Raw genomic sequence first — 142,174 nt, forward strand, 5'->3', positions numbered from 1 at the left:
TCCAAACTGCATCTTTCTCGTGAAGAACTACCACTCAGAAATCCACACCAATGAAGACATGAATGCGCTGATCATGAGTGCAGTGAAACAGATGATTTGCTTTGGAGAAGACTTTGTCAACAAGCAGTAGACCTTCAAGCTGCTGAGACGAACCTCACAGCATGACACAACACTGCTTTAAATGCTTATTATTACATAATTGTGCAGTGGTATTTGAGATTTGTATTATTTCATGAAATCAGTTCAAATGTTCTTGATGTGAAATCACTTACATAAATTAAAGTACATAACAAACCAACTTACTTCATTCCAAACCTTGACTTGACTTATGACAAGAAGTTTTGTTTGAATTCACAAGGTGACCACAAGTATCTAACTGATACCACATGTATGGGTATGTATGTTGGGTATGTAACATGTATAGGAATGTAACTTTTTAGGAGACAAGTTTGTTATATCCTACAAAATCAACTATATCAGCATTATATCATGCTTTTTCTTTTACATTTTATAAATCAGTTCATCGTAAAAAAAGAACAATCATAATTAGGGAGAACCTTGATTAGCAAAAATATTGATATGAGTAATTACTCCATAAGATATACAGCTGCAATAAACTATTAAATTATTTGATCCCAATGTAATTTGCTAGTGGGACTTCTTTATTTAATTCCAACTGATTTTTTTTATTTCCGTTTTAGAACTGTTTTCCAAAGTTTCTCATGAAATTCATCAGTTTGGTTGTCATAAACAGTTACGAAAAAAAAGTGAGATTAAATGAGACATTATTTTCATCCTATTCTTCTCCTTTTATAATAAGTCACATGATTGTCTATCTGAAAGTGAAAGCATACATCCTCATATATATCATCATATAACGGGGCTCTACTGGCCACAATCACTGAAGCAGCACTCTGCAGAGCCACAGATACAAAGGTGAGGGATTTATGTTACTCCTAACAAATATTTTGATGACAAATGTCATTGTAGTGCAGGGGTCTTCAAATAAAATGTGACGAGGTCCAGTTAGAGAAAATCTGCATACAAGACTAACAAATCAAATGAATTGAGTAAAATTCTAAAACTCCTTTCATATAACTAAACATATATATGTGACTGCAAATATAAGTAATATCCTCTCAATTAACTAAATAAAAGTTGGGCTGCATTTAAATAAAAAGTGAAAATATCTGCATGTTCAAATAAAGTGCTTCAATTCAGAAAAAAGGGGAAGAGAAGAGAAACTTGAATTTATTTTTTCCTTTTATTTGTATTTGTTTTCTTGTAAAACAAATGCTGTTATGATGCAGGAAATAACGCTGTGCTGTAAAGAACATATAAAGCAGTATGAGAACTAAAAACTATTGACCTCCACAGCACCCCGAAACAAAACCACAGACATCCTGTGCAACTGCCATTCCATGTTTCTACCTTATTTGGCCATATAAGGTAGAAACATTGTTGCTATGCCTTTTTCTTTTTTTACTTTCTTAGAAACAGTTGCATGGGGACTGAGGTGGGGGGCAAGAATTTAAAAGAGGTCACATTCTGACAGCGGACACACTTTACGACGGTCTCCTGCTGCATCTGCGCAAATTTCTCATGTATCTTTGTCTCTTCTAAATAAATGTTAACCTTTTTAATTTTGATTGATTGACGTGTCGGATTCTTCTCATCAACCAACTCGGCGGGATTGTGAATCCCAATATCTTTATTTTCTTCCTACCGTCTTTTTATTTCTAATTTGCCGCTAACTCTCTCGTCTGTCCGCACTATTGAGACAATATCGTCGTCCTGTCTGGAATGCAAAGACTCGATTGGTCGGGTAGTATCACGTGGGATGGTTTAACTCGAATGCAATTGGTCTGTGCTTTAAGTATATATTGTGCACGAAAGATGCACAATATATACACAATATAATAGAAAAGCCAATTTGATTAAAGTGAAAGTGAAATATGTACAGGGGGTGGAATAAGTTAATTAAATTAAATTTAAATTTTAAACCTTCGACGAAAATAGTATTGACTTTCATTTCAATTTAGTATGCTTGGACACTTGGACTATTTTGGTCTAATTTGGAAACGTCGTCTTGAAGGTTTTTCAGGTTGTTTCCTGTGATCGTCTTATGCATACTTCCTACTACTCTATGTAGCTACGCTTTCACTTGCGTTAAGCAGTTTCATTTTCTAGTTTGCATAGTCTCTCCAAAATAAATATAATTACAGTATTTCATTTGCATCTTTATCTGTAAGAGTCTGTACTTGAAGTTACTATTTCTAGTTAGAAACATTCATCCTCCATAAAAAACATAAAATTCATGCACATTTGCATGTTTCTTTCTCCTTTTACAGCAAAGAGAGGAGGTGAGTCTTGACCAGTCATCATTCAGCTCCTTAATGTTCAACCCATTGCAAAAGTGCTTCAAGTTTGTAATTATGCCAATATTAAAAAATTTGTCAAAATCATAATGATTAATCCTTTTCTTTTTACAGGCAAAAGAGTGCAGGTACGATTCTTTGGATATTTTCAATTCAGATAAAAGTTAATCCTTGCAATTGTCGAGAGATTAAACAGAGTCAATTAAAATGACACATATTCATTGAGAATAAATGATTTGCTTGTGCGGCACCTGAGCCCGTTTTAAATGTTATAAGTAGACGCATGTTTGAACTTTTTAAAAAACGTTTTGATAATAAATTGTGTAATGTGTAATAATGCTTCTTGTTTAAATGTTGCCTTACTGTCCTTCTGTAGCCATGGGTGGAGGACAGTCAAAACCTGCTGCTGATCGTAAGAAACTCACATTACAGAACATTGTTTAAACTCAGAACAATACTTTGCTTGTCAAAATATCAAAAGTGAGAAAAGTAGATCAAAAGTTGTAAATAAAATCCTGAACGTTGTCTAAGATGCAAAAATACATTGATAAACGTATAAAAATACAAATGACTGATTATTCATTTGTGTTACATCATCATGTGCTTGTCAGCTTTGATTGCAGAGTGGCGGAAAATACGTTGGGGGTGAGTGGTGTGTTTAATTCCTGGCAACAGTGCAGCTACTAAATAAAACTGATAATAATGTTTAAGTACAGTGAAAGGATGTGACATATCTTACCTTTTCTTTAATGAACAGCCAAAAAGAGGAAGACCTGCAGTTTGTGAAGGATTATCAGCCTCATAACAAAGAAGTCAAACAGCTCAGAGTTCTGCTTCATGGACCTATTGGTGCTGGAAAGTCCAGCTTCATCAACTCTGTCGACAGCGCTTTACGAGGAAGAATCACTGATCGAGCTAAAACAGATGCAGCAAACTCCTCCTCAAAAACCTTCACCACGAAGGTATGATTCCCTTGAGTCTACGGTTTAACTGAGGTTGTATGTAAAACTTCAGTTAGTTTAAACAAGTTAAACAATTCTTTCACCTATTGTCGATTTATCTTTAAGTCAACTTGAAGATAATTGCAGCACACTGATCAGACGAGCAGCACATTAAGCAGCTTGGAATCATTTAAAAGGCCATGTGACAAAGTTCCTCTTAAACATTGATCAAAAGGTTCAATAATGTCATCATCTCTTATTTTTTCTGTTTGACAGCGCCGAATCTACAAAATCAACAAAGGAGGACCAGGGACATTTTACCCTTTTGTCTTCACTGACACCATGGGCCTCGAGGGGTCAGACAAACGAGGAATTTGTGTGGAAGACATCAAACTGGACATGAAGGGGCACATAAAAGATGGTTACAAGGTACAGTCCAATTAATTACTGACATCATTGAGTGCTGTTGATGTATTTCCATAAAACCATCCAGCTTCGCTATCTGTTTGTATCAATAATTATATTTATGTAAATATATGTTTAAAGAACTATTTGCACAAGTTATTTTGTGATTTACATTGTTTCTACAGTTCAATCCGTGCTCTGAAATATCAGAGGATGATCAATACTACAACAAAAGCCCCACCCTGGAGGACAAAGTTCATGTTCTGGTTTGTGTCATCGATGCCAGCACAGCGAGTCTACTGGGTGATGAATCTAAGAAAAAAATGAGGCAGGTCAGACTTGCAGCAAGCGACTTGGGTAAGGTTTAGTTGTTATGGTTCAAAAATTGAATCAAATAAGCTGTCAAACACAAATTTGATTGAGTTGTATTAAACTTTGTATTGGCAGGGATTCCTCATCTGGTTGTTCTCACCAAAATTGATGAAGCTTGTAAAGAGGTCCAATCCGATGTAAAGAACGTGTGTAGGAGCAAGTACATAAAGGACACGGTAGGTTTATATTTTATGAGTTGGTAGAATGTTGTTATTAAAATTGGAAACATTTTAAAATTGATACACAAAAATAAGATTTGAGCAGCATTTCTTAAATGCACATTTTTTCCAAATTAGGTTGATGAAATCAGTGCGTACCTTGGTCTTCAACCAAACTACATCTTTGCTGTGAAGAACTACAACACAGAGATGGAAACAAATGATGACATCGATTCACTGATCCTGAGCGCAATGAAACGGATCATTAACTTTGGAGAAGACTTTGTCAACGACCCGTAGACCTAAAATACTGCAGAGGCAAATCTTACTCTATCTCAGCTTAAAAAAAAGTCTGTTTGTGGGGACATAATTATATTATTAAATGGGACTTTTTTTATTGTAGTTATAGTCAATATCATATCTGATAGATATGCATTCTTTAATTTAGGTAGTGATGTCTGATGTTTCCCAGTAATCATTGATCTGGTAAATAGAAGATCAAAACAAATAATGAAGTTTAGGCTAAATTAGGTTGTGAAACTTGTATTAGACTACTGATTATACATTTTTTTAATTTCCAATGTATTGCCACATTGTGCTAGTGCTGATTAGATAAACCCACAATAAATATCATGAATAATGACATTTGTTTCTAGTCTTTTTGTCAAGCTTCAATGGCAGACCCGAAAGCACGACTCAGGAAACCGGAATACGGGTAAACGGTTTATTGCTCCCAGACTGATGCAGGCAACGGTACAGGTCCAACAGGCCGTTAACGCTAAGCGATATCGGGTTTTAAACGTCATTGTTTTCGCTCCATTTCTGCTAGGTCAAGCAGCTGCCATGCCGTTTTCTCCCGTTCCTCTCGTTCCCTTCACTTCCCGTCGCTTCCCACCTGCTGATTGGCTGCGGTCAAGACTTCAGCGGAAAGTAGTATTAAAGGCAAAGTGTTGGCGCACATTTAAGTTGTTTTGCACTCGTGTTTACCGGCGTGCTGTTTGTGGCTAAGAATGATAACTTAAAAATAACTTACTTCTGAACTTAATGTCGGATATGTCAATCCATTTATTTATGTAACAAAACAAAAAAAAGATTCGGTCCACAATCCGCCGTGACTTACGGTCAAAAATCATCTGCCTCGCTGTGCGTCACACCTGCACTAATTAACCCTGGTGTTAAATAGGCTTGTGGCAGAAACAGCGCCATCCCGTTGCAGTATTCAGAATGACTCCAACAAAGAGAAGAGATAAAATATACTCATTTCTCGTACCTGCTAGATAGGGGTGGAGGACGCAAATATTGCGACTATACGAGATTCAACTGACCAACTTTTTTGGAAGGCGCGGGGGGCTAAGCCGGGGGAGATGAACATATATTCCGCACACTGAAGAATCCAATGTCCACACACTTGCTCCCGTTCCTTCTGTTTATTGCTCTCCATATCTTTTAAGACTCCAATAGTCGTTTTAAATGCAAGGCAGAGCAACACGTTGGATACCAGGCTTTATAATGAGGCCATGCGGTGTGTGAAGTGCGGTACACAAAAGAATCGCCTTCCCCGTCCTCACCCCACGCCAAACTGAACCCCCGCACAGGTGTCAGGTATACATTAAAAGGCGTTTATTGGTATGCTCAGCAGGTTGTTAGGCATAGGGAGCAGCCAGACAGTCCCATTTTAGAGACCGTTCAGTTCAGCCTCTGCGGTTGTTGGAGGACCAGCCCAGGTCTACCGCCAAGGCTGCTGAAGGCTGGAGGCTACAAGGATGCAGCCTTGTGACTTTGAGAAACAGTTGTTGTTAAAACACATACCACACCGCTCTGTGACCGTACTGACGTCAACAACCAGCTGCAAGGAGCCTGCGCATGCGCTGGTTAAGTCATAATTTGGACTTTCTTACCTGTTTTTAGTGGCAGAAATGGGCTTCCATTCATTTAGGGGTGTGCAATCCTCTGGGCTAGTCCAAGATTAAGTAATCATAAAAATTGTCCAAATCATTTGTTAAAACAAAATCATGGCAGATAAAAGACTTATTGCTAAGGGATAGTAGGGTAGTAGGCAGATTTTAACTGTTACAGCAGAGGTTGGGGTGGAAACTGTTTCAACAAAGATGAGGTTCTTTCTGTGTGGACTGTGAACAAATTGAAGATGATGCATTGAAGTGATCCTGACTAGTGAATTAGGGAACTGAAAACAGAGCCAGTGGAGTCTGGACCATTGGCAACAAGACCCGCACTGTCATGGACAGGACTATGCAACACATAGAGCCAGAAAACAAGATAGATAATAGATAATAGACAAAGGAAACAAAGGGCAGAGGAACTATGTGAATCTCCGTGGCGCACTGCGTTGAGCAGCAGGCAGATTGTTGTGTGGATGTTTCAGAAGGGTTTGAATCCTGATCGTTTTTTACATATATTTTCCTTAATAAATAGTTTCATACGTGGCTGGGATGTAGTGCTCACTTATACAATCGCTGCAATGGATTTGTGATGCGTTTTGTAGATTTTCAGCAATATGTTTGTGAATTTGTGACGAATCAGGAAACGGACGCAGACACATCTGCTGCTGTCGGGTAAACACAAACACGCACGCGTAGGGAAACCAGTAGGTGTAAAAACCAGTATGGGTGTAACACCAGGAAGTTTTGTCTGCCGCTGTAGGAGATCCTCGATGAGACGTTCAATGCAAACGCTTCAGCTCGGAAACCTCCACCGAAGTTGGAACTAGAGCAGCGCGAGCGAGAAGTGTGGACTTTCTCAATTTGCTGTTTCTGACCGTGTGCAGGGACACTGCTTTTAGCCAGCCGGACGGCTGTCTATGAACACGCGCGTTGAAATCCCACATCGAGTATCACGGTAACGAAGATCCGTCTTCCGTCCGACGGAGGCAGTCTTATCCTTCTCCTGTGTCATGATTCACTGGAACTGAAAGTGAACGCATAGTCTACAGTATAAAGGAGCCTCTTTCCTCCACTACTACACTACGGCACTCTGCTGAGCCACAGATACAAAGGTAAGGGATTTGTATTATGTCTAACTACTATTTTAAAGACACGTGTCATTGTTGTGTATTATCATTAGTTTCATGGTGTTCTACTGAAAGATGTAAACGACCCGTAGATCCAGTGCTAGAAAAATGCAAGTAAATGAAATGTCTTTCCTTCCAGCCCTAAAAAACGTTTTATCAACCTAATGAAGACATTGAGCTTTACTCAATATCTTCATTATTCATTGAGTAAAGCTTAATATCTTCATGAGGTTGATAAAACGTTTGTCTTTATGACTTCTAAACTTTTAACAAGTTTAACTTTCACCTCTCTATGAAATTAATCAGTGAATTGTATTGACTTTTATTTAAATATGGTAAGCGATGGTTTTACAGATTGTCTCCTGTTATCATCTGGCTAAATGGTGACTGCATGCATTTTCTGCATTGTTCATAAGTTATTACCCTGCATATGTCTTACTACCTCACATGCTTTAGCTTTTGCAAAATCGCTCCAAAATAAATAGTACTTCAGTGAAAGTTAAAAGAGTCTCTACTGGAAGTCACCACCCTCCTTTAGGCATCTAGAATAATGTTTCTAAAATCATGCACATTTACGTGTTACTGTCTCCTTTTACAGCAATGGGAGGAGGTACGTCTTCAACTGTCATCATTTCAGCTCATTAATGTTCAATCTTTTGCAAAACTGCTTCAAAATTTGAATTATGCCAACATTAACAAAAAAAAGGAATGTTAACATATGTAACTTTCTCTTTAGGATCTAGTCAGCCATGGAGGGATGTGACAAAGTGAGAATGATTCACATATTGTACATTTCATAATAAAATGTTAAACAAATATATATATACTATACTTTTCTAATTCTGTTACTCTTTGATCAAAAGAGACTACCAGGACAATCAGGATTTTGTGAATTCTTACAAACCTCGAAACTCAGAAGTCAAACGTCTCAGAATTCTGCTCCATGGACCCATCGGGGCTGGAAAGTCCAGCTTCATCAACTCTGTTGAAAGTGCTTTAAGAGACAGAATTTCTATTCCAGCTCAAACGGATGCAAACTCTGGAAGCACATTTACACGACAAGTATGACCAACTTGTTATTTGTTTGTGGACTCTAAAGAACAGTTAAAACAATTACATAGCACAATAATAATTTTTAATTGTTTTATTTCAATCTTGAAGTCCAGCTAAAGGCGAATGAGAAAGACTACATCTCATGTCCCTCTCTGGAGGACAGAGTTCACGTCCTTGTGTCTGACATTCCTGCTGGTTCTGTGTCTTTATTAAGAGTTGTGAAGAAGATGAGAGAAGTTTGACGAAAACTGCACAGATATTTGCTGTAGTTAATTTGTTTGTTACCGTGACAACAATAGAAGCTGATAAATCACTTGAATGCCTCACCTATTCTTTCTTGAAAGTAATGTAATGCAAATAATTCCACTTTCTTACTTACAGTACAAGGCTCATGAAATCAGCAAAGACAATCAAAGCTGTTACTCTTTCATTTTCAACGACATGATGGGCCTTGAGGAAAAGACCAACAAGGGAGTGAAAGTGGAAGACCTGAAACTGGCCCTAAAGGGACACGTGTCAGACGGTTATCAGGTAAAACTTTTTATCAATGTCAATGTCAACTTTATTTATTTAGCACTTGTAAAGGCCAATGACTAAGTAAAGTGCTTTACAGGATAAAATAATCAGCAGAAATAAACAATACGAGCAAAGATAGAACAACACGTGAAAACAGTAAAAGGCAAACAGATAAAAAATCCAATACAAGTGACTTAACTCAGCAAAAGGCCAAGGTAAAAAAGTAGGTCGTAAGGCGTGTTTTAAAAGAAAGGCTAGTCGCAGACCGCACAGAAAACGGCAAAGCATTGTGGGAGCCGCCACTGGGAAGGCTCGATCTCCTTTTGTTTTAAGGAATGACCTTTTAAGATCAGCCCTTTTTAGATAGGGTTTGACTTTGGCTAGAAGCCGAAGCTGAAAGAAACTAGCTTTAACCACTGAGCTGCCGTGCTTGTCTAGTTTAAACGCCCCATCAATAATTACACCAAGGTTTCTGGCCTGTGAACCTATGTAAGGTGCTAGTGGGCCAAGGGAGCTGGCAAGGACCTGGGCCAAGTTAGGGCGACCAGTCTCTGTATTGTTTTCATTTAATTTTAATTTTTGAACTCTGAATTGAAGTTATTAACTTTAGTTTTTGTACGGTTTTGCGATTAATTAATTCCAAATGCTATTGTTTAGCTATTCTATTCAATGGTAGTTTATCTTTTTAAAATTGTTTTCCTAGTTCAATCCTGAAGTCCAGCTAAAGGCGAATGACAAACACTACAACTCATGTCCCACTCTGAAGGACAAAGTTCACGTCCTGGTGTCTGTCATTCCTGCTGTCTCGGTGTCTTTATTAAGTGATGGAGTTGTGAACAAGATGAGAGAAGTCAGAATGAAAGCCAGTGAAATGGGTAAGAGCAGAGATCTCACTGGTCATGAGTGTACTGAAGGAATCAAAACAACTGGACGGATTATGTTTCTGTCATTACAGGAATTCCCCAACTGGCTATTCTGACCAAAGTTGATGAGGCGTTTCCTGAAGTGGAACAAAATATGGACAACGTTTATAACAACATGAACTTGAAGGGACTGGTACGTTTTCTATTGTTGACTTGTTTTTAGTCCACTTTTCCGGAATCAAGCAGAAGAATCTATTTTTTCTATTCCCAACGTTTAACATTCACTAATCAACCAAAATCCTGTGATCCTGTATTAGGTTGACAAATACAGCGTGTTACTGGGCCTTTCTCCAAACTGCATCTTTCTCGTGAGGAACTACCACTCAGAAATCCACACCAATGAACACATGAATGCGCTGATCCTGAGTTCAGTGAAACAGATGATTTGCTTTGGAGAAGATTTTCTCAACAAGAAGTAGACCTTCAGGCTGCTGAGACGAACCTCACAGCATGACAATACTGCTTTAAATGCTTATTAGAGCAATAAGGTACGAGAGGCTGTACTTTGTCGTCCAATAATGTAACTGTTCAAGGGTGTAGTTACGGCCACCCTCGAACATTTAAGAACACGTCGGGCCTATTTTGATAGTTATGTTTTGTTGATTTAGGTGGTAATGTCTGATATTCCAGTTTCCCAGTCATCATCGATCTAATAAATGGAAGATCAAAACAAATAATTATGTCGAGATAGGGCTAAATTTGATTGTGAAATTATTAGTATTAATCTACTGATTATCCATTGTTTTATTTTAATGTTTTAATGTATTTTGATACATTGTGCTAGTACTGCTATTTAGGTAAACCCACAAAAAATAAAATAAATAATTACATTTATATCTAGTCTTCTTTTATTGTATTCCTTGTATGCCATTGACTATATTGTCTTATAATGTAATCCCTTTAAAGTATCCTACGCAGTATTACACATTATTGTAAATTCATAAGGGAAGGCAGTAAAACTTGTTACCGGGGCATCTGGGATTGAAACGACCAATTATGGCCCAAATAAAAATTGTATGTAAAGACATTGTGTGTGTGTAAGAGCGTCCTTATAAAATGTGTTTACTGACATGTGTTCCAAGTCGAGTAGTGAATGTTTCTTGTAACTGACAACATCTATTCATCCTCCAAAAACATATTATGAAAATTCCACTTTTTTAGTGTTTCTACCCATTCATTTGGGTATCTGGCATGTCTACCAACCCAGAAACCAACAAAAAACCATGCCCACGATTTGTTATGGTTCTTGTACGTCAGAAACATCATGCTTGAGTGACTGAGAATGAGCCTCCTTATCATTCTCTCGTCTCTATGAACCGAGTGTCTCGGTTGGTCTTATTTTGTAGTTTCATGTCTCTTGTGTCCATAGAGATTATGTAAGTCACTCTTGATTATTAAGCACAACATTGATTTATCTAATTTACAGAATGTTCTGCATATTGCCACCAAAAGAGAGACTTCAAAAGCAGATGTATATGGAAGTAAATATGTGTCATGGGGTTTTGAAAGAAAAAGGTGATTGAATTTCTAGCACTGAATATTTACGCATTGAAATTATGTATCTGAATGTTTTACAACGTTAAAATACTGCAAAAAACTCAACCGCAAATAATTCAACATTATAATATTCAACTGCAAAAAATTAGACGGCAAACAATTCAACCACAACATCCGGGACCTCAAGGAAGAGCAATCGATTCTAGATTCAAGATCAGGAGCGTGCGTCAAGCAAAAGGAGCGAGCACCCAAAACAACTTCGGCTTGTCGGCAGCATGGTAACCGGATTGTAGCCATGTCCAATAATAGCGGGGCTTTAGAATTTCACAGAAGTCTCCAAAAACAGGAGTCGAAAATAATGTTTAATTATTAAACATTTGTAAGATCTACATGTGTGCTCTCCACTACGGAGAAGTGGATAAAAGCAAAGCTTTTGACAGAAGTCTCTGCGCGGTGAGATGAGGCTGACTGCACGGTGCCACGGAGGAAGCAGACGGTCCCGTTTACTACGCCTCACATCCCCCACATCCACGCAGATAGTTTCACACCGACCGCAGAAATGCTGCTCGAACACCTAAGTCAAATGACATTCCATCACTTGATTATGGTAGTATTTATAAACTTGGACCTACACAAGGACGTAAGATTGGCACTTTTCGCTGTTCAAAATCAGCCCTCTTTGCTTCCACCTTCTGGTGTAATCGTGATGCCTTCTGTATGCCAGTGAGATTTCACTCATACACTAGTGAGATGCACGTACATTCATTACTAAGATTACTGTGAAACGCTTCCACATCCTCATGTAAGAGCATACATACTTATGACTGAAAAACGTATACATACTTTTGAAACATTTATACAAATATATGTAAAACACTATCTTTACAATATATATACAACCTTTTTGTATGTGCATGCATGAGTGTATAATGTTTTATATACGTGTGCGCGCATAGGTTTACACATTATGTATGTACCTAAAAGGATTAATAGGAACACCACACTAATACTGTGTTTGACCCCCTTTCGCCTTCAGAAGTGCCTTAACTCCACGTGGCATTGATTCAACGAGGTGCTGAAAGCATTCTTTAGATATGTTGGCCCATATTGATAGGAGAGCATCTTGCAGTTGATGGAGATTTGTGGGATGCACCTCCAGGGCACGAAGCTCCCGTTCCACCACATCCCAAAGATACTTTATTGGGTGGAGATCTGGTGACTGTGGGGGCCATTTTAGTACAGTGAACTCATTGTCATGTTCAATAAACCAATTTGAAATGATTCGAGCTTTGTGACATGGTGCATTATCCTGCTGGAAGTATCCATCAGAGGATGGCACATGGTGGCCATGAAGGGATGGACATGGTCAGAAACAATGCTCAGGTAGGTCGTGGCATTTAAACGATGCCCAATTGGCACCAAGGGGCCTAAAGTGTGCCAAGAAAACATCGCCCACACCATTACACCACCAGCAGCAGCCTGCCCAGTGGTAACAAAGCATGATGGATCCATATTCTCATGCTGTTTACACCAAATTCTGACTCTACCATCCGAATGTCTCAAGAGAAATCGAGACTCATCAGACCAGGCAACATTTTTCCAGTCTTCAACTGTCCAATTTTGGTGAGCTCTTGCAAATTGTGGCCTCTTTTTCCTATTTGTAGTGGAGATGCGTGGTACCTGGTGGGGTCTTCTGCTGTTGTAGCCCATCCGCCTCAAGGTTTTGCATGTTGTGGCTTCACAAATGCTTTGCTGCATACCTTGGTTGTAACAAGTGGTTATTTCAGTCAAAGTCTCTCTTCTATCAGCTTGAATCAGTCGGCCCATTCTCCTCTGACCTCTAGCATCAACAAGGCATTTTCGCCCACAGGACTGCAGCATACTGGATGCTTTTCCCTTTTCACACCATTCTTTGTAAACCCTAGAAATGGTTGTGCGTGAAAATCCCAGTAACTGAGCAGATTGTGAAATACTCAGACCGGGCCGTCTGGCACCAACAACCATGCCACGCTCAAAATTGCTTAAATCACCTTTCTTTCCCATTCTGACATTCAGTTTGGAGTTCAGGAGATTGTCGACACCCCTAAATGCATTGAAGCAACTGTCATGTGATTGGTTGATTAGATAATTGCATTATTGAGAAATTGAACAGGTATTCCTAATAATCCTTTAGGTGAGTGTATGTCTAACACATAATGGCAATAAACGTTTCCTGATTCCTAGTTTCTCATTGATTCTGAACTAATTACTGCTGCTGTGGTTATTTTGTGCATCAATCTGCACGAGAGGTTGTTTGATTCACTCTGCCTCATTTATACATGTGTAAATAGCCCAAATCAAGTAGAACTTTGTTTTCAAGGTTTGTCTCTGTACAAAAAGATGAAAACATAAATACCACATAAATACCACACACTCTTCTCAGGTAAGACTTGCTTTCAAGTAACACAAATCACTTTTGAATGAGTTGTGTGGTGGATAAATGGGTCTTCAGAACTAAGTACTTTTATTTTGGCTAAAAATAAGCAAATATGAGTTTTTATGGATAAAGCTAACAAAGTACTACTTGTTGCATTTCTCTCTTGTTTTGTTCAGAGTAAAGTCTTTCTAAGCCTTTCTTTACTAAACCTAAATTACTGAAATTAGATTTTGGTCTTCTCACATCTAGGGATGTGTCGCAATTCTAACCATGACACCATGAGAAGAATCTGTCCTCTTGTCTACCTTAAAACCCTCTTTAATAACATAAATTTCAAGACATAGGAAAGAAAGAAACTCACTACCAAGTTACAGTTGCTTTGCTCTTGGCAGCCTCTGCTGGTCTTGCTGAGTCAGTGCAGTAAGTACATTTTATCCTGGAACCTGGTAATGAAATCTCAAACCGGAAAGTCTCCAATAACAACAGTAACACATATTATTAAAAAATGTGTGATATAAAAACTGCATTAGTCTTCACCTATAAAATGGAAGTGAGGAAGAGGGAACTCCTTCTCGTTTGCGTTGTACAAGTTTTTAAATTGAAAATAGAGACCCAAGAATATTAAGATATACCCTGAACTTTATGTGTTGTGCGTTTCTCGTCCACAGTGACTCACTTAGTCGTAACACCGGCACTACATGACGTCCCAGGACAAACTGTGTGTCCCCACTGCCAGCAGACAGTGATCACGCACACAGCCCACACTGCTGATGTCTGATGACCTGGGCCATGGGTAAAAAATGTATCACGTTCTGCATTGATTCCTGTCAAGATGTGGAGCACCACTGTCCTTCTTGCCAAAATGTCATCTACATATACAAGAAAATGTAAAACTAACAATGAAGGGGTGGGGGGGGGGATTTCCTAATGCTTGTTTGTGGGCTCTCTTGCTCTACATATTTTTAAATTTATAATGCAAAATGCACTCATCCTGACATCTCCACTGTCATTTTGTGACATTACCATTCTTTTGATATATGCGTTGTACTCTGTTATCTGTAATTCATTTACAACAAACCTTTGTCAGCTGTAGTTAGTAAATCACCTATTTTGTCTGGTGGTTAAACAAGTTGGTTTCACTTTCAGTTTCTACAGCACTCTGATTTTATTTTATTGGTGGTGAACTTCAAGAACCTGGTTAACAAGTTGTACCTAAGATATATATAATAATCAGGTTATATTTTAATCCCCTGTACGTCGGGCCTAACCACACCATTGAACTGTTACCTTATTGGACGATAAAGTACAGCCTTTCGTACCGTATTGCTTTAATAAACGTCCTGTTTAATGATTTTACATTGGTGTCGGGTATCAATATTTCTAAAACGTAATTTTCTTGTGTTTATTTTCAGGCTGGGTGGGACGGCTGAGAGGAGCGCTCTCACCAGTCGCACCTGCGGCTGATCAGCAATCAGCAAGCAGTTAAAGCCTGCACTCCCCTGGGCCACCTTGTCGGATGATTGCTTCCAGTCCCCCTGATTTGTATGCCAGCTATTTCTGCCTACGCTCGATACCCTACCCTACCCTACCCTACCCTACCCCACCCCACCCCACCCCGCCACTTAAGCAGGCAGCAGCCCACCACCTTTTCTGAATAAATCAGTTTTGTTGACCTCGAACCGTGACTCCTGTTCGCATTTGGATCCCGTCCTTATCACCCCCCTAACAGTTTCATCTGTAATTCATTTACAACAAACTTTTTTCAGCTGTAGTTAGTAAGTCACCTATTTTTTCTGGTGGTTAAACAAGTTGGTTTCACTTTCAGGTTCTACAGAACTCTGATTTTATTTTACTGGTGGTGAACCTCATGATCCTGGTAATAAGTTATACTTAAGATATATATATATAATAATCAGGCCATCTTTTAATCCCCTGCAAGTCACTGTTGAACTGTTACATTATTGGACTATAAAGTGCAGCCTTTCGTACTTTATTGCTTTAATAAATGTCCTGTTTAATGATTTTACATTGGTGTTGGGTATCAATATTTCTAAAATCTATTTTTTGGATGTTTTTATGGAATCATCGAGATCAGAACTATCAAACAAAACGTTCCCCAAAGTATTTCCTTTACTCAAACTCAAAATTGAGTTAATTAGACGTAGTAAGAGCCAAGCAGAATAGTTTTGTCGTCATGGACAATGCCGTATATTACAGAAAATGAAGATTAAATGAGACATGAGACAATCTTATTTTTCCTTTTGCTGTATTATGAATTTCAATAATATATGCTATGAACAAATTGTTTCTCACCTGTGTGCCTGTGTGTCCTTTTTGTAATGGTTTTCATTTTTCAAATGTAACTACTTCCTTCATTGCATGGTGACAGATTGATCTATCACACCTTTCTCTGAATGTTTCAGATGAGTTTGCTGACTTTGCTCTCTGATTATCTAGGCTGTGGCAGGTTTTGTAATCAAGTTGGTGAATTATTCTCTTTTATGAATGTACGTTCCATTGATGACTGAATCTGAAAGTAAAAGTATAAATCCTATTTAATGGGCTTCTTCTTGGCACCACTTACAGAAGCGGCACTCTGCAGAGCCACAGACACAAAGGTAAAGGATTTCTATTATGTCTACCAACTATTTCCATCCCAAATGTCAATGTAGTGTAGTGTCATTATTCTCATGATGTTAATAAATAAATAAAAAATAAATATTCTGAAAGATGTAAACGGCATGCAGATTCAGTGCTAGAATATTATACTTTTTTTCTTCCAGTTTTATCAACCTTGATAGGTTGTGTTCATCTTGTTTTAATAATTGTCTGTGTCTGTTAATGACATTGTGCTGGAGGTTGGTGATGGTTGATAAAACGTTTGTCTCTTTATGATTTTTACATTTTTATAAAAGCAATGCTTTAACTATTGAAGAGTAACCCTAACTTTGACCTCTAGGTAATTAATTACTGACCTTGAAAAATTGTATTGCATTTATATTGCCTTTTAATTTGGAATGCATCTATTTAACGATTTGAAATAATTTTATATTATTGTGAAATTTGTGACCGTTGTCTTAAATGTTTTACAGGTTGTCTCCAGTTATTATCTGGCTAACTCCTGACTTTTTCAATAATTATTCCATTGCATACTTCCCTATATGGCTTAATAATCACCTCAAGTAAACTCCAAAAAATAAATATAACGACAGTATTCCATTCACATCTTCATTTGGTAGGAGACTATGCTTGAAGTTACTATTTTAATTTAGGTATTAGCAACATTACATGTTAGCAAAGAGATGGGGTAAGTCAATACAGTGGAGGTACAATTCTTTGAATATTATCAATTTGGATAAATGTTAAGCTTGGAATTGAGTAATAAAACAATTAAACAATCTGAGTCAATTAGAATGACACATATTCATTAAGAATAATATAATAATATTATTTGCTTGTGCAGCACCTGAGTGTTTTAGAAGGTGATAAGTTGCAACATGCCTGAACCTAAACCTTTTAACAATAAATAATGCTTCTTGTTGAAATGTTGTCTTACTCTCTTTTATAGCCATGGGTGGAGGACAGTCGACACCTGCTCCTCAAAGTAAGATACCCAAGATACATATTTCAGAACATTTTTTAAACTCAAAAGAATACTTTTGTCTACTTATCAAAAGTGGAAAGCGTAGATCAAAAGTTTTAAATAAAACCTTGAATGTTGTCTAAGATGCAAAAATACTTACACTTTTTTATAATAAATGATGTGTAATAATGCTTCTTGATCAAATGTTGCCTTATTGTCCTTTTGTAGCCATGGGTGGAGGAAAGTCTAAACTTCTCAATTCTTTGCTTGTCAAATTTTTAGAAGTCAGAGAAGTAGATTAAAAGTTGTAAATAAAATCCTGAACGTTGTCTAAGATGCAAAAATACATTTGATTATCGTATAAAAATACAAATGACTGATTATTCATTTGTGTTACATCATCATGTGCCCTCTACTTTTCAGCTTTGATTGAAGAATGGAGGAAAATACTTTGGGGGTGAGTGGTGTGTTTAATTCCTGGTGTGTCTGGCAACAGTACAGCGACCACAAAATGTTTGTAACATAAACTGATTATAATGTTAAAGTGCAGTTAAAGGATGTAATCTTACCTTTTCTTTAATGAGCAGCCAAAAAGAGGACCTGCATTTTGTGAAGAATTATCAGCCTTATAACAACGAAGTCAAAGAGCTCAGAGTTCTGCTGTACGGACTTTGTGCTGCCGGAAAGTCCAGCTTCATCAACTCTGTCGACAGTGTTTTACAAGAAAGCATCACTCGTCAAGCTCCAACAGATGTGAACTCCTCCAAATCCTTCACCATAAAAGTATGAATCCCTCCTAAAAGAATTGCAGGACACAGTTTAGGCGAGCAGCACTTTGAGCAGCTTGAGATAATATTAATGAGCATGAGGTAAAGTTCATAGACTTTAAGGTTTCAATGATGTCATCATTTGTTCTTTTCTTTTTGACAGCGTCGAATCTACAAAATCAACAAAGAAGGACCAGGGACATTTTACCCTTTTGTCTTCACTGACACCATGGGCCTCGAGGGTAAGGAACAACAAGGAATTTGTGTGGAAGACATCAAACTGGACATGAAGGGGCACATAAAAGATGGTTACAAGGTACAGTCCAATTAATTACTGACATCATTGAGTATTGATGCATTTCAGTAAAACCATCCAGCTTTGCTATCTGTTTGCTATCAATAATTATATTTATGTTAATATAAAGTATGTTTAAAGAACTATTTGCACAAGTTATTCTTCGATTTACATTGTTTTTACAGTTCCATCCTTACTGTGAAATATCAGAGGATGATCAATACTACAACAAGAGCCCCACCCTGGAGGACAAAGCTCATGTTCTGGTTTGTGTCATCGATGGCAGCTCATCATTAATACTGGATGATGAATCTAAAAGAAAGATGAGGCGGGTCAGACTTGCAGCTAGAGACTTGGGTAAGGTTTAGTTTTTGTGGTTCATAGATTAAATCAAATAACCTGTTAAACATGAATTTGAAGTTGTATTCCTCTTTGTATTGGCAGGGATTCCTCAGCTGGTTGTTCTCACCAAAATTGATGTAGCTTGTAAAGAGGTCCAATCCGATGTAAAGAACGTGTACAAGAGCAAGAACATAAAGGAAACGGTAGGTTTCTATTTCATGAGTTGGTAGAATGTTGTTTTTAAATTGGATTTTTTTTTAAATGAAACACAAAGTTAAGCATTTAGCGGCATTTCTTACATGTGAATGTTTTCAATATTAGATGGAAAAAATCAGTGTGGACCTGGGCTTTCCACTGAACGGCATCTTTCCTGTGAAGAACTACAACTCAGAGAATAAAACAAATGATGACATTGATTTACTGATCGTAAGCGCAATGAAACAGATCATTGACTCTGGAGAAGACTTTGTCAACAGGCTGTAGACCTAAAATACTGCAGAGGCAAATCATGCTCTATCTCGGCCTCAAAATGTCTGTTTGTGGGGACATAACTATATTAAATGCCACTTGTTTGATTTTTTATCTGTGATCAATATCTCATCTGCTCTAAATGGTCTTGCCTCTACTAATGGTTGAATAAAGTATGTTAGGCTTTATCACCCTGACCCTGCATTAGATTTTTTGAATTATTATTTTTATATAATGTCTGTGTTCCAGTCCCCCAGTAATCATTGAGTACTTCTGTTTAGGTAAACCCACAATAAATGACATCAATAATGAAATTTGTATCTAGTCTCCTTTTTATTATTTTAAATTATTGTGTTCCTTCTAATATTGAAGCTGTGTTTAGATTCTGTTTAAATGTGTCTCATGACTCCGGCTTGTCAAAAACAGATACTCACAATTTTTTTTATCCATGATCAAATGGAAAAAACTGATAATGACTGAGTGTGATATATGTTCCTAAATTTTATTAAATTTTTTCAAATATTCTATGCGTTGCACCATATTCCTAAACGTCAACAAATCTTTTGTCTCTCTTACTAGTGTAAAAACACACAAGCGCAGCACACGATGCTCCCCCCTCAGGCCCTTTTCAATATTGGATGATGAACTTCACAGAGCTCTCACCTTGGGATTGAAAGACAATTTGTTTGGTGTTGGTGTATACATAAATGGAAGTTGAAGTTTTCCCTTCTTCTAAACATGATGCAGGTGCCGTAGCCAAGTTTCTTCTCAGAGAAATCCTTCAGCAACTGTTTGTGGTTTGTTGTGGTTAAAGGCACTTCCTCTTGTGCTTTTCCACATTCGCATGCAAATTAGAAACAAAAATGTCTTGAGTCCATTTGAGGTAGTTTAAGCAAAGGACTACTCTTTTTTAGACTGAACTGTATGATGACTGCATGTTGAACTTCTGTCTAGGCCTCTCGGCTTCTCTTTCAGCTCTCCATTCACAGGTAAATGCCGCGCTGCCCACGCCAGCTAACACGCCGCAACACAATATCAAGCCTGAGGACTGGGTGGTGATTAAAGACTTCAGGAATGCATCGCCAATTTCAAGGTCCATTCCAGGTTCTTCTGATCACTCAGACCGCTGTAAAGATTGCAGGTAAAATCCCTTGGGTCCACGGGAGCCACTGTGAACGAAAATAACCCAACCATCTATTGGAGATGCCAGCAAGTAGCGTGCCAGCTCATTTATCAACTATTTGTATAAAGTTGCATCTTTCTTAACTAAACATTAGACTGTGTGCTTCTTTCTTAGAAATCACTCCCCTCAAACAACTGTGCATAAATCACCTTAAACTTGTCCACAGACTGAAAACAACCCTCTTTGTACATGTCTTAATTGATTTATTCAGACATTTGGTGATGATCAATTTTATGATTTGAAATTAACAGTATACAGTTTTCCCTCTATGACGTTTCACAAGTAATAGTATTTTCCGTACACAAATAACTGCAGTGGTAACCCTCCTGCCAACAAAATTAAAGAAAGAAAACAGACCACACAGTTAACTCTGAAATCAAAACCCTTAAAATGATAACAGAATGCATAGTATTGTAAAAGGTTCAGAGCGTCATTATCCTCGTAGCTCTCTTATGACCACTCAACACATGAACAACATCTGAAGTCATCAGACCAAACAAAACAACATTGACGCATTTAACATCCAACAATACGTTTTCTGACTTATGCATACACATGTTAAAACGTTTTATTTTTCTGTTCTGTACAGCGATGGCATACAAAATGTGTGCTCACAGAAATCATCTAGAGCTGCCAACAGACATGGTTTCGCCGTGTATCACACGCTATTGCATGTTTTCACACGCACTCACGCCACACATCCAATTTCTCATGCTAAAAAAAAAAAATCTGATTTTGGTCAAATAGAACGCGGTCGTTCCTTTTCAAACTCCCCAACGGTAGGTGGCGCCAAGCAGCGGATCTGCAACTATGAAGAAAAAGGTGATAGAATTTATAGCAATGAATATTTATGCGTTGAAATGATGTATCTGAAAGTTTTTCAATGTGAAAATACTGCAAAAAATTCGTCAAAATATTCAACCACAAATAATTCAGCCGCAAAAAATTCAGTTGCAAAAAAATCAGCCGCAAAAAATTCAACCACAACATCCGGGAACTCAAGGAAGAGCAATAAGTTTAATACAATATTACATTAGACCTAATACTGTACACATGACATCTGGGTGGAGTTGTGTTTGGTTGTGCAGCCAATCACATCTTTCTGTAAAAATAATGAACACACCCCATGAGATACATAAAAACCTGGAGCAGAGGAGAGAGAGTCAGAATCTCCCTGAGAACCCTCTGTGTTGGTCATACGAGTTTTGGGACGTGCTAGAAAAGTTTGGAAGTTTACGGTTGTTGTTGTTATTATTGTGACCATCGAGAGTAACATGTCTGCAGCGTCTTGTTGTATTAACCAATAAAAAATGTCTTGCCACCGTCTTGCCACCGTTACCCCGAAGTTACAATATATATAATTTTTTTAAACTTGAGCTAGTTGATTAATTAGGATTTTCACCACCAGCGATGGAAAAGTTACGCTGGGCCTTTGTTCTGGGAAGAGGTTATGACCAAACACCAGCTTGGTCATTGATTGGTTGCTAAATCGTGACCAAGATTTCACACAGATTGAAATTCTATAGTATTATCCCATCCCCCCTGCTCTGTTATTACTACAACCCTGCTTCCCTTTGTCATTAGGCGACAGAGAGACATGTAATGAATCAGTGCAAATGACTTACGATGTTGATGACTAACATCACATGGGTTCTGATTGAGTCTGAGGCATCTCGCCACTTGTTTAGATCATTAAAACTAATTCACAGCCATCTAGTCTCTCATTGCTTATGAACTCATTAGTTCCTTTGTGTATCAATCTGCGCGAAAGGTTGTTTGATTCAGTCCGCCTCATTTATACAAATCAAATCAAGTAAGACTTGTTTTCAAGCAAACATATAAACCACGCACTCAAGTGTATTTTTAGCAAAGCCGGTTACAAATCATTGTTCTGAACTGTGCTCTCCTGCTTTGGTAAACTGGTTTTCCAGGTGGACCTTATGCTCTGGCCCCGGCTGAAACTACCTCCACAGGTTAGACTTTTACGCAACACAAATTCATTTTGAATGAGTCAAAGGAATTTAGCAAAGGGCGTGGTGGATGAATGACTGCACCTGTAGGTTCTTACTGTGTGTGTCTCTTGTAAACTAAGTACTTTTGTTGGGTAAACATAAGCAAGTATTAATGTATATGCCTAAAACAAAGTACCATTTTTGTCTGGTTGATGGTTTTGTTAGCAATTTTTAAGGTTTTTAAGGCAACACCATGTTTTTTACCAAACCTAACAAAGTCTTTTTATTATTTTAACATAATTATTTGGAAACATGAGAGCAAAGGTCAAAAGTGGAAATGCTTTTTACTTTGCATCAAAAAGAAAATATTTTTACAGCAGAATAAATCTTCATCGCTAAAAGAAGTTTGCTGTTGAAGTAGTATGTTATTGTTCATCTAGTCGGCCCTGGTGACGTGGGGAATGCTTCCCTCGTCCAACAACATGTCTCATTTGTGTGGTTAGTGAAAACAGCCCCTGGCTTGACTCCTCCTCCAATTCATTCTCCTAATAGGCCCTGATTATTAAAGGAACCTGTTCTGCTAATCTTTTGGTCGTTGTTTGTCGTGGCTCGGGGTGTGTGTGGTTTTTAGCTGAAATTAGCTGAGCATAATGTTTTGAGACTCCATTGCTGACCTGCCTATTTTATTATGTAGGGTCACAACATTAAAGCGTGAAGCCAAAATTTCTCAGTGGAGAGCAGTGTACAGCAACATATTTCTTTATGCATTTAAACAAAATTATAATAATTCCTAAGTTACTCAGTAACACTAACTGTTTAACTGCTAGCTAATTTTTAGATTAATCATGGAATCATTCAGATCAGAACTATCAAACAAATTTTCCTGAAAGTATTTTCTCAACTCATATTCAAAGTACAGTTTGTGCTCGATTAGACGTAGTAACCAGCAAGCAAAGTAATTCATCAGTTTTGTTGTCATAATCAGTAACGTTAATCACAGAGAATCAGGATTAAATAACTCATTATTCTAATCCTTTTTTCTACTTTTGTGAATTTAAGTCTTGGCTGTATCAGAAAGTGAAAGCATAAAGCCTACAGTATATAAGAAGATTTTTCTCGTCGTCATTACTTGACACGGCACTCTGTGAGCCACAGATACAAAGGTGAGTGATTTATATTGTATCTATTAAATATTTTGATGACAAATGTCATTATAGGGTGTTATCATTATTCTCATGGTGTTATTATTATTCCGATGAAAGACGTAAACGACCCATAGATCTAGTGCTAGAAACATGCAAGTAAATGAAACATCTTCCCTTCCAGCCTCAAGTAATGTTTGACTTAATTTATTTAGGTTGATACAGCGTTTTTCTCTTTATGACTTGGAAACTTTTATACAAACAATTGAAGACTTAACATTCACTTTGACCTCTCTATCTAATTAATGAGTGAAATTGAAAGTGAAAATTGTATTGATATTTATTTAAATTAAATTTAAAGTATTTTTCTCAAATTTGTGACTATTGTCTCGAATGTTTTAAAGGTAGTCTTCTGTGTTTTTACATTGCCTATTTTCTACTACCCTACGAAGCTTAATCTTTTACTCTTGTTAAGAAGTTTCATTTTCAATTTTGAAAAATCTCATCAATAATGAATATTATTAGTATATTAATATTTGAATCTTTATGGGTCTTTACTTGCCAGTAAAGAATTTGAATGTAGGCATTAGCAACATTCATTCTCCAGAAAATTGTATTTTATTTAAATCACATCTACATTTTTGCTCTCCTTTTACAGCAATGACAGGTAAGTCTTGACCTGTCATAACTTGTTGTTGCAAAATAGCTTTAAATGTTCAATAATGCCACCATTAAAAGCAAATTAAGAAAATGGTAACATATGTAACTTTCTCTTTAGGATTTCTTAGTCAGCGACTGAAGAATGTGACAGGGTGAGTATGATTCATTGAAGTTTTAAATTTGATAAGTTGCAACATGTCTGAACTTACACTTTTTTAAATAGTAAATGATGTGTAACAATGCTTCTTGTTTAAATGTTCCCTTACTGTCCTTTTGTAGCTTTTTTGGAGGATCGACACAACCTATATCTGAGAGTAAGATTCTCAAAATGTTTCGGAATATTGTTCAAACTCAAAAGATTACTTTGCTCATCTACATATAAAAAGTGGGAAGAGTAGATCAAAAGTGTAAATAATGTCACTAAAATCCTGAACGTCCAACATACAAAAATACATTTGATCAATTAACTAAGATACAAATTGTGTGTTGGTTATATTACATCACCGTGTGCCTTCTACTTGTCAGCTTTGATTGAAGAATGGAGGAAAATACGATGGGGGTGAGAAATGTGTTTAATTTATGGTGCCTCTGGTGTTTAATGGATTTTTAAAAACCTTTTGAAAATCAAGGTGTACAACTGCACCAACAATTTAGTTGTGACTGACTGCCTCTATTACTTTCAATCTGTGCATGTGGTCAGTTTCATGGTGGTTTGATTTTAATGGGTGTTTCTGGCAAAAGTGCAGCTACGACAAAATATTTGTAATATGAATAAAACTGATAATAATGTTTAAGTGCAGTGAAAGTATTTGACATATAATCTTACCTTTTTTTTAATGAACAGCGAAAAAGAGGACCTACAGTTTATGAAGGATTATCAGCCTCATAACAAAGAAGTCAAACAGCTCAGAGTTCTGCTTCATGGACCTACTGGTTCTGGAAAGTCCAGCTTCATCAACTCTGTGGAAAGTGCTTTAAGAGACAAAGTCACTGGTCGGGCTCCAACAGATACAAACTCTGGAGAAAGCTTCACCATGAAAGTATGAATCCCTTCAGGGTGTGGTTTAGCTGTGGTCATATGTCATTCACTGTAACACTTCATGAAGTTAAACAATTATTTCACTTATTGTGGATTTACTCACTTTTTGTGTTAACTTGTAAATGTAATTGCAGCACACAGATGCTGAAGTTGAATGAAAACTACAGGCGAGGAGCACTTTGAGCAGCTTACGATAATATTAATGAGCATTAGAAAATGTTCCTCATAGATATTTTTCAACAGGTTTCAATGATGTCATCATGTCTTCACTTTTCTGTTTTACAGCGTCAAACGTACAAAATCAACAAAGGAGGACCAGGCACATTTTACCCTTTTGTCTTCACTGACATCATGGGCCTCGAGGGGTCAGACAAACAAGGAGTTTGTGTGGAAGACATCAAACTGGACATGGAGGGGCACATAAAAGATGGTTACAAGGTACAGTATAATTAATTACTGACATCATTAATCATTGTTTATGCATTTCAGTAAAACCACCCAGTTTGCTATCAATAATTGTTTTTATGTTATGTTTAAAGAATTATTTTCACAAGTTATGATATTTACATTACATTACATTACAGTTCAATCCGCTCTCTAAAATATCAGAGGATAATCCAAACTACAACAAGAGCCCCACCCTGGAGGACAAAGTTCATGTTCTGGTTTGTGTCATCAATTGCACCACAGTGAGTGTACTGCGTGATGAATCTAAGAGAAAGATGAAGCAGGTCAGACTTGCAGCTAGAGACTTGGGTAAGGTTTAATTTTTGTTGTTCATAAATTGAATAAAATAACCCGTTAAAACTAATTCTGATTAAGTTGTATCCCACTTTGTATTGGCAGGCATTCCTCAGCTGGCTGTTCTCACCAAAATTGATGAAGCTTGTGAAGAGGTCCGCTCCGATGTAAAGAACGTGTATAAGAGCAAGTACATAAAGAAGATGGTAGGTTTCTAATTTATGAGTTGGTAGAATGTTGTTATAATAATTTGGAAGCACTTTAAAATTGAAAGTGGCATTTCTTAAATGCAAAATCTTTCCATGTTAGATGGACCAAGTGAGTCAGGATCTGGGCTTTCCACTAAACTGCATCTTTCCTGTGAAGAACTACAACTCAGAGATCGAAAAAAAAATTGCGATCGATTCACTGATCCTGAGCGCAATGAACCGGATCATTAACTTTGGAGAAGACTTTGTCAACAACCCCTAGACCTAAAATACTGCCAAGGCCAATTTTGCTTTTAAAAACATTTGTTTGTGGGGCTATAATTAAATGGTCTCGCCTCTGCTAATCGTTAAATAAAGTATGTTATGCTGTATCATCCTCACTACGCATTTGAGTTTTTGCATTAGCTATGCTTTGTTGATTTAGGTGGTAATGTCTGATGTTCCAGTTCCCCAGTAATCATCAATCTGGTGAATAGAAGATCAAAACAAATAATTAAGTCTAAACAGGGCTAAATTTGATTGTGAAACTATCCATTTTTTTATTTCAATGTTTTCACTGTGTTGTTACATTGCGCTAGTACTGCTGTTTAGGTTAATCCACAAAAAATGAAATAATGACATTTGTTCCTAGTCTTCTAGTGTATTCCCTTGTATTCCATTGACTATATTGTCTTATAATGTAATCCCTTTGAAGTATCCTACGCAGTATTACACAATATTGTATATTCATAAGGGAAGGCAGTAACACTTGTTTACCGGGGCATCTGGGATTGAATTGACCAATTATGGCCTAAATAAAAATGGTATGTAAATATATTGTGGGTGTAAGAGCGTCCTTATAAAATGTGTTTACTGACATGTGCCAAGTCGAGTAGTGAATGTTTCTTGTAACTGACAACATCTATTCATCCTCCAAAAACATATTATGAAAATTCCACTTTTTTAGTGTTTCTACCCATTCATTTGGGTATCTGGCATGTCTACCAACCCAGAAACTCTGGAAAAAACAACGCCCACGATTTGTTATGGTTCTTGTACGTCAGAAACATCATGCTTGAGTGACTGAGAATGAGCTTCCTTATCATTCTCTCGTCTCTATGAACCGAGTGTCTCGGTTGGTCTTATTTTGTAGTTTCATGTCTCTTGTGTCCCTGGGTAAACTTCACTTCCTGGCTTATCCTGTGATTGTCTGCCGTGGCTCTGATTGTTTCCACCTGTGTCCAATCACCTGCACCTCCCCAGTGAATTTAAGCACTGTATGTCTTAGTGTGTGTTTTCATTGTTATAGAGATTATGTAAGTCACTCTTGATTATTAAGCACAACATTGATTTATCTAATTTACAGAATTTTCTGCATATTGCCACCAAAAGAGAGACTTCAAAAGCAGATGGATATGGAAGTAAATATGTGTCATGGGGTCATGCAAAAAATTTGACGGCAAACAATTCAACCACAACATCCGGGACCTCAAGGAAGAGCAATCGATTCTAGATTCAAGATCAGGAGCGTGCGTCAAGCAAAAGGAGCGAGCACCCAATACAACTTCGGCTTGTCGGCAGCATGGTGACCAGATTGTAGCCATGTCCAATAATAACGGGGCTTTAGAATTTCACAGAAGTCTCCAAAAACAGGAGTCGAAAATAATGTTTAATTATTAAACATTTGTAAGATCTACATGTGTGCTCTCCACTACGGAGAAGTGGATAAAAGCAAAGCTTTTGACAGAAGTCTCTGCGCGGTGAGATGAGGCTGACTGCACGGTGCCACGGAGGAAGCAGACGGTCCCGTTTACTACGCCTCACATCCCCCACATCCACGCAGATAGTTTCACACCGACCGCAGAAATGCTGCTCGAACACCTAAGTCAAATGACATTCCATCACTTGAATATGGTAGTATTTATAAACTTGGACCTACACAAGGACGTAAGATTGGCACTTTTCGCTGTTCAAAATCAGCCCTCTTTGCTTCCACCTTCTGGTGTAATCGTGATGCCTTCTGTATGCCAGTGAGATTTCACTCATACACTAGTGAGATGCACGTACATTCATTACTAAGATTACTCGTATCACATATAATATATGTGAAACGCTTCCACATCCTCATGTAAGAGCATACATACTTATGACTGAAAAACGTATACATACTTTTGAAACATTTATACAAATATATGTAAAACACTATCTTTACAATATATATACAACCTTTTTTTAATGTGCATGCATGAGTGTATAATGTTTTATATATCTGTGCGCGCATAGGTTTACACATTATGTATGTACCTAAAAGGATTAATAGGAACACCACACTAATACTGTGTTTGACCCCCTTTCGCCTTCAGAAGTGCCTTAACTCCACGTGGCATTGATTCAACGAGGTGCTGAAAGCATTCTTTAGATATGTTGGCCCATATTGATAGGAGAGCATCTTGCAGTTGATGGAGATTTGTGGGATGCACCTCCAGGGCACGAAGCTCCCATTCCACCACATCCCAAAGATACTTTATTGGGTTGAGATCTGGTGACTGTGGGGGCCATTTTAGTACAGTGAACTCATTGTCATGTTCAATAAACCAATTTGAAATGATTCGAGCTTTGTGACATGGTGCATTATCCTGCTGGAAGTATCCATCAGAGGATGGTACATGGTGGCCATAAAGGGATGGACACGGTCAGAAACAATGCTCAGGTAGGTCGTGGCATTTAAACGATGCCCAATTGGCACCAAGGGGCCTAAAGTGTGGCAAGAAAACATCGCCCACACCATTACACCACCAGCAGCAGCCTGCCCAGTGGTAACAAAGCATGATGGATCCATATTCTCATGCTGTTTACACCAAATTCTGACTCTACCATCTGAATGTCTCAACAGAAATCGAGACTCATCAGACCAGGCAACATTTTTCCAGTCTTCAACTGTCCAATTTTGGTGAGCTCTTGCAAATTGTGGCCTCTTTTTCCTATTTGTAGTGGAGATGCGTGGTACCTGGTGGGGTCTTCTGCTGTTGTAGCCCATCCGCCTCAAGGTTTTGCATGTTGTGGCTTCACAAATGCTTTGCTGCATACCTTGGTTGTAACAAGTGGTTATTTCAGTCAAAGTTGCTCTTCTATCAGCTTGAATCAGTCGGCCCATTCTCCTCTGACCTCTACCATCAACAAGGCATTTCGCCCACAGGACTGCCGCATACTGGATGTTTTTCCCTTTTCACACCATTCTTTGTAAACCCTAGAAATGGTTGTGCGTGAAATTCCCAGTAACTGAGCAGATTGAGAAATACTCAGACCGGGCCGTCTGGCACCAACAACCATGCCACGCTCAAAATTGCTTAAATCACCTTTCTTTCCCATTCTGACATTCATTTTGGAGTTCAGGAGATTGTCGACACCCCTAAATGCATTGAAGCAACTGTCATGTGATTGGTTGATAAGATAATTGCATTATTGAATTGAACATGTGTTCCTAATAATCCTTTAGGTGAGTGTATATCTAACATAAAATGGCAATAAACGTTTCCTGATTCCTAGTTTCTCATTGATTCTGAACTAACTAGCTGTGGTTATTTTGTGCATTGTTACGTGCCGTGTTTGGTTTTGCTTGTTTGTTGCTAGTTTGTTTGAGTCACTCTGCCTCATTTATACATGTGTAAATAGCCCAAATCAAGTAGTGTTTTCAAGCTCTGTCTCTGTACAAAAAATGAAAACATAAATACTGCACACTTTTCTCAGGTAAGACTTGCTTTCAAGTAACACAAATCACTTTTGAATGAGTTGTGTGGTGTGTGGTGGATAAATGGGTCTTCAGAACTAAGTACTTTTATTTTGGCTAAACATAAGCAAATATGAGTTTTTATGGATAAAGCTAACAAAGTACTACTTGTTGCATTTCTCTCTTGTTTTGTTCAGAGTAAAGTCTTTCTAAGCCTTTCTTTACTAAACCTAAATTACTGAAATTAGATTTTGGTCTTCTCACATCTAGGGATGTGTCGCAATTCTAACCATGACACCATGAGAAGAATCTGTCCTCTTGTCTACCTTAAAACCCTCTTTAATAACATAAATTTCAAGACATAGGAAAGAAAGAAACTCACTACCAAGTTACAGTTGCTTTGCTCTTGGCAGCCTCTGCTGGTCTTGCTGAGTCAGTGCAGTAAGTACATTTTATCCTGGAACCTGGTAATGAAATCTCAAACCGGAAAGTCTCCAATAACAACAGTAACACATATTATTAAAAAATGAGTGATATAAAAAATTAGTTTTCACCTATAAAATGGAAGTTAGGAACAGGGAACTGTCTTCATTTTCTTTGTACAAGCTTTAAAGTGAAAATAGAGACCCAAGAATATGAAGATAGACCCTGAACTTTATGTGTTGTGCGTTTCTCGTCCAAAGTGACTCACTTAGTTGTAACACCGGCACTACATGACGTCCCAGGACAAACTGTGTGTCCCCACTGCCAGTAGACAGTGATCACGCACAGAGAGCACACTGCCGGCCTGATGACCTGGGCCATCTGTGGTGGCCTCGCTTTTTGGTTTTTGGCTTCTATTTTCTTAAAAAAAGAAGAATGGTTTAAGGCCAAAGTACATTTCTGATCTGCTGATACCTTTCAAACCCCTACGAACCCTTAGATCGTCTAGGACTGGTCAACTGCTGAGTCACTCAATTCCTTTAAATCCAGATTAAAAACTTTTCTGTTTGCTGCTGCCTTTAATTGACCGTTTCTGCAATTCCGAACTCCTTAAATTACACTACAAATTTTATTCTATTTTTAATGTCTTAACGTCTTTTTTATATTTTTAAGGACTGTTTTTCTTTCATGTTTCAATCAATGTTCCTGTTTGTGAATCTCCTTGCTTTATGTTTGGATGTTTTTAATCTTTTTTTGTGAAGCACTGTATTGCCTTGTTGTTGAAATGTGCTATACAAATAAAATTGCCTTTTACCCTATAATTAAAATGCTTTTTGATATATGCATTTTACCTTGTTATCTGTCATTCATTTCACAACAAACATGCCAAATGAAAACACTTTTATTTTTGAGCTGTAGTTGTTAGTCACCTATTTTGTCTAGTGGTAAAACAAGTAAATAAATAAGGGTTTGATAATCCTTTAATTCTCCTAAATCACATGCTTTACTGTATCTGAAAGTGAAAGCAAAGACAGTATATAAGAAGGGTCTTCTTTCCATCACCACTGCACCACTACTGCACCACCCTACACTACGGCACTCTGCAGAGCCACAGATACAAAGGTAAGGGATTTCTATTTTGTCTACCAACTATTTTGATGACAAATATCTTTGTAGTGTATTATTATTCTCATGGTTTTATTAAATATTCCATTGAAAGATGTAAATGACCTGTACATCCAGTGCTAGAAAAATGCAAGTAAATGAAACATTAGAAAACATAAAGGTTTGCAAATAGGCGACAGAGTTCACACACTTATATGTCATGCACCAAGCCTACTCAAAGGTTTATTCTTCGGAGCAGTAATATACAGTTGCAAGATAAACATGCTAAAACAGGGTGGGGCTCTGGGCAATCATCTCTGGCACCACAAGATCATGAACATCGACGCACAAATATCTTGATTATTACATTACATTACATGCCATTTAGCTGACGCTTTTATCCAAAGTGACCTACAATAAGTTTATTTTAACCATAGGGATAGAAGAGCAAAAAACAACCACAAGTGCAATATCACCACAAACTCTCGGCTACACCAATACAGATACTATTTATATTAATAGTCCTGTTGAGAATTCTGTTTACATTACTGTACCACCGTGGGTGTAAGGGGCTCCGGAAGAAGACAGCAGAGAGTGCGGGTCCAATATATTTTATTGATTATTTTCAGGGTTCTCGTGCTTCCGCTTGTGTGGCGTCCCGCTCACTTGTTCACCTCGCTCGCCGCCTCACTGGGTCATATATGGGGACAGAACTAGTGATTATTTCCCCCAGCTGAGGCTCATCGCCTCTACCTGGCACCGTTCCCGGAGCCACTCCCCCTCTCTTCCCCCTGCAGCCGAGCCGCATCCACGCCCGGCACCACATACCCCCACCGCCTGACTTAGGCCGGGCAGCCATCCGGCCTAGCCTTCTCCCCCCCTCTCCGGCCTCGGGAGGGCGGGAGAGGAAGTCTGCCACGACCATCTGCGCCCCCGGCCTATGGACCACCTTGAAGTTAAAAGGCTGTAGAGCCAGATACCACAGAGTGATCCGGGTGTTGGTATCCTTCATGCGGTGGAGCAATTGGAGCGGGGCGTGGTCCGAACAGAGGGTGAATGAGCGCCTCAGGAGGTAGTAGCGCAGGGAGTCCACCGCCCACCGGATGGCCAGGCACTCCTTCTCCACCGTGCTGTACCTGGCCTCCCTCTCTGATATCTTCCGGCTGATGTATAACACAGGGCGGTCAACCCCCTCCACCTCCTGGGACAAAACGGCCCCCAGCCCCCTGTCCGATGCGTCGGTCTGCAGAGTAAAGGGGAGAGAAAAGTTAGGGGTGGGGAGGAGCGGTTCCCCACAGAGAGTCTGTTTTACCTTTCAAACGCCCGCTGGCCCTGCTCCAGGGTCGTAAAAAAACGTGCAGTGCCCAGCCGGTCCAGGAGTTCGCCGACCTGGGGCATTGGGTAGGCATCGAATCGTGACAATTTCCATGTATGTCTAACATATAACGTTTCCTGATTACTAAATCCTGATATATATATTAATTCATATATCAATATATATACTATGGTGCTCCATAATAACATTTTAAAATGAAAACGCAACAAAAGCTTGATAGTAAAATACTTTTTTATTGTAATAAAATGTATTAGCAAGACCAGCTGACGCGGTGACGTCATCAATGTTTTCGGTTCTCCCGTACCCGTTATTCAGAACTCCCGAGAAGACTATCTCAGACCTCTGGGTACCTTGTTTTCCTTAAATATTACAGGTACTTTGATGTCCTCTGGCTGAAGAGCTTTTTTACGTTTCCAGTTGATGCTCTTACCAACATCACCACTGAACATGCAGGCAAGCTCCATGTGACAAGTTGTGTGTCATGTCCATTGATGGTTGCCAGGGAGGAAATCTAAAATAGATTTTAAAAAGTTATATTATTTCTAATACTGAATTGAATGTTTTTAAAAAACAAAATGCAATCAAACAGTGTACTATTTACTGTTGCTGGGTGACCTACTGGATTGTAGAATGTGTTCCTCCTGCTGTTCTTCCACTGTCCAGCTGTGGAGGTGGTGGAGTACGTGGAAGAGGTGGGGGAGGGGCAACTGTTCCGCTGGTGGTCAGACCTCTGGAAGTTGAAGGGGCCGCTGTGTCACTAGTGGTTGGACCGCTAGAAGAGTAAAATTTTCTTCTCACTGTCCTCAGAGTAACCAAAGAAATGGCTATGAAGGGGGTTAAAAAAAAGAAGTAAACTCACATAAAATAACACTGAATGACGGATGCTGTTTTTTTTTAAATTAAGGTAAAAGAGAGAATATTGAAAAACGTATATGCATTTACTCACACTGGCTTTGGCTTTCTCTTCATAGGAATTGCCTCCTCTTACTGTATACCAAATATTTGGTCATCCTTTGTCTTGCCTCCAAGTAATAAACTGAAAAAGGTAAGTCAAAATAACAGAATTAAAAAGAAAGTATAGAGTTATAAACATAACAATCAAAATGAACGAACAGATTTAAATGTTTTTCCCCCTATAATTAAAAACATGTGGTAAATTATATTTTATATCCTTATACGACTGCCAAAAGAAAATTAGCATACCGTATGAGGTATTGACTCTGCCGTCATATGTCTTCCAGTCAGGGCCCGGTTCCTCTGCATTATGGACAGAACCGTCCACTCTTTTGTCCCTCTGGTAACGAGGCCACAGGCAGTCACCATCATTGTACCGGCTGTGTGGCACCACTGCTACGGTTTGGCTGATGATGAACTAAATAAAGTGAAACATCGTGAATTATTAAGAGCAACAAACGACTACTGTCAGTAACGGAAATACAACTTTCTGTTCCAAGAACCTTATAAATCAATACTCAACAATGCTGTATAGGCAGGAGTATGTGAATTAACTTAGTGGCATGCTATAAGAATGTAATTAAACAGAAACAGGCTCTTTGTACACATTGAAGACAAGCTCAGGGTCCCCCAAATTTAGTTTCTTTGAATATTATCAAATCAGGTGAAATTCTAACCGTATAATTGTCGAGAGAATAAAAAACAATCAAACAAGAGTCAATTAGAATAACCCATATTAATTAATAATAAACTATTTGCTTTTGCACCACCCGAGTCCATTTCAAAGGTGATAAGTTTACACATCTGAACCTTTTAATAATAAATTATGTGTAATAATGCTTCTTGTTTAAATTTTGCTTTACTGTCCTTTTGTAGCCATGGGTAATGGATCGTCAAAACCTGCTGCTAAAAGTAAGATAGTCAATATGTTTCAGAACATTGTTTAAATCAGAAGAATACTTTGCTTGTCAAATTATCAAAAGCGTTAAGAGTAGATCAAAAGTTGTAAATAAAATCCTGAACATTGTCTAAGATGAAAAAATACATTTGATGAATGTAAAAAAGATACAAATGACTAATTATGAATTTTTGTTGTGGTTATATTACGTTTATATTACAGCTTTGATTGAAGAGTGGAGGAAAATACGTTGGGGGTGAGTGGTGTGTTTAATTCATGGTGTCTCTGGCAACAGTGCAGCTACCACAAAATGTTTGTAACATAAATAAAACTGATAATAATGTTGAAGTACAGTGAAAGGATGGGACATTTGATCGTACATTTTCTTTAATGAACAGCGATACGAAAGAGGACCTGCAGTTTGTGAAGGATTATCAGCCTCATAACAAAGAAGTCAAACAACTCAGAGTTCTGCTTCATGGACCTACTGGTGCTGGAAAGTCCAGCTTCGTCAACTCTGTCAACAGTACTTTTCGAGGAAGAATCACTGATCGAGCTAAAACAGATACAGCCTCCTCAAAAAGCTTCACCACGAAGGTATGATTCCCTTGTGTCTACGGTTTAACTGAGGTTGTATGTAACACCTCATGAAGTTAAACAATTCTTTCACCTGTTGTCGATTTATCTTTAAGTCAACTTGTGAAGATAATTGCAGCACACTGATGAGACGAGCAGTACATTAAGCAGCTTGGAATCATATAAATGACCATGTGACAAAGTTCCTCTTAGACATTGATCAAAAGGTTCAATAATGTCATCATCTCTTATTTTTTCTGTTTGACAGCGCCGAATCTACAAAATCAACAAAGGAGGACCAGGGACATTTTACCCTTTTGTCTTCACTGACACCATGGGCATCGAGGGGGCAGAACAACATGGAATTTGTGTGGAAGACATCAAACTGGACATGAAGGGGCACATAAAAGATGGTTACAAGGTACAGTCCAATTAATTACTGACATCATTGAGTGTTGTAAAAACCTGTCCTTCCCTGGGCGTCTTTCAGATTGCGCTTAAAACTCACTTGTTTTCTTTAGCATTTGATAATGCCTTGTAAGGTTTGTACATCGTATGTTTTGTATTAATTCTTTGTTTTTATTTTGTGTGTTTTTTCTTTTACTGTTTATTTTACCTTCTGTACAGCACTTTGGTTCCACTTGTGGTTTTGAAAGTGCTTTATAAATAAAGTTGAGTTGAGTTGAATTGTAGATGCATTTCAGTAAAACCATCCAGCGATTTGCGATCTGTTTTGTATAATAATATAATATAATACAATAATTGTATTTATGTAAATATATGTTTAAAGAACTATTTGCACAAGTTATTATGTGATTTACATTGTTTCTACAGTTCAATCCGTGCTCTGAAATATCAGAGGATGATCAATATTACAACAAAAGCCCCACCCTGGAGGACAAAGTTCATGTTCTGGTTTGTGTCATCGATGCCAGCACAGCGAGTCTACTGGATAATAATACTATAACCAAAATGAGGCAGGTCAGACTTGCAGCAAGCGACCTGGGTAAGGTTTAGTTTTTAAGTTTCAAAAATTGAATCTAATAAGCTGTCAAACATAAATCTGATTGAGTTGTATTAAACTTTGTATTGGCAGGGATTCCTCAGCTGGTTGTTCTCACCAAAATTGATGTAGCTTGTAAAGAGGTCTGCTCCGACGTAAAGAATGTGTGTAGGAGCAAGTACATAAAGGAAATGGTAGGTTTATCTTTTATGAGTTGGTAGAATGTTGTTATTAAAATTGGAAACATTTTAAAATTGATACACAAAAATAAGCTTTGAGAGGCATTTCTTGAATGCACATTTTTTCCAAATTAGGTTGATGCAATCAGTGCGTACCTTGGTCTTCAACCAAACCACATCTTTCCTGTGAAGAACTACAACACAGAGATGGAAACAAATGATGACATCGATACACTGATCCTGAGCGCACTGAAACGGATCATTAACTCTGGAGAAGACTTCGTCAACGAATCGTAGACCGAAAATACTGCAGAGGCAAATCTTACTCTATCTCAGCTTAAAAAAAGTCTGTTTGTGGGGACATATCTATATTATTAAATGGGACTTGTTTAATTGTAGTTATAATCAATATCTTATCTGATAGCTATGTTTTTTTAAATTAGGTAGTGATGTCTGATGTTCCAGTTTCCCAGTAATCAGAAAGATCAAAACAAATAATTAATTCTAGGCTAAACTAGATTGTGAAACTTATGTTATGACTACGTATATGACTACTGATTGACACATTGTGCTAGTGCTGTTTAGATAAACCCACAATAAAAAACATCAAAAATGACATTTGTTTCTAGTCTCCTTTTGTTGTATTCCTTCTTGTACTTTCCTGTTCCTTTAGACAACTGATGAACAGGTAATCAACAAGCAGTGTGGTTTAGCAGAGGGTTCTAAATTAGATTTGATGTGGGACCAAAATCATGGGGACCGACAAGAGACATTTGCATAATTATTAAGTCTGAAACAAGACATAAATTATAAATTCGACTGATGGAAAAAATGCCTCTCGTGCTGTTATAGTGACACTAATAATTGTGCAGTATCGTGTGTACGTTATATTTGCTGACAAATATGTTTGTCACTTTTTTAAGAAGTACCAAAATACAAACTAGTCTGTCACCAATTTGGTGTTCTACTCCTTTTCTACTTTTTATTTTATGTCCAATTGTTGTCCAACTGATCTGCTTGCCCACAGAATGTCTACAGTTCTACAAGGTCTACCTTTCTTTGTCAGGAGCCAGGCGGCTTGCTGAAGGACTGTCTGGTAAGACTAATGCGTCAATGTTTTAGTTTTTAAAATTTGCATTAAAATTGTATTGGGAAAAAATGAGAACTTTAAAAAGGGGGTGATTATTGATTATAGTTTCTGTTTGCTTTTTTTTCTGTAGAATACAGACCCAGAGGAGTCTTGGAATAGTCACAATGGTTGAAGGAGATGTTGGAACGGCCCGCTCAAGTCCAAGAAGAATCGCCCTGGTTATTGAGCAACGGATTGTCTGTAAGATGTATGCAACATCTCAACATCAAGGCTCTTTTGTTGAACTCATCTATTTTGACTAAATGCCAGTGATGTGTTGACCAAATCTGGTCCAAAAGATCCCTAATGACCAATGTATAGTTTGCAGTTGTCTTGTTGCAGACAATACGATAGTTGTTTTTGTTCCTGTTCATTCATAATAAAGGCAACAAATCTATATACTGTTGTTGGTTCATTTATTTTTTTCTTTGTCAGGTCATCTACTATGAGCAGAAAACCTTTCAAATACGAGTTTGGTTAAAACTAATGTGCCCGCAATAGAGAGAGAAATCACCTGAATGCCTGACCTTTTGTTTCCTTAGAAGAAGTAATGTAGTGCAAATATTTCCACTTTATTTTTCACAGTACACAGCTTATAAAGCCTGCAAAGACGATGGAGGCTTTTACTCTTTCATTTTCAATGGCATAATGGGCCTTGAGAAAAAGACCAGTGAATTTGGAAGATCCGGAACGTCTCTCGGTTACGTATGTAACCTTCGTTCCCTGAAGAGAACGAGACGCTGCGTAAAGACGCTGTGGGAACGCCCCTGCGTGACCGCGTCATGAAGCACGTGTGAAATTCAACCAATGGCGAGCTGGTACGTCATAGCGGGGACGCCGGACCAGGGCGCTACAAAGGGACCCGAAGGGCAGGACCATTCATCTCTGAAAGGCCGAATCGAGTGCCACGGGCAGGCCGGGAGTATGGCAGAACGCTTTACGCAGCGTCTCGTTCCCTTCAGGGAACGAAGGTTACATACGTAACCGAGAGACGTTCCCTATCAGGGAACTCGAGCTGCGTAAAGACGCTGTGGGAACATTTATACCCATTCACCGTATGAGCAGGTGACCGTGGTGTGAAGTTTTCAAAAACGCACACTCGACGAGAGCACCTGTGCTCAAGGCGAGGGTAAGGTCCCCGAAAAGGAGGGCTTCTGCAGCCGCCATACCCCAAGTAGAATGGGCCCGGACAGCCAAGATGCGGGCTGACCGGCCGATTCATAAGCAAGTGTCATGGCAATAACCATTCACTTGCTGCGGCTCTGTTATACGCCTGGTCCGACGTCAGGAACGGAGGACCGGGTGCCACAAAGGAAGAGAGATGCCCCAAAGGCAGACGGGAAGACCTGTGGAAACATAGGAGGACCTCCAGTATTGAACCCCCCGGGCAGTTAACTGGGTCCGCAGTTGTTGGCACCATCTACGGCATACGCCCTCCTAGTGGCGGGACTCTGGAGTAGCAGGTGGTCTCTACGACCTCAATCGAGAGACCGGACCTTAAAGGGCGGGCCCCCTTAAGGGCCACGCCCATAGCTTCCAAAGCTCCGGGCGGGGGTGAACCCCGACGCCTGAGACAGCCGGTCCGACCTGATAGGGATCTCCACCGGGGGGCCTGCGAGAAGCGATATTAGGTCCGCAAACCATACTCGGGCCGGCCAGAACGGGGCTACTAACAGTAGGCTGACTCCGTCCTGACGAACCCCACCCAGAACCCCTGGGAGCAGAGCAACCGGGGGGAAAGCGTACAAGCGCATGCTTTTTGGCCATGCCTGTCCCAAAGCATCCAAGCCGAAAGGGGCGGGGTGCGTGAGGGAGAACCACAGAGGACAATGAGTTGTCTCTGCGGAGGCAAATAGGTCCACATCGGCGTGGCTGAAGTGACCACACAGGCACTCCACCGCCTCTGGGTGGAGTCTCCAGTCCTCGGCCCCTGCCTCGACAGGGTGTCTGCATGATCGCACCCCAGCCCGTGAGGGAAGCGTCTGTCGCTTGGGCTAGAAGCCCAGGGCTAGAAGCCCAGGGTGCCTCCATATGACCAAGGCCCTCGGGCAGCGCCGAGTGACTTGATCAGGCGGTGCTGGTTCCCCCTTGGGCAGAATCCCTTGGTCTTGCGCCACCACTGCAACTGTCTTAAGAGTAACAGGCCGCGGAGGATCACATTGGATGCCACAGTGAGTGGCTGGCCTAGTCTAGCCTGCTGAACAGCAGAGAGGATCGAAACTACCCGAGCGGGAAACAGGTGTGCCCGCATCGTGGTCGAATCCCACATTACACCCAGGAAGGTGGTCCTACGTGCTGGGGACAGCACGCTTTTCCTGGTGTTGAGTCTCAGCCCCAGACGGTTGATATGGGCGAGCACAACATCATGGTGTTGGGCCGCCGGGCGCTCGGAGGGCGCTAAATCAACCAGTCGTCCAAGTAGTTCAAATACGGATGCCCTGGAGACGCAATGGCGCCAGAGCTGCATCCACGCAGTTAGTGGACGTACGGGGCGAGAGGGCTAGGCCAAAAGGAAGGACCTTATATTGGTAAGCTTTATCCCCAAAAGCGAACCTCAGGAACTTCCTGTGTCGAGGGAGGATGGGAATATGAAAGTAAGCGTCCTGGAGATCCACCGTGACAAACCAGTCCTCGGACCTGATTTGTGCCGCGATCTGTTTGAGAGTGAGCATTTTGAAGCTCAACTTCGCAACAGCGCCGTTCAAACGGCGGAGACCAGAATCGGACGCAAACACCCATCCTTCTTTGGAACGATGAAGTACCGGCTATAATAGCCTGACTTTCTGTCTGGGGGGAGAACTCGTTTTACGGCTCCCTTCCGCAGCAGGGTCTGTACTTCTCGTTCCAACACCAGAGCCTGCTGGGGGTCTACCACCGTGGGTAGTACGCCCCGAAATCGAGGCGGCCGCCACCTAAACTGGATGGCGTAGCCGACATCGATTGTGTGCAGGACCCATTGAGATACGTTGGGGAGGGCTCTCCACTCACCCAAAAAGTTTCTCAGGGGCTCCGACCCCTCGGGGCCGGTCTCTGGAAGTCCCGGGTCTACAGACACCGCGCCCTGTAACAGTGTACTGGCAGGGAAGCGCTGATGTAGTAGAGCCGGCACCCTCCTTAGAGGGAGCGAGCGGCCCTCAGGCTCAAGCTCGCTGGACCCGGTCGTGCCCCGAAGCAGCGGCGGGAACAACGGACCGGCTTCCGGAGAGTGGGGTGGCACCTTACCACCTCCGGTGGGGGTCACTCTCCGGGCCCTGACCCTTACGGCGTCGGGGCCTATTGGACGAAGTCCTCTCCGCGGCGGCGGTCCTCAGACCAGACCGGCTGCGAGAGAACCTCGCCCGAGCGTGCCGTAATGCGGCCCGGCCTCGACGGGGGGGTGCGCGCCGCGCGACGCTCTCCTGCTGCACGAGGTGGTGAGGCCCTCGTGGCGTCGTCGGGGAACGAAAGAGTCGAGCGCCTCCGCCTGCAACCTCTCGGCGCGGAGTTTATCCGCCACAGCCCCAATGGCACCTTCGAAGAGGGTAGTGGGGGAGAGAGGGGCATCCAGGAGAACAGACTTGTCCTCCTGCAGTGCGGAGTGGCTCTGCCAGACTTCGCCGTCTCTTTGGTGGCTCGTAACGCGAGGTCAGCCGTGTGCCTCAGCTCACTTACTGCCTCGAGCGTTAGCTCCGTCCCCTCGGCCACGTCGGCCAGCAGCTCTGCCTGATACGCTTGGATAAGCGCCATCTTGTGCAGGCAGCAGCACGCCGCTTGCCCCGCCGCAGAGTAAGCCCTGCCCACCAGAACGGAGGTAGTCCTCGAAGGCTTGGTGGGCAATACCGGTGTCCTCAACGACACGGCCGCGGGGGAAACATGGCTCGCCAGGGCCCCCTCCGCGGTCGGCATCCTTCCGTAGCCATGTCGCCTAGCCTCAGCTAAAGACGAGTACAATGCCGTACGCGGGTTGTACACGCGAGCAGACACTGGCCTACTCCAGGACGCCGACACTACAGTGTGGACGTCAGGGAAGAATGGCAGGCACTGGCGTGAAGGCACTCTGCGGGAAGGTAAAAAGCGCTCCTGCAGTCTACCGGGGGCAGACGGCTGCCGCTCACTCGCCGGCCAGCTGATGTGTAATCTGTCAGCTGCTCGGGTGAGGACCTCCAGCAATTCTTTTGCGGCAGCGGGGGAATGAGTCGCCTCGGCGTCAGCCTCAGCTGTCGAGCCGTTCTCATTGAAGAGAGCTCGGCGAGCGACGCGAGATTGCCAAGGCAAATGCTCACAGTCTGCACCCTCGAGGGCTAGCTGGGCGTGCTCCAAGCCTAAGCAGACAACACACAGATCGTTTGAGTCTCTGCCCGTGATAAATCGGGTGCAAGGGGGAACACACTGGACAAACCGCTCAGCCATTTCTATCTAAGTGGGAAACTTCACACGCACTAGATTAAGGCACAGAGATGAATGGTCCTGCCCTTCGGGTCCCTTTGTAGCGCCCTGGTCCGGCGTCCCCGCTATGACGTACCAGCTCGCCATTGGTTGAATTTCACACGTGCTTCATGACGCGGTCATGCAGGGGTGGTCACGCAGGGGCGTTCCCACAGCGTCTTTACGCAGCTCGAGTTCCCTGATAGGGAACTGGCCCTAAAGCGACACGTGTCAGATGGTTATCAGGTAAAACTCTTTAACTCTGAATTTAAGTTATCAATTTTTCTTGTTGTACGATTATGCATTTAGGATTTTTTTGCGTTACGTTTGTATTCCAAATTCTATTGTTTAGCTGTTCTATTTGATAGTTGATAGTAGTTTATCTTTTTAAAATTGTTTTCCTAATTCAATCCTAAAGTCCAGCTTCATGTCCCACTCTGGAGGACAGAGTTCACTTCCTGGTGTCTGTCATTCCTGCTGTCTCAGTGTCTGTATTAAGTGAAGCTGTTGTGAAGAAGATGAGAGAAGTCAGAATGACAGCCAGTGAAATGGGTAAGAGCAGAGATCTCACTGGTCATGAGTGTACTGAAGGAATCGGGTCTGGTTTCATGAATTTAAAACACCAGCAAAGTAGAACGGATTATTTCTGTCTTTACAGGAATTCCCCAACTGGCTATTTTGACAGAAGTTGATGAAGAGTGTCCAGAAGTGGAACAAAATATGGACAAAGTATATAAGAACAAGGACATGAAGGAACTGGTTAGTTTCTATTGTTGACTTGTTTTTAGTCCAATTTTTCAGAAATTAAGCAGAAGAATCTATTTTTTTTATTTGACATTCACTAATCAACCAAAATCCTGTGATCCTGTCTTAGGTTGACAAATTCAGCGTGTTACTGGGCCTTTCTCCAAACTGCATCTTTCTCATGAAGAACTTCCACTCAGAAATCCACACCAATGACAACATGAATGTGCTGATCCTGAGTGCAGTCAAACAGATGATTTACTTTGGAGAAGACTTTCTCAACAAGAAGTAGAACTTCAAGCTGCGGAGACGAACCTCACAGCATGACAATACTGCTTTAAATGCTTATTACATAATTGTGCAGTAATATTTGGGTAATTTTCATAAAATATTTTGAATGTTCTAAACATAAAAAACACATACATAACTACATGATATTAAATGGGACTTAAAAAGAGATTCTCACAAAATTTATCTATATTTTTATTTATGACCAAATGTGAAAAACATGTTTTCGTGTGGTGTCTTCACGGAATTAAATCTTTTATGAGTTTTTAACATAATTCCGAAACACAAATTACACCTTATGCTGTCTTATGTTGTTGGTGTGGTATGACTGGTAACAACTCAGCTATTGTGATGCTGGCTTCAGGTACCATCCAATCATATTATTACACTAAAACCACAGAGGGACATATGTATCGACTGCACATGCTAAATAACTTAAACAAATGAGACAAGAAACCATTTTCCAGTGACGGCTAGTAGTCGTTGGAACGGTTTGGCCGGACAGGAGGGGGCGCTAGTAGTCAGTCCGCTGGTGCTTGGTTTTCAAAACAGTGGCCAAATGACCCGTTTCAGACTGAGCAAAAACATAATCCCTTTGTGTTCATTTCTAAAGCCTCGCATTAAGAAATATATCATTTTATTTAAGAGGCTGCGCAACTTGACGGTCGCTGTGTTGTGCCAGATCCTCAATAAAGTTAGAAAAAAAAACATTTACGGCAAACCCATGGTCATGAAGATACTCATTTAACGTTACATGGAATTTTAATGACGCTAAATACCCAAATGAAATCGGCTTGTGCCGTTCTGACAAAGGAACCTTCCACCGACCACTTTTCGCACTAGACACCACCTCGCAAAGAAGAGTTCAATGGACCCCCCCCCCCGAGCTCCCCGTCCATCACCCTCCTCCAGTATCCCTCCTGTCCTGCCACGGAGCTCGTTGTGGAGAAGTCAGGCTGAATCGGTGAATTAGTGTCACGACCGGGGTAGGCAGAGTCAGGACCCAGCGGCGTAGCACCAAATTCTGGGCCCTGTATACTCTCAATGTCAGTGGGCCCCCTACACATGCCATTGTACAATGCGGGTTAGCAAAGGGCCCTGGGTAGTCAGGTCCATTTCCCCCCCCCACTACCACGCCCCAGGCAGGACCCAAACGCAGAGTTGAAAAGCAAAAGTTCTTTAATACATGCTGACACGGATCTGGAACTCACAAACAGGACCGCGATTCAGGGTAGACATTCACGAACAGGTGGAAACAATCAGGGACATGGCAGACAATCAAGGGGATGACAGGACAAGTTTACCCAGGGACACAAGAGGCAGGAAACTACCAAGTAAAGCAGGAAATAAACCCCAAATGTGACAGTACCCCCCCCCCCCCCCCCCCCCCCCAAGGGACGGATTCCAGTTGTTACGCGTGGCGTAAAGAGAGTCTTCCTTTCTGAACTACCGCTCCATGACAACATTCCTTTATTACAGAATTGTGCAGGGTGATTTTTCTGAAATCATTTAAAATGTTTTGTATGTAAAACCAGTGTATCGTAAAAAAAAAAGATAAATCATAAATACTTTGGGGATAATAAAGATAAAAGTTTAAAACCTTGTTAAGCAATAAAAATGAAATGAGTAAATAATCCAACAGATATGAAGCTGCAATAAACTTTTAAATAGTTTGATCCCTCTTTCTTCCCAATGTTGTTTTATGCTTTTCTTCATTTGCATGTTACCATCTCCTTTTACAGGAAAGAGATCATTTCAGCTCCTCAATGTTGAATCCATTGCAAAAGTGCTTCAAATTTTAAATTATGCCAATATTAATAAATGTGTCAAAGTGATAATGATTCATTTGAACCATCACCTTTTCTTTTTACAAGCAAAAGAGTGCAGGTACGATTTTTTTTTTTTATATCAATTCAGATAAAAGTTAAACCTTGGAATTAGATTGTTTAATCTCTTTCTAGTCTATTAAAATGACACATATTTGTTGAGAATAAATTATTTGCTTGTGCAGTCCATTTTAAATGTTATAAGTTGAAACACGTTTGAACTCACGCTTTTTGATAATAAATGATGTGTAATAATGCTTCTTGTTTAAATGTTGCCTTATTGTCCTTTTGTAGCCATGGATGAAGAACAGTCAAAACCTGCTCGCGCTCCTGATCATGCTCCTGCTTCTGAGAGTAAGATACTGACAACATTACAGACAATTGTTTAAACTCTAAAGTATGCTTTTATCATCTACTTATCAAAAGCGGGAAGAGTTGATCAAAAGTTGAAAATAAAATCCTGAACGTTGTCCAACATGCAAAAATAAATTTGATGAATTAAGAAACAAATTACATCATCTTGTGCCCTCTACCTGTCAGCTTTGATTGCAGAATGGCGGAAAATACCTTGGGGGTGAGTGGTGTATTAAATTCATGGTTTCTCTGACAACAGTGCAGCAACCACAAAATCTTTGTAACATAAAGAAAACTCCTAATAACATTGTAGTACAGTGAAAGGATGTGACAAATAATGATACATTTTCTTTAATGAACAGCCAAAAAGAGGAAGACCTGCAGTTTGTGAAGAATTATCAGCCTTATAACAAAGAAGAACAGTTCAGAGTTCTGCTGTACGGATCTAATGGTGCTGGAAAGTCCAGCTTCATCAACTCTGTCGACACTGTTTTACAAGGAAGAATTGCTCTTCGAGCTCAGGCAGATGCGAATTCCTCCAAATCCTTCACCACAAAAGTATGAATCCCATCTAAAAAGATTTGCAGGACACAGTTTAGGCGAGCAGCACTTTGAGCAGCTTGAGATATTATTAATGAGCATGAGGTAAAGTTACTCATAGACTTAGTTTTCAATGATCAATGATCATATCTGCGCTTTTCGGTTTGACAGCGTCGAACCTACAAAATCAACAAAGGAGGACTAGGGACCTTTTACCCTTTTGTCTTCACTGACATCATGGGCATCGAGGGGTCAGACAAACAAGGAATTTGTGTGGATGACATCAAACTGGACATGAAGGGCCACATAAAAGATGGTTACATGGTACAGAATAATTAATTACTGAAAGAAAGAATTGTAGGATGCAGTAAAACAGTAAAATCAGCATATCCATCCAGCTTTGCTATCAGTAATTATATTTATGTAAAGATATGTTTACGGAAATATTTGCGAAGTTATTCTTTGATTTACATTGCTTTTACAGTTCGATCCATGCAATAAAATATCAGAGGATGATCCATACTACAACAAGAACCCCACCCTGGGTGACAAAGTTCAGGTTCTGGTTTGTGTCATCGATGGCAGCACAGCAAGTCTACTGGATGATGAACCTATAAAAAAGATGAAGCAGGTCAGACAGGCAGCTAGAGACTTGGGTAATGTTTAGTTTTTGTGGTTCATAGATTGAATCAAATAACCTGTAACATAAATCTGATTGAGTTGTTTTCCTCTTGTATTAACAGGGATTCGTGAGCTGGTTGTTCTCACCAAAATTGATGAAGCTTGTAAAGAGGTCTGCGCCGATGTAAAGAACGTGTATAAGAGCAAGAACATAAAGGATTTTGTAGGCAGTTTTATGAGTTGGTAGAATGTTGGTATTAAATTGGAAACATTTTAAAATTGAAACACAAAAATAAGCATTTAGCATGATTTATTAAATGTGAATGTTTTTCAAATTAGATGGAAAAAATGAGTGTGGAGATTCCATTAAACCGCATCTTTCCTGTGAAGAACTACGCCTCAGAGAATGAACCAGATGATGCGATCGATTCACTGATCCTGAGCGCAATGAAACGGATCATCGACTCTGGAGACAACTTCAAATAGTCTGGTTGTGGGGATGTAATTATATTAAAATGGATTTGGGTTTTGTTTTAGTAGATATCTGCTCTACGTGGTCTTGCCTCTACTAATAGTTGAATATGTTAGGCTGTATCACCCTCACCACGCATTAGTTATTGCATTGTTATTTTGATAGCTATGTTTTTTTGATGTAGGCGTCAATGTCCATATTCTAGTCCCCCGGTAATAATTGAGTACTGCTGTTTAGGTAAACCCACAATAAATTACATCAATAAAGACATTTGTATTTAGTCTCCTTTTATTTTTATTTCATTGTCTTATAATGCAATTACGTTCAGAAGGCGTTGAGGAAGCACGTGGAAGAGGTGAGCATTATTACTAATTCACAACCATCTAGTTTCTCATTGCTCTGAACTCATTGGTTCCTTTGTGTTTCATTCTGCACGAGAGGTTGTTTGAGTCACTCTGCCCCATTTATACATGTGTAAATACCCTAAATCTAAAAGGACCACAGTATTGTTAAAATGACTCACATGTTTTCAGCTATGTTTAAAATACCAGTATAGCTCTAATACTACTTATGTGTTGCATATAAGAAAAGTTGCTAACGCATTAATGGTTTTAGGTTTTCTTCAACGTTTACTCACATTAATAATGCAATAAAGGTGTTTTTTTAGCTCAAGTTCTTATCCTTTTTTCCTAATGTGTTAATGATAAAACAAACTGGATTAACCCTAAAATATAAGATTTTCTGGGAGTTAAACGCAAAAGAAAAGAAGGTGAGAAAGAATTTAAATTTATTTTATATAAACATTTGTAATGAGCCGAGGGAAATAACGGCAAACCCTCGCTCGGACTGTGCGGTGTTTAACTGGACTTCCGAGGTTAAACACCAGCACTTAACGGGTAGTCAGACGTGTCGTAGTTAACACCAATTCTCACGGCCAAACCCAAGAGACCAGAAAATAGTATCACCGTTATGGCAATTCATAAGATCCAGATATCCTAGAAGTAGCTTGATGTGTGGATGGACCTGGGATTGATCTGGACTGCTCCAACAGCTCTACCAGCTACCACACCACCACCAAAGACGGCTCCATGATTCAATGCACATTCATGAAACTGACATATTTATATGTATCTCGATGAATGCTTTAGAAACTTTCCCACGTTAACTTTAATCGATGACAGACATGAGGTCACATTTTTGGTAGACTCAGGAGCTACATCTGTTTTGACTCCATCAGCTTTACCCATTGCTCCAAAACTCAGCGCTAACACCTGTTAAACTGGACAGACATGTTATTCAGCCCCCATTCGGTGTGATTTGGATGGTCAGATGACCAAACATTCATTTGTTATGAATGTGGAGATTTGATGTGCTGTTTTAGCATGATTCTTCAGTCCAGCTCTGTTACGCACGTACAGCACCCCGTGAGATGAGGGGAAGGTACATCACGCTGCCAAGAACCCCAGAAGGCCAGAGACAGGGTGTGGGCTCGTGTGGGTGCGAGTAATCACACAAACACAGATGGTTAGGCTTAAACAGGCTATTACTTGACAGTTTAATAATAATAACAATAATTGGGGATGTACAACAACAATGATACTTGAGGATGATAACCGGATAAATAATAACAGAGGGAAAATGGGAGAACGGCTGAGCAGATCCAAAACAAAGAAATTAACAAAACAAACCCCACCCCTTACCTGTCCTAACGTCCTACAGATGCAGTGGACAGAGTATAGTGAATGTAATGTACAGTACATCGCACAGCTGTCACATCTACAGTGTAAGTTAGTAGAACTAAAGAGTTGTTAGAGAACAAACCATGTGGTTCATGTGTGTACACAATAATGACAATTGAAAGCAAGTACGATGTCGGGCTTATGAGAGGCGCGGCACCTTTGGTGATTCCCCCAAAAGCAGGCTACAGGTCTTGTCTGAAACAAGAAGCAATAGATGGCATCACATCAATGTTTAAATCTTAGACATTGATTAATTGTCCCATGTAATGATTCACTGTTCTGCACTATTATTAATGTTTCCTGTTAAGAAAAACAGCGATGAGGGTCAACCAACACAGTGGCATTTAGGACCTGCAGGCAGTAAATGCGGCAGTGCACCCCCGAGCACCTGAGGTTTCTAATCCACCATTCTGTCCCTCAGCCCTCCAGAGGAAACTGATTTTTTACTTGTTGATTTGGCCAATTAATATTTTCTGTGTCCGTCCATCCTGAAGGTAAATAATGGTTTGCATTCACCTTTCAGTGGTGTAGCTACACCCGTACAAGATGGTATTTAGAAAGTCCAACCTACTTTCACCAGCTGAGCCTAAATTTACAAAACTTTGACTTCCCACCAGGTATTGTCTTATTGGAATATGTGAACCACCTCATGGTTGCTATCCCCTCAGAAGAAGAATAAATTGTCAAAACTACAGTCTAAACTTAATACACATTAAAGAACATAACAGGCAAAACAGTGGAGGTAGGATTTCTTTTAAATATTATCAATTTACATGAACCTTGACACTTGAAATTGTCAAGAGATAAAACAATTAAACATTCAGGCATTTCGATTGAGCTATATTCATTAGGAAAAATACTTTACTTTTGTAACACATGAGTCTGCCTTTTCGAGGAAATAGTTTGCAACATGTCTGAACTACTTTTTGATAATTAATGATGTGTTATAATGCTTCCTTTTTAAATGCTGCCTTACTGTCCTTTGTAGCAATAAACGGAAGATCGACTAAACCTGAACCTGAAAGAAAGATACTAAACATATTTTACGTCATTGTTTGAACTCAGAAGAATACGTTGCCTGTCTACTTGATCAAAAGTTTTAAATAAAATCCTGAATGTGGTCTAAGATGCAAAAAAACATTTCATACATGTGTCAAGATACAAATACTCTATTCATTTGTGTTTGGGTTATATTACATCATGTGTTACATTTTAAAAATCAGTATATTGTAAAAAAAGAAATAAAATGACAAGGGGGGATAATAAAGAATCAGTTAAAAAACTGTATAAGCAATAATAACGATATGAGTAAATAATCCAACACATGTTAAACTGTAATAAATTATTGAATTGTTTGATTCCGCTTTGTTCCCAATGTTGTTTGCTAGTGTTACTAGTTGTTGCTAGTGTTTTTTTCAATTCTAGTTTTAGAACTGTTTATTTGCAAAAAAATATGAAAGCTGTGTTTAGATTCTGTTTAAATGTGTCCCATTTGAGTCTGGCTTGTTAAAAAAAGACAATATTCTCATCATGTCCTTCTCCTTTTATGAATGTAAGTCACATGATTGTCTGTATCTGAAAGTGAAAGCATACATCCTCATATACAGTATATCATCATATAACAGGGCTCTTCTTGCCACAATCACTTAAGCAGCACTCTGCAGAGCCACAGATACAAAGGTAAAGGATTTCTATTATGTCTAACAAATATTTTGATGACAAATGTCTGTCGTGGTGTTAGTATTGATCTACTAAAGGATACACGCCTGTAGATCCAGTGATAGAAAAATTAAAGTAAATGGAACGTCTTACCTTTCATGTTTTATGTAGATAGATAATATATACTTTATTAATCCCGATGTGTGTGTAGCAGTAGCAACACAGTAACAAAATTCTAAATGAATGCACGAAAAAAAAGCTATATAAAAATATATACACAATACAATAAAATATAGAATAGTGAATTAGATTAAAGTGAAAGTAAAATAGAAGTATGTACAGTGGGGTGGAATAGATATACAATTAAATATTAAAACCTTTGACTTTTTGAAATTGGGACTTTTATTTCAATTTGGTACGCTTTGACATAACTTTAAAATAATGTAATATTTTGGTTAAACTTGTGACGGTCGTCTTGAAGGTCGTTTCCTGTCATCGTTGCTCTAACTCTGCATACTTCCTACTTCCTACTTCCTCACATGGCCACGCTTTTCACTCGCGTTGAACAGTTTCATTTTGTAGTTGGCAAAATTTCTCCAAAATGAATATAATTACAGTATTTAATTTGCATCTTTATCGGTAGGAGTCTATACTTTAAGTTACTATTTCAATCTAGGGATTAACAACATTTTTCAGAAAATTGTGTTTAAGTTCATTTGCATGTTTCTTTCTTCTTTTACAGCAAAGAGAGGAGGTGAGTCATCATTTCAGCTCATAAATGTTCAATCCATTGCAAAAATGCTTCAAATTTTTAATTATGCAACATTAATAAATGTGAGGAAGTGATAATGATTCATTTGAACCATCACCTTTTCTTTTTACAAACAAAACAGTGCAGGTATGATTCTTGGAGATTCCAAATCTTGGATTTGTCAAGAGATTCAACAATCAGAGTCAATTAAAATGACACATATTCATTAAGAATGTACTTTTTGCTTGTGCAGCACCTGAGTCTGTTTTAAATGTGATAATAAATGATGTGTAATAATGCTTCTTGTTTAACTGTTGCCTTACTGTCCTTTTGTAGCCATGGGTGAAGAACAGTCAAAACCTGCTTGCGCTCCTGATCATGCTCCTGCTTCTGGGAGTAAGATACTGAAAACATTATTAGACAATTGTTTAAACTCAAAAGAATGCTTTGCTCATCTAATTATCATTAATTAAAAGAGTAGATCAAAAGTGAAAAACAAAATCATGAATGTTGTTTAAGATGCAAAATTACAATTGTATAAAGATACAAATTACTTTTTATTTGTGTTGTGGTTATATTACATCATCATGTGCCCTCTAATTGTCAGCTTTGATGGAAGAATGGAGGAAAATACGTTGGGGGTGAGTGGTGTATGAAATTCATGGTGTCTCTGGCAACAGTGCAGCTACCACAAAATATTGATAATAATGTTGAAATGCCGTGAAAGGATGTGACATATAATCTTACATTTTCTTTAATGAACAGCCAAAAAGAGGACCTGCAGTTTGTGAAGGATTATCAGCCTTATAACAAGGAAGTCAAAGAGCTCAGAGTTCTGCTGTACGGGCCTATTGGTTCTGGGAAGTCCAGCTTCATCAACTCTGTCGACACTGTTTTACAAGGAAGAATTGCTCTTCGAGCTCAGGCGGATGCAGTCTCCGCTAAATCCTTCACCACAAAAGTATGAATCCCTTCTAAAAAGATTTGCAGGACACAGTTTAGGCGAGCAGCACTTTGAGCAGCTTGAGATAATATTAATGAGCATGAGATAAAGTTACTCATTGACTTTAAGGTTTAAATGATGTCATCATATCTGCGCTTTACTGTTTGACAGCATCAAACGTACAAAATCAACAAAGAAGGACCTGGGACATTTTACCCTTTTGTCTTCACTGACATCATGGGCATCGAGGGGCCAGACAAACGAGGAGTTTGTGTGGATGACATCAAACTGGACATGAAGGGCCACATAAAAGATGGTTACATGGTACATTATAAATAATTACTGACATCATTGTATTATTGATGCATTTCAGTAAAACCATCCAACTTTGCTCTCTGTTTTGTATCAATAATAACATTTATGTAAAATATACAGTATGTTTAAAGAATTATTTGGACAAGTTATTATGTGATTTACATTGTTTCTACAGTTCAATCCGTGCTCTGAAATATCAGAGGATGATCAATACTACAACAAGAACCCCATCCTGGAGGAAAAAGTTCAGGTTCTGGTTTGTATCATCGATGCCAGCTCATCATCAATACTGGATGATGAATCTATAAGAAAGATGAGGCAGGTCAGACTTGCAGCTAGAGACTTGGGTAAGGATTTAATTTTTGTGGTTCACAGATTAAATCAAATTACCTGTTAAACATGAATTTGATTGAGTTGTATTCCTCTTTGTATTGGCAGGGATTCCTCAGCTGGTTGTTCTCACCAAAATTGATGTAGCTTGTAAAGAGGTCCAATCCGACGTAAAGAACGTGTACAAGAGCAATTACATAAAGAAGATGGTATGTTTCTATTTCATGAGTTGGTAGAATGTTGTTATTCAAATTTGGAAACATTTTAAAATTGAACCACAAAAATAAGCATTGACTAGCATTTCTTGAATGTGAATGTTTTTCATATTAGATCGAAAAGATTAGTGTGGACCTGGGCTTTCCACTAAACTGCATCTTTCCTGTGAAGAACTACGCCTCAGAGAATGAAACAAATGATGACATCGATTCACTGATCCTGAGCGCAATGAAACAGATCATTAACTCTGGAGAAGACTTTGTCAACCAGCTGTAGACCTAAAATACTGCTGAGGCCAATTTTGCTTTTGAAATAGTCTGTCTGTGGGGATATAATTACATTAAAACCGACTTGGATCTTATTTTAGTTGTGATCTTATCTTATCTATATCTTATCTGCTCTTCTCTTGCCTCTACTATCAGTTTAATAAAGTATGTTAGGTTGTATCACCCTCACCACGCATTTGAGTTTTTGCATTGTTATTTTGATAGTTATGCCTTTTGGATTTAGGTGGTAAAGGTGAATTGTTAAAAATAAACTCACAAAATTAATCTGTATTTTTATCCATGACCAAATGTGAAAAACTAATAATTTCGTATGAAATCTTAAAAAGAATCTCTTCCTAAAGTTTTGCCATATTGCAAAACAAAAACATCAACGAATCTTATGTTGTTTGCGTCATATGACATCATCACGTGAGCTGGTCAAAAACTCAGCTTTTGTGATGTTTGCCCTCAAGTATAATAAGTAATGTTAGAATTACAGAGCAACGGCGATTAAAACATTTTTAGTTTTCTCCATTTTAATTGTATCTACGTTACATTGGTATATCATTGATACATATTATAGAGCCACACTGCTTCAATACATATTATGGTTCCACACTGCTTCACTATAGTCCAATAAAATGTGTTTTTTCCGGTCACCTGACTGCAATTTTGGCGCTCGAGGGAAATGAGAAAATACAAGCTTATACAAAGCCCGTAAAGGAAACATGAGACAAGCGAAGGAAAAAGGGGGGAAGACATCCAAGTATCGTGTCTCCTGCATCCCAGCCGTGTAATGTCCTCAATGTCCAACGGTTCGTGTATCGGATGAAACGCTGCAGTAAGTATATTTTATCATCAAAACTGAATGAAATTTCAAACTGGAAAGTCTTCAATAACAACAGTAAAACATATTAGAAAAAGTGTTGCATTAGTTTTTACCTATAAAATGGAAGTGAGGAACAGGCCGCAACAGAAATGGAGGCTACAATATTCAACCCAAAAAATGTCAACCTTGACACACCAACATCCGGGACACTAAGGAAGAGCAATCGATTCTAGATTCAAGATCAGGAGCGTGCGTCAAGCTAAAGGAGCGAGCACCCAAGACACTTTCGGCTTCGGATTGTAGCCATGTCCAATAATAACGGGGCTTTAACTCTTTAAACTTGTTGCGCACCTTTCCGGCGTCTCGGAAGTGGGACTGGAGTTCCTGCCTGCCACAGGTGCTGTATTCCTATAACACCACCCCTCATCAGGCCACTGGGAAGTCCCCCTTTCTTTTGATGTTTGGGCAAGATCCCAGGCTTCCAGTTGATTTCCTGCTAGGTACAGGATCCTCTTGGTGGCAGTACCCATGAATTGATCCAGGAACATCAGACCCGCTTACGAATAGCTTTTGAGGGAGCCGGGGAAAGGTTAAGGGGTGCGTCGTGAGAGAAATTATGACCGGCATGTTCAAGACCACCCTCTGAAATTAGGCCAGTTGGCGTGGTTGCAGAACCTCAGTACACAAGGTCGTCATAAAATCCAGGACCTATATGAGCCTGGGTCGTATAGAGTCCTGAGGGCACCAGCCGAAGGTGCGGCAGTGCACACCATAGCGCCTGTAGACAATCATGCTTAATTGTTACCTAAAAGCCTTGGTTGTGGCATGGGCCTTTCTCTAAACTGCATCTTTCTCGTGAAGAACTTCCACTCAGAAATCCACACCAATGCAGACATGAATGTGCTGATCATGAGTGCAGTGAAACAGATGATTTGCTTTCGAGAAGACTTTGTCAACAAGCAGTAGACCTTTAAGCTGCTGAGACGAACCTCACAGCATGACACAACACTGCTTTGAATGCTTATTATTACATAATTGTGCAGTGGTATTTGGGTAATTGTTATGAAATCAGTTCAAATGTTCTTGATGTGAAATCACGTACATAAATTAAAGTACATTACAAACTTACTTTACTCCAAACCATGATTTATGATTGTTTAAATTCACAAGGTGACCACAAGTATCAAACTGATACCACATTTGTATGTGAACGTAACATTTTAGGAGACAGGTTTGTTATATCCTACAAAATACTATAACTATATCAGCATTATATCACATTTGGCTTTATTACAGCTCATGCTTTTTCTTTTAATCTTTAAATAATCAGTCTATTGTAAAAAAAAGAACAATCATAATTAGGGGGAATCTTGATTTGCAAAAATATTGATATGAGTAATTAATCCAAGATATATGAAGTTTCAATAAACTATTAAATTGTTTGATCCCAATGTAAATTGTTAGTGGGACTTCTTTATTTAATTCCAGCAGATTTTATTTCCGTTTTAGAACTGTTTCTTATGAAATTCATCAGTTTGGTTGTCATAAACAGTTACGAAAAATCAACATCAAATGAGACATTATTCTCATCCTATTCTTCTCCTTTTATAATAAGTCACATGATTGTCTGTATCTGAAAGTGAAAGCATACATCCTCATATATATCCTCATATAACAGGGCTCTACTTGCCACCTTCACTGAAGCAGCACTCTGCAGAGCCACAGATACAAAGGTAAAGGATTTCTGTTACTCCTAACTAATATTTGGATGACAGATGCCATTGTAGTGCAGGGGTCTTCAAATAAAATGTGACGAGGTCCAGTAAGAGAAAATGTTTAGAAAGAAAGGTCCGGAAGATCATAATGCGACTACTTGGTGTGATTAAATAGAGGAATAGAGTTGTATCAACATCTGCATGTAATCAATACACGACTAACAAATGAATTGACTAAAATTCTAAAACTCCTTTCACAGAACTGAACATATATGTGTGACTGTAAAAATATAAGTAATGTTGTCTCAATTAACCAAATAAAAGTAGGGCTGCATTTTAAAAAAAAATTAATAAAATGTGAAAATATCTGCATGTTCAAATAAAGTGCTTCATTTCAGAAAAAATAAAATACCGGGAAGACAAGCTTGAATTTCCCCTTTTCTGCTTCACATTTGGATTTGACAGTCTCAGCTAATTCTGAATAATGAATCTAAACACATTTTAACAATCGAACAGTTTAATAGAATATAACGTTATATATCCACTCTCTTTTTTGGTAAGCGGGAGATTTGAGATGTTAAACCTGTACCTGAATGCATCATGGTCATTCTCCTCCTTATGTGGAGGAGCTCATTGAACCTCATGATGGCGTTTCGACGGGTTCTGAGCATATGAAACACTGGTTGAGTGCTGCAGTGGGTGAACAGAAACCAGTCCGTCCATTATGGATTAAATGCTCTACTTTCGCTGTCAATTTGTTTTCTCACCGGTCTCTTTCTCTTTTTTGCTCCGTCTCACTCGTCTTTTTCTCAATCGTCGATATTGTAAGTTGTATGTCACTTTTAATTTTTCCTTTTATTTGTATTTGTTTTCTTGTAAAACAAATGCTGTTATGATGCAGGAAATAACGCTGTGCTGTAAAGAACATATAAAGCAGTATGAGAACTAAAAACTGTTGACCTTCACAGCACCCCGAAACAAAACCACAGACATCCTGTGCAACTGCCATTCCATGTTTCTACCTTATTTGGCCATATAAGGTAGAAACATTGTTGCTATGCCTTTTTCTTTTTTTACTTTCTTAGAAACAGTTGCATGGGGACTGAGGTGGGGGGCGAGAATATAAAAGAGGTCACATTCTGACAGCGGACACACTTTCCGACGGTCTCCTGCTGCATCTGCGCAAATTTCTCATGTATCTTTGTCTCTTTTAAATAAATGTTAACTTTTTTAACTTTGATTGATTTACGTGTCCGATTCTTCTCATCAACCAACTCGGCGGGATTGTGAATCCCAATATCTTTATTTTCTTCCTACCGTCTTTCTAATTTGCCGCTAACTCTCTCGTCTGTCCGCACTATTGAGACAATATCGTCGTCCGGTCTGGAATGCAAAGACTCGATTGGTCGGGTAGTATCACGTGGGATGGTTTAACTCGAATGCAATTGGTCTGTGCTTTAAGCCACTACCGTAAAGACGACCGAAGATATAGACATAGATAGATATAGATGAGTGAATGTATGCTTTATCAATCACCAGTGGGAAATATGTGTAGCAGTAGCAAAACAGTAATTACAATGAAGGCACGAAAAATGCACAATATATACACAATATAATAGAAAAGCCAATTTGATTAAAGTGAAAGTGAAATATGTACAGGGGGTGGAATAAGTTAATTAAATTAAATTAAATGTAAAACCTTTGACTTCTCTAAAATAGTATTGACATTCATTTTAATTTCGTATGCTTGGACATAACTTTAAAGCAGTACTATTTTGCTCTAATTTGGGAACGTCGTCTTGAAGGTTTTTCAGGTTGTTTCCTGTGATCGTCTTATGCATACTTCCTACTACTCTAAGTAGCTACACTTTCACTTGCGTTAAGCAGTTTCATTTTCTAGTTTGCATAGTCTCTCCAAAATAAATATAATTACAGTATTTCATTTGCATCTTTATCTGTAAGAGTCTGTACTTGAAGTTACTATTTCTATTTAGGCATTAGAAACATTCATCCTCCAGAAAAAACATATTTAAATTTGCATGTTTCTTTCTCCTTTTACAGCAAAGAGAGGAGGTGAGTCTTGACCTGTCATCATTTCAGCTCCTTAATGTTCAACCCATTGCAAAAATTTGTAAATATGCCAATATTAAAAAATGTGTCAAAATGATAATGATTCATTGATTAATCCTTTTCTTTTTACAGGCAAAACAGTGCAGGTACGATTCTTATATACAATAATAATAATATTTTCCATTCAGATAAAAATTTAACCTTGGAATCGTCGAGATTAAATAATCAGAATTAAAATGACACAAATTCATTGAGAATAAATGATTTGCTTGTGCGGCACCTGAGTCCATTTTAAATGTTATAAGTGGAAGCATGTTTGAACTTACGCTTTTTTTGATAATAAATTATGTGTAATAATGCTTTTTGTTTAAATGTTGCCTTACTGTCCTTTTGTAGCCATGGGTGGAAAAAAGTCAAAACCTGCTGCTGCTCCTGCTCCTGATCGTAAGATACTCACAACATTACAGAACATTGTTTAAACTCAGACGAATACTTTGCTTGCCTACTAATCAAAAGCTGGAAGACAAGATCAAAGTTGTAATTAAAATCTTGAACATTTTATAAGATAGATCAAAAATACTTTTGATAAATTAAGAAACAAATGAATTATTCTTTTTTGTGTTGTGGTTATATTACATCATCATGTGCTTTCTACTTGTCAGCTTTGATTGCAGAGTGGAGGAAAATACGTTGGGGGTGAGTGGTGTGTTTAATTCCTGGTGTCTCTGGCAACAGTGCAGCTACTAAATAAAACTGATAATAATGTTGAAGTACAGTGAAAGGATGTGACACATAATCTTTCCTTTTCTTTCTTTAAGGAACAGCCCCAAGAAGGAAGACCTGCAGTTTGTGAAGGGTTATCAGCCTTATAACAAAGAAGTTAAACAGTTCAGAGTTCTGCTATACGGATCTACTGGTTCTGGGAAGTCCAGCTTCATCAACTCTGTCGACACTGTTTTACAAGGAAGAATTGCTCTTCGAGCTCAGGCAGATGCAAATTCCTCCAAATCCTTCACCATAGAAGTATGAATCTCATCTAAAAAGATTTGCAGGACACAGTTTAGGCGAGCAGCACTTTGAGCAGCTTGAGATAATATTAATGAGCATGAGATAAAGTTACTCATTGACTTTAAGGTTTAAATGATGTCATCATATCAGCGCTTTTCTGTTTTACAGCGTCAAACGTACAAAATCAACAAAGAAGGACCTGGGACATTTTACCCTTTTGTCTTCACTGACATCATGGGCCTCGAGAAATTTGATCAACAAGGAGTTTGTGTGGAAGACATCAAACTGGTCATGAAGGGCCACATAAAAGATGGATACAAGGTACAGTCCAATTAATTACTGACATCATTGAGTATTGTTGATGCATTTCAGTAAAACCATCCAGCTTTGCTATCTGTTTGTATCACTAATTCTATTTATGTAAGTATTGTGGCAAGCCCGGGGGTGGGGACTTCCATGTCACAGTTGAAGGACACAAGCCGGACTCGGGGTACAGTTTGAACACAGTTTATTTAGATTACTTGGCTGTGTAGAAGGATAAGCTCCACGCCCTGTTGCTCCTCGTATTCGTCTTCATATTCAAATTTCCTATTCATTGTCATCGCCGTCCTCGTCCTCCTGTGCCAGGTCATACACGGGTTGCGCCAACTTCTCTCTTTTCTCACTCTCCATTTCCTCCCTGTTCGGTTCCTTGTTGCCCTTCTTATGCTTCCCCTCTCTAATTGCTCAATTGCTTACCCTCTCGCCTCGTTAGGCCGGAACTCCCTGACATGGCTCGTGGGTGGAGCCATCTGGTCGAAATATACCTCCCCTCCAACACCCACCCCCTCACTTCTCCCTGTAGTCTACCACAGTATATAGTATGTTTAACAAATTATTTTTAAAGTTATTCTTTGATTTACATTGTTTTTACAGTTCAATCCTTACTGTGAAATATCAGAGGATGATCAATACTACAACAAGAGCCCCACCCTGGAGGACAAAGCTCATGTTCTGGTTTGTGTCATCGATGGCAGCTCATCATCAATACTGGATGATGAATCTAAAAGAAAGATGAGGCGGGTCAGAACTGCAGCTAGAGACTTGGGTAAGGATTAGTTTTTGTGGTTCACAGATTAAATCAAATTACCTGTTAAACATGAATTTGATTGAGTTGTATTCCTCTTTGTATTGGCAGGGATTCCTCAGCTGGTTGTTCTCACCAAAATTGATGAAGCTTGTAAAGAGGTCCAATCCGATGTAAAGAATGTGTATAAGAGCAAGTACATAAAGGAAATGGTAGGTTTCTACTTTATGAGTCGGTTGTACGTTGTTTTTAAATTGGAAAGATTTAAAAACACAAAAACACGCTTCTAGCGGCATTTCTTAAACGTGAACATTTTCCATATTAGGTGGACAAAATCAGTAAGGATCTGGGCTTTCCACTAAACTGCATCTTTCCTGTGAAGAACTACGCCTCAGAGATTGATACAAATCATGACATTGATTCACTGATCCTGTGCGCACTGAAACAGATCATTGACTCTGGAGAAAACTTTGTCAACCAGCTGTAGATTGTTGTGGAAAATTTCAATTAAAGTTCGGGAGAAGAGAATGATTTGTTTCTAGGTTCATCTAATAAAACAGAGTCTTGATGAATAATCAAAGTTGCAAAAATCCATTCTTTGCTTGCAAGCAGGAGGTCAAATACACAGGCACGTATCATGGTGCTCTGTGGAGATGGCGTCTTCGAGAAGTGAAAATGCTGAGTTCTTATACACAAACATCTCACAGGTCATTTCTAGTGTTAGGAATTAAAGAAGAAGTGCACCCCTAGCGGTGTGAAGTATTTTACATGTAGCAATGTTTAGTGTAGAATTGTAGTTTGTGTGATGTTAGATAGTTGATATTACATTTGTATGTTAAATGAAGTGAATGCATTATAGACAATAACAATTTATAGTCATGGAAATCATATAAATACTGTACACATTAACATCCTGTCATGATGTAATGTTAAAACCTGGGGACGGAAGCTAATTGCTGTCCTTTATGGATTTCTCCCATCTTTCCCCAAAAGAGGGTTCTTGTTGGTTTTTTTTTTTCTCCTGTCAGATAAGCAATTGGGTGCAAGACAGCCAAATGAGGCAAAGTATTGCACCAGATAAACTGTGATAAACCATTAAGTACTGTGATCTTATATGTTGTGTTGTAATTGAAGTGTACTTAATATAAGATGAAGACAAACTATGTATATTATGTTATATTCACTCATTGAGGCATAAAGCCAAAATGTTTCTACAGAGAATGCATTGGAATGTGAGGGAAAGATGACACAGAGAGGGCTTTCAGATTCACACGTGGCAGTTCACACCTGGATGTGAAAAGGCTGGACCAGGAGGAGATACATTGAAGAAGGAGCCAATGACATTCGGATACACCCAAAAGACAACCCCCCCGAGAGCTTTCGAATCTTTGAACCGGGAAGAGGACAGTTAGAATTTTCTGCAGCTGTTCTGATAAGTCACCTTTGACTTGGTCGGAGAATTCTCGATTTCGCGAAATATATTACTATTCACATTGTATTTCACTTTGTAATTGTAGGCCTTACTCTTTGTTTAGTTATTAAATACTTTTTTATTTTTAAAACCTGAGCTAGTCGACTCTTTGATTCACTGTATGGATGAGAACAAAGGCAAGGTGGTCTCCCCTTCGGCCTTCAGAACCCAACACTAGTGGCAGGTGGCCAAGAGAGGCGCCGAATCCTAAACTCTAAACCACCTGTGAGATAGCAGATATGAAAACTTACAAATCAAGTAAGAAATGAACCAAGGTTAAGATGGGGGTAACAGAGTTCCTTTGTTCGAGCATTCGTGTGAAAGCCTGTTTGACTGTCCTTCTTCACACAGCTGCAAAAGACAACTTTTGAATCTCCCTTTTCTTCTCACATTACTTTAATACAGACAATAATCACTCTTTTAGCATAAGACTATCTTATAACATGTTTTACCATTACATTCCACTCCTTTGATTATTCTTGAATCACACATAATATTGCAAAAAATATGTTTTTGTGAGCAAGCAAGCAATAAAAAAATGTCGAAACGAGTTCCCCCAAGCCTCCTGGGGGGGTTCCATGGGCGTTGTTGCTCCATGATACGAGAGAACCACTGTTTAGGTAGATGACTACAAAATCACAAATAGATTCTTCAATCAAATAAAACTGAAGCAAGCAATAACATGAGTAAATCCGTGTTGACACAAACAAGGGCTTTGCCAACTTTGTTTCCTGTTAATACTAAGTATATTAGTACAGAAAATAACTATTTATCATTTTATCACAATTCCTTCACTTTAAATCATTGTTTCATAATCCGGTGTCAAAATTTTATTCAAAAAGTCCATTGAAGCTTTGATATCATCGGTCAGGAGATTAAGATGATCTCCCAGCATGCTGCAGTTTTCCCCAATTCTCATCGTCCTTTTGAGAATTCTGTTGGTTCAAATTGATTAGTCATGGTAGCATCCACCCAACGCTGCTGTAGTCCTCCAATACCAAGTGTTAGAGGCACCCAAACACAGCTAGGAGTTATACAGCTACTGAGATCAAAATAAGTGATAATGCTTCCAAACTGGGATTCTACTTAAAGGGTGTGTGTGCATTTATTTGTTTAATATGTATATATATATTATATATATATTAAACTATATCACACATATTTAACTATATCACACTGTGGTGGCGGGCACGGTTTCAGCATGGCTGCAGGTGTGGGAGAGAGGGGGAGTGGCTCAGGGAACAGTGCCAGGTGAGAACACCTTGCAATCAGCTGACAGTAATTGACGTGTGTGTTTGTCCTCACGTCCCTATTTGAACAGTGAGGCGAGCGAGGAGGTGGTGCACGAACGAGCGAGTGGAACGCCGGCACGTTGTACTGTCACGAGAGCAATAAAAACACATTTCTGAACTCGTCACCCTGTGGTCACGTTCCTTCGTCCGGAGCCAGAATAACCCACACCGTACAGTGGCGCCCAACTAGGCGGAGGATGACGGACGAGGGGCAGCAGGGTATGCCCACCCAACCAGCGCTCGCGCTGGCGCAGATGATTGGTGAGCTGGCGGGGATCCAACGCGAACAAGCGGAGGCGAACCGGCAGTTCATGGGGGTGCTCCAGGCCTAGGTGGGAAGGCAGGCCCAGGCACTGGAGCAATTGGCGGTGCCGTTGAATTTTTTGCAGTTGAATATTAGAACATTGAATTATTTGCGGTTGAGTTTTTTGCAGTATTTTAACGTTGAAAAACATTCAGATACATCATTTCAATGCGTAAGTATGGTAACCCTCCGGTTACCATACTTACGCATTGAAATGATGTATCTGTTGTATGATGTATATGATGTATATGATGTTGTATGATGTATATGATGTATCTGTTCCCTCTCAGGGAACTCGAGCTGCGTAAAAACGCTGTGGGAACCCAATACCCACTCCGCCATATGAGCAAGTGACCGTGGTGTGAAGTTAGTGCGCACACTCAGACGAGAGCACCTGTGCTCCAGGTGTAGAGTTAAGGTCTAGGCGGTAAAACCTCACGAACGTGTGGGGAGAGGACCAGCCTTCCGCCATGCAAACGTTGTGCAGCGATACTTTTCCCGACAAAAGGGCTTTAGAAGCCGCCATACCCCTAGTAGAATGGGCCCGGACAGCCAAAGGTCCCAGGACGGAACTCTAGTGCTGGCTGCTGGCCTCAGCCTCAGGGTACCACGAAGGAAGCGGGATACCAGTGGGTGTCTCCCCAGAGAACGCCGTCTAGTGGGGCATGGGCTGCCGACAGGGCCGCCACATATACTGTGATAGTAGACGGGGATAAACCTGTGGAAGAACGTTCCTGCAGGAACTCCAGTACTGAACCGACTGGGCAGTTAACTGGGTCCAGCTGTCGTTCCCCACACCAAGTGGCAAAAAGCCTCCATCTACCGGCATATGCCTTCCTTGTAGCGGGGGCTCTGGAGTGGAGGATGGTCTCCACGACTTCGGTCGAGAGACCGGATCCTAAGAGGCGGGTCCCCTCAAGGGCCACGCCCATAGTGTCCATAGCTCGGGGCGGGGGTGAACGATGGACCCCAACGCTTGAGACAGCAGGTCCGCCCTGATGGGAATCTCCAACGGAGGACCTGCGAGGAGCGACATAAGGTTCGCGAACCATACTCGGACCGGCTAGAACGGGGCTACTAACAGTAGACTGACGCCGTCCTGACGGACCCTCTCCAGACCCCTGGGAGCAGAGCAACCGGGGAAAAGGCGTACAGACATGAACTGGGCCATGCCTGCACCTGCACTGCATCTCCCACAGAGAACCACAGAGGACAGTGAGTCCTCTCTGAAGGCAAACAGGTCTACCTCGGTAAGACCGCCTCTCCACAGGAGCTCCACCACCTCGGGGTGGAGGCTCCAGTCCCCGGGCCTCGGCCCCTGTCTCGACAGGGCGTTTGCCCCCTGGTTTAGGTACCATATGGCCAGCGCTCGCAGTCAACGCCGAGTGACCTTAATCAGACAGCGGTGGTTTCCCCTCGGGGAGAACCCCTTGGCCCTGAGCCACCACTGCAACGGTCTCATGTGTAACAGGCCGCAAGGGATCACGTTGGATGCCGTGGCCAGGAGACCTAACAGTCTCTGAAACTGTTTCACAGTGAGTGGCTGGCCTAGCTTAGCCTGCTTGACTGCAGAGAGGATCGAAACTACTCAAGCGGGAGACAGATGTCCCCGCATCGTGGTCGAATCCCAAACAACGCCCAGGAAGGTGGTCCTCTGCACTGGGGACAGCACGCTTTTCCTGGCGTTGAGTCTCAGTGAGGAACAGGGAACTGTCCTCATTTTCTTTGTACAAGCTTTAAAGTGAAAATAGAGACCCAAGAATATTAAGATATACCCTGAACTTTATGTGTTGTGCGTTTCTCGTCCACAGTGACTCACTTGGTTGTAACACCAGCACTACATGACGTTCCAGGACAAACTGTGTGTCCCCACTGCCAGCAGACAGTGATCACGCACACAGCCCACACGTTTGTAGGCTCTCTTGCTCTACACATGCTTATTATTATAATGCAAAATGCACTTATCCTGACATCTCCACTGTCAATTTGTGACATTACCATGCTTTTGATATATGCGTTGTACTGTGTTATCTGTAATTCATTTACAACAAACTTTTTTCAGCTGTAGTTAGTAAGTCACTTATTTTGTCTGGTGGTTAAACAAGTTGGTTTCCCTTTCAGGTTCATCAAACTTTCCCCAAAGTATTTCCTTTACTCAAACTCAAAATAGAGTTGATTAGACATAGTAAGCAATTAACAAGCAGAATAATCCATCAGTTTTGTTGTAATTTACAATGCCGTATATTACAGAAAATGAAGATTAAATTAGACATGATGAGACAATCATATTGTTCCCTTTGCTGTATTATGGATTTCAATAATATATGCTATGAACAAATTGTTCCTCACCTGTGTGTCCTTTTTGTAATGATTTTCATTTTATGTCATTTTTCAAATGTAACTATTTCCTTCATTGCATGGTGTTGTGGAATATTTCAATAAGCTCGGTAGAAGAGAATGATTTGTCTAATAAAACGGAGTCTTGATGAATGATCAAAGTTGCAGAAAGTCCATTTATTGCTTGCAAGCAGGAGGTCAACTACACAGGCACGTATCACGGTGCTCTGTGGAGATGGCGTCTCCGAGCAGTGAAAATGCTGAGTTCTTATACACACACATGAAGGTCATTTCTAGTGGTATGCAGACACGAGAGCTACTAAAGCCTGAAACTCTAAACCACCTGTGAGATAACACAAATGAAAAGTTACAAATCAAGCAGGAAAAGAATCAAGGCAAAGATGGGAGTAACAGGGTTCCTTTGTTCGAGCATTCGGGTGAAGGCCAGTTTGACTATCCTCCTTCACATAGCTGCAAAAGGCAACTTTTGGGTCTCCCTTTTCTTCTCACATTGCTTCATTACAGACAATAATCAATCTTTTGGCATAAGATTATGTTATAACATATTTTACCATTACATTCCACTCTTTTGATTATTCTTTAATCACACATAATATTGCAAAAATATGTTTTTGTGAGACCAAGTCTCAGGTCGTTTAGCAAGCAAATATGAAACAAAAGGAATGAACACAGAAACATGAGAATATAAAAATGTCACTATGCGTATGTATCGAGGTCGTAAGTGTTGAGGTCGACCAGGGAGTCAGAGTCACTGTTGGGGTCATTGTCAGAGTCATGTCCAGAATATGGAATTAACACAAACAAAGTGACACTTGCAAATAAACACATGGTTACACGAGTTCCCCCCAGTCGTCTAAGGGGGCTCCATGGCCGTTGCCGTTCCATGATAAGGGAGAACCACTCTTTAGATAGCTGATTACAAATCACAAAAAGATGCTAAGATACAATGAAACTGAAGCAAGCAATAATATGAATGAAACCGTAATGACACAAACGACTACTGTGTCTATGTGGAGGGGTCCTGGTCGTGTTCTTCTTCTTGTGTTGGTCCGTAGGTGCACGTTGGTATGTGGAGTCTGCCAACCTTCTTTCTTGTGAGGCATCCGCGTTGTAGACAGTCAACACAGATCACAATGCACTGTGTGTCTGTCGGTCAACTGCCCGTTGTGAACCCGTCCGTGGTCACTGCAACGGTGGTGTCGGTTGATTGACACTTGTTGTGGGGGTAGGGTCGCTTGAGCCCACTGCTGGTACTGGATCTGGAACCTTCTTGCAATGGGATGCGTGGATCCAAGTTGCCCTTTCAGCTACTTTGACAGCTGTTTGGGTGACAAGGAGAATCTGGAACGGTCCCTGCCAGCGTCGTGCTTTCCAGTTCTTTCTTCTGAAGTCTTTCACCACCACAAAGTCACCAGGTTTCAGTTTGTGGAGTGGTCCTTCAGCTGGTTTCGGGAGGGCGGCTGCAACCTGTTGTCGTATGTTAGACAGAGCAGAAGAGAGTTGTGCACAATATGTTAACATTTCATGTTCACATAGCGCGGTTGAAGGGAGTGGTGCCGTCGGTGCCTCGGTTCCTACGTGAGGAGGAAAACCAAACAATATCTCGAAGGGACTCAGGTTGCTTCGTGTTCGTTTTCTCATACGCATGTACATCAACACTAGAGGCAGGGCTTTTGTCCAGGGCAGACCTGTGTCTGCACAGCACTTTGCCAATTTGGTTTTGAGTGTGCCATTTTCTCGTTCCACAGCCCCTCCACTGGCTGGATGGTATGCGCAGTGTGTTTTTAAATCAATACCTAGGTATGCACTTAATTCTGTAATGGCCTCGTTGACAAAATGAGAACCATTGTCGCTTGATATTTTAGCCGGAATACCCCATCGAGGAATGATTTCAGAAATCAGGGCCTTGGCCACTGTTGCAGCGGTTTGTTTGCTTGATGGAAAAACCTCAACCCACTTGGAAAACATGTCTACCATCACCAGACAGTGTTTCTTACCTTCAGATGGAGATAACTCCACAAAATCCATCATAATGTGCTCAAAAGGGCGGGTTGGTGGTGGGTGTGCAGCCTGGCTGGACACGCCCACGGGCCTGCCTACATTGTGAGTAGAACAGGTGACACATGCAGAACAAAATTTTTGTGCATATGCTGTGAACCCTTTTGTAAACCACGTCTCATTAAGTGCACGTAACATTCCACCTTTTGACACATGGTCTAACCCATGAGTCAACTTAGCATAATGGGCAAAATAATGTTTAGGTAAACACGGCTTGCCCTCGGGTCCAGTCCAGAGGCCGTTGGTGTAAATACAGCCAGATATGGACCAAAGCCGTCTTTCATCAGGGGTGGAGAGGGACTGCATCGCTGTAAGAGAGGAGGGAACTGACACCTAGGAGCACATGAAAACAGAGGAAGCTGGGAGCGAGCGCAGAGCAGCAGCTTTTGCAGCCGAGTCTGCTCGAGCATTTCCCCGTGATACATCATCTGTATTAGACGTGTGGGCTGCACATTTACAGACAGCAATAGCTGTGGGTAGCAAGATGGATTCCAACAGTTCAGCAATGAGAGTGTGATGTAGGATGGGCTTACCGTCCGATTTAAGGAAATTCCTGTGTCTCCACAGTGCCCCAAAATCATGTACTACACCAAACGCATAGCGAGAGTCAGTGTGAACTGTGACTGTTTTACCCTTAGCCAGTTTACAGGCTTCGGTCAGAGCGATGAGCTCAGCTGCCTGGGCTGAGAGGTGACATGGCAGAGGACCTGAACACAGCACACCAGAGTCAGAAACAACAGCAAAACCAACACAATTTTCACCAGACTGAGGATCGCGAGAGGCGGATCCATCCACATACATTACCATGTCGCTGTTAGTTAGTGGAGTGTCCACTAGGTCAGGACGAGGAGTGCACTGAGCTTGGAGCTCAGCCAAACAGTTGTGGTCCTCCCCATCCCCAGGAATAGGAAGTAAGGATGCAGGGTTAAGGTTAGTACAACGTTTTATTGTGACATTCGGCATGTCGAGGAGACATGTGTGGTACCGTAAATAGCGAGCCGCAGAAAGGTGAGAGGATTTCTGTTCGAGGAGAATCAAAGAAACCGCGTGCGGAACGAGCAGAGTGAGTGGTGCGTAACCCACTATGTCACGTGAGGCAGTGAGCGCTCTTTCAGCCGCGGCCACAGCGCGCAAACATTGTGGCAGTCCTGCAGCGACAGGGTCGAGTTTTGCGGAGAAATACGCAACCGGGCGGAGTTTATCACCATGTGGTTGTAGCAGCACAGAAGTCATGCAGCCCTGTCTTTCATCTACTGTCTGAGTAAATGGCTTATTCGGATTCGGCAGTCCAAGAGTCGGAGGAGTTTGCAAAGCACATTTCATTTGTGTGAAGGCCGCAAGACCCTCTTCAGTCCAGATTATTTTGTCGTGTGCTGTAAGATTTTTTCCATGGATTAGGTTTGATAACGGTTGTTCCATTTGTGAGTAGTTTGGAATAAATGATCGACAGTATGAGCACATGCCCAAAAAGGACATCATTTGTTTTTTGGTGTTGGGTTTCGGTATTGATGCGATCGCGGCAATTCTTTTTGGGGAGAGGGTTTTTCCTTCTCCAGATATGTCATGACCTAGGAAACGCACATTTTGAGACACAAATTGCAATTTAGAAAGGCTGGCCTTGTGGCCTTCCTTCGCTAAATGTTTGAGTAGTTTAAGCGTGTCTGTCTGACACTGCGTCTGAGTAGGAGCTGCAATTAAACAGTCGTCAACATACTGCAGAAGTGCAGAGCCGGGAGAGAGCGTTAAGCTCTCCAAGCTTTCTCTGAGCGCATCATTGTAGATTGTGGGTGATTCGGTATAGCCTTGACACAAACGAGTGAAGGTGTATGGCTTACCGTTGAAGTTGAATGCAAACCAAAATTGACTGTCTTTGTCGACTGGCACGCTGAAAAAGGCATTTGACAGGTCAACAACAGAAAACCATTTAGCTTCAGGAGGAATCTGAGCTAGGATTGTGTAAGGATTAGGAACATTTGGTGCCCGTGCATGAACAGCCGCATTTACTGCTTTTAGGTCCTGCACGAAACGCCATTCTGTAGGCTTGCCAGCATCTCTGATTTTTTTTACTGGAAATATTGGCGTCCTGACCGGTGAGTCTGGACATGGAACTATCACTCCTGCCTCCAGGAGCGAATTGAATACAGGTGTGATACCGTCAATGGCCTCTTGTCGCAGGGGGTACTGGTGTTTGTGGGGGCGGAAGTCAGAACGTGGAGTGATGACGACCGGTTGGCAGTTGTTGATCAAGCCTACGTCATATTTGTGTGCCGCCCAGAGTGTCTGTGGAACAGAAGCAAGAGCGGGAGAAATCGATGTGGGATTTGTTAAAAATGTTTCAACTTTGTCGTTGTGCTCATAAAACACATAGACAGATCGACAAGCTGGTGTGAGAAGTACACAGTGAGTTCTGTGAAACCCTGTAGATGCGGAGCGCAGAACAAGCGGATCGATTGTCTCCTCCCAGTCAGTGAGAGATTCACACTGAGCCACAAATGGTCCCAAATCCCTCCATTGGTCAAGGCGTCCTTTAGACAGTGAGACATGGGGATAGGAGCCGGGAACTTGAAACAGCTCTTTCTGCGTGGAAGACAGAGAAATAGACACAGCAGATTTACAAGTTGACCAGTACAAAGTAGAACAGGCAATTGCATCACTGAGGGTCTCAAAAAATGTCTCTTCAAAAGAGTCGTCTGGACCCTCTGACACATATGTTGTGCAATGCAGGTGTTCAGGGTTCATACGGTCTGCATGAGGAGAAACCCGTGCTTCACCAGCCTGGCTTAGCCTCCGAGCGTCATCGATCGGGATCCACCACTGATACACAAAAAGAGGATTAGAGGGAGCCTTTTGCATCATTTGGAGTGCGGCTCTACGCCTAACCACTTTAAGGCCGTCTGGAGATGACGTCAAACAAATACCATAGGTACACATCAAGTCTCTGCCCATCAGATTTACGGGACAAAGTGAAGAGAGTAAAAAAGAATGTTTTACTTTTATGTCAGGTTTTAGGTCAGTCTCGTCAGAGTGTACACTCGTCATAGGTGTAGTAAATTTTTCTGTCACAGTCAAACCTGAAGCCCCTTGAGAATATACATACCGCCCACTCATTTTTTGATTTGGAAAATGTTTTTTTTTAATTACTGAATGAGTAGCCCCGGAGTCTACTAAAAACGTCAATTCTTTCCCTTCCACAATTACTTTTGTAGTTGGCATATCTTTGTATGCATCTGATGAAAACATAGCATACGTGAGTGGTGGTGGTGTGGATGTATTCCGTTGCTGTTGCTCTAAGTGAGAAATGATGCTGAGCAAAACAGCATGTTGTTCTGCAGTGTGCGTGCGAGGAAGCAGATCTTCATTGCAGCATTGTGTGTGTGTGTTTATGTGGGTGTGCGTGCGAGGAAGCAGATCATTGCAGCATTGTGTTTGTGTGTGTTGTCTTCTACTTTCCTGTTTTGGAGAGGCAGCAGTCGTCATCCCTTCACACGTGCAATCTCCCTCACACACACACCGTCAGTCTGAAGTGCCGAATTGTTGACCACCTCTGTCAGTCCCGGGGTGGCGCTGTCGCCCACGTGGCTGACGTGCCTGGTTAGAACGGTAGGGGCAGTCTTTGTACCAATGGTCTGTTTGTCCACAGAGGAAGCATTCGTCAGGCTGCATATCTCGTGGTGCTCCTCCTTGGAAACGCCCTCTTCTTCCACGATCCATTCCCCAGCCTCGTCCTCTCTGTTGGCCCCTCCCATAAGAATTTCCGGATGGGTGGGTGTCTCGTCCTCCTTCTGCACCCAGTGTCATCTGTTTTACGGCTTGGAGCATCGCGAGTTGGGCTCTCTCCCCAGTCTGCTTGCTGCGTTTGTCTTGACACATTTGATTTTCCACATACATTTTATAATTGTGCCGTGCATGTTTTACCACTTCTGTGAGCCTTGCATCTTCCAGACCCACGACAGAGTGTTCTGTGGCAGTTTTGACGTCGGGCAGAAGCCCGTTCATGAAGGCGTTCTTGAGATGTGTTTCCCACACGGTCATGTTGGTTAGGTCCGTGGGCTCCTCGAGGCCGCTGTGAATCTGAAAAGCAGCCACAAGACGCTGATAGTAAAATGTCACATCTTCGGCTTTACCTTGTTTTGTGCTGTTGATGAGTGCCATGTTGACAGCCGCTGGGAAGGCCGCAACCACAGCATCACAGATGGCTGTTATGAATGTTCTGTAGTTGAGGTTTGCCTCATTGCTCCAGTCGCGGTGCACTTGGTGGGAGTCGCAGCCGGCACCAGTGACCACTGCTCTGATTTTGCTGAAGTCACTTGGGCCCACATGTTTGACCAGCAGGCGGTGGACCTCAGCTCCGGTGGGCATGAATTCTTTGCAAAACGTCAGGAACTCTTTTCCAAAAGCCACGCCATTTTTTATGTTGGGCAGATGGGAGGCAGCTTGTTGAATGTCCGCGGAGGTCCAGGGCCTGAATACGAGCCCAGGTAGTCCATCCTGTGGCCGTAGAACTTGAATCATGGGGGCTTGAATATTAGACCCATCCAGTTTACTGTCCATGGTGGTGTTAGGACTAAGAAAATCCACAATTCTTCCGGCTGTGCCCCTCCAGGAGGATGGGTCGTGGATTGACCATGCAGAGTCCGGGGTGGACTGGGCTGTGGGGTCAGCTTTGAATGGGTTGAGGGGTGAGCATGATTTGACGTCTGCACCTCCCTGGTCTCCCAGCCGGGTTTGACTGCGTGTTACAGGTCTGCCAACCGTTGGATTGGGGTTGTACGGTGGTGGTGATGATTGTTGTTGGACTGGAGGTGGTGCAGGAATTTGATAACACGTGTTCAGGAGAAGACCGCCTGCCCCTGTCAGGGATGGATACAATGGAGAAGACACACATGGATTATTCTGTGTTTCTATGTCAGGTTTTTCAGTTTTTAAACACGTCATTTTCTTCATCATTTGTTTTCTCTCCCTACATTCACATTCCATTTCCCATTGTGCCAGACATGTCTGGTTTTTCTCTATTATTTCTAAGTCTTTCACTTTGATTTTTTTACCACTTTTCAATTCTTTCAACCTTGCTTCCAAATCCCCTCTTAACATTTTAAGTTTAGCGGCACTCAACGAGCCGTTTTCTGGAAACCCAAACTCCTTTGTCCAGTATGGGAGACACTCTGTACATGTTTTCCCGTATTTCTGCTGCATCATTGCCACAATCGGACCCCACGGTTTCGTGTGTTTTGCGGACTGGCCACCCATCTTTTGCTGGTGTGGACCCTACCGGTTTACTTATTACAATACAGTCGTCACCGTAAGGCTTAGTTTCTTTATACAAGGAAAAACTTTTGCAAAAACCCCAGTCAAAACTCACGCTACGATATTGCCACGATCTTGTTCTAAAGGTAATTCAGTAAAACTCACGTTTGGTTGTCAATACCAGTGATATCGTTCTGCCTGTTTCCAGCGTAAAACTCACGCTACGATATTGCCACGGTCTTGTTCTAAAGGTAATTCAGTAGAACTCACGTATGGTTGTCAATACCAGTGATATCGTTTTACCTGCTTCAGCATAAAACTCACGTGTGCTACAGCCACGGTCTTATTCTACAGGTAGAATTCACGTTTGGTTGTCTATAACAACGGTCTTGTTTTACCCGGGTAGTCAATAGCGAGTGTTACGATCTCGGAGAATTTGTTCCGAGTGAAATCTCTATCGTGCACAGTCCTACTTCTTCTACTTGTAGTCTAGCGAGTGTTACGATCTCGGAGAATTTGTTCCGAGTGAAATCGCCATCGTACACAGTCCTATCTACCTTCGCATAAAATAATGCATCAGAAATATCCCGGAATCATGTACTCAAAATGAAATAAAAATAAAAATAATAAAAACAAAAACACCCAAATGTTAAAAAATAAATGTAGGCCTATATTCCCCAGACTACAACAACCACTTGATCAGTCATCCGTGTCCGCTATGTTCAACTCTTACTGTTACTTTATAATTGGAATTTCAACTTCTTACCCGAGTCTGTAGAAATTAATTCTTTTTCGCTGGATACACGTGACGTCAATCAGGACTCCTTCGGTTTCCGCCCGTCCTTTCTCTCTTGTCTAAGGAGGTATGAGGCAGGATCATCAGCTGGTGATCCTGGAAAAGGCCTTTTCTCCGGACGGTCCCCCGGAGCCTGACGGACAGTCAGTGAATCCTGTTCGTGACGCCAAATTGTTGTGGAATATTTCAATAAGCTCGGTAGAAGAGAATGATTTGTCTAATAAAACGGAGTCTTGATGAATGATCAAAGTTGCAGAAAGTCCATTTATTGCTTGCAAGCAGGAGGTCAACTACACAGGCACGTATCACGGTGCTCTGTGGAGATGGCGTCTCCGAGCAGTGAAAATGCTGAGTTCTTATACACACACATGAAGGTCATTTCTAGTGGTATGCAGACACGAGAGCTACTAAAGCCTGAAACTCTAAACCACCTGTGAGATAACACAAATGAAAAGTTACAAATCAAGCAGGAAAAGAATCAAGGCAAAGATGGGAGTAACAGGGTTCCTTTGTTCGAGCATTCGGGTGAAGGCCAGTTTGACTATCCTCCTTCACATAGCTGCAAAAGGCAACTTTTGGGTCTCCCTTTTCTTCTCACATTGCTTCATTACAGACAATAATCAATCTTTTGGCATAAGATTATGTTATAACATATTTTACCATTACAATGGTAACTGATTGATCTATTACACATTTCTCTGAATGTTTCAGATGAGTTTGCTGACTTTGCTCTCTGATTATCTAGGCTGTGGCAGGTTTTGTAATCAAGTTGGTGAATTATTCTCTTTTATGACTGTACGTTCCATTGATGACTGAATCTGAAAGTAAAAGTGTAAATCCTATTTAATGGGCTTCTTCTTGGCACCATTTATTGAAGCGGCACTCTGCAGAGCCACAGACACAAAGGTAAAGGATTTCTATAGTGTCTACCAACTATTTCCATCTCAAATGTCAATGTAGTGTAGTGTCATTATTCTCATGGTGTTATTAAATATTCTACTGAAAGATGTAATTAGCATGCAGATTCAGTGCTAGAAAATTATACATCTTTTCTTCCAGTTTTATCAACCTTTAATAATTGTCTGTGTCTGTTAATGACATTGTGCTGGAGGTTGGTAATGGTTGATCAAACATTTGTCTCTTTATGATTTTAAATTTTTTATAAAAGCAATGCTTTTATAAAAAATCGTTGCTAACATGTATTGTATTAGCAACATTACATGTTAGCAAAGAGATGGGGTAAGTCAATACAGTGGAGGTACAATTCTTTGAATATTATCAATTCGGATAAATGTTAAGCTTGGAATTGAGCAATAAAACAATTAAACAATCTGAGTTAATTAGAATGACACATATTCCTTAAGAATAATATATATATATATATATATATATATATATATATATATATATAATAATATGATTTGCTTGATTTGATTTGTAAAGAACGTGTATAAGAGCAAGTATATAAAGGAAATGGTAGGTTTCTATTTCATGAGTTGGTAGAATGTTGTTATTTAATTGGAAAGATTTTAAAATTGAAACACAAAAATAAGCATTGACCGGCATTTCTTAAATGTGAATGTTTTCTAAATTAGGTGGACAAGATTAGTGTGGACCTGGGCTTTCCACCAAACTGCATCATTCCTGTGAAGAACTACGCCTCCAAGTTTGAAACAAATGATGAGATGGATACACTGATCCTGAACGGAATGAAACAGATCATTAACTCTGGAGAAGACTTTGTCAACCAGCTGTAGACCTAAAATACTGCTGAGGCCAATTTTTCTTTTAAATAAGTCTGTTTGTGGGGATATAATTATATTAAAATGGATTTGGGTTTTATCTTAGTTGTGATCAATAAATTATCTGCTCTAAATGGTCTTGCCTCTACTAATAGTTTTATAAAGTATGTTAGGCTTCATCACCCTCACCAGGCAATGAATTTTGCATTATTATTTTGATAGTTATGCTTTTTTGACTTAGGTGGTAATGTCCATGTTCCTGTCCCCCAGTAATTGAGTACTGTTGTTTAAGTAAATCCACAATAAATTACATAATTACATTTGTAACCAGTCTCCTTTTATTGTATTCCCTGTATTGTCGTATGATGCAATCCCTTTGAACTATTCCACAATATTGTATATTATTTGGTAAGGTGGTATGACAACCCCCCGAAACTGCATCAGGGTCTGAATTGGCCAACTGTCTCTTAAATGAAGATTTAGGTAGTTATCGTAGGTGTAATTTCAGCTTGATTCCATAAGAGTAAAACCAGAAGTGCATGTTAAGGAAAATTAATATTAAATCTGTGTTTAGATTCTGTTTAAATGTGTCTCGTGAGTCTGTATTTTTATCCATGACCAAATGTGAAAAACTGGTAATGATTTCGTGTGATATCTTCACAGAATGTGTTTTTCTAAATCTTCTATGCGGTTTGCCATATTCCGAAACAAAAACGTAAACTAATTGTACGTTGTTTGCGTCATATGACGCCATCACGTGAGCTGGTCAACAACTCAGCTGTTGTGACGCTTGCTTCACGTACAATCAAAAATATTAGAATTACAGGGCAACGCCGATGAAAACATTTGTAGTTACGATTTCCCCATTTTATTGTCTTTCTGTTACATTGGTATATCACTAATACATATTATGGTTCCACACTGCTTCACTATAGTCCAATAAAATGTTTTTTTTTCCGGTCGTCTGACTGCGATTTTGGCGTTCGAGTGAAACGAGAAAATACGAGCTTTTACAAAGCCCGTAAAGGCAACATGAGACAAGCGAAGGAAAAAAGGGGGGAAGACATCCACGTATCGTCTCTCCTGCATCCCAGCCGTGTAATGTCCTCAATGTCCAACGGTTCGTGTATCGGATGAAACGCTGCTCGCAGTCAAGCCGATAACGGGGTCCACAGTGGCGGGGTGACGCGGAACAACCCACATCGGTCCCGTTAGCTGCGACTCGCGAGGGGGACTAAAAATGGAGCTGGAAGACGGAGTCGTGTACCAGGACGACCTGGGGACATCGGCGATGATGTCTGAGCGGGTGTCGGGCCTGGCCAACTCCATCTACCGCGAGTTCGAGAGGCTCATCGGCAAATACGACGAGGACGTGGTGAAGGAGCTGATGCCAACGTAGACCTCTCTGCTCACTCGTTGACAGTGACGCCGTGTGACAAACCCTCGTACACATGCTGCACACTGACCATCCAGTGTGTATCCTGCACATGTGCAGTAAATGCACAGTGTGCTTCAAGACAGTTTGTCCCCTTCTCCTGAGCAGAGTCTGTTGGAGAGTATAACTTCCAGGTCACGTGATCCTTTGTCCCACACAAGCAAAAAGGGAACCTCCACCAGAAGAGGTTTTGACCAAACACCAACTCGGTCATTGATTGGTTGCAAAATCAAGCCCAAGATTTCACACAGATGTAAATTCTGACGTATTATCACATCCTCCCTGCTCTCGGTATTACTACAACTCTGTTTCCTCTGCACTCTAATGTCATTAGGAGACAGAGACATGTAATGAATGAGTGAAAATGACTTACGATGTTGATGACTAACATCACATTGGTTCTGATTGAGTCTGAGGCATCTCGCCACCTGTTTAGATCATTAAAACTAATTCACAGCCATCTAGTTTCTCATTGCTTCTGAACTCATTACTGCTGCTGTGGTTCCTTTGTGTATCAATCTGCATGAGAGGTTGTTTGATTCACTCTGCCCCATTGATACATGTGTGCATATTGCTGCATATGGAAAAAAAATCAATTTAATCTCTTTAGATAATTTGTCATTGAACAAAATCTATTTGAGTTTGTCAGCCACGGAGCAGACTGCAACACTCTGGACCTCAGACTGCGGTAGGCCTCAAGCATCCAGAGGAAGAGGAAGGGCAGGAACATTAAGGCCTTGGCGTGCTCCGCTGGACAGGATGTGGACGCTGACACACACTCACAGTTCCTCCCTTTGGGAAGCTGGGAAGAACTGAAACCTCCAAATAACCAATTGGGTCTAAATCCTGCCCCTCCAATGCTTATTCAGCTGTAAAATACAGATATTACTCTAATACTACTTGCATGTTGCATATAAGAGAAGTTGCTAATGCATTAATGGTTCCAGCTTTTCTTTAACTTTAAATCACATTAATAAGACAATAAAGATATTATTGTATTAAATATATAGTTAAAGTATTTAGCTCAAGTTCTTATCTTTATTCCTAATGTGTTAATACATGTCAAAGGTGGTGGGCCATCCAATACCTACAGAGGTGCAGAGCAGCAGCCGGGGACGTACCCTCACCCGGGATTCCCGTCCGCTGAGCCTCCGCCTGCTTAACAGGGAGCTCCGTGTGTCCGACAGGGATTTGCAGGGATTCCTCATCTGGTTGTTCTCACCAAAATTGATCAAAATTGTCCAGAGGTCTGCTCCATTGTAAAGAGCGTGTATAAGAGCAAAAACATAAAGGACACGGTAGGTTTCTATTTCATGAGAATGTTCTTTAAATTGAATTTAAAAAAAAAAATGAAACACAAAATTAAGCATTTACCGGCATTTCTTAAATGTGAATGTTTTCCATATTAGATGGAAAAAATCAGTGTGGACCTGGGCTTTCCACTGAACGGCATCTTTCCTGTGAAGAACTACAACTCAGAATAAAACACATGATGACATTGATTTACTGATCCTGAGCGCACTGAAACAGATCATTAACTCTGGAGAAAACTCTGTCAACCAGCTGTAGACCTAAAATACTGCAGCGGCTAATCTTGCTCTATCTCGGCCTCAAAATGTCTGTTTGTGGGGACATAACTAAATTAAATGGGACTTGTTTGATTTTAGTTGTGATCAATATCTTATCTGCTCTAAATGGTCTTGCCTCTACTAATAATTAAATAAAGTATGTTAGGCTGTATCACCCTCATCCTGCATTACATTTTTTGCATTATTCTTTCATTATCATTGATATTCTCTGAAAAATGGCTAAGAAATCATTAATTCTGTCAGGGTGTGTAAACCTATGAGCACAACTGTAGGTTTCAGTTAAGAATTGGTTGAATATCATTGTAATCAAAATGTCAATCTACCTACCTTGGTCAAATCTCAAACACAGTCTATTAAGTGGGCTTTATTGTGGTACATAGACTGTCACTAAGGCACAACAATAGTTTTCTGGTTGAATGTTCAGCTCAAGTCTAGAAGGCCCTACAAGTCATGGTCAGATGAACATGAATCAGAATAAGTTCAGGTATTGCACATTACATGTCATCTGTAGCATACCACCCCAAAATCCACTAGAATACAGGAAATAACATCTACTTAAACCCAATTGTCCTGGGGGTGGACCTTCATGTCTTTGCTTCTGAGAATGTAAACAATGTTCTCCGTTTCCAGTAGGCCGCCCCTATCGACGACTTTGGGCCCCACAAACCACCAGATTGCAGGGCACAACATGGATACTACGCCAAATCAATTCCAATTCCCTGATATTTGAGCCACCATTAATGGCAGCCACACATGCATCTAAGGGTCCACAGGACAGTCACATGCAAAGAACGAACATCACTTCCTTTTTCCATTGGCGCCCCACACTAGCTGTCTCAGGAGTACAGCGCCCTCTTGTGGCTTTACTGGTGCACATCATTTTCCCGCTGGGCTAAATTTATTCTGAATTTACATTCAAACTACAGTTTGTGCTCAATTAGATGTAGTAACCAGGAAGCAGAGTAATCCATGAATTATGTTGTCATATACAGTACCGTATATTACAGAAAATAAAGATTAAATGAGACATTATTCTATTTGTATCTTTCTCCTAAGTCACATGATTTACTGTATCTGAAAGTGAAAGCCTAGCCGACAGTATAAGGAGTCTACTTTCCACCATTACTTCACCACTATTATCACAGCACTCCACAGAGCCGCAGATACAAAGGTAAGGGATTTCTATTATCTCCACAAACTATTTTGATCACAAATGTCATTGTTGTGTATTATCATTATTCTCATGATGTCATAATTAATCTACTGAAAGATGTAAACAACCTGTATATCCAGTGCTTGAAAAATGCAAGTAAATGAAACGTCTTCCCTTCCAGCCCTATTTAATGTCTAATCAACCTTATGACAATATTTAACTTTCTTTTATATAATAGCAATGCTTGTAACTTTCACCTGTTACCTGAAATTAAAGGTTTAAATTGTATTGCCTTTTATTTCATTTTGGTTAAATTTTGATTTAACATTCTTCATCTTCGTCTTTATGGTTTTACAGATTGTCTCCTGTTATCATTTAGGTGATTGTATGACATTTTCTTCATTGTTCATAAATTATTACCTTGCATATTTCCTACTACCCTACATGCCTTTTCTTTTCACTTGTTCAACAGTTTCACTTTCCACTTTGCAAAATCGCTCCAAAAATAAATATGATTACAGTATTTCAGTGAAAGAATCTCTATTTAAAGTTACTTTTTAATTCAGACATTAGTAACATTCATGCTCCAGAAAAATATATTTAAATTCCTGCACATTTACATGTTACTGTCTCCTTTACAGCAATGGGAGGTAAGTCTTGACCTTTCAGTATTTCAGCTAAATATTCAATCCATTGCAAAATTACTTTAAAATGTATGCCAAAAAAATAAAAATATTGTGTTAACATATGTAACTTTCTCTTTAGTAATTTTGTCATATTTTGAACAACCGTGGAGGGATGTAAAAACGTGAGTATGATTCACATGTTGTACATTTAATAACGGAAACAAATATAATATACTGTTCTTTTACCTCTTGATGAAAGGGACTATCAAAACAATCAGGATTTCCTGAAATCTTACAAACCTCGAAATCAAAGAGTCAAACATCTCAGAATTCTGCTCCATGGACCCGTCGGGGCTGGAAAGTCCAGCTTCATCAACTCTGTTGAAAGTGCTTTAAGAGGCAGAGTTGCTGATTCAGCTCAAACGGATGCAAACTCTGGGACCAGCTTCACCAAAAAAGTATGAATAACTAAACTATTTTTTTATTGATCCTAAAGAACGGATAAAATATTTTCACACTTAATTTAGCACAGATTGTTTTGTCCACTATCCAATTTTTTACTCTACACCATGGCTACTAAAAGAATTAGGATTCTGATTGAATAGGATATCTGAGATACTACACAAAGCCTTTCAAATATGAGTTTGGCAAAAATCGATTTAGACGTTTTTCTGTACTTATTTTGTTTGTTACCATGCCGACAATGTGAGCTTATAAATCAATTGGATGCCTCGTCTATTGTTTTATTGGAGGAAGTAATGTAATGCAAATTCCACTTTCTTCTACACAGTACGCAGCTCATAAAATCCCCAAAGACGATGGAAGCTGTTACGGTTTCATTTTCAATGACATAATGGGCCTTGAGGAAAAGACCAACAAGGGAGTGAAAGTGGAAGACCTGGAACTCACCCTAAAGGGACACGTGTCAGACGGTTATCAGGTAAAACTCTTTGAACTCTTTTAAGTTTAAGTTTTAAGTTATCAATTTTTCTTTATGTACTGTTTGGCATTTGACAATTTTTTGCACTTATTGCAAATTCCATTGTTTAGCTGTTTAATTTGATAGTTAATAGTGGTTCATATTTTTTTGAATTGTTTCCCTAGTTCAATCCTGAAGTCCAGCTTAAGGCGAATGACAAAGACTACAACTCACATCCCTCTCTGGAGGACAGAGTTCACGTCCTGGTGTCTGTCATTCCTGCTGACTCCGTGTCTATATTAAGTGATGGAGTTGTGAAGAAGATGAGAGAAGTCAGAATGACAGCCAGTGAAATGGGTAAGAGCAGAGATCTCACTGGTCATGAGTGTTCTGAAGGAATCAGGTCTGGTTTCATGAATCAAAACACCACAACGGATTATGTTTCTGTCCTTACAGGAATCCCCCAACTGGCTATTCTGACCAAAGTTGATAAACTGGAACCAAATATGGGTAAAGTATATACAAACCAGGACCTAAAGGAACAGGTTAGTTTTGATTGTTGACTTTGTATTTTAGTCCGATTTTCTGAATTGAAGCAGAAAAAAACTATTTTTTATTCTCAAAGTTGACATTCACTGACAAACCAAAATCCTGTGATCCTGTCTTAGGTTGACAAATTCAGCTTGTTGCTAGGCCTTCCTATAAAGTGCATCTTTCTCGTGAAGAACTACCATGAAGAAATCAAGACCAATGATGACATGACTGCGCAGATCCTGAGTGCAGTGAAACAGATGATTTGCTTTGGAGAAGACTTTGTCAACAGGCAGTCAACCAGCTGTACCTAAAATACTGCTGAAGCCAATTTTGCTTTTGAAATAGTCTGTTTGTGGGAACATAAATATAATAAAACAGACTTGTTTTAATATATTATCTGCTCTAAATGGTCTTAGGCTGTATCACCCTCACTATGCATTCGTTTTTGCATTATTATTTTGATAGTTATGCTTTTTTTACTTAGGTGGTAATGTCCATGTTCCTGTCCACCAGTAATTGAGTACTGCTGTTTAGGTAAATTCACAATAAATTACACAAATAATTACATTTGTAACTAGTCTCCTTTTATTGTATTCCCTGTATTGTCGTATAATGCGATCCCTTTGAACCATGACACGCGGTATTCTACAATATTGTATTTGTATTATATTATTTGGTAAGGCGCTAACCCCCCGAAACTGCATCAGGGTCTGAATTGGCCAACTGTCTCTTAAATGAAAATGTAGGTAAAGTTATCGTGGAAGTAATTTCAGCTTGATTCCATAAGAGTAAAACCAGAGGTGCTTGTTAAGGAAAATTAATATTAAATCTGTGTTTAGATTCTGTTTAAATGTGTCTTGTGAGTCTGTATTTTTATCCATGACCAAATGTGAAAAACTGGTAATGATTTCGTGTGATATCTTCACAGAATGTGTTTTTCTAAATCTTCTATGCGTTTTGCCATATTCCGAAACAAAAACGTAAACGTAAATTGTACGTTGTTTGCGTCATATGACGCCATCACGTGAGCTGGTCAACAACTCAGCTGTTGTGACGCTTGCTTCAAGTACAATCAAAAATGTTAGAACTACAGGGCAACGCCGATTAAAACATTTTTAGTTACGTTTTCCCCATTTATATTGTCTCTCAGTTACATTGGTATATCACTAATACATAGTATGGTTCCACACTGCTTCACTATAGTCCAATAAAATGTGTTTTTTCCGGTCGCCTGACTGCGATTTTGGCGTTCGAGGGAAATGAGAAAATACGAGCTTTTACAAAGGCCGTAAAGGCAACATGAGACAAGCGAAGGAAAAAAGGGGGGAAGACATCCACGTATCGTCTCTCCTGCATCCCAGCCGTGTAATGTCCTCAATGTCCAACGGTTCGTGTATCGGATGAAACGCTGCTCGCAGTCAAGCCGATAACGGGGTCCACAGTGGCGGGGTGACGCGGAACAACCCACATCGGTCCCGTTAGCTGCGACTCGCGAGAGGGACTAAAAATGGAGCTGGAAGACGGAGTCGTGTACCAGGACGACCCGGGGACATCGGCGATGATGTCTGAGCGGGTGTCGGGCCTGGCCAACTCCATCTACCGCGAGTTCGAGAGGCTCATCGGCAAATACGACGAGGACGTGGTGAAGGAGCTGATGCCGCTGGTCGTGGCGGTGCTGGAGAACCTGGACTCGGTGTTCGCGGAGAACCAGGAGCACGAAGTGGAGCTGGAGCTGCTGAAGGAGGACAACGAGCAGCTCATCACCCAGTACGAGCGCGAGAAGGCGCTGAGGAAGCACGCGGAAGAGGTGAGCCCCCCCATCACCATCTCTCACCCAGCATCCCCCCCTCGTCCCGCCACGGAGCTCGTCGTGGATGTAAACAAGCGTCACGTCAGGCTGAATCGGTCCTCTCTGTGTATTAGCACTGCTTTAACAAAGGCATGTTTCTAAGGGGACACACACACACACACACACACCACCAGACAGAGGAAACAGCAGGTGATGTGACTCAGCGTTTTTGGGGGATCACTGTAAAACATGATGTTTGGTAAGACACAAGCAATGGGATCATCTGCCCAAATGATACCTTACTGCTTTTTAGGGTCCCACACCTTTTACTGGCAGCAGGTCACCTGTGTGGAGCACTTCATCCACATTCACCACACATGATCAATCAATCAGTTCATAGAGGTCATAAAAAGTGTACCGTGTGTTCGGGATGCTTTTGGAAGACATTATGAGATCATGTCTGAGCAGAAGATATTAAACCTCTGAACTCTCTTCAAACTCCATACCTAAGTTGATGCACATTTCTTTCGGCTATAAATCAATTAGAAGCAGAGTAATGCTTTCCGTGATGTGAGCTGACTTTGATTTCTTGAATCGGTGGAGGAACTTTTTCAAAAAAAATTCAAAATCAAAATCGAGTCAGAGTTTGCTCCTGCAAAACGAGAGATTTTATATCAAAAGCTGTCACTCATTTGGGATCAGACGCAAACCTCACCCTGATGCGTGTTTGTGTCATTAGGAGATGTGTCTTTCAAATGTGAAAAGGCGTGTGTGAACGTATGAATCGGCCTCTTGGCCCTGAGCCTTGAATTGAAGAGACTCAGACCTTCTGTCCCAGCTCCTTTGACTCGGGGCCTCAGGACATCAGAGACAGTGTGCTGTGGACACGTAGACCTCTCTGCTCACTCGTTGACAGTGACGCCGTGTGACAAACCCTCGTACACATGCTGCACACTGTGACCATCCAGTGTGTATCCTGCACATGTGCAGTAAATGCACAGCTGAGTCTGTTGGAGAGTATAACTTCCAGGTCACGTGATCCTTTGTCCCACACAAGCAAAAAGGGAACCTCCACCAGAAGAGGTTTCTGACGTATTATCACATCCTCCCTGCTGCTGTTATTACTACAACTCTGTTTCCTCTGCACACTAATGTCATTAGGAGACAAAGACATGTGATGAATGAGTGCAAATGACTTACAATGTTGATGATTAACATCACATTGGTTCTGATTGAGTCTGAGGCATCTCGCCACCTGTTTAGATCATTAAAACTAATTCACAGCCATCTAGTTTCTCATTGCTTCTGAACTCATTACTGCTGCTGTGGTTCTTATCAATCTGCACGAGAGGTTGTTTGATTCACTCTGCCCTATTTATACATGTGTAAATACCCCAAATCAAGAAGGACCACAGGAGTGTTGTTGTCTAAATGACTCACTCTGAATTCACACTTCAGCTCTACATGATTTTGCTGCATATGAAAAAAAACGATTTAATCTCTTTAGATCTTAAGATAATTTGTCATTGAACAAAATCAATTTGAGTTTGTCAGCCACGGAGCAGACTGCAACACTCTGGACCTCAGACTGCGGTAGGCCTCAAGCATCCAGAGGAAGAGGAAGGGCAGGAACATTAAGGCCTTGGCGTGCTCCGCTGGACAGGATGTGGACGCTGACACACACTCACATTTCCTCCCTTTGGGAAGCTGGGAAGAACTGAAACCTCCAAATAACCAATTGGGTCTAAATCCTGCCCCTCCAATGCTTATTCAGCTGTAAAATACAGATATTACTCTAATACTACTTGCATGTTGCATATAAGAGAAGTTGCTAATGCATTAATGGTTCCAGGGTTTCTTTTAACTTTTAATCACATTAATAAGACAATAAATATTATCTAGCTTATCTTTTTTGCTAATGTGTCAATAAATGTTAAAGAGACCTGGATTGACCCCTCATCCTGCACCCGACTACATGAGTTTTGATGGCTTTGGGATTAAGGGACAGTGGGTCTGACCACGCTGGTTGTGTGCTTGTTCTTGTGTGTGTTACTGAGTAGAAGTTCATCGAGTTCGAGGACACACACGAGCAGGATAAGAAGGACCTGCAGAACCATGTGGACCGAAAGGAGTCCCATTCACGGCAACTGGAACTCAAGATCAAGAACTACGCCGACCAGAGTGAGCACACTCACACACACACACAGAAACCCAACTAAACTTGTGACTTACACTCTGTCTCCCTCTCCGCTGGGGTAAGTAACCGTAATGGGATTATAGGATTTCTGTTATTCACGTCCTCTTAATGCGACACTGCATTACCGCCCATCTCATTGGTGGATTAAGGAATGGAGCCAGTGTGATTGGCTCATATTAAAAAAAAGGTTGATTCCCAGTATGACTGATCTGGTATCTAGTGGCAACGCAACACAGCCGGTTAAAGTGACTCACACAAAGCTGTGAGAAAATGCCCATGACCTATTTTAACCAAATATTTTTCCATGACATTTTTTTGACCAAATATGTTCGACCTAATATATTTAGGAAATTGAATGGAAAAAAGTCAAAATATATTGGGTCCTGCCAAAAAAAAGAAAACTCTAAAAAGCAAAGTGGAACAATAAAAAAAAAATATTTAGGTTTTTTTCGACCAAAAATGATTAGGTCAAAAAGAAAATCACAGAAAAAAATGTCTAAATATATGAGGTCAAAAAATGTAATGGGGAAAAAAACATTGAGCCAAACTATTAACAAAGCAAACATAAGTAGCACAACATTTGATTTATTTTGGAAAATGCAATGTGACTGGAATCATTTTACGTATTTACCAAAGTTGGGAAAATGAGTGTGTTCACTCCACACACACACAGTCAAAGGTTCAACCATTGGCCCCTCCCACTGGAGAGTAAACCATTCATTCATGACTGCATGAGTCATCCCGGACAGAGTCCAACGCTGACGATGGGCAGTGATTATAAATAACATTTCCCTTAAAGCTGTCCACACGCTTTGGTCTTTCTTTTCTCCTGGCGTGGCCCTCAAGAGACGGATGAATGATCACCGTTGTTGTGTTTCTTTCTCTTTTATGTCTCAGACGAGAGGCATCCTACGATCTGAGGACGAGGACTTATTATACACATGTCTCACCCTCTTGGCTCCCCAGCACATTTCTGACACTATATTTAAAAGGGCTGTTACACACACACACACAGATCAGACGTTTCTTTATTGGGGTCGGGGTTAAGCAGCTTTAGAGATAAATCAATTATTAGTTCAATCAATATCAGCTTCTCCGCACCGCGATTTGCCAAACTTCGACAGCACTACTGCCATCACACAGGAGGGGTTACAGGGATACATGTGTAATGCCAGCACGCGCACAAAGAAAAGCACGTCCTCATACAACGTGGCGAAGCTTTAGCAGCTGTAATTGATCGTATCCAGGCCTCATTCTGGATGTATCCCGTCTGCGGGAGGAGCCCTCTGTGTGGATTAGGTTAGGATTAGCTGGTTTTGTCACTTCATGAATCGACTCTGCATTCAAACCCATTTTAGAGAGAGTTTTACCCCCCCCCCCGTGCATGGCACCAGTGGTTTATACTGTACTGCGATGAGTTGCAATGCATGTCTATTCGTTTTAAAGAAATTAAGTGTTATTACTACTTAGTGGTGAAGATTCAAAGCCACTATGATGAAGATATCAAGCAGCCGGGTATCCTGGCTTAGCATAAGGACTGGATACAGCGACTCCAAAGCCCATTACCTACATAAACCTCATATCTCTAAACTCTTAGTGTGAGAACGATGTTTTTTTTCCGTTTGGACCCTGTCTTTACTTCCTGAAACTGAGCAGTGTTGTACTCTGGCTCAGTTGGCAGGTTAGAAGAACGTGAATTGGAGCTCAAGAAAGAATACAACTCACTCCACCAGCGACACTCCGAGGTAAGAGGGGAGCTGAGAGAAGAGTGGGGGGGGAGGGGGGGTTAGGCTGTTGTCAAGTGGTTGACTAGATGACTAGATCCCTCTGGTTCTTTGCTTTGACTCCTGCAGATGATCCATAACTACATGGAGCACGTGGAGAGGATCAAATTGCAGCAGATAAGTGAGACTTCGGAGTCGAGCGCAGTCGCCCGAGTCAGGTGAGACCCCGGCAGGTGCTGTGAGTTGGTACTGATGCTGCGTTCACCGCATGGTGGATGGACAGCGGGGATGAGAAGAACTGTTTTACCTCGCAAACATTCACGTCATCCACGCCGGAGTTTATGTTGCCGCTCTGTGTGTGTCCTCCTGGACACATTCATACAAAAATCTATATTCTTTATTTAATTGAAAGATATATATTAATCAGTTTTTAGCATATTTTAATACTATTTTATTTATGCACAATGGGAATTATTTTCAAGCAAGTACAAAACGAACGTTTATCAAGGGGACAAATTATTAAGAACTAAAGTCTCACATTTTCTCCCTTTTTATTTAGTTTCAATCCAAAAGATAAAGTTAGTCTGTTCATAAAAGCACCTGTAATTCCAAATTTTGAGCAAATAAGTATGTTTGTTTTTCCCCGTCCAGGAGAGAGCGGCCCCTGTCTCTGGGGATCTTCCCGTCCCCCGGTGGAGCGTCTCCGCTCATCCCCGACTTGCTGGCCAGGGCGGAGACCCCGGGCACGGAGGGCTGGAGGTTCATTGAGCCGGCGCGCTCCAACACCAGCTTCAAGGTAGGCGTGAGGACGGCTCCTTGCCCTGAGCTTCAAATAATCAATGAATTAGCAACATAAAAATGCAATTCTTTCCCTTCTCCTGCTCTTATTTGCTCATGCTGTCTGATCATATGGTAAACTCCACCCTGAGTCGTGATGATTTTATTTGATGATTTTTTACATGACGATTAAATGTGCTTTCACAGAAAAATCACACAGAACCAAAGGCAAAAAATGGAGAATGATCTGATCCTTTTAATCCATTTTTATTGGCTGAGTGTTTTTACCCTCCTACCACTGCTGGAAGATGGAGGAGTTTTAGGCTTCGGATCCTTTTTAAAAATAGCAAACCTTTGATGTTGAGGCTCTCATTTCTCCTCAGCGTCTTTTAGAAGGCGTCTGACGAGTCTCTTTTTACACACATCGTCCTCCCCAGCCATTGATCAACATGAGAGCGTGTCTGTTCTCCTGCTGCAGCAGCACAGGAGACGTGTTAAATGTATTCATGTTAGGAATGGACAGCTTTCTATTGGTGCAGGTTATAATCCAGAATCCTTCTTTCAATACAGACATTATTATGGTTTTGATCCCTCGGATGGAACTAAGCTGTTTTTTCTACTACGTTAAAACTGGGACATCGGCTCTGTGACGCAATGCATGCTGGGAGTGATGGCGCTGTATGGCTCACAGCCCGTCGCTGGAACGTGATCAGTTCTTATGTAATCATCGCTGCGGGATGGTCATTGTTGAGCCGCCCCCCATTTGAACATGAGTGGCTTTGAGATGCACACGGGCTGTTTATTTACAGGAGGGGGCGGGGCCTCCATCCAACAGGAAGACAGATTCCTTTGTGAAACATCTGTTTTAAACAAATCAAAGCAAATATATGTAAAAATACATTAATTATTCTTTACTAAATATGTTGTTTCTAATACACACTTTTCCACTGTTTATTGTCACGCACAAATCCTAAAATTGTAACATGTGTAACATATTACCGTATTTTCGCGACTATAAGGCGCACTGGATTATAAGAAGCACCTTTAATGATTAGCCTATTTTAGAACTATTTTCCTATATAGGGCGCACCGGATTATAAGGCGCACTGTTGTTTTTTGAGGAAAAAAAAGGATTTTAAGTGCGCCTTATAGTCGCGAAAATACGCTAACTGACACAACAGTTCAAGTACAGGTTGCCTTTTTTATAACATAATGAAAAGCAGCAAATGATGTGGGGAATTATTTGAACATCAACTACTAGTTTCCATTCTACTAATGTTCATCAGTCGCTGTTGTGACACAGCGATGTAGTATGTCATGTAAACAAAATGATTAAGAAGGAGGTCAAATGAACTTGATGAATCTATTGGTCCGTACACACACACACACACACACACACACACACACACATAGATAGTATTGATCCATTCACACTTTGGAGCTTATGCGTTTCATCTGAACTGCTTCTGCACATGTGAGCTTCATTTTTACTCCCCCCCCCCCCCTGCCTCCCCCTAAAGCAGTTGGACTTTGTCAACCCCCCCAAGGCAAAGGAGGGTAAGGGTGCGCAGGACTCTACTTGGGGGAATTCACTGGCAGATGACTGCAAGGTAGTTGGATGAGTGGCGAAACCGGCGGAAGTGCCGAGGACAGCCCACTGTTTGTGTTTGCGTGTCCCCCCTGCCCCCCCACCCCTCTCCCCACACACACTGACTGCCCTGTTTCATCATTTCAAAAGCGTCGCCTCTCACTTTGTGCTTTTATAGACCTTCACTTCACAAGCCACCTGCGCTGGATCGGGCTACATGCAACCACGTCCTGTGTGAGGGAGACCTTTGTTTGCGGGCTTTTAACAAATATTAAGTGCAAAAATCCATCAGCTGTGTCACGGATGGAATCGGTCCATTTTTTTTACTTAAAAAACCCCCTATCAGCGTGGTTGCATCTGGTCTCCCTGGTCTCATTAAAATGCATGACGTTTAGATTTCACACGCTTCTTTGTGAATTTGCTCAATTCGTGCAGATGTTCCCACAGAACTAACATGTCTCTCATTGCACAATAACGTAGCTTCATCTGTTCATACGTGTCCTTTAGTGCTGTATCAGTGTCAATGAGTGCAGTTGTATTTTTTACTTTCATTTTTGTAGTTTTTGGGGATCTTGTGGGTAGAATGTGTCCATGTTGACTTACTGCTGATGTCGTGTGAAGCCCCCTTAGCGCCCCCCCCCCCCCTGCAGTCTGTGCACTGTGTGTGAACTTCCCCATCTGTGTTTGTGTCTCTTGTGGTGTCACTTGGAGTTAATTTAGGTGTTCTAAAAAAATACTTTTAGTCTTTTACTCTACATGTGTAGTGTGTGTGTGTAAAACTCTTAACTCTTTATAGTTTGACATTAGCTCTCCAAATGTTAACCTGTTCAACTCTTTCCTGATTTAAACTGTTATTTTTGTGTTATCTTTGTGGTCCAAACGTATGTATGTGTTTTTTATCTTATTTTTGCATTGTTTCATCGTTTTAGCCCCGTCTTTGTATCTCCTCGTGTGTAATATTGCTGTTTTTAAGCTTCCTCTGCATTGCAGGACGAGCTGTCGGTCCTCACCGGCTCCAAGTCGCCCCCCCCCATTTCCTGCACGGCCTCCGACGGGAGCAGCAAGGGCCCGGAGGAGCAGGCTGCACCGGGGGGCGGGTCCGCGTCAGAGGGTAGGGTCAAAGGTCATGAAAGTCACAGAGTCACATTCACCAGTCGTCTGTCTTTGTTTGTGTTTGTGCTGTAGAGGCTGTAGAGAGTTTTTTTAATTAAAGATAATCCTAGTTTTTAAGTGTTTTCCCTTGCATACTTCTGTCTCTTTGGTGTTCATGCGTCTGCTGTGTCCAACGCAGGTTTGCCTGACAATGAGAAGAGCTCAGATGTGCAGGACATCATTGAGACGACCCCCGAGCTGGACATGGATGTCATTGGATACAAACCCTGCAGGTAGTGGAAAAGAACTTGCTGCCAGGAGGCCATTTGTAAACACTCTCAGGTAGCGTAGCATCACTTCCTGTTCTTCTTCTAGCACTCCTACCAAAGGGATCGAGAACATGGCGTTTGACCGAAACACAGAATCTCTGTTTGAAGAGCTGTCCTCTGCAGGCAATGACATCATAGGGGACGTGGATGACGGGGCCGACCTGCTGGGTGAGTAAAAACCGCGTCATCGCTGAGACAATGCAGCACTGAAATAGAACAAAGCGCCATGTCAGATACTCTGAATACATTTCATCTGGACTGTGTTGGAATAGTCTGTTTGAAATGTCTTTATTCATAGAATTGACTCTTCTGACGTTCTTCCTATCCTAAAAAAAACAATCCAGCGCTAATTATGGCCCCAAACAAATCTACTGACAATATCAAATCATATACTTGTTGTAAAAGCCTGAACCCGAGCGTTTCCTCTCCAATAATTATGACCTTAAAAAAGGGGGGAAAAGATTTTAAAGGTATTTATTTTCAAATTCTCCACTTGTGAAAAAAGACATTGTCTCTTTTATTCATCTGTGAAAACAAAAAGTTTTGTTAGGTGTTTGTTGTCGTAATTCTCGTTTCCGCCACCAGAGGCTGAAATGCACAAGTGCTGTTTTTCTACACGATGTAGGAATAAAAGCCAAATAGAGCCTCAGTAGTAACCATCACCATGAAGAAACCCCTTTAATTCAGACGTCTGCCGCTTGCTTCTTGGGAACAGAAACTGTTGATGTTGTCGTATCGGCCAAATGAGAACACGATATCGCTTTATATTTTTAAAAGCTGATTTCTCTCTACTGCTAAGTCGGGCCAGCAGCTGCTGCTCTCCTGATCCTACTTGTTTTAAGTGCAACTCCTGCTGTAAGCTGCGCTGCTCCACCACTTGCTCTGGTCCAGCTGTGGTCCAGCTGTGGTCCACCGTTTTGCCGTGTACCCATGTTAACATCACCTCTCTCTCTCCCGTGTCTCATCCTCCGGCCTTTTTCCATAACCCCAGTGGAGTACTCTGGTGTGTATGACCTCAAACCTTTCCTTATACACTCTACTCATAACTCTCTTTCTGCCATTGTTACTGCTCCCAGCTTCTTCCCGTTGGTTCAGTAATGCACAGTTTACATCCTTTGTGTGGCCTATTTTTCACTACTTTAGGCAGAGTTGGGTGCATGGATGGTGGAGTTTGATGCTTCCTTCCTTTTTACAGCTTGAATGACTTGTTTTGCCTTTGTATTTTCCTGTTTTCCTTCTCCGTACGACTACAACTGTTGTGCTAGCTTTAGAGAACCGGGAACATCTTTTGCTTGTGGAGTCAAACAGCTACTGGCTCCTTCATCACTTTGATCATCCCACTGTCTCAAACTGTACCCGCATTTCTCTCTCTCTCTCTCTCTCTCCCCTCCTCGTTCTCTCCGCCTGACTCGGATTGCATGGTTTTCTCAGACCTTAGTTTGATTGGTAAGACCCCATCCACTCTATCCACCCTTCCCCCTGTCGGTCATGTGACATGTGCCTGGTTGTTTGTGTGTTTGTGGTGGTTTCTTGTTCCGTGTGACCCTACAGTGCTAAATGTCTCCCTGGGAGGTGTTTCACGTCCTTCGTAGTGTGCATTCCTTGTAGTCGACCCTAGTGAGAATCCTAATATTTTGTGCTCATGTGTTCACTGCTCAATCTTGTGGTCAAGCTGTATTTTTCATGTAATAAAACTCATTTCATCATCAACTCTGTTAAGGAATGGGCCGGGAGGTTGAAAATCTCATTCAGGAGAATTCTCAGCTGCTTGAGACAAAGTAAGTGCACCATTAAATGTTTCTTTGTGTCATGCCTGTGTCACGTGGTGTGCTCTTAATCGTTTGTTCCCGTTGAAATGTCTTTGTCTGTCCAGGAATGCCCTGAACGTGGTGAACAAAGACCTGATATTGAAGGTGGACGAGTTGACCTGCGAGAAGGAGATGTTGGAGGGAGAGATGGAGGCTGTGCTGCAGGCCAAGAGCAAGCTGGAGGACAAGAATAAAGAGATGGAGGAGGAGCTCAAAAAGTAGGCCAATGAAAAGCAGATGCTTTCATTCATTTACATTTCGTGACCTTGTGAATGCAATAAATGCTCTTTTTTCAGGGTTCGACTGGAGATGGAGGAAGCGAAACACAAAACTAAAGAGGAAGAAGACGTGAGTATTCTGCAGTGGTTTCAAAATGCCCAAAACGGCAGACCCACTGTGCTTAATATACACACACAAACTGTGAACAGCGTCCCTGTCCAGATGTAGATGTGTGGTTTTACTGGTGTGCCACCACAGAGCGATGTTCCCACGGCACAGAGGAAGCGCTTCACCCGAGTGGAGATGGCCCGCGTGCTGATGGAAAGGAACCAGTACAAAGAGCGACTGATGGAGCTGCAGGAAGCAGTGCGGTGGACGGAGATGATCAGGTTTTACACCAGTGAAAACATCTCTGATTAAAACTACACACTAACACGGGTGTGTCATTCCTGAGACAATTGGACGTCCTCCCACTTTGTGTCTTCAAACTGTGATTTCGTCTTGTTCTTTAGGGCCTCGAGAGAAAATCCAACACTCACAGAGAAAAAGAAATCCAGCATCTGGCAGTTGTAAGTCCTCCTGCATCTCGTTCTTACTCCTGGTGTCGGGGCGTTTGTTTCCACAGTGTAAACACGTCAACAGCTGAGACATCTTCAAATACGTTTTCCTTTCTCTTTTCTCGGGATGTGCGATTGAATTGGCAGCATCGGGTAAAGACTTTCCTCCAGCCGAACCTCTATTTTTCCCTTCATTGACACAGAACCCCCCCCCCCCCCCCCCCCCCCCCAAATTAAAAGAAATGGATTTTACTCTGATGTGTCTTTCTCTCCGAGCGCTGCACCACTTGTTTTCACCACAAAGTGCTCCAGCGTGACTCTCCTCGTGCCCCCGGGCCGCCCTACCCCCCCCCCCCCCTCCTCCCCCTCCTCCCCCCCGCCTGCTGTGTGCCACGGTTGATGTTTTCTGACTTAAGAGCTTAAGAGAGATCGACGGAGTTCCCCCTGCAGCCTGAGTACACGTCTGTCTTAAGTCGGGTGAAACCAGATGTATGATTTGGATCATTTGGGAAGACATCGAGAGAATGTTGACCGAAAAACCTCGTGTGTTTCAGCATAAAATATTCACACCACTAGTTTGGGTGGGGACTCGTTCACGTTCAGTCCGCTATGATGAATGAAATGTATGTTTTTTTACATTGTGTAGTTCATAGTCATCCTTGAACTAGTTTTGATAAAGACAAAATGTGGTTACTGCTTGAAAAGGGATTGATGTCTGATGCCCATTTGATATGAATCGCTTTATTTTTGGCTCCCAGCATGCTCTCACTGTACAGTAGATGTTTGTGTCCCCGGTTGTCTGGTTGGTCGGTGACCCCCTACCTTGCTTTTTCCCCTGCTCTCCTGTCTGCTCTCTTTCCCTCCTGGCTTTCTGCAACCTTGCCACCTGCAGCTTCAGCAGACTGTTTAGCTCTTCCTCCAGTTCGCCCACTATGAAGAAGGTGGAGTCCCAGTCCAGCATGAAATACAACGCACCGGGCAGCATGGTGAAGAGGAGCAGCACTTTCTCCCAGTTCCCTACAGAGAAGTCAAAGACTTTTGACTTCCTCAATGAAGAGTGAGTAACAGAGCAGCGGTTTGTTTTCTGTTCCTTGAGTATCTGAGCTGAGGACCCTTCTCTTGCAGAAAGGACCAGTGCAGCTCGCCGTCGCGCAAAGAGCAGAAGAGAGCCCAGTACCGGCAGGTCAAGGCCCACATGCAGAAGGAGGATGGACGAGTCACGGCACACGGCTGGAGCCTGCCCAGCAAATACAAGGTAGGGAATTATGGTCAGAACAGAACTCAAGTTAGAGGGAGAGCTGCCAAGTCTTCATTCATTTTCTCTAAACTAGTGTATTCCTGTGTTTTGCAAACATTCACAGCTCCGATAGGTTTTCTTGTCAACCGTATAGCATCCGTAGACGCTAACGGCGTGCAGGGTTTCTCATGCATGTGCATGCTCTGACCCGACAGGTGGCAAATGGTGGACAAGTGGAGAACAAAATGAACTTACCTGTACCAGTATACCTGAGACCTCTGGATCAGAAAGATGCTTCTATGAAGGTACTTCATACGATGACAGCCCCTGGATGCAAGCAACATGCTGTGTTTGTTTAATACTAAATAATCTGCTACATATCATCTCTTTCTTCTTCTATTTGTTCCAGCTGTGGTGTGCTGCAGGGGTCAACCTCTGTGGGGGAAAGACATTACCAGAGCTCATGAAGCAGTTAAAGGGCTCTCAGAGTAGTCTGGACCAGTTGGAACAGGAGAGCAAGGTGAGATTAAGTTATTTAAAGAGGAGCTATTGCTCTTCTCAATCTAGAGAGTCCAGAGAGTTCTTCAATCTCGGGTTTGGATTCTGTCGGCTCATTTAGTTCTGTGTCCATAAGGACCAGGAGAAAGGGGAGCAGGAGAAGGAAGTGATCCTTCAGGATGAGGTGTCCAGTAAGGTGTGGGTGTGCACCAGCACCCACTCCTCCACCAAGGTCATGGTGTTGGACGCCATTCAGCCCTCCGACTTACTCGACAGCTTCTACGCCTGCAACACCCACATCGTCTGCATTGCCAGCGTGCCGGGTAGGCCGAGTGGTCCCACTGGTTGTTTGTTGTGTGTTGGAGGTGACGGGTGGTTCTCTCGCTTCGTTTCTTTTCCTTATTCTGTCGCTTGGCTTGTTTCTGCAGGTGTCCTGGAGACGGATTATTCGGCAGGCGAAGAGGCACCTCAAGACCCGGAAGCCGGCCAAGGGGACAGAGTCTCACTGGCCGGCAGCGTGGGCTCAGCGGGCAGCGACGGCGCCGCGGCGACGGAGGGGACCACCGCCGTTCCCCAGACGGCCATCGCAGGTGTCACCGATCAGCCGGCTGAGCACAGTGGCATCTCCAGCTCAGGTACAGCCGTCTTCTGCTGACCCAATGCTTTGATTGGCTGTGTCCTTGTTTGTTTTACTGCTGGCATCAAACGGTGGCCGCCAGGAGGCCGCACGGTTTTCATACAGGTTATCCACCCGAACCTCCCGGCAGCACTCCTATTGACGTATTAAGCCCTGTGGTCCCACAGTGGAGCTGTCCAGAGAGACCAGTCCAGCGGAGGGCAGCGTTCCGACGGCGGAGGAGGCCACGGAGGCTAACGCTGGCGTGGGCGACGAGGGAGAGGAGGAGCAGGGAGCGGATCCCAACCAGCCGGGAATCTACACGGAGCATGTGTTCACCGACCCACTGGGGGCGGGGCCCACGGACCCCCCCTTGGCCCGCGCACAGAGGCGAGCAGTGCGATTCTAAAGGAGCCCTCTCAGAACTGTTGGGTGGTGTTAATACATAGCAATGAATGCAGAGGTCATGTTGCTTGTTTTGTTGAAGGTTTCAAAAGTGGAAACAAGTAATGATCATTTTTAAGATGACTGTGAATGTAATGTTCTGAAGTCAGTAGTTTTACATCATCTCTTCTTTTTTACCATCTAACAAGAGTCGATATGCCTGGACCATACAAACTGCGTATGATACTATTACACTAATGTCAACTATTTTGCATACAAAACAAGTTCCTTTGCGTTTCTTTTCACATATTAAATAAAGATGGAGGGTATATTTAGCTTCTAAAATATATATAACGTTAACAACCCTGGCAACCGTGACATCATTTAAAAAAAACATTTAACTGTTTTCTTGTAACAAGGGCCAGAATATTAATTTTCCTCGCTGTGTGATCCAGGGGCTGCGGATATGATGGCGAGACTTCCTTTCCAGAAAACCCAGACCCTTCAGATGGGGAAGTCCTCAGGATGAGCAGCGCACTTCCCACCATGTGGCTGGGGGCTCAGAATGGATGGTGAGTGGGAACGAGCGCCACTAGAGGGCAGCAGCGTAAGAGCTGACCATGTCCACTCCTCACCCTCCTGTCTCTCCCTCTCAAGTCTTTATGTGCACTCATCCGTGGCTCGATGGAGGAAGTGTCTTCATGCCATCAAGCTGAAAGACGCCATCCTCAGCATCGTGTGAGTGCAGAGTCAGTTGCGTGGTTTTTCGTGGACACACACACACACACACCAAATACAGTTAGTTATGCCTTTCCGGAAATAAATGTGTGAAAAGAGTGTGTTGTCTCGTCACAGGCACGTTAAAGGGAGAGTCCTGGTAGCTTTGGCCGATGGGACGTTAGCGATATTTCACAGAGGCACCGGTGAGCCCAAAATATCACAATATTCTGTACAGACTTCACACTGTTGGATAGCAATGTACATAAACATCAGATCCTCAAATTCTTTTTGTTTCTGCCACGCAGACGGTCAGTGGGATTTAACCAACTACCACCTGTTGGATCTGGGTCGGCCTCACCACTCCATCCGCTGTATGGCCGTGGTCCATGACAAGGTGTGGTGCGGTTACAGAAACAAGATCTATGTCATCCAGCCCAAGGCCATGAGGATCGAGGTACAGCTGGGCTATTTAATCACTCAAATGACCCTTCAAAACACACAAAACATCGCGTAACCGTTTTTAATGTCAAACGTGTCTCACGGTGACGTTTAAAAACCTCGTCCTTCTCTCGCGCCCTGAGCAGAAGTCGTTTGACGCTCATCCCCGCAAGGAGAGTCAGGTGCGGCAGCTGGCCTGGGTCGGAGACGGCATCTGGGTGTCCATCCGACTGGACTCCACGCTCCGCTTGTTTCACGCCCACACCTACCAGCACCTCCAGGACGTGGACATCGAGCCCTACGTCAGCAAGATGTTGGGTACGCATGCCTCGCCCACACCTACCGCTTGGCCGTTTCTCTCAAGAGATCCCGCCCCTTTTCTCTCGCTTTCGGAGGCGGTAAACATGGGCTCTGTGTGTGTGTGTGTGTGTTGCAGGTACGGGTAAACTGGGCTTCTCCTTCGTGAGGATCACAGCCCTGGTGGTGTCCTGCAGCCGACTGTGGGTGGGGACGGGGAACGGCGTCATCATCTCCATCCCTCTGTCTGAAGGTATCGCCTGGAGGTTTTACCCCCGTGCAACCGACCCGTGAGCCTGAGTGTTAGACACAATATGTGAGCTTTTCAGGCTGCAGATTTTGTTGCCTTTGGTCAGAGCTAGACTACCTTGTTACCCTCCCAGGTGCTACTTGTTGTATAAAAGAAAACTGTGTTGCCATGGATACGGGTCTTACAGTCACCTTGTAGCTCACAGTAACTCACTTGTAAGCTCTATATGCTTCTTTGTCATGTAGTGTGAATATGTGTTCAACCTCCAGCTTCTCCCCAACAATGAGCTCAAACCGAGCTGAACCCACAGAATGTGTGCATTCGGCCTCCGCTCACAGTCCTGCAAAGTTTTTAGGGACAAAATCAGTGTCGCACTTAGTAGATCTCGTGTGTGTGTGTGTATTCTTCCTTGAGCCTTTAACGCCGAGGCTTTTTGATACAGTTTCTAATGCGACCTTTTATTTATTTTTATTTTTTGTCTTCCGTCTACCTCCTCGTACAAAAAAGAGAATTTTTATTACTATTCCTCTTGTTCTGCAGCCAACCAGACGACGGGAACGGCGGCGGGCCGCCCCGGCAGTGCCGTGCGGGTGTACGGTGACGACGGATCGGACGGTGCCACACAGGGCGGCTTCGTGCCGTACTGCTCCATGGCGCACGCGCAGCTCTGTTTCCACGGACACCGGGATGCCGTCAAGTTTTTTGTCACAGTGCCGGGTAAGCGAGCATCGATAATGAGTTGAGTGGAGTTAAGTACTAAAACGTCAACACTAAAAACGGTTGCGTGACCTTTGTTGGTCACAGGTCAGGCGATGCCGCCCCCAGGCGACTCCGGCTCCGATGACCCTCCGTCGGAATCCTCTGACGCAGCAACCTCCGAGCCCAGGACGTGCTTGGTCATGAGCGGCGGCGAGGGCTACATTGACTTCAGAATGGGTGAGCGTGTGGCACCACTAACGAAACACGCGTGTAGTTCGAAGGGCATTGACTAACAGGCAGCGTTTCACTTGATCCTTTTAGACGCATTTGTCTCATTAAAAGGGCCGCATTTAGGATGCATTGATAATGGATATAATATTATTAAGTGATTTTTATTTAGTGTGTAATTTACCTGGAAAAAAAGGAATCGTTGTTCTTCTGTTACTTTAAAATGCGGCATTAGTTCTCCTCCCAGAGTGCATCGCGTTGCAGACAAGTCGAGCGCTGGCTTCAGGTTTCTCCTCCAGGCTTAGCACAAGGAGATCCTTTAAGTCGGGGGGCAACCTGCTGCTCCTGTAGATGCGTACTCCACAATGGAAGCACTGAAGCTACATCAAGTAGTGCAGAAGGGCCCCGTTGTCTTCCTCGCTGCTCGTTTGACTCCTCGTCCTCGTCCCCAGGTGATGAAGGCGGCGAGCTGGACGCTTTATCGGAGCCGGCAGCCAGCCAGCAGTCGCCCCCCACCAAGGCCGAGCAGAGCCACCTCATCGTGTGGCAGGTCACGGCCTCCCGTGATTGAATAAGAGATTGTTGGACGCCAGGGCCGCCCACCAAACCCCTGCATGTCCTTCTCAAAGCTTTTAATTTGGTATTATTGATTGTTCCTAATGCCTCTGAGTTCACTACTTTGTAAGAAAAACAAACAAAAAAAAAACAATTATTTTTAGTCTGTTTTGTACAGTTCGTTCTTTATGAATTTGAATTAGGTAAGTCGAAGTTTATGTTCTTTTAGAATAAGTCCAAATGTTGGAGAGCCGGTGCTCACTGGAAAAGTAGTTTGATCAGTTAACGTACTGAAGTCTGCCTCAAACATGTTATAAGGACATGAAGGATGAAAAGGAAAAGCGCTTGAAGCTATTTTGCATTTATTGAAGTATATTTTATATGAGGCAGGTGAGACTTTTCCATTTGTAAACCACAGGTCTGTTGGTGTGCGTGAAGGTGTCACTATGCATTCACTACATTCAACCTTCTTATTTTAACCATTCAGGCTGAGCTCAAATCAGGTTCCCTCCGAGTTAAATTGCAAACACAATTTCAATTCAAGGTTCAAATGTATTGAATGTGTCAACAGAGACTAATTACTCCACTGTATGGTCTAATTATTAGTTGCATGCACGTACCAGTCGTTGATTAAATGTGCATTTACTCATCAAGAGTTAAAGGATGAAACAGAATTTGCATTAATAGTGAATAACACAGTTTATGTTTTAGGACACAAGCAGTTTGGGTCCTGCCACTAAGCAGGTTAGCATTAACCTGCATCTTCGTGTGTGTGTGTGTGTGTGTGTGTGTGTCGGCTCAAACGCTTCCAACCCGTCATGGAGAATCTGCCCTGGTGCTTCCTGTGTGCTTCAGCTCTTTGGCACTTTAAAATGTTAGACGTTAGTCGCTTGAGGTTGGGAGGAACGCTTATGCTGATGTACACTACAAAACTGTGTGGTAATAACCGGAGGAACGGAACAAAACGTACACATTTCTGTAGCTGTGTGTGTCTGTGTGTGTGTGTGTGTGTGTGTCGCCCCGGGAACCAAAGGACGAAAGAAGAAGCACCGTTTTTTTTAAATTTTTTTTAACAAATGTATCGTGAGTCCGAGCATTGAGGGGATTCACATGTGTTTTTAGGGTGTCGCCCTGAGTGGAAATGAATGCTTGAATAAGGGAATACGACTAAAGATAACATTGTTTTGTTGCACCTCATAATGGTCACTGAAGGAGTCTGTCCAGACGCCTCCATCATTCCTTCTTTTGTTGTTTGCAAATACATTTTTGGGCCTGGAAGGCAATTCTCTTTTGGACATTACATCATGTGTCATTTAGCTGATGCTGTTATCCAAAGCAACTTACATCACATTTTAACCCATGGGAGCAATCAGGGGTTGGGTGTCTTGCTCAGGTCTACACACCTCTACATGGAGCAGCTGGGATACGAACCATCAACCTTCCGTCCCCCGGCGCTCCACGCGCCACCATCGCCCCGTTACTTATGTTTTGAGCTCGTGGGACGGTTTTATTTAGTCATTTGATGGCGTTAGATAGAAGGACAACTTCATTAAGCAGGTGTCTTAATTAGTTTTTATATCTGAAACGTTGGGCCAAGTTTGGTCTTCAGTCCATTTCAAAATGTTAACTTTCATTTTTCTTTTGCCATTCCAGTATTTATTTCCTTTGTCAATGAGCCTGTGTTGGTTCAGAATGTAACTTTCTACATGAGCAAAATGAATTGGCAGGCTACTAGTAAACAAAATCGTCCAATGAGTTTACGTGATTGTTAATGATGGTCAAATGTAATAAATAAATGTAATTTTGATAAGCCGTGAAATCAAGGTGTGCCAACAATAACTTGATGGTTTTAGAAAAACACACTAATGTACTAAGCTATGCATGTTTGTTTGTTTACAAAGAAGACTCCCTATGTTTCCATCAGTCTAATGCCACCGTTTTGGGTGGGGTGGAAGTCTAATGTGTGGTTGTGTGTACAGTACATGTGTAGGAGCCACATTTGTCCGTGTGTGTGTGTGTGTGTGTGTGTCTGTCACATTTACCCGTTGCACCGGGCGTCTCTGGACATGGTTCCTCCTCATCAATGTTTGTTAAAACAGCATCATAGTCTTATTTTTAACAATCTATTAAACTCAATTTCATGGACACGATTCTGTGATCATTTTGAACATTTATTTGTGCAACTTGTGTTGTTTCCTTCTTTATCGAGAAATATTTATAGAGAATGGGATTTTTGAGTGAGAAAAACCCTCTCCTGCAGTACTCTGATGACATGTTATTGTAATTATGTCCTCTGTAGCTACATCCATGTGTCACGCATAATCACATGTGAGTCTCATCGTTACTAAAATCTAATAGAGAATCTATTAAGATGGTCACATGACAAACACCGATAAGAATCCAAGCTTATTGACCAAAGAGTAACAATTCAATTCTCATTATTTAAACCCACAATGAAATCATATATCAACCACCAGGTGGTGCTGGATGTCTGTTTTCCTGATACACATTCACACAATGAAATAGCGTTTCGAGGCTTGTGAGGGTTTGTGGTGGCACAGGCTCCACTGAAGTGTTTATTAACATGTGCCCCATTCCATCATTCTGTTTGCAACTCTATTCCTGACTCTTCCTCTGGTCGCACCAGCCAAAGAATCCTGAAAAAACGGTTAACACGCATCACCGATTTCAGACGGCTTCACAAAAGCACTTTTAAACATTCTCTCCAGCAGCAGATGATGAGCCGGGTCTTTTTGCGTGGGCGCATCTATCCCTCCGTCCACGGCCCCGACCTTGCGTTCTGCTGCTACTAACTGCACAGTATTGGGCTGCGAGCCGAAGGCCCCTTCGTGTGCTCACCCCCCCCCCCCCCCCTCCTCCTCCCCCCTCTCGTTGTGTGTTGTGGCCTCGTTGTGGCCTTTGACCTTTGACGGCTGACTAAACGCCACCCGGCCAAAGCTCCACTGGCTTCGCCTCTCTTCGCCCTGTCTCTGTGCCCTGGGGGGAGGAAGGGGGAGGGAGGCTGCGCGGCTCGATGCTCCCGCGGGATACAGCATCACCGCACATCCCCGTTTCCATGACATTACATCACAGCTTTAAGCCCACCTCCGTCCCTCTCTTTGTCCCTCCCCCTCCTCCTCCTCCTCCTCCTCGTCAGCCTTGCGGGGGCTGGAAGCGAGCCCTGCACAGGCACACAAAGAGCTCTCTGACGTCACAGCATGCGCTGTGGCCCGGGCGGGGGGATTCTTCGGAATGGAACATACTGGGCTGCAACACAGCTGGTGTGATTCCTGTCGGAGCTGTTTCCAAAGAATACGGATGGGGACCAAATGTAATTTTCACTGGTGTTTGTGACGAATTGTGAGAAGCAATGCCAGAGAGTCGTCGGTTTTAAGCAGGACCATCTAGCGCAGAGGTGACCTGAAAGTCACCAGATTCATTGCTCTAGTCGTCAAGTGTAATAAAGATGCAATAAAGATGACATATCTTAAACTGAAGGGTTGTTTTAGGGGGCTGTGTTGGGCTCACTGTCGTTTCGTACGGAGCTTCACTCGCATGCGGATCCCATTAAATGAAACCCGATGGTTGCTCGCCCAACTCCCCGGTGCCTTCATGTGTGTCTCTCTCTCTCTGTCCTTCTCTGTTTTATAACAAGGTCAAATGTTATGATGGGCATCTGTTAGTTATTGTGATTACAATCTATTCTTCACTCAAAGCTTCCGCCCCTTTTTTTGTTGCCTGTTTGCTCAGTTTGAGGGAAAAGTGGCTGTGTTTTTTTCTTTTTTTTCACACGCCGGTGTCTCCGCTCGACTGGGACGGTGTGATCACTGCGTGGTCTCAGTGGCGGAGAGGACGCACAGGGAAAGGGAACGGGACAGTGGTAGATTATTTCCAGAGGAAGAGAACAGGACATTTTTCTCCATGACAGGTTGTATCGCTCTGAAGGGTATTCTGACCGAGGATTCCTCAAGCTGACGTGTACGGACAGTCGCGCGGTTAAAGGCCTGTTAACGCGGGTCTAAGGGCGTGTTTCACGTCATCTGACCCCTCAGCCAGCGGGGAGGAGAGGCCCAACAGATGACACTGGAGTGAAGAATAAAGGCAGATGTGAGGACAGGATCCTCCCACAGTGCAGCTCGGAAGGCAGGAAGAAACGTGCTCATGTGCCTGCATTAGTCTGATGAGTGGGAGTTTTATATTTTTACATTTGAATATTTAATTCCTCACTCCGGCGTTTGACCATCGGCAAGTGCTGTGGAGTTTTTCAATCCCCTTAACAAGCACAATGCCGACAGGTATTTTATTGTAACCAGCAAACGCACCTCTGTCTTTCCCTGTGAGTTTGTGCGTTTGCGTGTGTGTGTGTGTGTGTGCGCGCCCACGATAGCACGTGATAGCGTGTGATTTAAAAGCTTCCCTCGGCGCCCCGGTGGAAGCGCCCTTGGCCTCCGGTGTAAGCGTGCAGTATTTTACTGTGATGGGCCGGGCTAAGCGTTTTGTGAGCCAATAAAAGTCTTCTTAGAGCACAGTGTGCACACCATCAACACAGCGCCCGCCTCTAGGTGAGGCCTCATCACAGCTGAAATCACCTTAGCTGGAAAATAAAAGTGTGGCGGATGGTGTGAGTGTGTGTGTGTGTGTGTGTGTGTGTTGATGCCTATTTATAGCAAGTGCTGAGGGGACTGAACCAGGGTTGAAAGAGGGGACACAGTTTAGTATGACACCATGTGATGGCCGACACTGGGGCGCAGGTTATATATGGGTGTAAACCAGTTAGATCCTCATCCTCTTCCTCTCTCTCCCGTACTCCTTGTCCTATATTTAGGTAGCGCCTTTGACGTACACAAGTGTGCAGTTTGAGGAATGAACCCGAATCGCGTGCTCACATGCTAGAGGGGGGAGGGGGGTATTTTTTTTACAACATCTGTAGCTTCGTGGGTGCAATCACTGGTTGGAAGTAAGAGCTCAAGTTATCTGTGTGTGTGTGAAAGGTTATTCATTGGTAATCATTGCAGCATACTATGAATTATTGACCAGAAAATATATAAATGAGGAATCATGGGAGTGTGTGTGTGTGTGTGTCTGGATAAATATACATCTATGTATTTTGAATAATCAAGCACCTGCAGTACGTGGTTGCAGTTCTTTATATACTCTTTGAGTGTTCCAGTTATGGAGTGACGTTACGCCGTGACAGTCGGCCTCCAGCAGCGGGGAGATGTGGGTAATATTACCCACACTCCTTGCTCTTTTATTAACCCACTCCGCCCTGAGGGTCTGCTTACCCTTTCATGGATGAAGTAGGCACTCTGCCATTATCGTTCTCCCCTTTTCTCCACGTTATGTATTTCTGTGCTATATTTGTGCTCCTGCATTCAGCCGGCGAATGGATGATTTCAGTCCTATGAGTCACTCTCTTTTCCTCTCTGCCGATGATATGATTCACGTGTCTTGCGATGGTTTCCTGTTCTGAAGAGACACTTTAAGCCGTCAGGCACTCTGTAGCCTTCTCTAACTGACAAGGATCCTACAGCTGAGATTCAGCCGTGTCTGATGGTCACACACACACACACACACACACGTGTAAACAAAAGAGCACTTCACTGAAAGCAGCCTTGTTCCTGCTGAATGTAACTACTTCATGACATGACTATGGAATATTTTTATATAAGTGTTCCTTCAAGGTTGAACCACGGTATTGGGAAACCTCTGTAAAAGAAACTGTGTGGTTACAGAGCTCAACGATGGATCACCATCAAACCGTAGCTATTACAGGTGATTTCTAAATTGATTTGAATTGAACACTTCTCTGGGCTCTCTTGGTGAGTATTTGATAAGAAGATTTAAAACCATCGCGTGTCGATAAACATGCCACCAGCTACATCCACGAGCCGGCTAGCTTAGCTTAGCACAAAGCATGGAAACAGCTAAACCAGCTCTGTAAGGTGAAAAGGTCAGTTTATCAAGTCTAATCCTAAAATGAATGAGTGCGAGTAAATAAACCCTTTCAATATCAGCCAAAAGAGTGCGTGCACGGCCTTCGGCATCTTGCTTTGTTGATTCAATCATAATATATTATCACCTGTCCAACTGCATGTGTGTGTGTGTGTGTGTGTGAGTCAGAATGCACAAATTGGAGTAGCTTCTTTAGCTGCAAAGAAGGGTCGCTTAGGTCTACAGTCCTCTACAAATTTTCCCACAGAGGCGATATGTGAGAGAGGCTGCTTTCTAAAGTAAACCACAGCGACGAACCTGCTGACTTACAGGTAACTCACGATGCGCCTCCACGAGCCGGCCAGCTCACATGCTTCGATCGTCTCCTCTTTGCAGCTCTTCTTATTCTACTACTTCTTCTTGCTGCAGGTTGGTGCAGGAGAGAATGGACAATTGCTTTGTGTCCAGATCCCTGAGAATGATGCCCGGCCCGACAGGTTGTGTCCATGTCCTTGACCAGACCACAGAGAGATTAGCAGGACTCATGTTGCAAGGTTGGTTTTTACTGCGAGGTCAAGATAACTGCATGCTTGTAAATAGTGCTTGTAGATATGTGCCAAATATACTTACTCTACAAAGTAGGCATTAAAAGGTTATCGCATGACATAATGAGTTATTTTCTATTATAATATTATATCAAAAAATCATAAAAGGTCATAGTATAATATTTAAGGAAAACCTCATCGTACTTAATGTCTTTAAAAGTCATTAAATGCCAAGTCAGAATACAGTTTTTTGTAGAAATTAGAGAAGTTAGAGCAGACTGTTTCTTGGACAGCCACTTCCTGGAGTTTCCTCTCGTTGCCCTGGCAACTATTTGCAGCGAGCTGTTCCCACGGGTTCTTAGTCCTTCGTAAGTTAGCTTCGGTGAGCCATTTCCTAACAGCTTACAGTACAAATATGTATCACCGGCATACATCAACATCCCAAAATATACACCGAGCTGCAGTGTCTGGATGCTTTCAAGTGCCCCTCAATGATGATCGTTGCTTTCCTCTTGCACTTCCTCTGCCTCCTCTGTGAGATTCTGTATATTCACTGTAAATCAACCCAAAAAAACCCCGTCAAAGATGTGTTCCCATGACAACCTCCATCCAGCATTAGCAACATGAAGTGTCAGGGTATATCCTAAGTGTGTGTGTGTTGAAGAGAGACAGAGAAGGAGAGAGAGAGAACGATATATGCAGATGAAACCAACTCAAATGAGGCAGACAGGAATTTGGAGATAAATGGGAAGTAAATGTTGGAGGAAGGTGACCGTTGATGTGTCCAGTGCAAAGTTATCAAACATAAATGAATATGCAGAAACATGCATATATATATATATATATATATATATATATATATATATATATGACACGTACATAGTAAAATAAAGTAGTAGCAGGCTGAGACCCAGCAGACAGATTGTGCTGGATGTGTTCGTGCGTCATGTCCAGCTCAACTGTGAAGGTCTTCTACAACTGTTGCTATGCTACAAGAATTTGAAGCCACAGTAGTGAATATACTTAACATTTAACACAGCGAATGGCGAAAGAAGAACAAACAAATGGATTAAGTAAATTCCCTTCTTGCATTTAGTATATTGGGTTTTAAAAGTAAGGTTAGTTCGTTAGTTATGTGGCCTCTTCTTGTGAAATCGATCAACTTGTGACGTGTTCCTGACACCTGTCATCTCATCGCCTGAGGCATTCGCTGCACCTCCTCCCTTTGTTTTAAGTCTCACTCCCCTTTCTACCTTTTACCCTTCTCCTCCCTGTGCCGTCTTGTCTTCATACCTCAATTACATGGAAGAGCAAAATCTCCTTCTAAATCTGTCGATGACGTACTTTGACATTCACTTCTCTCCAGCGAGAACCCCTCCAGGTTGCTTTTCCTCCCCTTTCACACACAACTCTTGCATGACCAAGCACATCTTCAAAGAGTTCGAGATACAATCTGTTCTAAAAATCCAACTCATAAACCCTTTCCAGGGACGTGAATATTTCATACACAGGCTAAATGGATCTCTTTGTCTCCCTGACACACATGAGCTGAACTAACGGCGGCTTCTCGTGTTTGTCCCGTAGCTGCAGGACCCACAGCGGCGTGGAGGGCAAATTAAATGTACTGACGTAGCCGCCAAGGTTTAGGGATGCAGCGGCGGAGCATGGCCGCCTGGCCTCTGAGACGCCTCACAGGAACGTCAGTCTCCCTCCTGACAGGCTGAGGTGAAGAACGCGGCCTACAGGGGAGAATACTATATCTGTGTTGTTGTTGTTGTTGTTTTTTATGTGACAGAGTGCCTTGGTCTCTCGGAGGGTGGAGGGCGCACATAAAAAGATGGCGAGGGAACAGATTGACGACAGAGCGGAAAGCAATACGGTGCCCGGGCCGCATTCGGTTCCACGTGTGTGAAAATGAATAACTGTGGAAGCTAAACTTTGATCATATTATAAATAAAACGTAGACTGATGCATGTTTGGATGTTTCTGCAGTTAACCGTGCAAACTGTACTGTCTGATCAAATCTCCTTTTCATAACCCAATGACCAAATAAACGATCATTTATCGATTACAGCTCTACGGCGTCACGCTCACATCACACCATCCGTCGAGAGCTGAGGCGTGGCCCTGATGGGTCGGGACCTGCGTGTGTGTTTGTGTGTGTTTGTGTGTGCTTTGATCCATTTCCAAGCATTCGCCGGCAGCTCAATGTGTCACCATGACATACGAAAGCTTTTCATCACTATGTGACAAACTTGTGTGTTATTGAGTAAAGCTTTTTTTTATTAGCTGAAAACACACAATGTTGCTACAAAGCATTTTGGAAAACTTGCCATCATCGCTGTTTCCAAAAAAGGATGGAAGATCTACTCAGATGCTTTAAGAAAGAGTACTAAAAACATGAATGCAGCAAACTGTTTTATTTCCAACAACAATATTTTATGTGTCAGCTGCCGTGTAATAAGGTTAGAGAGGACAATGTTGTTCTCTGAAATCTAGTGGAGACACATTAGTATCATAAAATAAACAAGTTAAGTGCAACAGCACTGAGTGTTCTTGGTTTTGAGTAAATGTGCTTACTTACTATCCACCAGTCTTCCCCAACCTTTAACACTGGCAAGTTTGTTTTTCTAGAAATAGCCGCTGTCAACACATGTTGTTGAGGTCTCTTTCTTCTCTGATGATCAAGACCTTCAAATGACTTTAACAATGGTGAAACGAATTTGCAACATTTAAATCGATACCCAAGACAATCCTCTTGTGCCCGTGTCTTTTTCCTCACACCCCATCTCACGCTTCCCTGCCAGTCGGTGTCAGCGTGCGACGTCCGCTTTGAGGAACCCGTGGCCCTAAAAGAACCCGTAGCACGTAAGAGACTCACACGCCGACCCGCGTTGCAGAGCACCGGACCAGACGCGCCGTCCGGGCCGTGCTGCTGAGGGAGCTCGAGGGAGTAGCTTCGGGGTTAGGGTAGGAATAGCGAGGCTAATCGCTTCAGGCCACGGGAACCAGCTGGCCGGGAGGGCCCGGAATACACCGGATTGGTTGTTGGCGGGAGAGCTGACCGCTGACCCCGCAGCGGGAGGGGATTGAGGTCAGCGCGACACTTTTTCTGTCACCAAAGCTAGCTCAGGCTTATTGAGGGTAAGAAGGACCGGGTGTCATTAGTAGAGTCTGTGCAGGCTACGGAGCAGGTGTAAAACTGGGAAAGAAGGTATTCTGAGCTAATGGGAAGTGTAACAGAGAGTATTTGGGGATATGGGAGCGTCTCGCTGGCCGACTGGATTAGTATCGACGCCGTCGCCCTGCTGTGATGGTTTCCAATGCCGTTACATTCAGGGACACTCGGCCTGCTGCATATTAACAACAAAATTGTCTGTGTTTTTACTAAAACATACTTTACATACAGCTGCCTGCTTCCCACAGTGATACCATGATGACTTGAAACTGTTTTTGCCACATGCTTTACATTCCGGTCGATTGAAAAGCAGCTTTTGCATAATCTGTCACAGTGAAATTGAATTGAATTGTGAATGAATTTAGTATTGAATAAATAGCCTTTCCCTCGATGAACTAGTAACTATCAATACTGACAGTAGGAAAAAATCCTAATGCAGCAGCGTTCAGTTCCTTCAGGATTGAAGATATCTTCACAGCATTGAATCCTTAATTGAATCCTATCATGCTGCAGCTGCATTTCAAACCCTCTCTCTCCAGTCACTGCCCATATATCTTTATTCTCCATTAACTCTTCCTGCCCATATTTCCCGATCTCCGTAAAGGAGCCGTTAAGGAGCCTTGTAGGCCACAGAGCAACTGAGCAGCCTCCGGATGAACCCTGCTGTAATGCCGAACAACCCAACCCCCTGGAGGATACTCAATTATGACTAGAACACCTTGATAAGCATGAAAATCCTGTAACAAACATCTGTCTGCTTTTTCGTGCGATGTTGTTGGTGGACGCGAGGAATCATTGGAAATGATACGACAGCTACTGCCGGAGAAAGAAAAAAAAACACAACAAGTGAACTAAATCTCGCTGTCTAGAAATCAGTCACTTTGTATTAAAACAGAAAACGGAGAAACTAAAACCCACCACCTGCTACTGCCGCAGATTGCAGGTCAGGCATGATTGCAGAACACTTACAAATGATTGCTCGTATAATTAGAACCCCGTGGTTAATTTGTAAGGACAGCGTTGCGGGGAGTTGGCCGATAGCTTGACCTGTGAATGCACAGCTATTACCGACGAGGCTCCATCCGTCCTCAGAATAGGGGTGTAGCAGGGGGCTGGAGAAGTAATCATCGGCAGAGAGAGTGAAGAGCTTCTCTCCGACAGCTGGATCTTCTCTCTCTTCCCCCCCCCCCTCTTCTCTCCAGCACCATACCTTTCAGATTCCCTTCGTTATTCTCTTGACGGATCTCTTGCTCGCTTACTATTGCCATTTTTCCAAGCCGATATTCATCCTTTGAGAGAGAATTTGAGGACACACATTCATAATTTTCTCTTTGTCTCTTTGTTATGCTTCCAGTAAAAAAAATATAAAGTTCTGGTCTGGAAGGAGTACAGTAATAAATAAGGACAGGAAAAAAAACACATTTAAACACATTGAACACATTTAAAACCAGAGTTAAAGACAAATGCAGGAAATGTAATGCTGGAAAGTCATCCATCCAAACAACACTGAATGAATGGGACCTTTGCTGGGAAAAGAAAAAAGATTAATCCCCAAAAAGAACATTTGCTCCTGCAGTGCTGCTATTTTTTTTTTGCAGCAGACTGTCTGCAGTTATCGGCTGTGTTGAACAGGACAACAGAGGAGGAGGCTGGTCACGGCGTTTACTAAATCAGAATTTAGCAGTAATTCAGCCTGTTTATTGTTGACACTGTACTGCTTGTGAGTAACTTCGTGAAATATAATAATCATGTACAGCTATACTGAATGAAAAAAAATTGATCTCATCTCTTAGGAAAGAACACATTTGCGTATTATTAATTCTTAGCAACATGTTGATTTGCTTGTTTTAACACAGAGAAATACTACAGTAGACATGTGATTTGAGAAGCAACTTAAACAGACAAATATTGCACAATGTAATGATCAGCATGCTGTATTCAAATGGTGTAAAAGTGCAAACATTAGCAAACCAATTTCAATTTTCACTGACTTCACTGGATAAACATTGATTGACAAAGAAAGCAGGTCTTCCCTCAGGCACGTGTGACTGATGAAATGTTCTCCGTCCATTTCCGGGCACACGTCCTCCCACGCACGCATGTGAGTGGCGTCGCTCACTGAGGGTGAAGCCTGGGAAACAGAACGTAGTCGGTCCTGTTCGGATCCTCTCTTTTGTTTTACAGCGCCGCAATAACTCTCGCCCCCACACCTCGCACCCTGAGGTGTCGGGGCAGCGTGTGCTTTATGGCGGCCTCTGAAAGATTGGACCGACACGCCTTGATGCCACGAAGGTCACCGTGTTCGGCGGTCGGGTCGCCGCGGAGCGGGCGTCATACTCAACTCGCTGCGGACTTGATATACACCCTGAAAACAATAAAGCCGGGTAATTTACTCACAGTTGTAGCTCGGAGATGAACAAAAAAAAGAAGCTGCATTTAGAAATTGATTTTGTTTAAGTGAGCAGCGCTTTTTTTCTCTTTCCATTAGGTGTGAGGTGTGGGATTTATGCCGCCTCTGTCTAAAAGTGCCCTCGCCCGGTGCTTTATGGCACTAATATGAAGGAGCCGGTGTGCAGGGCGCATGGGGGAGGAATATATGCCCACTGGCTCACCTGCAGCCTGCTCATCTCTGCAGGTCCCTATCTGGGTTTATGACTGGTCAAAATGGACAAAACATGGAGTGACTTGAGAAACAAATCATTTTACGTGTACAGTACAAATTCTATTTAAGCAAAACAGTTCTTCGCTCTGTCAGTTCTGAACTATACCTCATGTCTCCCATGATACTTTTTTACGGCTTTACACATACAACCATGTGTCTGGTGCATACCTTACATGGGGTTCTACCTTCAAGGTGATGATGAGGATGTATTATTTCACTGCAATAGTCACCTAATGCTACAGGGAAATCCCGTTAAATTCATATAAACAACCAGCATCATCACCCGTAGTAGTCCAGGGTTATTTGGGAATTGAAAAAAAAGACACTTGTCCAGCATCCTGACTTTGAAACAAACTGCTGCATGTGTTGACTTTAATATATTAAGAAAGCTCTGATCTATCTGTCAACAGCTTCCTGGTTGTTGGGTGGTTCTTCAGACCTCCATCTGGATCCCTCTGGTGCTCTTAATGCAGCTTTTCTTCTTGTTACTCCTTTTAGTTGTCATTAAGGCAGTAAAGCTTTAGAGGCAGTAGTCTGACTCTGCGCCCTATCATTGCTTTGAGCAAACTATTGTTTGTATAAACTAACAGCTTATTGTTATGTCCTACAATTTAAATTCTTTAATTGAGTTTAGTTGAACTTATTTCCCCCAAAGCCTCTGATGTAAAAGCACTAATAGTTGAAAATTGGTTATCTCATTGAAGTTATGCTAGGAATGCTGTTGCTGGGCATGAAGAGTTTGATTTATTTCGACAGTGCAGATATTGTTTCATTTTGCTGCGTTTTGTTGCTCCCATTATTTATTGTCGTGTTATCAGCCTCAATAAAACAATGCGCGCTGTTTGTTTGAGTTTTGGGGAGCCGCTGTGAGCTCAGCCAATCAAAACAACACTGTGGTAAACGCTGTTGCCTAGTGATCAGCTGGAAACTCTGTCCAGAATGACCGCATATATCACCAAAGATGTCACAAAAGCAAAGCAAACAAACCAATACAACATCGCAGCGATAACACAGCCACACACATTGAAGCCCTGGGCTTTGCTTTTCAGTTTGAGCCACATGCTCATCACGTGTGGACGAGCTGTGTGGCCTACTGCGTGGCACTTCGTAGGAAGGAAAGTCCGGGAAGTTTGATTTGTTTTACAGTGAAACACAACAAAGCTTCTGCTCAGAGATTTTCATTTAAACTCTATTTTCTTCACTATCGTTGGCCATGACAACAAATAAATTGCACAATCACATCCGGAAAAAAACCCTCACTTGACAATCTAAAGGCCGAAGAGGACTCTGTGTCTTGGATGGAGAATCCCACAGTAAAGGAAGGGAAATGCTGCAACGGCACTGTTTGACAGTTCATTTGCACCAAATGCCCTTTTTGATTGGTGAGAATTCAATAGAAAACCCAGATTGGAACCAATGCACAGGTGACCAAAGCAGTCCGGTCACGTTTCAGTGGCCTGGTCTCTACCCTCCACCACTCAGTACGACTGGTAGGCCAACTATGAGGCTTACACTGGTGAAGCCTTACAGGCTGCACTAAATTCATTCATTATGCAACCAGAAAGTTGGAAATGTTCATTTCTCTACAGATCTTATCTTTTATATGAATTTATTGGGATCTTTTCGACCTACAAGAGTGAACCTAAAGCCTCCGACAATGCATTTAGGGATTTGAATTATAAATCCCCCTTTGCGCTGCCTGCACATATCAATTTACACCTAAACTGATTTACACTTCTTTGGCTGCTGAGGAATATAAAAGTAGTAATATAAAACCACTGACACGCTGTGTTCTGGCTCCCTTTAACTGCACAGATTCACTGAGACATTAAACTGCCAGCTCGAGTCTCTCTGGCATCGGAGAAAGACATTTGCTATTCTGCCATTCAGCAGCATACACGCAGTGAAGGATCATGGTAAACAATTGCCAGTATGTGCCCTCTGAAGGGTGGTTAGTTTGCTTTTGTCTACTGCACCTCATTAACCTTCAACAAAGCAAATATCAATTATCAACCATATGTCTAAAAAACCATAAAAAAACAACACAAAGCCGTGCATTCATCGCATGTATTATGTTCTGTTTGTGTACAGAATATTTGATTTCCATCAAAAGGCTTAAACGGGGCCATTTCATTAAGCCGTGCGTCCAAAACATGTCACGTCAAGACCTCGACATAATAAACAAAAGCTACTTTCATAGATGGAGTTGTTAAAAATATGGCGGGTGACGCGCCGATGGGAAAGGTGCTTTAATGTGAATCAATATGAAAAGCCACAGGCAATCAATACATCAGCGGCCTGTGATCGCGCGCTTCAATATGTGCTTTTGACATTTCTCATGAATGCAGATGGGACTTTCATTGATTAAATACTGTTGGGGTCGGTCTCATTTGGACATAAAGAGCAATGCAGCGGCAAAAGATATAATATTCCTTTTTAACTAGACCTCCGATTACTGTTTTTTCCTTCCTCAGGGCAAAAGACAAGTTAACAATTGCAGATTTGATTTAAATGTTTTCATCCTATGCCTCATCTTTTAGTGCTCAGGCCTTCTTTCAATGCTGATACAAGATAAGCAGCTGCCTTCATTGCTGACCCCACTGTTTGCATCCCCCCCCCCCCTCCTATTTTTCCAACCCTCTTCATCCATCCATCTGCTCCGCCAGTGTTTCCTCTGCCTGAGAATACAAGCAGATGGAAAGGGAGCCTGCTGCCTGATGCCAGGTGGTCAAGCGATAGCGGGAGGGAGGTGAGAGAGGAGAAGCCAGAGTGTGCTCCTGCGGCCGTGCGGGTCTGCTCCGACCCGTGATAAGACAGCGCTGACCCCTCCCTGAGCTGCCCTAGAAAAATCAGGTGGATTTTTCCAGGCCTTTGACCTCCCCCTTGCAGTGAACGGCTGCAAGGAAATCTCCTCGCATTGTCCAGCACTCGTCCTCTTTTGCTCTTTCCACTACTCTATTCCGTTTCTTCCCTGAAATGGAGGCGGCTCCACCTGGACTACCGTCCACTGCCCTCCTCCTCTCCTCCGGTGAGGGATCAACTGCAACGTCTGCAGGGACGTCGCATGCCGACAGCTCACAGGCACACGCATCTCTACATTTCTCTTCGAAAAGGGTCGTCCTGCAGGCAGGTGAGGAGGAAGGCCGGGGGGATCATTTGGTCGGCTCCTCCCTCTTTTGCACCGCCAACCTTCGCTTCATGAATTTGGCAGCCTCTCATTGTGCGCGTGTGTGTGTGTGTGTGTGTGTGTGTGTGTGTGGGTAAGCTGACAGGGAACATGCGAGCATCACACCAAGTGATGCAGTGGCCTTTTGGACACGCACCCATTGAGGAGGGGGAGCAGAACATGTACCAGCAGGGAACAACGTGTTCTCTTAAACCAAGGGAGGCACCTGCTGTTGTTTACTTACAGGTGAAATGTGTTATCTGTGAGAAAACCACTGATACAAACACGGCGAAATAATGAGTGTCACGGGCCGACTCAGTTTGAAAGGGAAATGGATTTGGGTTCAACGTGATGATTCCCACTTTTCGACAACCGAGCGCTGTGAGTCAACACGACAGACTCAACAACACGCGCACGTGACACAAAAAACATGGCGATCTGGAGCTGAGTGTTTTACAGCTTTGCGACACTATTTGTTCCAAACAGATTTCCCCCCCCGTTTGTCAGGCTTTCCTCCCTGCGTGTCACTTCACATGTTTGAATTTCAGATTCAGTATTTGCACAGCCGGTACAGCGGTACAGCTGTTGAAGTATGTTTACAGTAGCAGGGATTTTTTTCAGGACATTGACAATATTTAACTGTATGAGACAAACACATCAAAAAAAACTATATCCTCTTTGAAAGCAAACAGGCTGAGGGAAAGAGAGAGACAGCATTTTTGTCCCGCTTTCTGTGTCCTGATACAACGATCTCCCCTCAGGACAAACCAAAATAGCACTGTTGCTTTGCATTCATTGTTTTCTCATGCTTTTGGTCATACATTTAAAATCCATCTCCTGGCCCCCGACCTGAACCAGCATGTATTAAACAAGCCAGTAAACATCAATGCAACCAAACGGCCTGCATCCTGCGGGGAAAACACCGAATGAGAAAATAAAAGCTTTGCGAGGCTATCCAAACAACATCGAGTCGTCCCAAAAAAATATGCTTTAATAACATTTCTGTTTGTGGGGAGAGGTTTAGGTAGAAAGGCAGAGATGAAGCGCATCCATTTACAGCGTGATGTAACGTGATTATCAGCCGCTCGAAATCGACGCTGCCCTGATTTTCAGGGATTAGAAGTCAGACAAACACCAACACGCAGTCTCCATTTTCGTCCGCGATGCGACACAGATTGCCCGGGCCTCGGCCACGAAAACTAATTAAAGGTAAAAGGACGGAGGATTAGCGTCAAAGAAAGAGCGTCTGAGGTGAGACGGGGTGGTTGCAGGGGGCAGATGGCCGGAGCTCAGATTGAGGACAGGAGTCAGCATATTTAACGCCAGACTCACCTCAGATTCAGTCCCGCTCGTACACCCTGTGAGCTGTTGAGCTCCAGCGTAAACCAACACCGGCAACAATGCGGCCGTTCCATTTAGCCGTGAGGCCCCGCCCCCCCCCCCCCCCCCGCGGTGCTTTCCTGAGTCGCGGGCAGAGCGCTCTGGCGCCCCGGGTGGAACGCAAACTGCGAATGTAATTAGTTACACTTGTGCTTTTCCTGTCAAAACGTTTGCCATCAAAAGGTATACACACGAAAAGGTCAACCGGCTGTTCCCTCTCCCTTATTAAATACGTGATAACAGCAAGCACACGTGACCCCTGGCGTGCGCAGTAACGTTTGCCTCCCCAGGGATCAGAAAGGAGGCAGTAATTTCAACCACACATGGCCGCGCTCACCGCAAATAGGGAATGTGCCGAATGTGTCCTTATAATGAACTAATACATAGAGTTTTTTTGTCAATACAAATGTTCTGCTTTGACTACATTCAGATGGTAACTTTCTTGAGCTTAGGATGATTAACTCTTCCCTCAGCGCCGTGCGGCCGTTACTGCGAGGGTCACGCTGCCTGCTCCCACCCAGAACCCCTCCGACCGGTGCAGTTCACTGACGTCGGATCCGATTCCCCCAGTTGCGCCTCCTCCAACTCCAGCGGCGGGGCGGACCGTGCGGCAGGTGTCAGGGTCTGTGGGGCCCCGGGGGGGGGGGGGGCGAGCTCGGCGGAGGCCCCGGCGTTCCGGGAGAGGTGCGGCCCCGGGCAAGAATTTTGGCGTCGGCCAATCGCAGCGAGGGGTGGAGATGCGCTTCTGCCCGGCAACACGGCGAGGGAGAAAGCCTCCTCGGGGGGGGGGGCGTCTCGCCGCATAGGTCCCCCCCCCCCCTACGTGTGGAATGCTTTGACACAAGAGCCGAGGAGGGAATCCCTCTCTCCGGTTCTCTGACTTAAAGCTTGGGTTGGAGCGTCAGTGTGTGGAATTGGGCTGCAGCAGGTTGGCTCGGGCTGATGTGTGTTTCGCGTTAGCACAGCGGAGAAAGGGGGGAGAAAGGAGGAGAAGATGAGGCAGCAAAATAACTTTCCCAGTGCATGAGGGACAATTATTGAAAGTGTCAAACGGGAAAAAACAGAGAGGGAGGTTGTGTTTGCACAAGCAGTTTCTCTCTCTCTCTCACTCTCCAGGACGCCATACAGGGCAGTTTTAGAAACTTGGCAGATTTGGGAGAGGGAGTGAAACATTAACGCTACTCAACCTTTGCTTCTGCCAAAAGAACTGCAGCTGGAATCAAGACAAGGAGAGATAGCTCCCTGGAATGCGTGTGTGTTTGTCGTGGAAATACGATGTGTGTGTTTGTTTGTGTCGCTGTTGTGCACGGGGTGGTGAAATGAGGAAGGTAGCCATCTTTTCTGTTTGCTTTCGCCACCATTTCCCTTCATTTAAAAGTCTCAGCAACTCAAAAGCATCCTTTGGTGTAATGTTGTCGCTGCCTCGGGGTTTTAATTATAGCTCTGAACTTTTCCACCGTGTTTACTTTTTGAGAGGCCCTTCTCTCATTAAACCGGGTTTTAATGCATGCAGAACACTTTGTCCTTGAAGGCTCGTGTGTTGTGCACGCCAGCATATTAACTCCTGCACCATTTATTTTTGGTGTTGACACCTCTCTTAATGCTGAAACTGTAAATCAGTGAGCGAGGGTGACAGCGGTGACATTACCAATTCATGCGATAACGGAGGCTGCTGAGCACACACACAATGACCACGGCGACACTGCATGTTTCCAGTTCTGTTTTCCTTACACGCTAATGCACGTTTTTTAAGCAACGCAATCCCACTACATCAACAACGAGTTTTAAAGTGGGGAGAATAATTATCCTGAATAGAATCCGTACATTAGCAGCCAGTCGGTAATACAGTTTGTTTCAATTCAACCCCAGTTTTAGTTAATGCTTTTACAGTTTTTTTGTCCCAGCAGAAATGTCAGTACCCTCACACAGTAACTACCACATCAATCAATGACGCATACACTCTGCTGGAGCAGACACAAACAGAGACACGTTTCACCGCAACAGCTTTTCGAGGGTGATGGACACAACTGTGGTCCCAAAAAAACAACAACATTTCTAAAGGCACTTACGTTGAATATTGCAGTCTGATCCCATCAAGATATACTTTACTTCACCAATGTCTTCAATGTCTGCCCATAAGTTGGATTATGTTGTACATGTACTCTTGTAATTCAAAGACAGAATATACACAAAGACGACACAGAGATATGATGAGACACCCTTATCTACATGGCGACATCATTTATTTGTGACTTTTGAAGCTCAAAAAACACTGCTTCTATTAGAATGACACCTTTGTGAGGGTTGGGAGGGCTTCGTTACCATGGTGACGAACGTAAACGCAGGGTAAAGGCAGGCCGAAATGATCGGGGTCCTGCTTAAAGAGGAATGCAAGATTTACCGTCGGAACGGACCATCAGAATGACCACTAGAGGGCTTTCTCACCGGGCCCTCAGACGTTTGCTCCTCGCCCCGTTCCTCTTGGGGAGACACTCTCCATCCATCTGGTAAAGCTAATCACTGTCTGGTGTGTGAGGCCCTCCCCAGGGCAGCATTGGAGCTAGCCCTGATATGGGTTAGGGTAATTGGACATTCCAAATTGAGGGGGGGGGGGGGGGTGGAGTGTGGGGAGAGAAACGCAGCCGGAGGAGTCACTTTATCACCAGAGTGAAATGTGTCGCTGTTGCCTTTGATTATTCAGTCAAGTGCCAGCACACAAGTGGCACCAGGACTCGTCGGCGGACTGCAGGGGAGCCGCGTGGCTGGCGGCTCAAAAAAGAGCCACCGACGGACGGGAACTTAGCAAAGATACCACACAGATATCCACCTCAGGGCTTCCAGTAGCAGCACTGAGCGCAGCCCAAAATTAATTGGACCACAGGATTGCTTAAAAAAAAGAAAGAAGCTGACTGAGTGGTGAAGCGTTTCGCTCCGTGCCTGATTCATGGAAATGAGAACGCTTGTGTCTTCCAATTATTATATTGGGGAATAACAATGCTGTTTGACTCTCAAACTCTTGCTAAATTTAAACAGTTCTCCTAATCCGGCTGGGGCGTGAAGATCCAAGCTACTCAGCTTCAGAAATATAAACAGGTCCCACCTCGTCTACGGTGTTGCTTGAAGTCAAAGGACGCATTGTGTGAACGTGGAGGCCGGCAGCTTTCTCCTCCTTATCCAAACATGGCACAGGCCAGAGCTTTAGCTCCATCCTCCACACGCAGAATATCTCAGCAGAGAGGATGTGTGGCAAAGGGGGTCACTTCCCTAAAGAAATCCGTGCGTTAGTTCACGGTTTGGAAAACTCGCACCTGAGAGACGACCACAGCGGCAAACCGACATTAAAGCTAAGGCTAATTTGTTGTCCTCTGCCATTGCCGACAATTAAAAGATAAGGGTGCATATGGGGTGCAGCACCCACAGGAGCCGAGGAAAATCAGAGCATGCTCAGTGACTTGATAGTAGCGGAGTATGTGGAGGGGCAAGTGTTGGATACCCTCTCTAGCAAGAACTCGGTTGGATCGGGAAGATGAGCTGAATAAAATAACCTCTCGTTGAATGTCTATTTGGTTTGAGGCGCTTGCTTCTACGGCTTTGACAGGAACACATCTCTGCGACATGGAAAAATACAGCTGGCACGGCGCTGGATGCCGTGGTCTCAGTGGAAGCGTGATTGAACAAGCAGAATGCAACTGAGAGAAGCAGTGTCACTGGAGATGGTGAATGCCTCCGTCTGTCACCGGGACACAAGAAAAGGCTTTTGCTACTTATGCAAGCATAACCTCATTCGCTTTTCAGTGTTCCTGCACAACGTCTCAGTGGCTTACGTAACCAGCTCAGTTGATTAAATCTTCCTTTGAATATGTACCCAATAGCAGGTTTTTGTGAGGACGTGGCGATGGGCGAGTTTCTCAGAACAACATCCAACCCCCCTCCCCCCCCGCCACATCGACCAACCCGAACAGTGCATTGCAGTGGCTGCTTGAGGCGAGTGAGACCCCCCCCCCCCCTGTCCCACCCTCCTCAGGTGCCTTGTTGGCTCTTTACCAAAGCAAGAAAATGGCCTCCAATTGCAGTGTTCCGTGTGATGCCTCATGTGCCCCTCCGTATGGATTATATGTTCAGCATTCCTGGCTGGGGTACAACAATGACTCAGCGTTGGCCTCACCTCCACGGCAGACAATCTCCCTTTCATTTCCGCCGGCCCACGCTGTCCTGTCACAACACCTTTTGTACAGCACGTAGGTGAAAATGGCACCGAAAGGCGAACTACGCGGCAGGCGCTATGTTGACATTTGCGGCCTTGTCGATTGGACATTGTGTCTTTCATGCACTCGCTGCAGCTTTTTTTTTTTTTTACTTGCCGCCGCCGCGGCGGGAGATAACCATCGCACGGCACAAGGGCCGCTGACATGGCGGCTGTTCGCTCAATACGTGGACAAAGTGAACGGAAGACTCGTTTTCTAGCGAGGGGACGATGGAGTGCAAAGACGTCTGTGTGTGGGAGTCGCTTTGTGTATTTTGGTGGCACATGCAAATAATAAAGAAGGGACGAGCCAGCAGCGGCGTCGCCACGCATGGTTTCTCCTCCGGCACGTCCTTGGAGACGGGAGGTGATGTAATAACTGCTCTGGCCGAAGCAGTAAATTCGATAATCTCTCCGGGAGGAATGACTTTGGGAACCTATGACGCATCACCATAGGGCAGATTATCCCTCCAAGGACATCTTGGTTTTGGTATTGGACATCATCAAACGTCACCTTCATCATCGAGCGCTTCGAGTCATTTGGCATGTGTGTGTGTGTGTGTGTGAGTGTAAAGATGAGAACTGAATTGGCTGGAAGCGGCTGTTGGGAAGGTCTGCAGGTTGACATTTCATGGCCCTCCTGACAAAAGGACACCGGGAGGTGGTTGTGTTTCGGAGACGACACTGGAACACGTCCTTTGAGTCCCCCAAAAAGCGTCCGCAGCTTTGGAAAATGTAGGAGAAAAGGAATCGTAGCTCCTCGAGCCCGTCGCTGAATAAATGAAGCGAGATTTTAAATGGGAGACGTTTCGTCCCCCCCGCCACTCAACAGCTGAATATGAAAGCGCTGTGGAAAGTTATTTGTTTAACGTGACCTTACACCAGGTAACACAGACCCTTTGGCCATGACAGCGGCCTTAGTGAGTGCTCCAACAATGGGCTCCTTTCACCGGATTCTTCATGAGACCTCCAGCTGTCTGCAGAATTGCAGCAGTTTGTTCTTTTAAACGCAACGATTTAACTATGTTATTATTTCAAATCCTTTGAAGACAACTCGCGTCAATTAACACTGCGTATTGATCCATTCATGAATAATACCAAATTGGGTTGAATTACAGGTGAGACAAATCGATCAGCTGACCGCAAACCAACATCTAATATAAAACAAAAAAAGACTTTGTTTCATTATGAGTTATTTTCCATGTATCGGTTCAGGTGTAATTGTCACGACCGGACGGTGGACGGGAACCCAAATGCACGACTCTCACAACGTGGTGCGAAAAAAAAGAATCAAAGTTTATTAACAAAAGGGCAGGGCATGGCCGCTGAAATAAAAATCACTCGTGGGCGAGGAAAAACCGATCTAGAGACAAAAACTGAACAACGAGGCAAGACTGTGGACATACGTAACGCTGGCACGGTGGCTTGGGACAAGACGAACTGGCACAGGACAGAGGGGGACTCAGACAATATATACACACACAGGGGAAGTGCACAGGTGGAGACAATCAGGGGAGGGGCGGCAATCACACCGACACAAGAGGAAGGGGAAAGTTGCCTGAAACAAGGGGAAGGGTCATTTTCCAAAGTAAAACAGGAACTCACGAGACGGACACGAGACAACCTAACTAACATCTTTTTCTGGACATGACAGTACCCCCCCCTTTAGGGACGGCTCCTGACGGACTTTTGCGGTTGTTGAAGTCCCTGATGAGTGCCGGATCCATGATGAAGCTGGACCGGACCCAGGAACGGTGCTCCGGACCATAGCCCTTCCAGTCCACCAAGTATTGGTGTCCCCTTCCGCGTTTGCGTACGCCCAAGAGTCGCTTCACTGGGTAGACCGGTCCCCCATCAACCATCCGGGGAAGTGGCGGAGTTGCGGCTCCGGGCACCATAGGGCTCTCTCTAACTGGTTTCAGCTTCCCCACGTGAAAAGTAGGGTGCACCCTCAGGGATCTGGGAAGGCGCAGACGAACAGAGACAGGGTTAATCACTTTTGACACGGGAAACGGACCCACAAACCTAGGAGCTAGCTTCCGGGAGGCAACATGGAGTGGCAGGTCCCGTGTGGAGAGCCAGACTTTCTGGCCCGGCTGGTATGTCGGAGCTGGCTGGCGCCTCCGATCAGCGACCTTCTTCATGCGCGCCGCGCTGCGAAGGAGGATGCTGCGGGCAGCTGCCCAGATTCGGCGGCAACGCCGGACCATGGCATGGGCGGAAGGGACGACGACCTCCTTCTCAGTATCTAGAAACAGAGGCGGTTGGTAGCCGAAGGCGCACTGGAAGGGGGTCAGCCCCGTGGCTGCTGTGGGGAGCGTGTTATGGGCGTATTCAACCCAGGTTAGGTGTTTGCTCCAGGATGACGGCTTCTGGGATACCAGGCAACGAAGACTCGTTTCCAATGCTTGGTTCAGGCGCTCAGCCTGTCCATTGGCCTCTGGGTGGTACCCGGACGTGAGACTGACCGTGGCCCCGATCAGTTTGCAGAATTCAGTCCAAAAACGGGATACGAATTGGGGCCCCCGGTCTGACACCACGTCCCTCGGAAACCCATGAATGCGAAAAACGTGGTTGAGCATGATTTCGGCAGTCTCCTTGGCTGACGGAAGTTTAGGTAGGGCTATGAAATGAACCATCTTTGAGAATCGATCCACCACTGTGAGGACAGTGGTGTTACCTTGAGAGAGCGGGAGACCAGTGACGAAGTCCAGCGAAATCTCAGCCCAGGGTCGACTGGGCACCGGGAGCGGTTGCAGCAGCCCTGTGCGTGCCTGGGAGGAGGTCTTGTTCCTGGCACAGACGGGGCACGCACCAACATACTCCCGGACCTCGCGTTCCATGGCGGGCCACCAGAACCTTTGTCTGATGGCATATATGGTTCTCCTGATCCCTGGATGGCAGGTGAGCTTTGAGGTGTGAGCCCAATGAATCACCTGTGGGCGCATAGTTGCCGGAACAAACAGGCGATTAACTGGACAACCACTAGGTGTAGGGTTCTCACCATTAGCCCGCTTCACCTCTGATTCTATCTGCCATGTTACCGCTCCTACCACACGGTGCGGTGGCAGCATTGGTTCTGGTTTCTTGGCAGTGGGCTCGGGGTTGAACAGACGAGACAGGGCGTCCGGCTTGGTGTTCTGGGACCCCGGCCTGTAGGATAAAACAAAGTTAAAGCGGTTAAAGAACAGAGTCCATCTGGCTTGGCGAGAGTTCAAACGCTTAGCCTTGCGGATGTACTCAAGATTTTTATGGTCAGTCCAGACAATAAACGGGTGTTGGGCCCCCTCCAGCCAATGTCTCCACTCCTCCAATGCCAGCTTTACCGCGAGCAACTCACGATTACCAACATCGTAATTCCGCTCCGCCGGTGAAAGTTTTCTGGACAGGAAGGCGCATGGATGTAGTTTGTGGTCTCCTGTCGATCGTTGAGATAGGACCGCCCCCACACCGTCGTTGGAGGCATCCACCTCCACCACAAACTGTCGGCTGGGATCTGGAACCGTGAGGATGGGGGCCGTGGTGAACATCTCCTTGAGTCGGGTGAAAGCCACCTCTGCTTGGGGAGACCATAGAAACGGGGCTTGGGGAGAGGTGAGAACATGGAGGGGAGATGCTATGGCGCTGAAGTTTCTGATAAACCGTCTGTAAAAGTTCGCAAAACCCAGGAATTGCTGAACCTTCTTACGGTTATCAGGTGTAGGCCACTGGGCCACAGCGCTGACTTTAGCCGGATCCATTTGTATCTTTCCAGGGGCTATGACAAAGCCCAGGAAGGACACAACGTTGGCATGGAATTCACTCTTTTCTGCTTTGACATAAAGATGGTTCTCCAGCAGACGCTGGAGAACCTGCCGAACATGGCGAACATGAGTGTCTCGGTCAGGGGAGAAAATCAAAATGTCATCTAAGTAGACGAATACAAACTGATTAAGGAACTCCCTAAGAACATCGTTTATCAACGCCTGAAATACGGCCGGGGCATTGGTCAGGCCAAATGGCATCACGAGGTATTCGTAATGGCCCGAGGGGGTGTTAAAGCCGGTCTTCCACTCATCGCCCTCTCTAATACGGACGAGATGATAAGCATTGCGCAAGTCTAGTTTGGTGAAGATTCTGGCTTGTTGCAGTTGTTCAAAGGCCGATGACATGAGGGGCAGGGGGTATCGATTCTTGATAGTAATGTCGTTTAATGGTCCATAGTCAATGCAGGGTCTCAGGGAACCATCCTTCTTCCCCACAAAAAAGAATCCTGCTCCTGCTGGAGACGAAGAGGGACGTATGAGTCCTGCTTTTAATGAAGCCTCGATGTATTCGGTCATGGCTACTTTCTCAGGGCCGGAGATGGAATAAAGTCTCCCCTTCGGAATGGGCGCACCCGGGATAAGGTCAATGGGACAGTCATAAGGACGATGGGGTGGTAGGGAAGTGGCCTTACTCTTGCTAAACACCTCCTCAAGATCGTGATAACAACTGGGAACGGAGGTCGCCTCACGCAAGTTGTGTGTGTGGGTCGGAGCTGAAGCCGACACAAGGTCCCCAATGACTCCAATCTCCACTTCTTGGCCAGGAACCCTGTCTAGCCCCCCCCGCTTCCCTCCCCAGCTTATGATCCTCCCAGAGCACCAGTCAATGTGGGGGTTGTGTTTTTTGAGCCAGGGGAACCCCAAAATCAGGGGGTGTTGGGCCGAGTGGAACAGATGAAACGTCACTAGTTCGTGGTGGTCCCCGATGCGTATAGCCACAGGTTCAGTCACATGCGTTACATTAAAAATAAAGCTGCCATCTAAGGCGCTGGCTTTCAACGGCTGGTTCAAGGGAGCTGACCTAACTCCCATTTGGTTGGCAAAACCCCAGTCCATGAGGCTTTCATCAGCCCCAGAGTCAACCAGTACTCCGATTGAAACTGTGGTGTCATGGTGGCTTACCTGGATCCTCATCAGGGAGCGGGAGGAACTGCCCGATGAGGCGAAGCGGTTCGACAGGGGACTCTTCTTCCCCTGGTGGGTTGTCCTCCTCGCCGGGCACCCTACCACTAGGTGTCCTTGTTCCCCGCAGTAGAAACACCTGCCTTCCTGCAGGCGGCGTCGTCGTTCCTCAGCGGACAAACGAGCCTGTCCCAGCTGCATGGGCTCCTCCGGATCACGCGAAGAGACAGCTCTCCACTGGACCGGCGACGGTAGGGGGGAAACGACCCTTGAGTTCGTTGGAGGGAGACCTCGGTCCTGCATTCGTGTCTTCAAACGATGGTCTGTCCTAACAGCCAATGCGATGACTGCGTCGAGGTCCTCAGGCAAATCAAGGGGGACTAACAGGTCTTGGATGGGATCCGAGAGTCCTGAGATGAATGCATCATACAATGCCGTGGCATTCCATCCGCTATCTGCTGCTAGTGTGCGGAAGCGGATGGCATAGTCTGAGACAGAGTCCATACCTTGGCGGATAGCGTTCAGCTCCCGGGCTGTCTCTCTGCCGGATGTCGTGGGGTCAAACACCCTCCTCAATGTCTCGGTGAACCGAGCGAGTGATTGGCAGCTTGGTGAAGCTCTGGACCATTCCGTGGTTGCCCATACTTTCGCTCTCCCCGTGAGATGGGAAATCATAAATGCCACCTTGGACCTTTCTGTGGGGAAGGCTGAGGGCAATTGTTCATAGTGCATTTCACAGTTAACTATGAAGGACTTGCATTCCCCAGGCTCGCCGGAGAACTTCTCGGGTGGGGCAAGGCGAATTGCCTGACTGTGGGGAGCTGGAGCTGGTGGTGCGTCGGCAGCCGCCAGCACGGGCGAGGCTGATGGTGCTTGGTTCAGATGGGCGAGCATCTGATGAATCTGGTTAGATAGGAGATTCACCTGGGTCGTCATGGCGGCCTTGAAGTCCTCCTGCCCGCTTGCCAGCCCTTCCACTCCATGTTGCAGGGCGGACAATTGGTCCTCCTGCTGCTTAAGGCGGTTACCTTGAGCGCCAATGGCTGCCTTTAGGTTATCCGAGTCCGCTGGGTTCATGCTGGCCAGTTCGTTCTGACACGACCGGACGGTGGACGGGAACCCAAATGCACGACTCTCACAACGTGGTGCGAAAAAAAAGAATCAAAGTTTATTAACAAAAGGGCAGGGCATGGCCGCTGAAATAAAAATCACTCGTGGGCGAGGAAAAACCGATCTAGAGACAAAAACTGAACAACGAGGCAAGACTGTGGACATACGTAACGCTGGCACGGTGGCTTGGGACAAGACGAACTGGCACAGGACAGAGGGGGACTCAGACAATATATACACACACAGGGGAAGTGCACAGGTGGAGACAATCAGGGGAGGGGCGGCAATCACACCGACACAAGAGGAAGGGGAAAGTTGCCTGAAACAAGGGGAAGGGTCATTTTCCAAAGTAAAACAGGAACTCACGAGACGGACACGAGACAACCTAACTAACATCTTTTTCTGGACATGACAGTAATGAAAGATTGAAATTCGATCTGCTCACTGTAACATGACACTCGTCAACAATGAGAGGGAGGCTGAGACAATTTCAGTAATAATAATTAAAATAAAATATAATAATAACAGTTGGTTCCACATAAACAAGGGAAGCGGTTTTGTTAATCCGGGGAGGACGATTTACAATTACATTAAATTCTACCGTTTTTGCACTCTGCAATTCAGTAACTCACGGTGTCATCAAATATTGATTGCTATCAGGTTCAAGATACAGTCTATATACAAATGATGCTGACACTTATTAGTAAGTCATTTTGTTCTTCTAATTTCTGCCACGACTGCTTGGCAGCACATCATTTCAGCTACGAGCACATTGTGTATCTGCTCTTTTGTTTTTGTGCGGGCAACTTGGAGGTAAGCCATATTCCCCTGGCCCTCCATTGTCCTTCAGCAGGCTGCGTCATTATGGGACCCTCATGAAAGCCTGAAGACCTGCATGTTCCCTTTCCTAATCTGGGCATCATGTTAATAAATCCGACAGTTCAAACCCAACAACTGTTATTTAATAATGGTTACCAGTGGATGTAAAATTGGTTGCAGATTCTGCAGCAATTAACAGATACGTTTGGTGAGAGTTAAGCTAGGACACACACAAACACACACACACACACACACACACGCAATCATTGCGAAATCCAGCAGCTTGTACACAGGATACAAACCGCACAACAGAGTAGAAGCAGCACAATGTGCAATATTGATTCTGATTGGGCACAGTGATATCTGCCATGTCTGTTCTCTTTCTCCCTCTTATCATCTTCCCATTCACCTCCCAAGCCCCCAAACACGGTGACCGAGTCCTTCTCCATTCTGATGCCTGCCTTCAGCTTCTTTCCCTCCTTGTCCCCTTACTCAGAGTAGTCCCACATCTTGCTTTATCACAAAGCCCTTTTTCACGTTTCATAATAATATGACTTAAAACGGCCCATCCCTGGGGGCCGCTGCGTGGGCTCTGCAGGGTTTTGTATGGCAGTTGTAGGACCAATCCACCGGTGACCTCTCCTCCGTTGGTTTGCTTGTTACTTTCCATCACTCGGTCATCCTTCCGCGTCCATCGCTGTTCATGCACAAAGGAACAAGTTTAAATCCTGCTTCCACAAAGCCTCACTTCTAGGGCACTAGCTCTGGACAAGGGGACCATTGAGAAGTGTGGTGAAGGGTTTGTGTGTGGGGGCGGTTTGACAGGGGGCTGATCAAAAGACTGTGAGACTCTGTCTGAAACACAGGCAGCAGGATGGGGGCCAATGAGGGACATGCATGCCTGAACTCAACTGGGCATGTGCGATGGATTGTTGCATAAAAAGCTCCTCATCACTGGTGATTTGTTTGAAGGAGATATAACGTTAACGGGTGGAGATGTTGCTCAATCGAAAAGCATCCCACTCGCTGCGAGGTGTGTTTCTGAAACTTGTGAGGGAATATACTTCTAGTTCTTTTCTTGCACAAGCATAAATATGCGCCTCAGGTTTTTCATAACTGGATTTTGAATTCTGTTTGAATGACCCTTGGTCGACCGCCACCCTTAATTTTCTGCCTCTGTGGGTGTCCGGATTGCGGTTGGTGTCATACTTTATTTCTCCGGTGCGCCTTTATTTCTCCGCTTCCCTGTTTGTGTGTCTCTCCCCATCTGTCTGTTCACTGCAGCTGTCTGCCGTTTGACCTCCTAGGGGGGGGGGGGGGGGGGCTGCCAAAGCGTTTATATGTAATGGCTTCCATTTACGATCTCCCTAAAAACATTTTAATTTACACAAACAATACAATACTTCAAGTATGAATAAAGCGGGCAAAACTACGGTGACCCGGTCAGTGTGTGCCCCCATTTCGATCACACACGGCCACCGAGACCCGACCTCTGGATGGGCGCTGTGCGGTCGCCACGACCCGCCCTCCACGAGGAAAACAAGAAACAAAAACAACAGAGGGAGAGAGTTCTGCTGTTGCTTCTCTACTATTGTTTGCTTCAGATTAATTATTGAGGTACATCATGTTTTTTCCTCCTATTATTTCCTAGTATTGAGGGTAAACTACTGACAAAATGTAACGCACGTGATCATTTTTCACCTCAGTCCCACACTGGAACCAACGCTGCATGTAATCCATATGTTCTCCTTCCCCCACATGGTTGAACCAGCACAACTGGGCCAAAGCCTCTAAAAATAAACTTATGCCCTCACATCATAAACGAGTCTGTGTGAGAGTGATAGTGATCAATGGCAGCAGGTCTTCACCGACTACGGCGGGACAGGACACACAAAAGCAGCCTCACGGCGCCGACGGACATTTTAAATATACGAAACGCAGCAAGCTTTTTGGTAGGATATACATTTTCATAAATATATATAAACAAAGAAACGAACCATTCATTTAATATGCGTAAATACAGTACACTAGTGGTACATTCACTAGTACCACTGATGGATATGAACTAACTACAGTACACTAACACAAGCACTGCACCTAAAGTCAATTTGAGCGACTTTACCTCTGCGATTCCATTTTATTTGAATTCCAATTTACAAGGTAAACACTGAGATTCTGCAAACACAATATAGGATCTACCGTATTTTCGCGACTATAAGGCACACTGGATTATAAGGCGCACCTTCAATGAATCGCCTATTTTAGAACATTTTTCCGATATAGGGCGCACCTATATGAAAACTCTTCACTCCCATGGTAACTTTGTTCAAACGTTAATGTGGATATTAACAATATCTCTGAACCTCCAACTTTCCTTCTTGATTAATGAAAACATTCTTGGCAAATGCTTTCGTCCATCTTGCACCGAGAGGCAGCGCTGGGACAGACGGTGGCGCCTCGCGGCGGACCCCGAGATCCAACTACCAGCTTTTTAACTAATATATGGATCAACCAATTGATCCATATATATGGCGATTATAAGGTTTTTTGAGGAAGTGCGCCTTATAGTCGCAAAATTACGGTAATTAAACGGAAAGCATTGTGGCAGAAAACACATCAGGAAACGTTGTTTGTGTGTTAGAGAGAGATGACTAGACTGTTTGGACGGCGAGCTAAGCTAAGCTGAATGGCTAATTGCTATAGATGCATACTTGATGTACAAATATGTGAAAGGTGTTTATAATCCAAATATCCCACTATTCCTTCGATTGGTTTCTTACATTTGCTGAAGTTCCTTTTTTTCAACATTTTACATGAAGTGCAAAGGAAAACAGCTCTTAAATACAGTTATGTCCTTTCTGTGTTCCCACCCGTCTTACCCCTCCCTCTCTGAGAGGTGATGGGTGGTGAGGATGTAAATCACGATCACGTTTCTGATGCAGAACTTGACAAAGTCGATTTATAACTCTGCACATGTCCACTGCCTTTTCTCTCTCCATTATTGCATCTGTGCAGTGCTCACCACTGGTTGAGGCCCTCATCAATCACCTGAACGTATCTTTCTCATCCGCCTCCGAGGCCAGGGCCTCACCCCGCCCTCATAAATCAACAGACCAAAAAAAAATGAATACTAAGTGGTATATGTTGTTCTGTTTGTTTACAGACCTCCTCAAACTACCTCGACCAGCCAATATTGTTTTTCTGTAAAAATAAATACATAAAAAACTTCAAATGAGCAGATGACAGCACGCAGGAAACGAGCTGGAAGCTACGTCACCTCGTGCCGGAATTACTGGCAACGTTGCAGCCGCACAATGCGGGTTGTTTGTTTGCAGATGGAATCTCGCTCTCCCTCTGAGGAGGTAGGAAGGATCAAAGAGGAAAGGGAAGGGAGGTTTGGAGGTAGTTCCCATAGTGATCGTGACATCACCGCCTCAATGGGAGTTTTGTTTTTTTGGGGACGTGAAGGCAAAACAACAGACTCGAGTCAACACAATGGGGGAACTTAGTGAGATTGAAGTGACAGATGTGGCGCCTCGTGCACATCGAGGAAATGAGGAAAATATATTCTCTGCTGTGGGCGGCTGCTAGAACAGACCAGAGTTAACACGCTAATAGCACAGCATGTTGTGGGAATTGTGTTCTTCTTAATTACTTTGAGGGACAGGGACAAAGGGAAAGACTAAGAGAGACAAGGCCAGCGGCACTTTTGTGAATTCATTTATTTCTTTTTTGTTATTGTGTGATACCATGAATGCAAATTACAACACAAATTAGTCCTGTAGGGAAACAACATCTACGGTCGGGAAGATTGAGGAAAGCTCTTTTGCCCCTTGGAGGACTAGTGATTAACTCCACACCTTATTTATTTATTAACCAATCTATAGACTGAACGAAATAGCTGAGATCGTTAAATGATTAAATTTCAGTTTAGCAAAGACTGATCAATGAGTCAAGCCAATTCCAACAACATAATTCAAAACTCACACACAAAACTCAATAAAAGCATGAGTATATTTGTATCTTGTATCTTACAATCTGAAATGCACTATGAATAATCTCCGTTTCAAACACCACTCTAAAACGTGTTCTGTAGTTCAGACTCAGGAGGTAAAATCATAATTTTTATATTTGATAATAACCAACTTTGCCTCTTGATGATGCAAAACTGCCACTAGCTGGATTTAGTATGCTAAGGACACCGGATTTAAAGGACCTATTCCCTACGGCTGTTTAGTCTCCGATGTATTCCCCCATTATCCCCTATACAGTTGTCTTTACTTTAAAGTGGAAACATGAAGAAACAACGTCAGCATCTGAGGCGCAGACCAGAGGCAGCAGATGGCTTACGCAGCGGAGTGATCCCACTCCGCTTAAATCAAACTGATTGTTTGCTGAAATTCCACTGAAGCCACATCCATCCATCCATCCACTCATGTCCACTTTTCCAGGCGTCCCTCCCCCCAGTCATGTTTTTCCAGGTATTACCGTATATGTATATGACATTGTAAACAAACCAATCCGTGGTGAAATAGACAGAAACAATTAGTTTGTATCCATTAAAACATGTTTTATTTAATTATCATTTGAATTGTGTGTTTTTACACAGAAAAATACTTTTTGGTGACTGACCAAACGTTACACACACACTGACTCTGACGAATTGTGTGTGTGTGTGTGTGGTAGGGCGGTCCCTCTGAGACGGCTGACCCTCGGGGGCGACGGGTAGCGGGTGGCGTGCTCTCTGTAACGCCACATGTGTTCCCCTGCAGATCAAAGGGTTGGAGTTTTTACCTGATTCAGTGAGTCATGAATCACATCTGGTCTCTGAATTTCTCTCTGAAAGCGTGAAGCGCGGCAGCTGGCCGCTTCCCTTTAGTAGCTGCTACAACGTTGAGGAGAGCTCTTCGCTTTCGGGGGAAACTTTGAAGCACTACGGCGAAAGGAAGCTGCAGTTTGATGGATGGGAACATTATGCACAGTTATTGTGGGAAATTCATAAGGAAGGAAGGAGAATGGGTTTGTCTAATTTTGAAGATATTTTGTGCCCCAGTCTTGGTGATGATCGCCTTTAAAATTAGCATCAATGTGGGAAGGTTTATTCACAGAAGACAAGTAAGAGAATGTGAGTATCAGAAATATATAGAAAGTATTCTGACCGAACCTTCGGGACTAGGGTTGCATTGTGGGTAACTCAAACACAAGGTGTGGAGATGGATGATGAATGCAGAGAATAAAAAAAGACAATATTTAGTTCTGCTAGAAAGCTTTCAGCCATCCGTCGTGATAACGTTACAGCAGTGCAGAGCTTCATGTTTTGAGTCTAGTTGAAATCCCCGATATTTCTTTACCGACGGGTTCTCTCTGCCGGTGGGTTTGCCAGTTTGCCATCTGATACTGGTTCCCCTCGTTGGCTCGGCGGGACAGGATCTAAATAAAGGAAAGGTCACTGCGCGGCCCTCCTCATAAGTATGCCTCAGCTACTCCATGATACCATATCAGGTACAATCATTAGATGTTGGGTCCCGCGCTGTTCCCGAAGCAGGGCAAGAGATCTAACGTAGGCCTGTCACACACACACATACACACACACACACACACACCAATAGACGCACACAAATTCCTTGGAGGTAGGAGAGGAGGACGTCGGTAAACGTTGCAGCAGACTGTGAATGTGGAACGACGTGTCTCCTCCAAAACAGATGCACCACGGGGCAAAGTATGAGATAAGGAATCAGACGCCCGGAGCCACAACTCTGCACACGTAGCATATACGGTTTCCAGGAAAGAATTATAAATGAAGGGTTGGTTCTCGCCCTAAACGACGTTTCAAATAACGTATTTATATATGAGGCAGTGCTTTTACACCTCACCACATCTGTGAGAGGAGAGCAACCGTCTCGGGTGACATACGGGAAAAGGGGAGGCAAACTGTTATCTTTCTGTGTGGCTACGTGATACTGCCCCAAGGCCAGAGCAAAAAGAACAGGCAAACGTGTGGGGCATCGAGCAGCTGACCAGGTGGATGCAGAGGGCGAATGTGAGGAGAAGGATAAACAGAGTTATACTTTAGATTTTACTCAAATTATTATTATAGGTATGGATTGGTTCACTTCTAGTGAGGTAAAACGTTACAGCTTGTGTGATTATAAATAGTCTTGTTGTTGTATTTGCCCCTCCTAGCCGCACTGCTTTTTCACACGGCTCTTGCCCTCCAAAAACCAGGTTAAAAGCAGAGATAAAAATAGCAAGTCGTCAGCCTGTTTTGGCCACACACAGTACATTAAACAGCAAAGTTGAGATGCAGGCTGTTCACTCTGGAGATTGCTTTCACTCTTGAATCAGCACTTTTCAAAAGCTGGTACATAATTCAGTATTGTGAGTCATCACATAACAAATGGAAACACATAAAAGTAATGCAGCATTCACACACGGGCGCACAATTTATTTACTGCATTCTCAGTAAGGGGGCTGGTTGGCCGTACCATATGGCCCTCCGAGTATATTTGAAAGGGAAAATCACAATTATGTGTTAAGAAACCCTGCGGGGTCACAGACTACACGGAAGGCCACTTTAATTGTAAAAGACGACCTACAAGATTCTAATTTGCTGATGGATGATGGATGATAATACATTAAATAATTTTATAGAAAACTAGAACATTTCAAGACAATTATGAGTGGTTCATCAAGCGATCTAAAAAAAAAAGAGGATCTCATTTAAAGGTAGATGAGATTTCCGCTGCTGCGTGACCACTTCATCTCCAGTGATCGCAGAACATGTCGGAAGCGGACGTAACACATTGGGGTAGTGCGGTCGGATGTGATTACATATTATTGGGGGAATGCGGGACATGGCCTTCTGAGAGATTGCGCGTGGGGAATATACAGATTCCACAAAGAATCTTTCCACCAGCTGAGAATACAGAGGAGCCTCCCCTTCCTCCTATTAAACACAACAGCGGGATAATTATCCCCAGCTTCTTTCTTTCTTTCTTTCATCCTGTGTCCTCCTCCTCTGTTGTCTCGCTCTGTCTCTCCTCTCATATATCAGGCACACCTCCCTGCAGACAAGCCCCGTTGTTTACTTTTAATTTAGCTCCTAATTGCACGCAATGTCTTTTCCGGGGGGGTCAGTTCCACACAGAATTATGACCCTGCCTCCAAACGCCCTGAGACGAATTGTCTTGGGCTCCACTAATGTAAGTATGGATGTCTTCATTTTGCTGACTTTCTGAACAAAACGTATCTTTGCATTTCCAGCGATCAACACGGAGTAATTTATCTGAAGTTATGTGCACAGTAGTTTCCGTCTCGTGATCACTGTTCAACTTTCCATCCCAAATCCATAACAGCTCGATCCTCATTTCTTTTCCATCTCGTCCTTCTGCCTTTCCGCCCTTTGAGGTCAAAGCTGGCCCTCGGGGCACAAAGGTCTTCCACCCCGTCCCTCTTCGATCACAATCATCAAAGGTACCCTTCATACCTTTGTAGCTCCGCTCTTTCCAATCTCGCACCTTCGGCGCTCTTCCAAGCTGGAGACTATTGCTTTGTCCGACACCGCGGCGAGTCAAACTAAGCACCGAAACGTGTCTTGATGGAGCAAATCCAAAGCAAACAGCTCTATAATAAAAGGTGTGAATCCACCCACTCGGATACAGCGGGGGCTGAATTCCTAAATTCAGCCACGTTTGCCCGGCGGCCAAGGAAAACACATGTGGCCGCAGGAGTAGTGCAATGTGAATGCGACTGACTAGTGTTGCTTCATGCACGGCAGTAAGCTGTAGAGAGGCCCAAAATAGAGGAGGCAAAGAGTCGACGTCTGTCCTCTGTTGATTTTGAAGTACCGGCTCATGAAAACATGTTTCTCTGCATACTGAGAGGGGAAATGAGATCCTATGAGGAGGACACTCAAGGCATGCCAGGTGGGACAATCTGTCCTAATTGAATCTTGCATTCGGGAAGTAGCCCTCCTCAAAACGAATCTACTATTTGTTCTCTCTATGATGATTAATAAAAAGACCTGCACATAATTCAGAGCAACACATACAGCCTATTAAAAAGTTGAAGAAGACTGCCGTGACTGCTGAAAGGCAACTTTACTATTTAGATCTCACTGTTTAAAACCAATTGACAGAATGAGAAAACAGGTACAAAACCCCACAGGAGACCTGATCTGCACACTGGGAGCTACTGTGGTGTCATAATAATGGAGCCCCCCGTATTTCAAAACGCATTAACGAGTGGAGAGAGATGAAGGAGGGATGAGTGCAGGATGTAAAACACATGTTAGGTAGCAAACATAAAGTCAGGTACTAAACACACAAAGTGATCGGCCTCGTCTCTGACACAGATGAATCTTTCCATCAACTACCCACGTCTTATTATTCGATTACTTCTCCATGTCCCTGAGGCACAGGATTTGTCGCTCTATCATCTCAGATGATGTATGTGTGTGCGTGTGTGTGTGTGTGTGTGCGTTGGTTTGGAGGTGTTACATACGGAGCGTATATGGAGATATTTTATTAGCTACCCCGCCTTTTAGTCACAGCTTGTGGATTTGATGAGGAATTATGGGGAAAGCCACATAATTAGGACACATGTAGGATCATTCCCATTGGATATTTTCATTCCACAACCCAGTCACTAACCACTGGGTTGTGTTTTCTCTACCTGGAGGTAAACGCTGAAGCAGAAAGAGAGTGTAAAGAACCAGCTTTTGTTTTAACTCAAGTTTCCTGTCCAGAGATAACATGACTCATTTGCATGGCTCCGTGGTGATTAGAACTAGAAGGTTTTCCTTTTTACCTTTGCCTTCATACTTTAGACTGTGGATGAAGAATAAACTATTTCCCACAGTTGAAAGTTGCTCAAATTAGGAAACTCTTCTTCAGCCTGTGTTTTTTTCTCTCGATGCGGCTGGCTGAAGGATCTATTGATGTTGCCCCAGCGGGCTGACATTGGATGAATTATGTAACAGCCTTGGCTGGTTACAAAGGCGACTGTGCAGGAGAAAAGAAAAAAAAAACTACTTATGCTGCTGTCGTGACAACCGATAGCATAACCTCTGTATTTACATGGACTGCGGCATGCAAATCCTCGGCGTGCGAGCGTGCCGCGGCCCTCGTTGCAGGTGGCGATGTTTAATGGGCAGGCCGCTCCCGAGGCTAAGACAGAGTACAAATTGTCATTCCCTGATAACGTCATAAAATGTTGGTGTAAAAACTCAGTCACTTGTGAAATTTAGTTAATGGGATTTCGTACCGCGCTGGTCATTTCACGTATCGGTGACAGGGTGGCTAATGAGGTGCTCGTTTGAAGGTTACAGAGAAGATGGGTTGTGTTTTAAAGGTTCAACATTGAGCGTGTGTGATAAATGAAATCCAAAGGACACACAGGCGCACAGACTTCTGCTGCTTAAGCCTCAGTGCAGCTTTGGCTGCTAATGCTAATGCTAATGCCAGGCGATGCAGATGGATGGCGTGTGTTGTGTTGTCTTGCTTCTATGCTGAGAGAGAGGATAGAGATGTAACTGCATTTGATCAGCTTGATTCGGTAATCGACATCTAGAATGTGACCTTGCTAAGATAGTCAGCCTGTTCCTCCTGTTGCCCGTTCACAGGGAACATTTGCTCCGTTTGTCAAGGACATAAACAAAGATAAAGACTTTAAATCCATCCTGCTTGCACAACCACGTGTATTTAGAGGAAACTACGTTTTTAGCCCCGGGTATTTTATATTTATTTTTTCAAATGATCAATTTCTTGTGTCTTCATCTCAATTTGTAATGAATCCCCTCATTTGGCAGAAGGCTTAATAATACAAATTAAGTTCCCCTAGCTGCCAGTGTGGCACCCACCATATTATTCTCTCCATCTCTCTGTCTCCTTCACTGCATGCCTTACCTACGTCCTCGTTAGCTCTTCAAACGGAAGGCAAAGCATCGGTCTATTACGAGGAGCCCAGGGCGCTGTGCGGAGTTGTGTTAGGTAATAACAACCAGTGACGTCAAAGGCTCTCTGTCTGAGCTGGGAAGAGGGAGGGCGAGTGTCTGTGTGTGTGTGTGTGTGTGTGTGCGTGTGTGTGTGGAGGGGGATGAAAGGAGAGGGAGGAGAGGAGGCAGACGTGGAAGTGTGTAGAAAAAGCGCATCTACGTCTGTGTCAGCGACCTGTTTTCTGCTGAAGAGCGTTGAGCGTAAACAGCGTGCAGCGGTTCGCTCTGGAATCACCAGCCTCCATCACTTAGGTGATTTCTGTGGCTTCATCGCTGCCTCCCATCACCGCATTGATTATTTCGTTTTCTCCCTGGCAACGCATTGCTTGCCCCGCCCCCATTGGTTCAGAGAATAGCGGAAGAGGTCTATTATGCTCCGTCACACATCTGCCACTAGTTCTGTTTATGGTCCTTTCACCGGAGACTCTACTTCACGTACTAGGAGAGAAGGAGGCACATCCTCTGCTCAGCTATTGTGACTAATGTTGTTTTTGCAATATCATGTTTTAATGACTCAATACACTGGGATAATTATTGTATTCGGACCAGTAAATATCAAGATATCTCACACGTTCTTTTCTGCATACTAAACTGTTGTATTCCCTCAGTTAAAACACCTTAACTAAGCCCTCATCTGTTGTATTTTCATAAAATGTCTACCTCCACATTCAAACTCCTGGAATGAAAGCCCGGACTTTAACCAAAGACCGATTGTGGGATTAGAGATCTCAGGGTGTTACGGTCCTTCATAAAGCCAAGTGACAGCAGCCGTGGATACATTAGAGGATTAGACCCTAAGACAACGTGGACGTCTTAACATGCCTCATTATGGCTGCTGATCTTGCTCTGCCAGGTGACAGCTGTTTGTTAAAACTGCAAACACCGCTAGCAACCCTGCACACAAAATGTACACACGACGGGGGGGAAAGCACAAGAGCCATGTATGGTATGTAAACCAGCATAAAAGGCCCAGGAGGGTTCAGACTGTGCCGTGCTGTGTACGGCAAACAAGCCAGAAGGCCTCGCGGGGCCGTAGCAGCCAGCCTGTTGTTGGCAGCTAACATTCTGTCCCCACCCACCCCGTTTCTAGATTGTGGCTCCGAATCCACGGGGCAATGTCAAACTATAATCTCTCTTTAGTTCAGCCCTATTTGATCCCTATGGCACTTTCCATGGGAGCCCTTTCGCACGCATTTACAGCTCACAACAAGCATGTGACTCCGCTTGGTAAACGTACTGTAAGTGCCTGAGGAATGTCTGAAAGTCCAATCTGTCAGCAGGCCTCCGACCGGCAGCCTTGCACTTCCATTGCAGCCACAGCTGCCGTGATGACAAAATGGACTCTTGTTTTCTCAAGTGGTATAAATGGAAAAGGGTAGAAAATGTTTAGAGACAATGAATTAGCGTGTATCAGTACATCAAATCTCCAGATTGAATAAATGACGCCATTCTTGCAAAGCAAGGATAGGTAGATATTGTCATCAGGAAAACACTGTTTGGATCTCGGTTCAATCATTGTTGCTTCATTCATACGCTGCGACTTTTATAGCAACAGTGCAAAGTGCTGCGAAGTGACACCGACACCGTGCAGCGGTGACTTCATATCATGAACACACAACGGTGCGCGTTGGTGCACTTTAAATTTGGCAACAAAGTGCGTTGGGCCGAGCGATGACGCGCGCAGCCTACATCAGCACCTTGGATACGGGCACACCACTCAGCGTGGGGCTCCTGCCCCGTTTTGGACCAATCAGCGCGCTTGTTTTCCGGAGAGCGTTCGGCTCCGCCCACACTGCTGCCAGCTGTAATGCTGCTGAAGGGAATCTCCTCTCGGGCAGCCTGCGTCCGTCGTTAACTCCCGTGTTTCGTTACCTGCCCCCCCCCTTCCCTCCCAAAAAATAAAATGAGTTCCATTAGGAAAATAACAACATAGGAAGGACAGATGTCATGCGAAATAGATCAATGTCGGGGAGGAGGACCGAGGCTTGAAATTCTGCGGGCTTTACACACAGGCATTGAAGGAGCAGAGGGTCACCTGTAGCATAAAGTGTTCTTAATTTGAGATGCTTGATGAATATGTTCACGGCAGATTCGTGGAAAACATACGTGGTTTCGTTTCTGAGAATCGGACATTTGCAATACAATAGTACATTTTTCACGTTGATAAAATGGTTTATTTCAGTACCGTTCGAAGTTGGACCGGATATATGTTGTTTTTAGATGTTGTACCGTTTCTGTTATTACAATATAATCGCTTCAGCCTTTCGCTGTCAGCACAGATCTCGTTGTCTCTGACGCAAACGCTCGCCTTTCCACAGAATCATATGTCGCGGAAGGACATCTCCGATCAGCCAATCAGCGCCCAGCTCAGGCACCAATCGGAGGGGCGGGTCTCTCGGTCTGGACCAATCGCAGCCGCTCGTATTGTGTTGACCTCTGAAACCGCATCACCGCCTACCTCGTGCCCATGGCGGAGGAAAGCTATAAATACAGGCGACGCTGTTGCAGGCGGCGGACGAAGCATCGAGACTCCCGGAGAGGCGGGAGCTACTCTGCAAGCCTGCTGAAAGAGGGGAGGAAAAACGAAAAAAAAAAACCGAAATAAGCTTAAAAACAGAAACCGAAGAAAACACCAATCGACAGATATGAACATTTACTGGAATACTTTTTTGTAACATTGATAATATATTCTGGGTGAAGACAGTATTTATACTTTTTCCCCCCTATTTGCACTAACTAACGGTACTTAAGAACTACTGCAAATTGTTTTTTTTGTGGTTGTTTTACAGAAAAAGTAAGTATTTCAACTGCCTTTCTTTCCGCTGCGCGTGATGTATTTAAAGTCGCCGTCTTCATTCCGCTTTCTGTCATACTGTTTGTTGCATCCATAACCGCACTCACTAAGCCGATCTGCTGCGTCAGTCCACGGAGTTTGGAGAAGGGTGTGTGTGCGCGTGTGTGCGTGTTTGTTTGAGAAAGAGAGAGAAAGTGAGCGGGTGTGTAAAGGCGTGCATTTCATCTACGTGTGTAGCATCTGTTTTGCGTTAAGAAAAGAAAAAAACAATAACAACAATAACAATATCCCCTCAATCCAACTCATTTTGCGAGCTTTATTTCAGCACGCACGTCTCCTTGGACATTTACGTCGTGTCCACTGTCATGTTGAGACGTTTATGGGTTTTGGCATTTCTCTGTTTAAAAAAAAAAAGCCTAACATATGGGATCAGCCACATCTTATTTCCAGCTCGTTGTTTCGTGTATCAAGAGCTCAGAGACGACGCGCGTCGCCTCGGCCCTCGTAACGAGATCGCACCCTCGCTCACTTGTCTTCTAGTAAGGCGTTGTTGGGTTTTTAACGTTTGGCTTTTCCCTTGAACGCAGCAACTCGACGCGAGCTTTCCCGTCTCCTGCTCTGGAGCCTCTCCGGTGTGACGTAACGGGCTTCCCGGGTATTAGTGCGAGGTTAACGTGCTCGATACCCACTTTCTGACGTGCACACGCGGAAATAAAGCCTGATCCGGGATCAGCGGGCGCTGTGTTGATATTTCTGCAATAGCTGCAGATTGTAAGTGTCGCTGTGAAATTCCGCTTTGGGGGACTGTTGTGTCACAACAGCAACGCGGCCCCAGGGTTAATGTTTGTATAGGACGCTAACTCACACTCCCCGAGCTGGTGTGAGGTCAAAAGGAGCTGCACGTTTCTTGTAAATACTGGTTCTGATGGTTCTCAATGGTATTTACATTTTTGTTGTGACTAATAAGTTTTTTTTTTTTCCTTCTTCTCTACCAATTGTCACATGACAATATCAGACCCTGTGGAGAACATCACTCTGCCACAAAACCAGCACTTTTTCCTTTCAAACCCCTTTCATCCAAACACTGGTGGCTTTCGCCATCCTGCCAGGAGAGCGTCCGTTTTGCCCGCCACGGATAAACGAAGCAGACCCGGTGGACACGTTCAAGGTCAGACACACGTAATCCTCACGCACCTGGGAAACGTCAGCGGTCAGCTATGCAGCTTGAAATCCAAGTAGCTCTCAACTTCATCATCTCGTACCTCTATAACAAGCTGCCGAGGCGGCGCGTTAACATTTTCGGCGAGGAGCTGGAGCGGCAGCTGAAGCAGAAATACGAGGGCCACTGGTACCCGGAGAAGCCATACAAGGGCTCAGGATTCAGATGTATCCATGTGGGGGAGAAGGTGGACCCCGTGGTGGAGAAGGCAGCCAAAGAGAGCGGGCTGGACATTGAAGACGTCCGCAACAACCTGCCCCAGGATCTCAGCGTGTGGATCGACCCCTACGAGGTCTCCTATCAGATCGGGGAGAAGGGGCCCGTCAAGGTGTTGTACGTCGACGACAGCAATGAAAGTGGAGCTGGAAGCGCGGGGCTCGACCTGGACAAGGAGATCAAGAACAGCTTCAATCCCGACGCGCAGGTCTTCATGCCCATCAGCGAGCCCGTGATGGCGGCCTCCCCGGGCTCCACCTCGCCCTCCCCTCCGTTCGGCCACTCGGCGGCGGTCAGCCCCACCTTCATGCCGCGCTCCGCGCAGCCTTTGACCTTCACAACAGCCACCTTCGCCGCCACCAAGTTCGGCTCCACTAAGATGAAGAGCAGCGGGCGCAACAACAACAACAACAACGGCGGCGGCAGCGGCAGCAACAACAATGGCAGCGGCAGCGGCGCCGGGAACAAGTTGGCGCGCACCTCTCCCACCAACCTGGGCCTGAATGTGAACAGTCTCCTGAAACAGAAAGCCATCTCCACCTCCATGCACTCTCTTTACGGGTTGGGCCTCGGCGTGCAGCAGCAGCAGCAGAAGCCCTCAGCCCTGTCCCCCAATGCCAAGGAGTTTGTGTTCCCCAGCCTTCAGGGCCCCGGCAGCCAGAGTGCTCTCTTCCCCGGAGACAGCTCGCTCAGCCTCAGCCCGCTGCAGTACAGCAATGCCTTTGACGTGTTTGCGGCCTACGGTGGCCTTAACGACAAGTCCCTTATGGATGGCTTGAGTTTCAGCTTGAACAACATGCAGTATTCTAACCAGCAATTCCAGCCAGTCATGGCCAACTAGTACACGTTAAGGTACTACTTAAGCTACTACACAGAAACGACCAGAGATAATGTGATAGGGGACGGGGCGGGGGGGGGGGGGGGGGGAACG

At 43.1% G+C, this 142,174-nt stretch overlaps 8 protein-coding genes across 20 annotated transcripts in view; 7 read left to right on the plus strand and 1 right to left on the minus strand.

The window, feature by feature from the left end:
• The first annotated feature begins 903 nt into the window (after nucleotides 1–903).
• LOC119220639 (interferon-induced protein 44-like) lies at nucleotides 904–60,539 on the plus strand. Its single transcript, XM_062566142.1, has 10 exons — nucleotides 904–936; nucleotides 2,352–2,363; nucleotides 2,493–2,506; nucleotides 2,755–2,790; nucleotides 2,990–3,023; nucleotides 3,136–3,340; nucleotides 35,334–35,486; nucleotides 59,382–59,553; nucleotides 59,644–59,744; nucleotides 59,858–60,539. Exons 4-10 carry the CDS (start codon nucleotides 2,757–2,759, stop codon nucleotides 60,017–60,019), a joined length of 861 nt encoding a protein of 286 aa, XP_062422126.1. The 5' UTR covers nucleotides 904–936; nucleotides 2,352–2,363; nucleotides 2,493–2,506; nucleotides 2,755–2,756; the 3' UTR covers nucleotides 60,020–60,539.
• Nucleotides 6,860–10,801, plus strand: LOC119220641 (interferon-induced protein 44-like). Of its 2 annotated transcripts, XM_062566143.1 has the most exons (7): nucleotides 6,860–7,267; nucleotides 8,019–8,049; nucleotides 8,146–8,344; nucleotides 8,717–8,866; nucleotides 9,555–9,726; nucleotides 9,807–9,907; nucleotides 10,032–10,801. In XM_062566143.1, the coding sequence occupies exons 4-7, from the start codon at nucleotides 8,777–8,779 to the stop codon at nucleotides 10,191–10,193; spliced, it is 525 nt and encodes a 174-aa protein (XP_062422127.1). In that variant the 5' UTR covers nucleotides 6,860–7,267; nucleotides 8,019–8,049; nucleotides 8,146–8,344; nucleotides 8,717–8,776; the 3' UTR covers nucleotides 10,194–10,801. The 2 variants fall into 2 exon arrangements, with proteins under 2 accessions (XP_062422127.1, XP_062422128.1); XM_062566144.1 differs by lacking the exons at nucleotides 8,019–8,049; nucleotides 8,146–8,344.
• LOC134132978 (interferon-induced protein 44-like) lies at nucleotides 16,320–20,478 on the plus strand. The gene is made up of 8 exons (XM_062566141.1): nucleotides 16,320–16,994; nucleotides 17,256–17,291; nucleotides 17,694–17,727; nucleotides 17,858–18,053; nucleotides 18,201–18,353; nucleotides 18,518–18,689; nucleotides 18,777–18,877; nucleotides 18,996–20,478. The coding sequence occupies exons 1-8, from the start codon at nucleotides 16,976–16,978 to the stop codon at nucleotides 19,155–19,157; spliced, it is 873 nt and encodes a 290-aa protein (XP_062422125.1). The 5' UTR covers nucleotides 16,320–16,975; the 3' UTR covers nucleotides 19,158–20,478.
• LOC119220636 (interferon-induced protein 44-like) lies at nucleotides 24,077–26,880 on the plus strand. The gene is made up of 8 exons (XM_062566137.1): nucleotides 24,077–24,231; nucleotides 24,359–24,393; nucleotides 24,605–24,638; nucleotides 24,924–25,119; nucleotides 25,404–25,556; nucleotides 25,703–25,874; nucleotides 25,965–26,065; nucleotides 26,169–26,880. Exons 1-8 carry the CDS (start codon nucleotides 24,170–24,172, stop codon nucleotides 26,328–26,330), a joined length of 915 nt encoding a protein of 304 aa, XP_062422121.1. The 5' UTR covers nucleotides 24,077–24,169; the 3' UTR covers nucleotides 26,331–26,880.
• LOC119220640 (interferon-induced protein 44-like) lies at nucleotides 51,098–81,620 on the plus strand. Of its 4 annotated transcripts, none has more exons than XM_062566138.1 (9): nucleotides 52,332–52,379; nucleotides 77,430–78,992; nucleotides 79,332–79,624; nucleotides 79,740–79,782; nucleotides 79,860–80,058; nucleotides 80,391–80,540; nucleotides 80,705–80,876; nucleotides 80,976–81,064; nucleotides 81,188–81,620. In XM_062566138.1, exons 3-9 carry the CDS (start codon nucleotides 79,618–79,620, stop codon nucleotides 81,362–81,364), a joined length of 837 nt encoding a protein of 278 aa, XP_062422122.1. In that variant the 5' UTR covers nucleotides 52,332–52,379; nucleotides 77,430–78,992; nucleotides 79,332–79,617; the 3' UTR covers nucleotides 81,365–81,620. The 4 variants fall into 4 exon arrangements, with proteins under 4 accessions (XP_037332674.2, XP_062422122.1, XP_062422124.1 ...); XM_062566140.1 differs by lacking the exon at nucleotides 52,332–52,379 and having other exon boundaries at nucleotides 77,430–77,530; nucleotides 78,452–78,992; XM_062566139.1 differs by lacking the exon at nucleotides 52,332–52,379 and having other exon boundaries at nucleotides 77,430–77,530; nucleotides 78,878–78,992.
• LOC119220557 (protein NYNRIN-like) lies at nucleotides 65,093–70,492 on the minus strand. Of its 3 annotated transcripts, none has more exons than XR_009957145.1 (2): nucleotides 66,955–70,492; nucleotides 65,093–66,424 (listed from the first exon to the last, which is right to left on the minus strand). XR_009957145.1 is itself a non-coding variant. In XM_062566234.1 (2 exons), the coding sequence occupies exons 1-2, from the start codon at nucleotides 70,490–70,492 to the stop codon at nucleotides 66,140–66,142; spliced, it is 2,958 nt and encodes a 985-aa protein (XP_062422218.1). In that variant the 3' UTR covers nucleotides 65,093–66,139. The 3 variants fall into 3 exon arrangements, 2 of the variants coding, with proteins under 2 accessions (XP_062422218.1, XP_062422219.1); XM_062566234.1 differs by having other exon boundaries at nucleotides 67,820–70,492; XM_062566235.1 differs by having other exon boundaries at nucleotides 65,093–70,420.
• Nucleotides 81,621–82,027: 407 nt separating the features above from the next.
• Nucleotides 82,028–101,200, plus strand: spag9a (sperm associated antigen 9a). 7 transcript variants are annotated; one of them, XM_037476768.2, is made up of 32 exons: nucleotides 82,028–82,860; nucleotides 84,903–85,023; nucleotides 86,714–86,784; nucleotides 86,893–86,981; nucleotides 87,415–87,559; nucleotides 89,061–89,150; nucleotides 90,119–90,239; nucleotides 90,420–90,513; nucleotides 90,596–90,717; nucleotides 91,541–91,552; nucleotides 91,981–91,995; nucleotides 92,270–92,327; nucleotides 92,423–92,575; nucleotides 92,654–92,705; nucleotides 92,835–92,965; nucleotides 93,089–93,145; nucleotides 94,026–94,190; nucleotides 94,259–94,388; nucleotides 94,586–94,675; nucleotides 94,780–94,890; nucleotides 95,005–95,191; nucleotides 95,297–95,503; nucleotides 95,673–95,874; nucleotides 96,324–96,440; nucleotides 96,526–96,606; nucleotides 96,724–96,791; nucleotides 96,894–97,042; nucleotides 97,173–97,344; nucleotides 97,463–97,576; nucleotides 98,114–98,290; nucleotides 98,378–98,509; nucleotides 98,953–101,200. In XM_037476768.2, the coding sequence occupies exons 1-32, from the start codon at nucleotides 82,561–82,563 to the stop codon at nucleotides 99,069–99,071; spliced, it is 3,852 nt and encodes a 1,283-aa protein (XP_037332665.2). In that variant the 5' UTR covers nucleotides 82,028–82,560; the 3' UTR covers nucleotides 99,072–101,200. The 7 variants fall into 7 exon arrangements, with proteins under 7 accessions (XP_037332665.2, XP_037332668.2, XP_037332667.2 ...); XM_037476771.2 differs by lacking the exon at nucleotides 91,981–91,995; XM_037476770.2 differs by lacking the exon at nucleotides 91,541–91,552.
• Nucleotides 101,201–139,506: 38,306 nt separating this feature from the next.
• LOC119220099 (protein Tob1-like) overlaps nucleotides 139,507–142,174 on the plus strand; it is a 3,498-nt gene continuing 830 nt past the window's right edge. The window contains exons 1-2 of the mRNA XM_062565982.1: nucleotides 139,507–139,808; nucleotides 140,824–142,174. The exon at nucleotides 140,824–142,174 is cut by the window's right edge and continues 830 nt beyond it. Of these exons, the coding sequence (XP_062421966.1) occupies nucleotides 141,026–142,084 (1,059 nt within the window). The 5' untranslated portion in view covers nucleotides 139,507–139,808; nucleotides 140,824–141,025 and the 3' untranslated portion in view covers nucleotides 142,085–142,174. The remainder of the gene's footprint in view (nucleotides 139,809–140,823) is intronic.

Source organism: Pungitius pungitius, chromosome 12 (assembly GCF_949316345.1).
Source record: "Pungitius pungitius chromosome 12, fPunPun2.1, whole genome shotgun sequence".
Classification (NCBI taxonomy): Eukaryota; Metazoa; Chordata; class Actinopteri; order Perciformes; family Gasterosteidae; genus Pungitius; species Pungitius pungitius.

What these genes read in the sequence shown, in the direction of transcription:
- LOC119220639 (XM_062566142.1), top strand. Translation starts at nt 2,757, where the DNA reads ATGGGTGGAGGACAGTCAAAACCTGCTGCTGATC. An exon ending in GTCAAAACCTGCTGCTGATC is followed by an intron (nt 2,791 to 2,989) that starts GTAAGAAACTCA and finishes TGTGCTTGTCAG; the next exon opens with CTTTGATTGCAGAGTGGCGG. An exon ending in GCAAGTACATAAAGGAAATG is followed by an intron (nt 59,745 to 59,857) that starts GTAGGTTTCTAC and finishes TTTCCATATTAG; the next exon opens with GTGGACAAAATCAGTAAGGA.
- LOC119220641 (XM_062566143.1), top strand. Translation starts at nt 8,777, where the DNA reads ATGATGGGCCTTGAGGAAAAGACCAACAAGGGAGTGAAAGTGGAAGAC. An exon ending in ACGTGTCAGACGGTTATCAG is followed by an intron (nt 8,867 to 9,554) that starts GTAAAACTTTTT and finishes TTGTTTTCCTAG; the next exon opens with TTCAATCCTGAAGTCCAGCT. An exon ending in ACATGAACTTGAAGGGACTG is followed by an intron (nt 9,908 to 10,031) that starts GTACGTTTTCTA and finishes ATCCTGTATTAG; the next exon opens with GTTGACAAATACAGCGTGTT.
- LOC134132978 (XM_062566141.1), top strand. An exon ending in CCAAATCCTTCACCATAAAA is followed by an intron (nt 18,054 to 18,200) that starts GTATGAATCCCT and finishes TCTTTTTGACAG; the next exon opens with CGTCGAATCTACAAAATCAA. An exon ending in ACTTGCAGCTAGAGACTTGG is followed by an intron (nt 18,690 to 18,776) that starts GTAAGGTTTAGT and finishes TTGTATTGGCAG; the next exon opens with GGATTCCTCAGCTGGTTGTT.
- LOC119220636 (XM_062566137.1), top strand. Translation starts at nt 24,170, where the DNA reads ATGGTAACATATGTAACTTTCTCTTTAGGATTTCTTAGTCAGCGACTG. An exon ending in ACATAAAAGATGGTTACAAG is followed by an intron (nt 25,557 to 25,702) that starts GTACAGTATAAT and finishes ATTACATTACAG; the next exon opens with TTCAATCCGCTCTCTAAAAT. An exon ending in ACTTGCAGCTAGAGACTTGG is followed by an intron (nt 25,875 to 25,964) that starts GTAAGGTTTAAT and finishes TTGTATTGGCAG; the next exon opens with GCATTCCTCAGCTGGCTGTT.
- LOC119220640 (XM_037476777.2), top strand. Translation starts at nt 51,113, where the DNA reads ATGGGTGAAGAACAGTCAAAACCTGCTTGCGCTCCTGATCATGCTCCT. An exon ending in TCATGCTCCTGCTTCTGGGA is followed by an intron (nt 51,171 to 51,381) that starts GTAAGATACTGA and finishes TCTAATTGTCAG; the next exon opens with CTTTGATGGAAGAATGGAGG. An exon ending in GCAATTACATAAAGAAGATG is followed by an intron (nt 52,572 to 52,692) that starts GTATGTTTCTAT and finishes TTTTCATATTAG; the next exon opens with ATCGAAAAGATTAGTGTGGA.
- LOC119220557 (XM_062566234.1), bottom strand. Translation starts at nt 70,492, where the DNA reads ATGACGACTGCTGCCTCTCCAAAACAGGAAAGTAGAAGACAACACACA. An exon ending in CACTAACTAACAGCGACATG is followed by an intron (nt 66,425 to 67,819) that starts GTAATGTATGTG and finishes ATACGACAACAG; the next exon opens with GTTGCAGCCGCCCTCCCGAA.
- spag9a (XM_037476768.2), top strand. Translation starts at nt 82,561, where the DNA reads ATGGAGCTGGAAGACGGAGTCGTGTACCAGGACGACCCGGGGACATCG. An exon ending in AGCGCAGTCGCCCGAGTCAG is followed by an intron (nt 86,982 to 87,414) that starts GTGAGACCCCGG and finishes TTCCCCGTCCAG; the next exon opens with GAGAGAGCGGCCCCTGTCTC. An exon ending in CTACATTGACTTCAGAATGG is followed by an intron (nt 98,510 to 98,952) that starts GTGAGCGTGTGG and finishes CCTCGTCCCCAG; the next exon opens with GTGATGAAGGCGGCGAGCTG.